Consider the following 144,179-nt stretch of genomic DNA (forward strand, 5'->3'; position numbering starts at 1 on the left):
ATTGCTATTCAGTATTTTCAGGACTATCCATGTTAGTTAAATGTGAGATTTCAACAGTATTATGTTTCTATCTTCCCTACAAAGAATTAAAATAGATTAATGCCTTATATTATTACTACAAAGATTTTTCAAACAGTACTCTAAAAAGAAAATACTTAAGCTGCTCAAGTTCACTCTAATACCTATGACTATTTTTAACATCCTTTTCTGTTCAGAAGCTGTATTCTAAGTATTTAAAAGAGGACCATCTTCCTCACATTGTCTTGAAATGTGTAATTCCTCATGAGTACAAAGAAGCATTAATAAATCAAATCTCAGTTGGTTTCAGAAAGGCACTTTATTATGTTTTTATTTCAAAATTCAAAAATGTGTCATCCCAAACCAATATTAATTTTATACATATTTTCATAGTTTTGTGCAAGCCTATAGTTCCTCAGATAGAGTTCTGCTAATTCCTTAATTTTTATCAGGCTTGTTCCAGTACTGGTTTTTGTGAGATCTTTAGGGGAAAAAAGAAAAAAAAAAAAAAGAAGATTAAAACAGTTTTTCAGGGAAAGACTTAGCAAAAGGCTTACAGTGGCTGGAAAGGATTGTAGAAATTACATTTTCTCACTAGTGAATGGTTCCAGTTTACAGAAACAGTATTTGAACTTGGATACAGTAGAGTAATATAAATCTGCACTGAAATCTAAGGAAGTTTCAGAGTCAGAAAGCTATTGGTTATTTCTGCCAAAGGGTTTACGTGCTGAGAGGAGGATGGAGTGCAACAGGATTTTAGCTGACAGGTTAGGGGAAACACTCTTAATTGAGGCTGAAATCAGCCTCATGGATCACCATGCAGTGGTGTTGCTCAGGACCTTTCAGTAAGCTGTCAAGTGTTACCTTGCAAGAAGGCAGTTTTTGCCCCTTTTTCTTTATGTTAGAAGGCTGTCACAGAACCTCCTCCTTCTAGGGTCAAAACCCCTTCTGTTCCCCAGCCTGCCTTTATTCACAACCTGCCTCCAATGGCTCTTACACTGATATGGTTCATTCATCTCGTGTAGTCCTTCCCCATCCTAATTGTATGAATAACAATCTTGTCCCATTCCTGACTTCATTCTCCCAGACTGCATGCCAAGTTTCTTTTTTCTGCTCCGTGCACAGGCTGTCCACGCCACCCGTAACATTAGTGCCCGCTTGCTAAACTATTATAATTTGACCTGAGAACAGGACATGAACTGTGACTGTGCTTCACAGGGCATGACATTAATATTCTGCTCCATGCATCTTATGTGATACACGACCGCTGTTACTGGTAGATCATTGCACATTTGAACCCTTAACTGTACTCTGAAGACTGTCAAACTCCCACATAAGAAAGTTGTGTTAGTTCCTGTGCATGCAAACTTTCATTTCAGCCATGTTTTTTTTTTCCAGATGTTGAAATTTCAACATCCTCCCAGTGAATTCTTTTACAAAGGATATGCCTCCTGCATGTAAGTGTGTTCTAACATTTGTTTGCCAGTGGAAATACTGAAATGGTTTCAAAGGTGAGCCATAAGAAAACGGCCTTGAAATCTCAAAATGCTGTATATTATCTTCTCTTCAGCCAGCTCAACACTTACCTCAAAATTCTTGTGTTTATCCCCATCATTTCCACCTAACTAGTAATTTTTCAAGAAACAGTCTATCAAACGTGTTGAAATAATCCAGAGAGATAAGATCTATTATAATTTTTTTTTGCCTAGAAAATAAGCTCTCACAAAAAGTTATCAGATTAGTCTGGCACATAAAACTCTGGTAAATCTGCACAGCTCTTTACAACACATTCCTTTAACATTTGTTAATTATTCTCACTTTCAAGACATTTCCTAAATCTTTTCATGTGGTTCAGAAAACAATAATTAGTGAGAGCAAATGCAACTGCCTAGATCACTTCCTTACCTTATTTATAAGCATTACTTCTACTTTTAAGTCTAATATGGTACTCTCTCCCTATATCTGTTGTCTGTACCTGCAACCAGACTGAAATGTGATATGCAACTTCAGGGGAATCCTGGAACCAACATTCCCCAGGGAGATAAATGTGGTGGGTTTCAGTACTGTCTGCTTCCATGGCCCCTTTTCCCATCACTTACCATGTCTGTCATGCTTTCTTTTCTCTCTCTCCAGTGTTATCATCTCTTCCCAGCCAACACTATCCTTCCTACTGAAAACTGAGTCAAATATTCAGCTAATCTGCGGGTTGTATTTAAGTTACTTTACTACCTGTTACCTTCATTAGAGGGTGAAGTTTTCAATCACTTCAATGGTAAGGTGACCTCCAGAACTATGTTTCAACAGTTTTGTAAAGTTTAATTGGCAATTCTTTTTTTGCACTTCTCAATTTATGCCCTCACATCCTGACCTCAAGGACTCGTATGTTCATTTCTTGCATATTCTCTCCCTTTTCCTGATACATTTCTTAGCAATGTTATCCGTCCAGTAAGCTTCTCTTGTCATATTTCCTCCTTGCTCAGTGCTCCTCAAAAATTAGGCATGTTAGCTCTATTAGTCCAGGTGACAGCATTCTTCCTGGTCCTCTGTTTTGAAATCCAGACCTACCAGACAACTACCTGATACAACTATTTTTTTTTTCTTTAAGCAGTCTTGTGTAATTGCCAAAACCATATCAAACATCTACCATAGTATGTATCTTAGTTCAGTACGAATCTGGTTTGTCAAGGAATGATGGCATTAGGAAAGTAAAGCTAATGACCAAAAAATTCAAACTTTAAAATCTACAGCTTTCCAAAGTTCATCATCTGCCACTTGATAAACCTTAAATCACTGTGGATTTCCTGTCTTCAGCTATAGCCCAAGTCTTGTTGTCAGAAGGTGTGGTAAATATCCATGGATGAGATTGGACTCCTTGCTTTCATCTGTGACCTGCTTGCTACTTTATATTTAAGTCACCAGCATACAGTTTAAGAAGTCATAGGCTGTGGCCTTGCTGCTAGCTGAGAGCAAATATACTTTTTGTAGCTTATGGGTAAAGTTTGAATAGTAAAAACTATTTCCTTCATTTTGCTTATAAGTTGGATTTTAAATTAAATACAATGATAGTGGAATGTCTCTTCAATTAATGGATTTCCTTTTCTTTATTCAAGAAATATGTGTTCATAGCTACTTAAGAGGCAAAGATTTTTCAGACATGCAAGCAACTTCAAGCCCATTTCAGACGTGATAACAGACCTTTCTTTCTATTTTGGACAAATAATGTTGTGGTATAATATTGGCTACAATATTTGAAAGAACTGAGAAAGAGCAAAATGTAAACAGTAACTTTTTGTTTTAAGACAATGGCTTATGCTTTGTCAACAGCGTTTCATTCTTATAGGATGCTCATTACCACCTATGCCTGCATTTCCTTCAAGGGAAATTTTGAGTTTTAAAAAATGTCTAGAGACATGCTCACCATAAATTTTCCCCACATGATGGCTTTCTGCACTGTTGCTTGAGCAACACACCTGAGAAAATATTTTATTGCTGAAATGAGCGACAATACTGTGCTTCCATGTTCAAGTAAAAGATGTGTAAAAGGTTGTTATAAGCATTTCATTGTAATGAATTTAGCAGACAATAAAACTTTTCTAGTAGTGACATTTTAAAAAAAATTACCAGATAGTGGTCAGTTTGTCTAACTAAGGCAACCTGTTGTGGTTTTTTTTTCATGAACTACTTTCATTTTTCCTCCTATTTCTGAAAAGGAAAGAATACTTGCAATCATGTATCTTTTTCTAAGCAAAGTGATAGTTGACTTCTTATGTGCAATTTTTTTTTAATTTGGATTAGAAGAAAATATATGAGAACATTCTGACAAAAAAAAAAAATAAAAAAAAAAGGTTTGTATTTTCCACTTCAGCTTTCTTCACTAATATCAGTTTGAGACACAGATGTCTTTTTTTTTCCCTTCATTTAATTATAAAAACAAATGTTTAAAATTATTTAAATTAATTTGCGGATTTATGACAGTAAGACTTGGGACCAAAATTCTGCAGGAAGATGGCTCAGACTTTCTGAAGTCAGAGAAGAGTGATGCCTGTATTATACTAGCAGGGTGATGATGTAATGCATACAGCTCAGCACAAGTGAGACAAGGCCCCACTGCCTGCAATAGCTGGGATTTCAGCTGTAGAAAGGTCCCTGCAATGGAAAGATGATGACAGTTTGAAATCCCATTTGAAATCATGCATGTTTCTTAGCTTTTAAAAGTATCAGTGGAATAAGGAAAGAGAGAGAAGAGGGAGAGCAGAGACTCAGATTCACCATCTTCTGTGCACGTCATGGAGAATCCAGGAAAATCCAGGCACCAATTTCTGTAGCATCATAGAACCACCTACTCCTATAGGAACACAATCTCTTCTGATGTCAGTCTTTACGATTTACATTTCTCCTTAACTCAGTGATCAGGTTTTTTCCTGAGAACAAGACAATACTTTTTTTTTTTACTTGCTGCTGTGCTTGTAAAACCATAACACCTACTTTCTGTCACTGTTCTGACTGATTAAGAGCTTTGGGTATACATTTTGATGGAGATTAACATCCTATCATGTGTTAAATAAAGTTGAACTGTTATAAGGTACACAAGAAGACCACATTCCCACAGATCAGATTCTTGAAAATAAACGCAACTTAAAACCACATTATTCCAAAGAATAATTTACTGGAGTAGACTTTTCATTATGCAGCCTTTAAAAGCAGAACTTTCAGTTTGGCTCTACGTATCTACCCACACATTACAGTTTGGAAAACTCAAATAGTGATAAAGTGTCTTTGATGTGCAGATGGTATTCTAATGGCCAAAACAAACAAATAAAATTCATGGCTTGAATTTCCCACTCCTACTGTGTGTGGGAGATCACTGCTGACAAGTCACTGGACATATCGTGGACTAGAAGACTAATGCGTTGTCCCACCGGGTCCTAGAGAGCATTTTCTTAAGCCAGGATTTAGATACTACATGGGAAGTATGTGCTTATGTTTTCCATTTCTTTATCAGTCCTTATGAAAATACAAGTCTCCAGACTAATTAATCATTTTTTTAATAAGTGAAATAACAATTCTTCATAGACTTCTATATGTGCATGCACATCTATGTATCTCCATGTGTATATAGCCATATATATGTCAACAAAATGGGATTTATGTGTGCTACACTATACTGGTAATTAATTATCTATTGCTCTCCTGAACCTAACATATTTTTAAACATCATTCTGAAAGCAAGCTGGCCAAACTGGTCATTTAAGAAATCAGTATGTATCACTGCTGTGATCTCACAGGGGATGATCAGTTAGGCCTGATGATAAGACCTTGGACAGTGATCCAAGATCCAAGACAGGAAGTATACTCTGATCAGGAGGCCTGCTCTACAACAAGGATTTGTTGTGACCCAGAAATGAAGATGTGAAAATATTCCTCTACCAAAAGGGGCATTTTGCAAGTCAGAGGCATGGTCAATAAACTGAGTAATTTTGAATAGTCTGAGACAAAAGTACAGGCAGAATGTAAGATGAAAATGAGGAAGTCAAAGTCAGAGAAACAGCACAGCAAGAAAGGGACTGGGCACTACACTTTGTTGGGAGCAGGTACCAAACTGAAGGAAGAAAGACAGCATTGGGACCTAAAACAAGATAAGAATTAGATTCGCATTAAGTTAGGAATGAGGTGAGGGAGATCTATGGATCTCAAGAACTGTATTGCAGAGTCATCCCCTTGTTACTGCTATCTGGCTACAGAACTGTGCACCAAAGCCACTTTTCTGGGTGTGCAGCAAGCACTGCACGAGTAGATGACTCAACACTATCTAGGCAATGACTCATTAAATGCAGACCACCGTTCGGTCATATTTATGGAACAATTCATATTTTTTAATTATTTGCAAGGGTTATAATACAGAGAAAGTGTTTGCTGAATTTGCAAACATAAAACTAACTAAACATAGGCAATACTACCAATATTCCAGAGACCAGAGACAGAATTTGAAATGTTATTTGCAAATTGGCAACATGCTCAGAAATTTCTTCCAAAAAGGATAAGGAGACATACGATTCAACTACCAAAGCTGAGCACCCTGTTACAAGAAAACAACAAGTCCTAGCCAGGCAGAAAGGGACCTTGGAGTTTGGATTGACAGGAAGCTGAACATGAGCCAGCAGTGTGCCCAGGTGACCAAGAAGGCCAATGGCATCCTGGCCTGTATCAGGAACAGTGTGGCCAGCAGGAGCAGGGAAGTGATCCTTCCCCTGTACTCAGCACTGGTGAGGCCACACCTGGAGTGCTGTGTCCAGTTCTGGGCCCCTCAGTTCAGGGAGGATATTGAGGGGCTGGAGCAGGTCCAGAGAAGAGCAACCAGGCTGGTGAAGGAACTTGAACACAAGTCCTATGAGGAGAGGCTGAGGGAGCCGGGGTTGTTCAGCCTGGAGAAGAGAAGGCTCAGCAGTGACCTTGTCGCTCTCTACAGCTACCTGAAAGGAGGTTGTAGCCAGGTGGGGGTTGGTCTCTTTTCCCAGGCAGCTATCAGTAAGACAAGGGAGCATGGTCTCAAGCTCTGTCAGGGAAGGTTTAGATTGGATGTTAGGAAGAAATTCTTTACAGAGAGGGTAATCAGGCATTGGAATGAACTGCCCAGGGAGGTGGTGGATTCTCTGTCCGTGGAGGTATTTAAGAAGAGACTGGATGTGGCACTGAGTAACTGCGGTGGTGGTGGATCAAGGGTTGGACTTGATGATCTCAGAGATCCCTTCCAACCCATCTGATTCTATGATTCTATGATTCTAAGATTCTATGATATATAAACAGGGGTACAGTCTAAAAAAGACATGTTGAGGAATCTTTCTATTCAAGGCAGAAAGAGTGTTAGACTTGAGATAAAGCACAGTTATGAATGGCATATTGGATAAAACATGTAGATTAATTGCAGAAAGTAGTTGCAGAAAGTTTAAAGGAGAGCAGAGCAACTGATATAAAAAAAAAAGGCCCACAAGGAAAGACAGAGAAACTATGATTGTGAGAGCAGACAGGAAAATAACTGCTGAAATACATACATGGTAAATTTGAAGAGGGAAACAATAAAATATTTTAACATTACCATAACAAATGCAACATTTAATGGCTTTAAACCATAAGACAGACTGAACACCAGTAAAAACGTACCAAGTTCAATATGTTTTGAGTTTCAGGTACTGACACAGAATGTAGTAAAAACTTTCCATAAAAAAAAACCCAACAAAAAAACCCCCAATCAAGTAAGAAAAACATTTGTCATGAATGATATGCAAGAGTTGATCTTGAGCTATAGCATGGACAAAAGAACAGCCTCAGGGACGTTTCTCTTGGGCTGGTCTTGATTTTCTGTTTGTATCTCCAATTTTAATTTCTGGAAATGAGCCATTGGCACAGGACAGAGATCACTAAGAAAGAAGATCACAGAGTGCTTTTTCTGGTAATTTCTGTTATATTTTTGTTTACTGCATTATCAGAGTACATATTGCACTTTCTATCCCGAAGGAGAGAAGATGTACCGTGACCTTATTTTCTGCTATGACTGCAAAATCAAATATATTAACAGAAATGGAACAAAAGCCACATATTAGCCCTATGACTCTTTCCAGATGCCAGATATTAAAGAAATTTATCAATCAGGTGTTATTATCAGCTTGTCATTCCAATAATTTCTTTTTGTTTTAGACTGTTGTTTAGATTCTTGTTTAGATTCTTGGACACAGACAAGAAGATTTCTAAAAGAATATAACAAAGCTGCAAATATTGCAAATGCAATGATAATTTCTCTCTAAAATGACAGTTTATTTGGAACAAATATTTCTATAAAAATCTGATAAAAATCCACTTTTTTTTCTTTCAAATCTGGTAAGAATAAATACTTTTTAAAAAATTTGCCTTTGGTTTTGTCCAGGTGATTTCCGGACAAAAAACCAATCAAAAAGTTCAGTGACGCCTTTGCTAATTACATTTTTAAGAAAACGGAAGAGAAGGTTGTTGCGCAGTTAAAAAATTAGGAGCAGCAGCCATGTAGAAGGGTAGCGGGCCCGAGGAGGGCCAAGGCCCCCTCCTCCCCGGCTTGGGCTGGGGAGGGGGGGCCAGGTGCAGCACTGAAACCTCTCTTCTCTCTTGTAAGAGAGTGAAGAAAAAAAAAGTTTAAAAGACGAACTGCTTAGATGAAAAACCGCTACCGAAGAATTCCAGCCATGAGATAACAGGATTTTCAAGGTCGAAGCTGGCAGCACAGGAAAGAGAAGAAAAGTTCGAAGGGGGGAGAACTGCTTTTTCTCCCTTTCGCTCTCTCTCCCTTCAGCAGGGTAAAGACTGAAAAATAAAACCCTGCCACCTGTAGAAGTTTGTTGGAGTGAAGAGACCCCCGTGCAACTCACAGAGGAGCTTGTGGATGCACCAGAGATTTGTGACTTTAACAGAGAAAGCCTTATGCTGGAGTAAAAGCGGCTCAGGTGAGGCAGAGTCCTGTTAAAGACTTTGTGACCCTCGAAGGGATCGATGCTTATGCTGGAGCGAGACGGCTCAGATAAGCTTGGGATCTCAGTGAGAGATCCATGCTGCTGCTGTTGAAGATTTATGACCCTGACGGGTATTAGAACCTACGCTGGAACACAAAACGGTTCAGGTAGGGATGTTGGGATCCATGTGTGGGATCCATGCTGCTGGTGCTAGAGAGAACCTACGCTGGAGCAGAAAATGGCTCAGGTGGGATATTGGGATCCGAATAAGGGATCCAGACTAGACCCATGCCGAGAAGTCAATCAAGGACTGTTCTCCCATGGGGAGGGACCTCCATAGGGAAACAGGGGTGAACTCTTAAACCATTATCCCCTGTAACCCTGTGGAAGAGGATCCATAGTAAGCAAGTGTCCCCTTGCAAGTCTATGGAAGGAGACCCTTCAGGACCTGGGTAACCCTCAGCCTTCGGTTTTAACCCAGGAGGGGGGTAGGCCCAGCCCTGGAGGCTGACATAGAAAAGAAGGAGAAAAGGTTCCAACTGTGACGAAAGTGCTGCAGAGTTACTGGAGAGAGAGAGAGCTGGAATTCTGAGAACAGAAAAGGACTGCTTCTCCTCCTTGGACTGATATAAAGGGAGGTGGGGGGAGAAGTATCTTCTGTAAATACATAATACCTTTTACTTAAGTAGAATTGTTGTAAATATAATTCTTTAGTTTTAGCTTGTTAATAATAAATACTCATACTTTTTTCCAATTCAGTCTCTTTTTATCTGCATAAACCTTCTCTCAACTAATAGTAATTGTGTGGGGGGTATAAAAGTAAATTGAGCCAGGGCAAAACCACGACAAGGGCATGGAAACATCATATGAGTTTCAATTGTCATTTTCTTCACAAAAACATAGCACCTTTAGACAAGGATTTACCTTTGCAGTGCTAAACATCCTTTGATCATTTCCCAGAGTGAATAACAATAGCAAGTATGAGAATTTCGAAACTGGATAAAACTTAACAAAACATGTTTCTCAGATTCATTGACATCTATTGCAAAGCACTGGGAGAGAGGGAGGGAGAGGAAGAGGGAAGAGAAGGCATGTGGGGCATGGCCTTCTAATTCCTATAGGTACATTTTGAAAGTGAATTTGAATTTTCTACTGAAATTTATTCTGAATGTAAATATGCAGATGAATATGCAACATGGTCCCACAATATATGTGGTAATTCTACTTTTATTCAATTATATTTTTTTTGTATGTGCATCTCTAAAATTATATTTAGGAAGTACTGCTAGATAACATTTTGTAGGCTGATTACAATATGGTGACATACTGTAAAAATAAATAATCTGGTTTGAACTGACTACAGAACTTGAAAAATTATAAACAAACCCGGTATATACTTGTTATCAAATTATTTCCTTCTTACTATAAGTGGTTATGTCCTTCTTATTGTAAGTGGTTATAATGATCACATAAGAGCTATGCAAGCCACTAAACATTGCGATTGGTAAGAAATGCTTGTATGTTATACTGAATTTCTGCTTGTGAGGACACTTCAGTCCACTGTACTTGAAGACACTGTCATTATTGAAAGCATGTTCTTCAAGAATTCAGAGAATTTACTTCAGATCTAAATATAACATGGCAGCCTATTCATAGCCAGTGATGACTACCAACAACTTAGAGCAGTAGATTCTAGCCCTGATGATGTCTTGGTACTATTTGTTGGCAAGTGGAGGTCCATAAAAGATGATAAATCTGATATGTGCTCCCATGAGTGCAAACGACACAGGCACCACCAGACTTGTGGAACGACCTGCAGCTGGATGAGCTTACAACCAAGATCTGTTTGCTATGGAAGCATGTCTCAAATGTCAGCTGGAAATCTCCACAAACAATCAGCACACAGAAAATGTGCACAAATCTAACATGTGAAACTTGTCCAAACACTGAATGATTTTTTTTTTCTCCTCATTCTGGGTCAAACAGCCTGTGGTACAAAAGCATACCTTTCAAGCAGAAAAAGAAAAGAACTACATTCTGAAGAGTGCCCCAGAGGCTCCAAGAATGTCTCAAAGTATGCATAAGAAAGTCAGAAAAGGTTTGAGCCTATTCTTTGGTAAAATAGAAGAAGAAATGTTTATTAGGGGAAACATGAGACAGAAAAAAACATAGCATCTTCTTTTTTTCAAACAGATTTGTTACATATTGAGTATAGATCAATATGCTACTCTTGACAATAATAGATTTGCATTCTTGAATAGGCTTAAATAGGTGAAATGATGAGCAGGGAAAGAGAGACTAAGAAAAAGAAAGAACCCCTGGCTTTCATTTATAGTCAACACACATGAATTTTACTGTACTAATAATTTAAATAGGCCTATCAGATTTAATCTTACCTTCATTCACATCATGCATCTCTAAACTAAGCAAAGTTTTGGAACAATTACTTTAGCTACTTTAAATTACTCCCAGTATCACAAATGCATCGCATAACAATGCCTCTCTTTCTGTTTCTTTGTCCATTTGTTTGTTTGTTTGTGTTTTTGTTTGATTGTTATTGTTTTAAGCAGTGTTATAGGATAAATTTAGGAGACAGTTCAATGCCTCCCCAGAGACTCCATTTTTTTCTCCTGTCTCCTTATTAGCTGAGCGAGTAGCTAGATATTACAGCCAGATATGAGACCAATATAAACTAAATCTACAATGGCAGCATCTGTGTTATACATGTGACTTCATGCTTGCAGCAGCTGGAAGTGTGGGGAAATGTTTTTCTTAGAAAAAGAAACCACACAGGCTGCTTTTTTTTTTTTTTTTAAACTACAAATAAAGCTCTCTGTGTCCATGAGGTGGGTTGGTTTTAGTTCTTCACCATCAATTTCTTATTTCTGACATCATAAAACACTTGACTACTTAGGTTCTTGACTAAAGAACGTACGCCAAGCCAGTCATTACATATTTGTTCAGTATTTCTGCATTTCAATGCATTTCTCTTATTCCTGTGGAAAAGGCCACAGACAAAATTCATATCACTCCGTGTACTCTAATATCCACTTGTTTTTGCCTGAAACCAAGATTACTTCATCTGCCAAATAAGGCAAAATTTCTTGTCTGTAGGGACTTTCAGAATATACTATGCAGAAATTAAGACAGTTTCAACACTGCAAAATTCCTGCAGCTTTGGGGGGTAATGTTTTATAGCCTTATTCAGACAAGAAAGATAGATGTTAATGATGGATGTATAAGTTTTAAGCATGAAATCCCATAGGAGTCTAACCCGAATTCTTAAATGTGGTCTGTCCTGCAATGAAACTACACTGCCATGTATGTAACAACTCAGTGAAGCTGAATCAGGAAGCTAAACTGGCTGAAAACAGTCCATTACTTTTTCAGCTGCTCTCCATCTTCCTGAGCCCACTTGTCACCCAAGCCTGCCTAACTGCAGTGCCAGTGCACAGGAATAGTAGGGAATAAATGGCTATGGGCAGGGGAAAAGGGTGAAGCCGTCCTGCGTCTATACTATGCATTTATGGCCTTAGACAGCTTGAGCTGTTTTTGCCTGCATAGCACATTTCTTCTTTGCCCATCTCTCAGCGCTATATAAGCAGAACTGGGTAATGAGCTGTAGTTTGAATTGGAATGAAGGATGTATCCAGCTGTGAAGAAAAACTGTTTTGTCTTCAACTGGATCATCTTCCCAATCCACTTTAGAAAAGGGCTCTGCAAACATTTATTCAGAGGTTGTGCAAGGCATGGTGCAGGGATGGAAGATATTGCTTAATCAGCATGTTCACCAAAAAAAATCACATGGAAACACAGCCTCTGTAAAGTAAATAAAAAAAAATTAAAAAAAAAGCACACAAAGGTTTGTAAATACCTTATGAAACATCATTAGTAAATCCTGAGTCCTCCCACTGTGTGAATCTACTGGGAATCCTCACAACTTCCTCTTTTCTCTCCTGCTATTGTAGATATTTTGTTAAAAAATGAGAAAGAAATGGTTGTTCTACACTTTAATATGTACAGATCTAGTGCTCATCTTCAGAAACAATTTCTTAGATAATCATCAGCAGCCAGGATATACTACAGGCTATACAGGTGTATATTCAGGATACACACACAGAGATGGGGCAGTGTCTCAGGGATTTTCCAAGTTCATCAAATTCATTAAGCAAACAAGAAAATGGAGGAGTAGAGCTCAACAGTCTCAGTCCATGATTTATTAATTTACTGTTTTCCTGATACTGCTGAAACAAAAATCTCTTGTCTATAACTAGATGGGTACCAAAAAACCTGTTTGGCTTATCTTGACCCATCAAAACTTCATCTCTGTATTTGCTACATTATTGGTGTCTTCTGTCTCCTTATTGCTCCATATTTATCATTAGCATCACTCAAGACTGTGGTTGTTGCAGTCTGCAAAATACCTTGCACAGTATGAGAGAATTGCTGAATATGACTGATGTCTACCACATCCTGCTTTGGGATATTTCTCTTCCTTCTGTTTCAGTTGCCCTACTCTGTGAGGACATACAGTGAGGAAGCACATTGCAGCTAATACCTGTGTTTCCTTAATGCTGTTGCTACTCTTCTTTGCGACAAACATCAAAATGCTTCATTCTAAAGTGTGTGGGCTAACCTGCATCAGTCCCATTGGCTAGGGCAAAAGTGTAGGATAAGTAGAGGTATTGTTTATTCAGGAGAGGTACCCCCTGCTATGTATTTCTGTCACATCTAGTTTTATAATCTAAGCTATATATGCAATGAAGTCCCTTCAGGAGTCCTCAGAGGCCTCAGAGGAGACAGGTGTGGAGGTGACAGCAGGACATGACATTAAAAGCCAAAGATTTACTGCCCTGTGTATGACTCTGTGTGCTTGCAGAAAAAGAAAATTAAAAATTAAAAGCTTGAATATGCTCGGGAGTAGTAAGGATAAAATATAAGCTGAACTGCTTCATAAATTCTGTTCTAGTATGCCATATTGCTCCATGGGGTACTCTGAATATGTCCACGTTCACTGCAAGGATGGATATTGGACCTTTAAGGCAACACTCCAGAAAGGGCTGTGACTCTAGAGGCAGACAGCAAACACCTCTCAAGGACACATGGTGTCCTGCCTCCTTTGTACCCTTGGTTGTCTCCTTGTTGCCTATGAAAGTCCTGAATCTTTTTCGATATGTACCTATGCACCTTTTTAAGAAAATCAAACTCTGTTTTTTATGAACAGTGGAAAACCTCTGGTTATATTTTTGTAACAGTATGAAGTTTGCTTTTAGACTAACTTTGAAATTGAAATCTAAATCAAATTTTGGACAGGCATGTTTTGAGGAGTGCTGTAGAGAAGGGGACTTTTGGACATATTTACAAAGCTCTAAAGATAAATAGTAGTACCCTAAGGAAAGCTGGACACAGACTTCTGCTTCCTGGCTGACCCAGAGGAGCAGTTATAATTTTTTTCAAGTTAACTTAAAGCACGCACATTCAGTGAAAAAGTGAGGTAACATTCAACAGCTTGTTAAAAGAAGCTAAGAAGTTGCTGATCTGGGTTTTCTGTTTCTTTAAGCATATTCCATGTCATAACACTCGTGATACTCCAAATAAATAGACAAAGGAACTCAAGAGACACAGACAAGTCATGCCTTCTCTGTATAAACATGCTTCATGACATGATTGATAATGATAGACTAGTGAAACCACAATCTGTACTTGACTTGTGGTGAATTCAGCGTTTCCTTTTTATTGTTTAAACTCCAGGGGCTTTTACAAGATTGGAGAAATTTCCATTTAGAACATTCAGCCTGCTAATTAATACACTGCATGGTAAAAAGAAATACATATATATAGTCTACACCACCTCATGCTCTACCACTTATCAATGAGTGGAAAAATGTTTCATATACACATTGTTCCTTAGCTGTATACGAATTGCAGATTCTTTTCTAGCATAACAGGCTAGTTGACTGCTTTTTATATGGCAAAAGCAGCTTTGGATAAAATGTTCACTGTGGTTGACATCCAGGGTGGAGCAGTTTTTTCTCAACTCAGCACACACCTCTCCAAGAACAAAACTCCTGTGTCAATCTGTGTACTTTCTTCGAAGACCTTATTTTGCATTCAGTGGCCTTCCTGAGCAGTGGGTGTTTTTTGTACTCCTGCTATGAATGAAATCATTGACATAACACTGGGAACTACTTTTATAGCTTTTGGCAACAAAGTGGGAGTTTCAAAATGTAAACTAGTCTAACAAAGTATTTTATAAACTCACAGAACTGTATCACCAGCCCTAAAGGGGATAAAAAAAATTATTCAAGTTTCCAGAAATTTTCAGAGACATTTTTAACATTTGTTTTCACTTGGACAATCCTAGAAAACTAGTTTTGTTAAAAAATTATCAAGGATAGATAGAGATAAAGGTTGAAATATCTCCCTCTATTACTGTATGTTGCATTTTAGGCATAGTAGTGACGGTAACTGAAGAGTCAAATTGTTTGTTTTCTAGAATTGTCTATATTTTTCCATACGTTATTAGAACTAATCCGAATAGAGGAAATTTTTTTTGTGGGGATAAAAATAAGTGAAAGGTATCATTTTGAAATTCTAACATTAATAAATAAATGTGTCCAACGGTCATGCATAAATTTCCCCTGTGAGAGAATAACAATTACATTGTGTGGAGATGAAAATCCAGAAATGTTTTTTCATTAAACTTCACTATGACAGCAGCTCAATTTTCTTCAGGTCAATATGGACACTTCTTTTATGTCAAGGAAGTACAAAAGGAAATAAAATTGTGATATCCCTCATTAAACATGGAATGTGACCATGGAGTTACCTCTCACTCTCTGACAACTACACAGAGAGCCCAAACAGCAAGACTAAACTAAGCAGCTAATGTTCAGATTGATAAAAGCAGGTGGTAAAGGTCTGCTTACCTCACTTTAGTAATATGAACCCTGTATCTCCAACTTTTGCAAAAATTTGACAAAGGACATTCTTGATAAGGAGACACCATCTCAATACAGGTGTCATTTGGCTTCACATTTGTCCAAATTCAACTTGTCAAAAATATAACACTGTGTTCTGCTGCTCTATATCCATTAACCTCTACCAAGAAAACCACAATATTATTCAGCCAAGGGGCTGATCATGTTGACAGTTTGCATTGCCTTGGAGTTTTATTCAGTGTTGATTTCTGTTTATATGTACTGTGATTTCCGTGGAAGACATTGTTTGTTTAGAGAGGAGTTAGAGTCTAGCCAAGGGTCTCCTGGTATAAGGATGTTCTTCAGTTCCAGTGTCAGACTAGGTGCAGGGAGAAGAGAAAGTATATGAGCAAGTAGGAGACTAGGACAGGCAAGAGCAATCCTGAGTGTCTTGCTGAACAAGGGTGATGTCATTGGAAGCAAAGAAAAATACAAGTCATGAACATTTGTCTGGTTGAAAAAATGTAAAAACTAAGTGACCTTTGCCCACAGAGGTGGAACAAGAAGTTTAGATTTGCTAATAGAGCAGTAGAATCTTGTAGGTGACAGTCAAGAGAGATGGTTGGTAAACCCCTATTTTAACCTGTATTCCATAATGGTCAATGTCAAAAAGACACAATGGAAGAACTTTTCTTGATGGCATAGTGCACTTTCTGAACTGGTTTTGAGATCAAGAAATACAAAGACCCTTCCAGTTTTCTGGGCTTGAGATATTTCACTATTTTTCTTTGTAAGATTATAGCTTAATCTGTCTGCTTGCAAAATATTGAGTCTGCCTCTACATTTTCCACTGAGAAAGAATCAGATGTCTTTTATATAGTCATGACAGGTATATAATGTTATTTCCAAAACTCAGTGTGTATTATTCTCATTAGACGATGATATTAAGTGTAGGGTGTATCTCTAAGAACTTGTGCTTGTATCTGAATTCCTCAAATAATGTTCTAGGAAAATAATTAAATCATCTGTGGTACATTTTTGCAGTAGTTAATGACTGCCATATGTGAGTATCATGAATGTCAATAACAAATCTGGAGAAGTGTATATACATAGAACTTTCCTAATGGAAAAAGAATGGGAAAAGATGACTTAAATCAACTTCTGAGTCGAAAGAACAAATATGTTGATTCTTCTGCATTAATTTAAGTTTTATTTCTTTCTTGTTATTGTGCATGAAGATATCAAAGTTCTTGGTATGTTGAAAATCAGTTGAATGTACAGATTTTTCTTCCTTAAAATGTCTCATGTGTGCTATTCTCAGTTCTCCCCTTGTAAATTCAATAACTTTCACAACACCATTAGCAGGGCAACTCATACAGACAAAGACTTTTGTATATATAGTTAGCAGCTGTACCAAGAATGCATCTTCAAAGACTGTTGCAGAGTATTAACTTACTTGGAAAGGACACGATGGAAGGGACATATTTGTATACCACCTCTTTTTCAGCATACCAGATATTGTGCATGCAGGAAACAGAATAGAAAATGAACAAGTACTGGAGAAAGTCTCATTTTGGATTAAATCACCTTTGGAGCTTTTTTTAAGAAATAAGTGTGTTCTATCTAGAGTAGAATGCTTTATTTAGTGTGGTTGTGAACTCCCTCCTAACAGGGAACACAGGCACTGTTCCAGACTTGTCCTGGAGATGTTTCTTACTAAGAACACAGATTTCAGGTGTTACAGAAAGAGTGCAGAGACTTTTGGGTGATTATCCTTTTCTGACCATCTCTCTCACTCCACTACCAAGTTTTTCACTTCATCTTCTCAATAGGAAGGGGGAGAAAATACAATGAAAAAGCTTGTGCGTAAACATAAAGACAGGGGTGTCACAACTGCCATTGTGAGCAAAATATACTCTATCTACATTGGGAAATAGCTTATTGACAATAAAATAGAGTCACATGATGAGGAACAAAGATAAATCTAACAATATTCCCCCAAAGCTCCTTCTTTCTAGGCTCAACTCACTTCTTCACTTTCCTGCAAGAAAACCTGTCTTTGAACCCTTCCAGAGATGAGGCATCCACAGCTTCCCTGGGCAACCTGCGCCAATGACTCATCACCCTCACAGTAAAGTATTTCTTCCATATGTCCAACTTTAATTTCCCCTCTTTCAGTTTGAACCCATTACTACTCATCCTATCACCACTATTTGTGATGAGTATAGCTCCTGATGAACACATCAGGAGCTGCCCCAGCACAGGGTTCTCCACAGGGCATATCTGCTCTAACATGGTCCTCTCCAGGGGCTGATATGTGGCCATCTGCTCCATCATGGGCTGCAGGGGAATCTCTTAATGGGCAGTTTTTCACACATTTCTCCCTGACTCCTCACTGAAGATAAGAAGACAAAATAAAGTTTCGACTCTAAGAATATATCCCAAGAGGCATTTGGAGTAATTTTCCTTAAAAAGGACAATCATTCAAGGGATTACAGATCCTTGCTTCCTAAGTCCTCCCACTGAGACAATATTCTTTCAGCAACCTCACATGTTCTTGATCATTCATATTTGAAGCTTTAGTGCCATTGACTGCTCTCGCTTTTTTGGGAGATTAACCTGATTTAAATGAGGTGAGCTTGTGCTCTGCAAGCTTAGAGCACAGAGCCTGAAATATAACCTCAGTCCATAACTACACAACCCTGAAGTGTCATAGCATTTTGTCTCACACCGACTTCCGCAGAGGACAAGTTTTTAGAATAGGCATCACTAGGCAATCGGTCAGAAGTATGTTTATCTCCCTGAAGTGTTCAAGTTTTCTAAACAAGAGAAACTGATAACTTGGATTTCTGAATGAGGCTTAGCCTCCTTGGAAGCTGATCTATGAAAACCTATCACTATGGGGTATACTTTCAAAGAGTCACATGGGGGTTTAATGGTGTGTTTTTCATGTACTATTCAAGAGCAAAGGCCTGCCTCTGCGTTTTCAATTGTGTTGGGTAAAAGCAAGGAGTAAACACATATATGTACATACTCAATAGAATTATTTTTTTGTTATTCTCTTATATATTATACCCAAATTTCTTCAGTGTTCTAGAGACAACCTTTTGCCCTTTCTTAAGTAGGCATTTCCAGAGGTGCCACCTGAGGGGGCTCAGCAGTAAAGTTTTAGCAGTTATGGTAGTGAGTTCTCTGGGCAACTTGGTCTATCTTCAAATGAAACCTTGCTTTGAGCATGGTTTGGACCAGATTACCCTGAGGCAGACCCTTCCAACCTAAATTATTTTACAATTTTACACCTGACACCAAGAAGGATCTGCTTGATGGACAGAATGTGCCTTTCTCCTTTGTCCAAGTATATCAGAGTGTGTAATGCAGAAATGACCTCTCCCTATATGATTTCTTAATGATTTATGTAGTAAAGGGACTGCATATCTTTAAAAAATTATTAAAAATCATGAGTATAGCACAAAGGTATTGACATGAGATGAAGCATACAATTGCCAGTGGAGACAGTTTTTCTCATCAGCATTTTTTCCATCATTGTTCTAAGGCCTGATGCCTGCCTAGCTATCTACTTTGTGTCTTTAAGTAAAAAAGTGGTCCTACTTCTACATTCCTTACCAGCTTCTTATGTAAAGAAGAAAATATTCGCCTTAAAATAATAGAAAAAAGATCAGATAAATTAATGGAATAAACATTAGTATGAGTTAAAAATGCGTCATTTACATGCTTTAACTTTCATTAAGAGATTTGGGGATCATTTTATTTTCAGTAGAAACTGTAACTCTGATATTTGAGCAGGTCAGGAAAATCCACTCTTCTGTCAATATGAAACATCATATTTATATATACTTCAAGTTTTGGTGGAAAATTGTGTTAACCAGAGATAAATCAGTTATGCATCCTTTTAAGAAAAGATCAGGTTTTCCACGTACTACTACAGTTTAAGTCCAAGGGTGCATTCCAGTAAAACAGAAACTAAATCAGAATATATGAGACTTGGAAGAAATAAAAATAACATGCCTTTTAAACAATGGTCATGTCAAAGCTAATTAAATTAATTTTATATTTTTCTAAAGAAATATGCTAATGTTATTTATTCACTTCAAACATCTGTTGAGGTTTTCTATCATACAGGAAGAGAAAAATTCGTTAAAGGTCTGTGCAAGCCCAGATAAGAAGATATACAGAAACACATAAATGGTAACAAGCAAGTCAACCACATGAGAACCATATTTAGAGTTATAATGCTTACAGTGTGTTGGAAGGAAAAATGTGAAAATTTTTGGAAGATTAGGAAAGCAAAACTGTGGTTAGTTGTAACTTAAGTCAGCCAGAGGGCCCATGACCTGAGTGGACCTTTCTCGTGGTTTAATTCCAGCCAGCAACTAAGCCACTTGCTCCCCCAATAGAGCAGAAGGGTACAAAATCAGAAGGGTAAGAGAATTCATGGGTTGAGAGAAAGACAGTTTAATAAGTAAGACAACAGCCATGCACACAAGCAAAGCAAAACACGGAATTAATTCACCACTGCCTGTGGGTGGGTAGATGTTCAAGCATCTCCAGGAAAGCAGGGCCCCAGAACACATAACGGTTAATTGGGAAGACAAATACCATGACACTGGTGAATGTCCTCACCCTTCCTTCTTCTTCCCACAGCTTTATATGCTGAACACCATGCCACATGGTATGGGACAGCTTTGGTCATTTGGGGTCAGCTGACCTGGGTGTGCCCCCAGCCAACTCCTTTTGCACCCCCAGCCCACTCTCTGGTGGGGTGGTGTGAGAGGCTGAAAAGGCCTTGACACAGTGTAAACCCTGCTCACTAATAACTAAAACAACCTTGTGTTATCAACATTATTTTCATCACAAATCCCAAACACAGCCCTATACCAGTTACTGTAAAGAAAATTAGCTCTATCCCAGCCAAAACCAGCACGACCTTCAAAACCTGAAGCTGAGATGGCTGAAGTAACCATATTTTTCACACTTGGCCAAAAATATAACATTTAGTTTAGTGGAATGGTACTTCAGGTGTATCCATGTCATCAAAGCACATGCAGCTAAATCAGGAATTTTATAAGGAACCTTAAATCCCCCTATAGATGGTGAAGCTTTCAGGAATTAAAAAAGAAAAATACTTGTATTTTAATAATACATCTCTCTCATTTAGTGGAAAAGCATAAAAAAATTAATTCTTGAAGTTATTTCAAATCCATTTCCATTTTTTAAACTGGGCCACCTCATCAGAAAATATTCTCATTCTTTGTGAAGACTTTAGCTCATCCTCCTGGCCCACCTGAATAAACAACTCAAAGCATTTTCTTGCAGTCTTTTTGCTTGAATTCTCATTGTCATCTGGTTTACAGAATTCTTTTGGGCTCTTTTTGATAGATAGATTTTGCTAGTCCGAATTAGGTTGTTGCATCAGATTTGAGATTGAAAAGCAGATATAGGAAAATACGGAAAGAGAAAATTTCTAGATATTGTGGCATCCTGTTATTCAAATATGTGGGTAAGAGATAGGAGTGGTATATCTGACTGATATATCTTTCAGGGAGAGGTTTTCCCTTTTGTTTTCAGACATAATTTTCCTGTGGAACTGACCCTGACACAGAACATAGCAACTTTTTATCCTTGACTATTAGTTATTTTATGTCTTTAGGTACTGAAAAAAGCAGTTGCTGCAACCAGGCACCAACCGTCAAATTCTGGGCTCTCTCACTTTAAGACTGAAAACATCCAGTTTACAAAATAAAGTTGGCCATTTCTGGAATTAAGAAACAAAAAGTGTGATCCTTTTGGTTCAATTCAAATGAGTTTTTATTTACTATGTTTTGTATGTATAAAAATGGAATTCAGAGAAGATTGAATTTTTGTACTATATCACCAACAGCCAACATCTATTTGTACAGAAAAAAATTACCTAATATCCTCAGTATTGCAAACTGCCTGATGGTTTATGTACAAAGAAAATTTAAAATCCCAGTGATTTCATAGTTAGAAATACTTCATCAACATCCTAAGATTAACTAAAGGTCTGCTGAGTTTTACCTTCAAGAGGGTCTGGATTAGATGTTTAATAACTCATAATACCAAAGACTGCCAATAAAGCACACTTGAAAAGAAATCTCTTTTTTGTAGAAGTGACTAAGAAGCAGGTCCAGCCCATATTACTTCAAACAAAGAGGTTTTTATTTCACTGAGTTCCAGACAAAACCAGCTATTTTTCCAGCAGAGTAACCAAGGAAAATAAAATCACTCATTATATTCTCTACCAAAATCTTGAACTTTGTTATTAACTCCAGACAACAAATCCTTTGAAGCCTACTTTAAAGGTGGAAAAAATGGAATTAGGTCCACACAATTCACACTCCATAATTAGGTTAATAATCAGAGATTTTTAGTAATTTCCCATCTAAACCCAGGAAGTCAATTAACATAAAACTTCCTTTGGTGGTTGTCCACTTGTGCCAACCATTGCCAAACCCTATTCAGCATCCATATGGAAAAGGTTGATTTTTTTCAGATCCTGAAGATGCATGAAAGACAGGACGTGATCCAGAGCGACCAGGACAAGCTTGAGAAGTGGGCCCATGGGAATCTCATGAGGTTTAACCAAGTGCAAGGTGCTGCACCTGGGCAGGGACTACCCCTCATAATAATTTAGGCTGGGGGATGAAAAGAGCAAGAGGAGCCCTGCCAAGAAGGGAGGGGGTGCTGGTAGATGGGAGGCTGGATGTCGGCCAGCAGTGTGCGATTGCATCCCAGAAAGCCAGCTGCATCCTGGGTTGCAACAAAAGCAGTGTGTCCAGCAGATCAAGGGAGGTAGTGCTCATCCTCTACTCTGCTCTGGTAAGACCCCTCCTGGGGTACTGTGTCCAGCTCTGGGCCACCCAGCGTAAGGAGGACATGGACCTACTGGAGAAGAGGGAGGGCCACAAAGATGGTCAGAGGGTTGGAACTCCTGTCCTATGAAATCAGGCTGAGAGAGTTGGAGTTGTTCAACTCGGAGAAGAAAAGGCTCTGGGGAGACCTTGTCTCACCTTCCAGGAGCTTAAGGGTGCTTGCAGGAAAGTTGGAGAGGGACTTTTGAAAAGGGATAATGATTTTAAACTGAAAGATGATCTATTTAGGTTAGATAAAGAAATAAGTTTTTTACAATGAAGGTGGTAAAACACTGCAAAAGTTGCCCCATCCCTGGAAACAGTCAAGATCAGGCTGGATGGGGATCAGAGAAAACTGATCTAGTTGAAGATGTCACTGCTTATTGCAGGGGGAGTGTACAAGATGACTTTTAATTGTCTCTTCCGACTTAGACTTTCTATGATCCCTTCTGCTCCTCCAGAGCATTTCTCTTTGCTTTTCCAGTCAGGTTTTTCCTGAGATTGTCTGATCAAGAACAGAAAAATCTCAGTTGTTTTTCACAACCTGTGCTAAAGCCTTATTTATGATACAGTGTTGTGCAATCCCTCTCTTTTACAATGCAGGTAGTGTGATTACTCTGGAAATCATTTGCAATCTCCACTGAGTAAAGGCCTAGTGATCACAGGTAAATACAGATAGATTTTCACAAGAAGTTAAATTTAATCTTTAATGTACATGTACTATATCTATATACAAACACACATATTTCGTTTTTGGCAATATGAAAGGCTATTTCCAGGCTCTTCATCCATTGCAGAGGAAACTGTGAATAAAATTTGTGACAATATGTGAACTGCTCAAAACCCAGAGTACTTTGTTTTACAAACCTTTCCAAAGTGATTAAAAAAGACACTATTTTTCCATAAGCATAGCAATTTACTAAAAATATTCCACTCTGCACAATCGCAATGCGTTTCCACAGCTGAATCCTAGGTCACTGAATGACTCATTTCTGTTTCTAGCTCACCACCCTGTTTTAATACTACTTTCTTGTTTGCCTGTTATATATCAGTGATAGAGAAAAGTGAAAGAATGTGGCAAGGAAAGGAAGTGCCTTGAACAGAAGTGAGCATGTACTGAATAACACATTGGTGAAGTCAAAAAGCAAAACCTACTGAAATCCATGAGATTATTTCCACTCATTTCTGCAGGCATCAGGAAAATCCTTTGGTGGCTGTCAAGGCCAGTCTGACATGCACCAAGGACTTTTAATAATGTTGTTAAATGGTATCTTCACCTATAGTATGTTCTTCCCAAAATAACATTTCTGCTCAAGTCTCCCACTTAAGCAGAAGGTGATATCTGAAATACATTTCTACTGCTCTAAGTAGAAGTAAGAAAATCCATTACATATGATCAATGTAATTTTTCAGACTTGTTCAAATTTTCAAGGTCCCAAACTAATTTCAGACCACCTCTCTGTTAGGTTACGCTGGAAAGTAAATATGGAAAAGAAAGAGAAACACTCTGTCGAACATGGACTTTATTTCAAAGCATATAAGTACTCTGGCATTTGCCATTACCTCAAATTGGCTTCGGGCAAGCAGCCACTCTGTAAATGTAAAGACATTCTGTGAATTTAATCCATAATTTTGGAAACAGCTTGATGCTTATCCATTGAAAATATGAAATACTGTTTTTTTCCAGTGTGCTGTTCTTTTACTGGAAAACTCTGCTCCCCTTCAGAAAGCCAAAAGGCAGAATGGTACATTGAAAGGCAAAATAGGCAACATCTGCAATTCTCAGATAGAAGAAAAGAGAACATTGTTCATAGTATCCAGTATAAACATCTGCAAATAATACCCCATGAAGGGCTTAACTGGAGAATAACGTGAGCCTTCCAGTGCAATCCTCTGACTTTTGATATTCCACAGTTCAAGCGAAAAGGATACCACTTTACTGCAGTTCATCTCAGGTTTTCAGAGAATGGATCATAATAAAAAGTTAACACTTAGCCTAAAGCAAACAGGCTCAGAGTTGTACTTGCCAGATTTTTCATAGTTGTTCTTTTGGAAAGAAATACCTATCCTGGTTCAGGACATTTGCTGTTCTCCAAAACTACCAAATCACTGCTCAGCCCAAGGAAGTGTGAGAGGACATTTTTTTTTTTTTTTTACGTTACTCCTCTAGGACTGCAGAAGTAGCACACTTTTTTTTGGAGTCATAAAATATCACAGAATCATTAGGTAATGGATGGGGTGACTGTGCAAACTTTGCCAACTTGCTTTTTCAATAATTCAAGATAATGTAAGGTTTTTGTGTAAGAATTTTTGTTTTCAAATTACTCCAGGCTGCAGAAAGACACATTTTGTTTCTAGATGATTTAAAAACGTTGTTTTTTTTAATGTCTTCCATTATTACACCTAAGCAATGTGTGACTTCTACTTCACTCTTTTTTTCCAGATAGTACAATACAGATGGCAGTGCCATTATGCTCTCAGTGATTTCATCAGCAAAAAATATACCAACACAGTGGTCATTTTTACCCCCAGTTATGGAGAGGAAGTAAAAGTTAAATGTAAAGGTGTATTTTGTGAGAGATAGATTAGTATTTTGTGACATACTGAAATGGAATGGACCTTCAATGGGGTCATGTCAGCATTTAGGCCACAGCTTTGTTAACAGCAGTCTGTGCTAGACACCTCAAAATAAGTCAAGAGACTGCAAGTCCTTGTGAGAAATTTCTCTGCAGGGAAGTCTCACCCTTCAAGAATTTTCTTAAAAACTAGGCAAGAGGGTTTTCATTCCCTTTCAAACAATTAAGTTTTCAGTATTTCATATTCTACCTCTTAGTAGCCTTATACTCCTATTAGTACAATCATATACCTGGCATAATTTGACTTCACTGAGATTAAGAAACCCATTTGCCTTCTGGACTCCCATTAGAAGTTCAGAAAACTTTGACCTGTGTGAGTTCACTTGTCCCCAGTGTACAGAATCTGTGGTTTCTGGACCCCTACATCTCATGTCTTTTATCAAAGGAAACAAAACGCATAATTTTTCTCTTTGACCATCAGGAAAAACATACTAGTCAAAAAATATGGTATATGTTTCTTTTCATATAGGTTTCTAGTCTAACAGGGTAATTTAATTTTGTGGTTTTAACACTGTAGAAAATGAAGAATTTGCTACTGCCATTGTTTTCTAACATGTTTCTCCCAGACTACCAGTGTGAGCTATCTGACTAAGAGCTTTTAGTAAATCAACAAATAGTTTAAGTTAGTATTAAGTTAGCATTGCAGGTTTCCTCTGTCTCTGCTGGAAGTAACTCACAGTGGCATTCATCCTTTCATGAGACAGTCTCATGGTATAGTTTAATGTAACATGAAAGTCTGTTTAATAGCAAGCCATGGACAGAAGGGTCAGTGCTCACTTCTTGCCCCCAGGCAGTCATTCCTGATCTCTTTCTTGCTTTAATGTGCATATGGCTTTCAGTGAGTCAATTTACAGAGCTGAACAGCAAAAAAAAACAAAAACAAAACAACAAAACAAAACAAAACAAAACACCCTCTTCTTTGAAAGACTAGGACTTGGGAGTGGGTGGGTGGGGAGTTTCACTCCCCAGATCATGTAGAATCAGAAAAATACTCGTGCTCATAGAGCAGTGGGAATGTGCAATAAGGAGCATCAGTGGGAGCAGAGACAGTACATTACTGAAACATTAGACACCTTGAGTTATATGTAACATAAAAACCTGCGTTGTAAAATGGTTGATACCATCTGTATACTGTGAGATAGGTGGAAACCCAAATTTAAAATGGACGGTGCTTATTTATATCCCTTGACTGCTGAGGAAGCCAAGGGAAAAATAAAAACCAGCTATCCACAAACCCATGGCTAGAAACTCTACTAGGGTGACTAAAACATGCCATAATTCAAAATTTTGTTTTTTCAGGAAAATAAACCATTTTGACCATTTTTTCCTAAACAGAAACAAGATTTAAGAAATAAATATAGAACATATTTTTACTTGGAAAAGAAAGAAAATTATATACAATATATTTTAAAATGAAAATTGAATTCTATTTTTTTAAAGTTTTTTCTCAAAATGTTCTCTCTTTTTAAAAACTGATCTTCGAAAGTTTTTTGGAAAGAAGAGTTGAGGGTTTTTTAAATCAATGTAATGTCACTAGAAACATATTTTGTCAAAATGTTGCTTCACATATCTGTGAAACAGTAATTAATTGTTTACAAAAACTTTTCTTCTTAATATTATTGGTGGATTCATAAAAGTTTCAGCAATTACTAAGCACAATGAAAAATCAATTTTTTTTTCTGGGAGAGCTGCTTATTGCTCCAGGTTATCACATACATTTTTCTTAGTAGTCCGTATAAATCCTATAGTTTTCATGACTAATTTTCTTCTCTTTGTACTTTTTTTTTAATTACATGCTTTTGATCTAATATATCTGTATCATCTATTCTAGAGAATTTTTTTTTGTTATCTTTTCTGGTTTTTAGGTTTCTGAGCCTGAGTTTCCCAGATCCATGACTGCTCAGTTTAATAACAACATTTCTTTAATTTTGCTGGTCTAAGACATTTCTTCATATTTGACAAATACCTGTGTCATGTGGCAATACTGAATCACTCTCAAAATCACTTCAGCACCATAAAAGCAATGGTAAGTTAAAGAAAATTTGACACTCTAAAATAACTATCTTTGACATGGCCTGGAAGATGCTAAAAGCAGCATACAAAGCCATAAGGAACTAACATACTGGAAATGCTGCATAAAAGCGTTATCTGTGTGCTATGGAGGGACAAATTGTTACTTTTTTCACAAAACATCATAAACTGAGTCTTTGACTGCTTAGTCTGCAGATGCATGGGGCTCATAATGTGTAGATGTGGTTGGTGGTGTAAAAACAAAGGCTTACCTGAAAATTAGTTGATATTGCAAATTTTTCTTTTAGTTTATATTTCAATAAAGAGTATAGTATACTATAAGTTTCATGGCTGTGAAAATAAATAGAAAAAGTAATACCAAAGGCAGAATAAATTAACAATGAAAAAAAGGTCATTAGTACCCCACTTCTTATCCTAATGAAATGCATTTTCTTTAGTAACTGAACAACTGTGCTACCCTGTATTAGCATGTTATTTGTTCTTTCCATGCTTTTAAAAGCCTGGATCTAATTAAAGTAACAGTTGAAAATTAGTTATTGTTTGTGTTGGTGATTTATCAAATTAAATTATTCTTTTAACTGTACTTTACTTTTTAAACAATTTACTTCTCTGCAAAACTGCTTTTTAAGTGTCATTGAATTACCTAGGGGTTTAACAAGGAATGTTTTTAATTTTGCTGATGGGAGGACGGTAAATTTAAATTTTGTGCTTTGCAAACCATTTCTATTTTAACAGGCAAATCCCCAAGCAGGAAAATATATGATCTATCCAGTACACAGACAAAATATTTCTATGACAGTTTTATGACAGTTCTACAACCTTTAATGTCCCTAACATTAAATGATTCTGTGTGTTACAGCAGAAATGTCATCACTCTGACAAGCCATTCCCCAGATCCAAGGATAAGGTCCATATGAGCTTTCAATTTGTGCTTCAAATGATCATTTCAGCAGGTTCAAATTAAGCAAACTCTAGCCTCTTCCATGAAGTAAAGAAAAAGCAAGGAAAAAAACTTTCCCAATTCCTTAGGTGTCTGAAGTGCACCTAAAATTTTTTACAAACAGTACTTTGTTTACTGCAAGTTGGATACAGAAATCCTGCTGAAGTCACACTAAAGGCATGAATTGCACTGAACATGTGACAGAGGTCATGCATGTAGTCCTGTTTCCTTTATCATCCACATTACATAATTCTCAGTTCCTTTCAGAAACCATTTCTGAATATATGGAGGACCAGAAGGTGGTAGTCAGCATGGATCAGTGAAAGTGAAATCACACACTGCCAACCTAATTACCTTCTGTGATCACATGAACAAATTGGTGGATGAGGGGATAACGGTGGATCTTGATTTTGTCAAGACCTTCAACACCATACCCCATAATGTTCCCCTAGGCAAGCTAGCTAAGCGGACAGCAAATGCTTTTAAAACTGGCTGAAACACCAGGCTCAAAGAACTGTATTCAGTGGCACAAAGTCCAGATGGAGACAAGTTCCAAAAAGTGTACTTCAGGGATCAATACAGGATCATTCATGTTTAAATTCCCCATTAATACTCCTCATGGACCAGACATCAGAACTAGAGATATCTTGTCAATGGTGCCCAGGGACAGGACAAAAGGCAGTGGCTCAACACTAAAATGCAGGAGTTTCAATTTAAAAAAAAAAAAAAAAAAGGAAGAAAAAAAGTTTCAGCACGAGGATGGTCAAACATTGGAGTAGGTTGCCCACAGACATTGTGAAGTCTCCATACACAGAGATATTTAGAACCCACCTGGGCACAGCCATGTGTAACCTGCTGTAGCCCAACCTGCTCTGAACAGAGGGATTAGACTAGGTAATCTCCAAAAGTATCTTCCAATCTTAACCATTTCATTATTCTGTCATTCTGTACGTTTTGGGTTGTTGCAGATGGCAATGTTCTACTAATTTTAGTAATAAACCATCACTCCTGTCTGCTTCAAAGGATTTATCCCATGTGCACTAACAACTCCCAGACATGTGGGTAAACTACAAATGCCCGATTCACTGCAGAGAATGTGATTAGCTATGACTAGTTTTGACTCAAGTAACAAGTCTGTAAATTAAGTTGCAGACTACTGCTCTCTCTGGGACAAAACCAAAGCCTCTTGTATCCAATTCAGCTTTTTCTGATTCTGGAACTTTCTTTCTTATACTTAATTTGTCCAGTTAGAAACAAAACCCAGCAATACCTGATTTTAAAGAAAATGTTAAACTGCACAGCTGGAGACTTTACCAATGCATTTGTTTCCCTTATGGCATTGTTCTGTGACATTAATTAATACATTACCATGACAGTTTTTGCATAATTCAGGAATTTTGATAATACTACAATCATGAGCTGTGGATTGGCAGACATAAGTAGAAGTGTGTGCTTTGGGAGTGGGTGAGAAATAAATTATAAAAACATAAAACTTTACCACATATTTCACTACAACTGAAAACTATTATTATGGACTGTGTAATTTACGCAGGCTGGTATAAAACATAACAAAGGCATCTCAGGCTATTGATTTGAACATTAAAAAAGTATTAAGTGTAATTAAGGTTGGCTTATTTCTTTTTCAACCATGCATTACTTAATTGCCCTTTGAAACGGCATGACTTAAACTCTGTTAGTAATACCTGTAATAAAAAAAAAAGTTACAGTAAGGAAAGAAAAAGGTTGTTACAAGGAGCTATTATGACAATTTTGGTCATGGTCTGCCACGTATTTTTAGGTTTAATGAAATCCAGAACATTTTAATTGCTCCGACTTTCTTAATGTATCAAGTTTTTTCTTTGCATTAAATTCTATGCTAATTGTCTGAACTATCTTTGAATTTGACTTGAGTGATTCTTCTGTCATTATAGGTGAACTTTTCTTTCCCTCTCCTTGCATGTGCATATCCAAGTAACACATATAAAACATGTTTTGTGGTTTTTTTACATTCCAGATAAAAAGGAATCCACAATGAGAAAAACAGCTGAAAAACTGTTCACATGTTATTGCAATAGAGAGATGGAGCAGAAGTTATCATACAAAATAAAAAAGAATTAATCAACAGGTTTCCTAGGGTTGAGGTTTTTTTTCCCAACATTCTGGTTTTTAACCATGTACATATACCTTTCTTCTCTATATTATATATTTTATCAGAACTCAGTAGAAGTATTCACTTGCAAAAAAAAATCTATAGATTTGTAAACATTCACAGCATTTTTTTTAATTAGCAGTTATAACTGGTAAATAGAAACTCTCAATCTGATCATTAGACATTATCTACTTCAAGATGTGCACTGGAAAAATTTCAACAAAGAATTACTATGATACTTGATTCGTTTTACTACTGAAAGTTATTTTCACATTTGTATTACAATTAGAAGCATAAATAGTAGAATTCAAGTGGAAAAGGGAGGGAGAATTTGAGATAAACTTTATTCCAAGACATGGAAAAAAAGAAACTAATTGAAATTTTGGGCACAAGAAAAAATTTGAAGAGTAAGAAAATCTTTTTAGAAAGAGCAAATCTGTTTTGTTTTTACTTTACAGCCTGACAGTGTGACTTTTGGGGCTGGACACACTATCTGCATGCTTAGATTTGGCACAATGGTGAGTGGAAATAATGCACTAGTAGTGTTTGAGTTTCCTTAACTCCTTATTTTACAGGGCCAAGCTATGGATGTTGCAGCTAAAATAAAATTAATATTTTTCTCATAATTTTCTTATGTTCCTATGGTATGCATGTTCCTATGGAACTAAAAGATGTAGTCAACCAGCAGCATTTTTCCATGTATTTTAATGGTGGGTGGTTTACATGAAACTTCATGCTTTTAAGTGAAGCATCTTTTCATCACAGTGTCTAAGGTAAATCAGTAATATGAGGTCAATCCTTTGCCACAGCATGGGACCAAGCAGTTGACAGGCAGATCCTTCCATATGAGAGGTTTATTACTGAGGAATGGAGTTCATAATTTTGTTTTCTTTTCATATCAACAATATCTTCATGCCTGCCTTGGGTTTAATTGTCTTCAAGAGAGGCAGTGAGGGGACTGAATAGCAGCACTCCTTTAGCCAACATAAAAGTAATATGGCTACAACAAGTAAGTTTCTTCAGCAGCAGTGAAATTTAAGGGGACTTAATTAACTCAATTAAGACAAGCCTCTAAATTACCTTTTAACATGTGTTAGGCTTCACATTATACTCAAGGAAAGGCAGCAACTGAGCTGTATGAGAAGCTGATTCATGAGCAGCTGGCTTAGGGCTGGACCTCCAATTCCAGAACTACCTTCAGACAAAGGAATTTTCTTCTGGCAGAGCAACAGGTCTCATCACACAGTACACAGACAGCATAGGCAGCCACTGAGACAAGACAGCTCTGAGACATATGACCTTTCAGTGCACTGAATACACAGGGTCACAGGCAACTGATTTTTCAGAGTGGTACCTTTAGAACTTTCCCATAGAACAGCCAGTATAGGAGCTATAAATCATGGCATTAAGAACTTAATCCAAAGAGTTTGTTCTATCTAGACTTGGGAAATGGCATATCATTTCACCATCCTTACATTTTTCCTTCAAAACATGAAAACCAAAACTGAGTACAAGGTTTAGTTCTTGTTACATTGTACTATCACCGTGTACTAACTGACAGCTCGAAAATATAATTTCTCAAGGACTGAGAAGCATATCTGCTTTGGCCCTATTTTTAGAATAAGCTTATAAACTCTGTTTTTCTCAGACATGCAGTTGTTTCACTCAGATTTTAAATAGAAGACAGTAGCAGATCGACATTGATTGGGGGAGCCTTACACCAAAATAGCTCAAGTTTACACTCTGAACAGCAAAGAGAAGTGTAAAATCTTAGAAACAGCCTCATTATTACCATTCAGCCATAAGCATAAAAAAAAAACAATTCCAAAGAAAGGAGTGGTTATATGATGGTACAGTGTGGGTTAAGGATTATGCCATTTCTATGAGCCTTTGAGTCAGGTGGTTGGGAAGGCTTGTATCACCTCTGTTCATGCTAACACAAAACAAGAAAGGTCAAAGATCTCTCTGCTCTTCTTCCCATAAACCTACCTCTCAACATGTGTAGGTCTTTTGCAAGCAAACTGTCATGAGCAAGTCATGGAGATCAAAAAGCAAAGAGATCTTTGGGGAAATACAGAACAGTATCTTGTTTCTTACGTCTCTGTGGACTGGCATATCACCTTGATCTGCATTCTGTTTTCAGGGTCTGCTAAAAGTGTTTCCAAGTGTTTGACAGATAAAGGTGTGACTTTTTTTGCACACAGTATTTGCTTAAAACTAGGGTTTTCAAGCCCAGGAAAAGAAAAAAAAAAAAGAAAAAGAGAAAAGAGATTACATAGGAGACATTAAAATATCCTCTTATTATTTCAGTAACTGCTGCACTAACATAAAAATTAATGTCTGTGACATGAACAAATTACTTACTACCACACATAATCTCAGTGCCGCGCATCTAGGAATGCACCTGTGCCCTATCCTTAACCAAGAATACACGGAGGTTAGTGAAGGAAAAAAACCCTTCTGCTCCAAAGATAGGGAAAGCATGTTGCAGAAACATCACCTCCTGAAACAAGCATTTCAATAAATGCAAATGTAGAAATGCTTCTTCTGCTTATGCTCCCAAGAGGGTTTTTGGGATTTTTTTCTTTGGAGTTTGGTATATCCAGTATCCAGTTTTTGCTCTATGCATGGGCAACTCCATCCAATGCTTTAGAAATAGTAGACTAATAAAAGATACTGCCTTTCCTCTCTAAAGTAGAATTCAAATTAACTTATTTAGCAAAAGTTGATCTGTCTTGTCCAGCCTTGTTTTTCGGGCTCTCTCATAGTCAGTGGAGTGATTCATCTCCTCTCATCTTCTGATATAGTTGCAATGATTTGCCCTTGAGGGGGTATGTCCTTCTTCACTCACCAATAGACAAAAGAATTAGCTTACAGTAGCCTTTTTTAACAGTTGGAAAGGTGAAGGGAAATCCTACAAATTACCTGGAGCATTTCCCTGAACACCTATAGCTGTAGTAAAGGAGGATGTAGAAGTATTTTTTTAAACAGACATTTCTCATTTGATTTTTGTCAGTCTGGTCTGCACTCTCTGTCATAAGTGATGAATAGTAACGTTAACTATTAATCAGTAACTGCTGGGTACTCCTGAAAAAGATCAGCTAAACCATAAACCTTCAAATGTATCAGACTGGGTGTAATTTTATAATAAATTTTAAACCTATAAAAAAGCTTGTGGCAAAGTCTCCCTTATTTCTGTTCATTACTGATAGGACCATCTATGAAAGAATATATTGATTGTGAAAACGTTAGCTATGCTGATAAAGATGCATATTTAAGTGCTGGAAGAATCCCAACCTAATCTGATTCCCATAAAATCAGCTTTTCTTTGTCATGGTGGGATTAATGCTTAAACTGGTGTACTGATATTCATTCATCACTGGGTTTATAAATATTTGGTAAAAAAAGCTTTAAAGTACACCTGCAAGATAAATCATAAGACATATAATATTTGAAACAAGCTCCATTTTCCTTATAAATGTGTGTATATGCTAATAACCATAATCAATCACACACATTAGTGTATATCTAAATAATGCATATTTTCCACATTGCATAGTTTCACCCAAGAGTTTTTTACGTGACATATAAAGCACAGGAACTTGGACCAAGCTCAGTCTCTACATGCCTGTATGATCATCACTGGGTTTCTCCACTGGAAGGGGTTATTCAGATTTTGACTTATCTGATATTTCCATCCTAGAGCTAGATTCTTGTTCTAGTTACGTGGGGTCAAGTGAAGAACAGTTGCACCAAAATAAGAAAATGCCTTGTTTTTTGCCAGGTTGGCTGGGACTGTTTTGGGTTTGGTTCCATAGTTTCATTCTGTAACACAGAACAATCAAAACCTTTAAAATGTACTGATTATACATTTAAAACACAACCTAAAAACAGGCAGGATCTCGGTGACCAGTCCAGTCACCAGATATTTAGGAAGACTAATTCAAAGTTATAGCTCCTCTAAATTAATTTCTCTAATCCAAGGAATATTCATGATTTTTTAATATAGAATAACTCCAACAGGAGTATCTTTATGTGTGCAGTTAAATATTTAAATCTGAGGGGGTATTTAATGTGCAAATATTGACTTAACCATTAATCTACTTTATTTCTCCTTAATGTCTCTATATTGAGGCTGAGAAAGCTTTCCTCCTTCCTTCATGGAAATCCACACTTCATAACCCAAACTTTTCGGTGTAAATGAAATTAATCAGGTAAGTTAATCAGAAGATGAACTTTACTGTTGGTGATAGTTTAAAATTATCATATTCTCTGATAATATCTCTTCAGAATAAATATCCTGAGCTTTGGACAGACTTCATTAGGCCAAAAATGATTTAAAGAGAAAAAAAGACATACTCAAAAGTGATAAAAAAGATGGAATCAATAATGCAGTGAAATATGCAAACATAAATCCAAATGTGCTTTTTGTCAATATTTGAAGATCTGACAATAGTCATCATTAACAAAATCCCTGCAACTCCTATTCACACCCTGCTCAGTCAAAAACACCTCTGAAGTCAGATCTTCAGAAAACAACATTTTTGCCTATGCTTTCATTAAGTAAAAGTAACAGCTTGAAGAAACCTGAAATAAAAATCTATGTGAAATTGGGCTGTCTCACACAGAGCATCAGGACAGTTGAGGCAGTGATGTTTGCAGCTGAGCAGCTCAGGTTCAACTGGATGGGGAAGGGATGCATCCCCACGATCCATCCCATGACTAAAGTCAGCTTCTCTGGGCCTCTACACTCACATTACCATTCACGTTTAGTGTATGGATCCGGCACAGGAGCAGACAGAGCAAATATGGTAAGCCCTGTTCTTGCCAGCAGCCAGAAGAGTATCATTGAGTACAGGAGGCCCAGGATTTCCAGACACGCCAAAGCAGTACTCACCCTCCTGAAGGAAGTACAATATAATCCCTTCTCACAATATATTTGGAGACAGTAAACCTGTTCTTGCTCTATTTTATGCTGTAATTTAAGGGTAACACGATTCAGGAATCTTTTAACTTCCATGTAGCTTATTCAAGCAGTGGAGAATTTCTTTTTCCTTACAATTTTACACTTGTATATAGCACAGTCCAAGTGCTTCCCCAGAAATGTCTATAAGTGTGTGGGCAGGTATTTATAAAGCTGGGAGCTTTGCCAGGTGAGCCAATGAGATTGCACTGTCAGATACCCAAACAGAGACGCGGTAAGGTTGATGGAAACTGCAATCAGCATTACTTACACAAGAGACTAACTTATAAGTCAGATTTTGCTTTCCTGGTAATAACACCTTCCGAAAAGATAGTTAATGTACCATTTAAAGTTGGAAAACATGACACTGTTGTTCAAGCCAAGTCTGATTTTTTTTTTCTTTACCAACAGAGTCATAATCTGATAAGCCTCCTTTTTTTTTTTTTTTTTTTTTTTTAATGAGAGCAGTAGCACTGACAACATAAAAACTTTCCTTTTCAAAGTAATCTAAGGTATTAATATATTTTCTCCAAACTGCTTTTGTTTAAGTTTCAATCTTGCAGCTCTGTTTTTCATCAACAAAATTTGCCTCTCATTTCTGGAAGAGTGTGTGAGTGTGTTTGTGTCAGATACATTTTTTAATTTTTTTCCTTCCCAGTATAATACCTCATAAAATCCCAACTTGCAGATGGTGATGAGAATGAGAAAGCAGTAGGAGGGTGTGTTTCTGTTCACATTGGAATAAATTTAAGTTTGTGTTTCCTAACATGTTTTTTCTGAATTGTTCCTTGGACTAGGAGCTCACAGTTCCAAACTCATCATATGACCCCTTGGAAAGTACAGAGGTATAAAAGATATTATTATGTTGTGAGTCTTCTCCCTTTCTCCTCCAAGAAGAGTTACAAGTGGTACAAAACAATCCCGAGTTTCCCACAGAGATGACTCCATATGCGGACCATATGGTGACTTGTAGATCTGGTAGAAATGAAGCATTTACCCCAGTCAAAGCAGGCACCTACAAATTGACAAAAAAAAAGATAAATCTGATCTTGCCAAGCTGGCAGTTACTGACAGCCTAGCACGCTGTGTGTTTCCAGACCTCTGCAGGTACATGAGCGCTAGTTTAGAGAGAGGTAGTCTGAGTGAAGTCCTCTCTTCATCATGTTTCTTAAAGATAAAACAACCTGCAGAAAGACACACAAGACTCAGCAACAAGAGTGGAATAACTAGATCAATATGTGACTGTAGATAAGAATATAATAAGTGGTCTTGAGGTTATTCTACAGTATGATATTTCAGAGTTGTCTAGAGAGCTCAGTGTTGTCAGGTTGGACACAGGTTTTTTTCACTGTACTTGTTCACTCTGAAAAATTTCACCTTCCTTTAGTCTTCAGTGCTCTATGAATGAAGACATAAATCTAAGATCTCTTATCTCTTTTCCTTGAAACTGACATGTTTTTTGAAAAGCTCCCTCTGTCACACCAGGAGATAAAGAAGAACACAGAAGACTAGGTCAAATGAGCAGGTGAAACTTTTCCTTTAAATGTCTGGCAAATAGAGAAATATCAAGTAGAAACATCCCTCCTCATTCATCCACAGGTATCTTCACTGGAGTTACAAGACTTGAAGCCTGGCCAGAGTTGTTGTGGATGCCCCATTCTTGGAAGAGTCTGAGGTAAATTTTGATGGGGCTTTAAGCAACCTGATCCAGTGAAAGGTGTCCCCTGCCCATGTTAGGGGGCTTGGACTAGATGATTTTTAAAACTCCTTTTCAAAGTACCAAAACAAGTTGATGATTCTATATTTCTATAGGTTGCTGTATTCTACCTAATGCTTAATTTTTAGCCCTGAGACACAAGTCTGAGCTAGTCTGAGAAGAAACAATTCTCTCTAATTTCTAAGGAATCCGCAGTGCACAAGAGCACCTTACTAGAGTCTGGTCTTGTTGAAGATTAGGTGCACTTTCCCTTCAACTATAGGAACTGAAGAAGTGAGACAAACATATCCAACATAGCATGATAAAATGCAGATGGTGTTGTCTTACCTATAGGTTTGCTGATAGAGCAAATGTAGCCAAACCCCACAGCTGAAAGAAAAATGTGCACTTGAGTGTGTGGTTACTTCTGAAAGCACAGCAGCTGCCTCCTTTCTACTAGTATTGCTCTCCATATTAAAGTCATTAACCTATTAAGGTTTATGAGGATTGAGATAAGAGAGTAATAGTCTATTGCTATGGATGAAGTGTGTGAATCCTCACATTCACAGTATCTTCCAGAAGGCAAACTATTTGACATAATTAAGCATGAAAAAAAATGGTTACCCTGTAACAAGGTCTGACTTTACATATTCGATAAGAGCAATCTCTTCCAAAATAGAATCATATTTGCCCTTTCTGGAGAATTGTACAGTCTAACATTTTAGAAAATGAACTGTCTGGCAAGGGGACCTCTTTAGAAAAGACAATAGGGGCAGACAGGGAAATGTGCCTTGTCAATAATAACCAAACCACCAAAATTATATATTTACTGAAAGCAATTAAACTAATAATAAAATTAAAGTTGTCCTTCTTAGATGGAACAAACCAGAAAGCTCCCTCCAAGCTACAGAAATTTGAATGGTCACAGTGGCACCACTTAAGTATTTTATTCTTTAATGTAGACCTTGGTACGTCATCAAACAGACACATACACACACAGACAAAAAAAAAAAAAAAAATAGTTGATGCAAATAAAAGAGATACTTCTGACAACAAGAACCTTTTACAGAAAGAGTAAGATATTCACACTGAGAAAGGAAAAGATATTCTGAACCTTAAAGGATTACATAGTTGTGGCTTTGATTTTCCCTGATATTTTAAGGGGCTTTTAAATATCAGTGTGTGACACTAGGACCCAAAAGATGTACGAACCAGGACTCTTTCTGATAAGCAATTGCAGTTGTAATTCACTAGGCACAGTTACACAATCCACAGCCATATGCTGAACATGGGAATTTCAGGCTCTGAGCTCTGTGTACTTGAGCATTCAGCTACATCTCTTTACACCTTCTCTCAGAGCTATAATCAAGCTGTCACCTGCCTCACTTAAGGCAAAGTGAAGAGGTCCTCACAACTACTTAATTTCATAAAAAAAGTCTCCAGAGACACTTCATCCATCAGTAAATAATTTAGGAAGTTTTATACATGAGTGTTTTATTTTTTACTGGTTTTTAACTTCCTGGAAATTTTACAGAAAATCTTTCAATCGGGCTAATGTTTGAATTGTTCCCTGCTTATTTTCTCCTAAAACTTAGAAATACTGCCAGCTTTCCACAGGGGACTACAAAATTCAATAAAAGGACCTAGTTAAGACATGGACGGAGCTTATCAGCTCTATTTCTTCAGGCTTAAGAAATTACCAGCTCTTGAATGCTGCTATTTGTTTGAGTTGTACATAGCAATAACAAACTTTAAGCCTATTCCAGTTCACCCAGCAGAGCATATAAAAGACTCTGTTGTCTGTAACTTTCTGTGCTTCTTGTCTTATTTTGTAAGCTTATGGTGACACAGACAGACCCTGCAAACTTCCAGGAAATATCTTTGTTGAAGGGAAGGGAAAGAGAAAGGGAAAAGGTTAAAAAGTGAAAAAATACATGAGAAGAGAAAGGCTTAAACGTAAACAGGATGATACTTAACAATAGGGAGGGAGAGTTAATTGAAGAGTTGCACTTCAAGAAGTGGCACTTACAGCAGTGACGGAAACAAATGCCTACTACATAGTAATTAATGGAAGAAAGGAGAAATACGCAACAAGGTAAGCAATCTTAAGTGTCACAGTGTGTCACAGTACACTCATGAACTTGCTAAAACAAACTATTTCATCATTATAAATTATTTGTTGTTTTCTTTTTACCATTGGAGGCAATTTGCATTCATTTGGCACAGAAAAGAAGAGCATATTTGTTACCATCTTCCAAAAAAACCTTAAACTCAAAACAAAAATTCCAACAGTTACAAAACTTTCATATTTCTCGTTGAGCCTAAAGGAGAAACAGCATTTATTCTTCACTGTACCTAAAAATGATTCAGGGAGTGATTGTTAATAAAACACTTACTGAATTGATAAGGTTCAAATCTCATGCCCTAACCACAGTAGCTGTGATAAGGAAAGCTGAAGAGGAATAGTTTGAGAGCCATGAGAATATATAGTATGTAAATGTTTGTAAGAGGGCAAATGTAAAAAACCCCAAACAACTGGAAGATGCAGATAAATAAATGGAATTTGTCTTATCTATTCATCTAAGTAGCATCAGAAACAGCATGGATTTAAAATGTATTGTCACATGTGCTATACAAAAGATGCAGATTCATGGCATTAGGCATAACATAAAGGATTGTTGATTTTTTTCCCCCACGGATATTTCTAATTTAAATAAATACATCACATACTGAGTCAATCCTTCTAACCTCTTGAGTTTATCTATTTTAAGTGCAACAGGGAAACTTCAACAGCTGGCACACATTTAAGATGTCATAAGCCCTTCATTGTATGTCACATCAAATACTGGGACCAAAAACAAGCAATGGCTTTCACAGTGTGTATCAGAGGGTGTGAAGAAAAGTGGAATTGAAAAAGGAGAAGATGGAATGTATTTCTAAAGGAACAGAACAGAAGCAAAGTCTGTCTCTGTGTTTCACTGCCAACCAGAGTATAATTCATGTCTGGTCATCAGGGATGACCAGGGCAAGGGATATTTGCAGAGGAGATGCAGTTTCTCCCATGGTTCCAGCATAGAGGTGGCTCTCTACTGACTGGCACAGCTAAGCACTATTTCACTTTTAAAAGTTGCTACTCTTTCACTGAAATAGAAGATAAAAACTAAAAAAAAAAAATCTTATGAGGTTGACAGACCTGAGTCTTCAGTCCCTTTGCTCCCTTCACCCTTGATAGAGCCTTGAAGGTGAAACTTTTCACATTCAACCTCTTCTCTACACATACATACAGTAATAGCAGGGTATGTCTTATCTAAATAGACCAGCTGAAAGTTAGACATCTGGCCTAAACCAGCAGTCTGGGCCCCTTATCAGCAGCAGAGGGAAAGGGGCACGTTTCCAATGTGGTTCATCCCATCTGCTTTAAATGATTTTCTGTGAATGGATGAGCAGCCTCTAGCAGTGCCACAATTACAAATTTATTACAAATGAGTCTAAACAACTGGTTAATATTAGCTGCCAATTCAGAGAGGGCTAATGCTAAACAAGACAAATTTCATTTGCAGAACAAAACAAGAACAAAATGCCTTATTTCTTGTCTTTTCTGGCATATTTGGGGCTTGGGGCACAAGATATTCCTTGCCTTTGACTTGAAGGGCAACAGCAATTGCTCCATCCCCAGAGCTAATGGATGTGCAGGGCAAAGGAACAAGATTTGATATCCTCAAAAAAATAAGGACCCCAGTAGCTGGTATATCCCTGGCCAGCCATCATGTTCTCATTTGAGAAGAAAGATTATGTACAAGGACACCAGTTTCATGTGTTTTGTGGTCCTATTGAGTAATAAAGGATGTATCTGTTAGCTAATGACTGCTCTTCAGATTTATAGCTCTAAGGTTTTTTTTGTATGTAACCAATGTACATGTTTCTGTTGCCTTACATTTCCAGCCTTTAATCACTGCTTGTCATTTACTGTTGTTAATAGACAAATAATGTATATTGCATATGAAGACAAGTTTCCACTGCATTCTATCAATAAGACCTTGAAGATGTTCTTCTTGCTTTCTTTTAAATTAAACAGCATGTTTTCTTTGTAACAATTTTCAGGTATTACCTTCAGCAAATGTTAAATTATTGTTGAGAATGTTTTAGAGTATATCATGCATCGTGTATTTTGTTTTACCTGAGCTTTAGATGAAAACTCTTCTGCTTTATTTTTTTTGTCAAAAAAAAAGAGGATTGCTGAAATGAGCAAAGCAGAAGAGTTTTTGGAACCTCTTCTACCAGAAGATAACTTAATGACTTTCTGTGAGATACCATTATTTCTACATCTTAATTAAAAATACACCTAATGCAAACATATTTTTTATTCTTTCATTTTCAGTTTGTGTAATATGCTTTGAGATGGGGGAGGGCTTTTAAGATATTGTCCGAATTAAATTCTATGCCATTTTATAGTTATATACACAAAACTCGAAAGCGGAAAGTGTGTGTTATGCATTTGTTCATATTAGAGAAAAATGTACTAATTTTTTTAATATAGTATCATGACTAACACATCCCAAAATTAAGTCAAAATAAAAATATATGCATTTTTTCATTTGTAGAAAATGACTGTGTCCTTAGATCTTCCAACCCCTACAACCTTTGCCATTAAGACTATGAAGATCCGTTTTAACCATTCATAGTCAAATTTATTTTGCCTGTTTTTGGTAGTGTAGTGCTTAGATGTCTAGTTAAGAGGCTCTCCAAGGCTTCTTGCAAAAAGAAATTGATAAAAAGAGTCATTTCAATAGTTCATCTTAGCTTATCTAAATTGTTCTGTGGAGGTACAAGAAGTTTATATGACTCATTTAAAGTAAATTTCCAACATTTAGTTGGAAAATCCACAAAAGGATTGAGATTAATTTCACCTGATATTCATGGAAATTGTAAATAATTACTTAATTAGAGAACTAAAGGTATGTTTAGCTGATCCTATCAATTTTACTAATAATTATTAATTAATTTTCTAATTGTGATTAAGAATTTTTAATTTCATCTTCAAAAGTCTCACTAGAAATAAATTTTAGATGCTTGATGAAGGTATTAGAACTGCCTTAGCTATAAAATGCAATACTCTTATTCCTTGGAGCATTTAATGTTCTGTTGCTTTTGCCCTGAATGACATCAGTATAGTAATTTGAACTGACAAACAGTATTCTAAGAAATTCCATGTTTCCAAATTTCCATCTACATTCAAGTCAATTCAGATATAAGACATATGTATAATAGACACAAGTTGCTAGGACACCTGGAATTTAACTAAACAGTAAGCTTACTGCACGTCTTAATTAAGAAGCAATTTTTGAGTAAGGTACTGTGTTGTCATGCACTTTTTTTGCACTTGCAAAATGATGTAGGGCCATCTGTCATTTTTGGAGTGCATCATGTAAGGTTTTGGCTCTGTACTAAAAAGAATAATTCAAAATAAATTAACACTTCGAATAGACTGTAAGTCTGCTGCTCCTTGCCTCAGAGAAAAGAGCATCTACATTCTTTTGCACTACGCTGAGTACAATTCAGTCAGAGGACATAGTTCACTGCCTTACCAAGGTTACAGTTCCTGTATTCATAATCAGAAGTGTGGCTTCTGGCAAATTTCAGTCAAATTCTCAGTGGGCAAGAGGAAAATGTACCTGCCTGATGGCACATGCATTCAAGATTAAAGCTTATAACAGTATTCTTCTCACTCTAAACTGATATGAATCCACCGCCCCTTACGGGCCTCATATCTCTTCTCATTAGAAGTACTGCAAATTATTTCTACTGAAAATTATTTTCACACTAGAGAAGCTAAGCCTGTGTATATGTACAAACCTGTGTAGGTGTGGGTGCTAGTAAACGGCTCTCATGCATATAATCAAGTAATTCATAGCAGTTTGAAAGCAAATTGAAAAATCTAGATGGTTTGTAATGTTGGATGTGGGATCTCATCCCTTCACAACTAAGTTGTCATAATGTGATGGAAAACAACAGCTTTCCAAATGTGTTGCACCAGGATTCATGAAAAAAAATTATGAAGAAACTGGAAAGTGGAGAATCTTATTTCATCAGCTTTATAAAAGGAACCTGCAGATCTCCAGCGTTGCCATTACACTCATCCAGGTATGCACTCATTTATTACCCTTACAGTGATCAAAATGATGCCAATGGTACCATTCAGAAAGGAACACATTATAGGTTCATGAATTAAATGCAGTCCAGAACCTAAAAAAAGAAAGATCATTTCCATTTTTGAAAAGGTATTTTGCTGTATTTTATAAGGAGAGTTCACAAATGTGCTTAAATCCTTTGGGTCATAGTCCCATATTTCTCATTCTTAGCTGTGGACAATAGAGAGTCCGACTCCAGGCTAGCAAGTGTTTGGCAGCTCAAAGAGGTGTGTCCCATTCCTCTTGGCCAAAAGGACCACAAGGGCCACAAGGATGCAGGGGAGAAAACAGAAGAGAGGATCCCTCAGGCTCTGAGAGGGGTTCCAAAGAAGTCTTCTCTCCAAATATAGATAAATCAAATAAGCATGTGCCTTTGGCATCTGTGCAATGCTTTCCTGAAGTCTACATTGCAGGTCCAGCTGATGACTCTATGCTGAAATGAGTCACCACTGTTCACTGAAACACCATCCAAAGCACTTGGAATGTGACTAGAGGCAAGGACCAGTACTTTTGGATGGTGCTACTTATGACAAGAATTTGGGAATAGTCTGCATCCAGATAGTTAGAATTTGAATCAAACAGTACATTATTTATTTTTACTGCTGCCTGACACTGTTTCTCAAAAATCAACTATGAAGTTTATTAGAATCAGCTTAAGTAAGAAAAATGTTGCAGAAGAAAACGACCTCATAACATAAAAATGTTTATATTAGCAAGAATTTTCTTAGGCTGTTTAAAAGACCTAGAAAATTTCTTTAGATACAAGTGATAAAGGAGATAATGCCTACTTATTCTTCACTATTACTATAAACTTTTTCTTTCTAGACATTTTGACTAAAAGGTGATTAATGTAACAGTTCATACTTCTAAAATAAGCAATTTGCCATTTTAGTCAGACACATTGGCCACAGTCATTAAAAAAGCCCTACTCAGCAAAATTCATAAGGAATTTTGAGTATTTGTGAGACACTAATCATATATACAAGATATGGTCTGTAGGAGAGATTTATAAGTGTTCTCTCTTCATTAAACCAATTCATGTGTTATGGGGACAAAAGACTGGTTTTCAAATCCATTAGTTCTTCATGTAAGGACCCCTGATGGCAACTTGCACTATATAGTAACTACTAATAATGTGTAATAAAATTCACAACTGATTATCCGCCAGCACTCCCAGATCCCCACCTGTGGGGTTGCTCTCCAGCCACTCCTCTCTGAATTTATACTTGTTCCCAGCATTACTACACCACAGATGCAGAATCCAGCATTTCTTCTTGTTAAATATTATCCTAGTAACGATTGCCCAATCTAGAGGCCTCTGTAAGGTCTCAAGAGGGAACCATCAGCACCTCCCAGTTTTGTATCATCAGCAAATTTGTTTATGGTCCATTCAACTCTTGTGTCCAGATCATCAATAAAAATATTAAATAAAACTGGCCCTATAATTGAACCTTGAAGAAATGCTGCTGGTGACCAGTCACCAGGCAAATGTAGTCCCATTCTCTACAACCCTGCCTGCCCTTTAGCCAGTTCTTCACTCTGAATCTACATTAAAGTTGGAGAGGAGCTTTTTACAAGGGCATGTAGTGACAGGACAAGGAATAATGGCTTTAACAGGACAGAGAGTGGGTTAGGTTAGATACTAGGAAGAAATTCTTTACTGGGAGGGTGGTGAGGTGCTGGAACAGGTTGCTCAGAGAAGCTGTGGGTGCCTCATCCCTGGAAGTGCTGAAGGCCAGGTTGGATGGGGCTTTGAGCAACCAGGTGTAGTGGAAGGTGTCCCTGCCCATGGCAGGGGGGTTTGGTACAAGACCATCTTTAATGTCCCTTCCAATTTAAGCCATCTTATGATTCTATGTTAAACATTTACCCGCACATATGCCTAAAACAGAACATTTCATTGTAAATGTGCTATATATCTTGATAAATAGAAGTATTTTATCTGGAACATGATGGGGTTATGTAAAAGGAAGAAAGAGTATTGGATATAGATATCTTCTCAGATCATTTCATTAATAACTTAAGCTTCTCAGTTGTATGCATATCAAAAATGTGCCCCAGCATTCCTCCTGGGCCATTCTTTCTCTTTATTTATCTTGTTTTTAAAAGCTTTTTCTGGCACTCCTTTGACCCAATCTTTAGCATATTTTGTGAATAAAATTTTACATTGAAGGGCTGGCTAATTATAGTGTTTTTCTTGCACAATCAAGTAGTTTGGGACAATGGTAATAGGATAATTTATACCAGCTTTCACCTGAAAATATGTTTAAATTCATTAATAACTCCATTCATTTTGCTGGGATTAGTTGTGGGCTTAGCATTAAGCATACTGCTGGATTAAGGTCAAATACTTCAGGAAGTTTTTGCTGGATATACTATAGCCACATAATTCAACTAATGAAAGGAAAACATGGAGAACAGACATGGCTGAAACATGATACGGGGTGACAGAAAACAAAAAGCCAGACTTACTGGCTGAATTATCAAATCTTTTACTACTGAATTATCAAATCTTTTTCCCATAAATTACCTAAGAAGGGTTTCTAGGAAATATAACCAGTTCTGAATTAGAGTCTGTGAACTAGAAAATACAAGGCTAAAACACAAGGGGGAAAAAAAAAGAAGTCTTCAATTTTTATGCTCTTTTTTTTTTTCATAATATTTTGATGAATTTCCAGTATAAGAGAGAGACAGCAAATATATATGTGGTAAAAGAGATTTTTGCAGGTGGCAGGGGAATGAGGAGGGAGAGAGAGACGGTGCAGGGTGTTTTCTGAATCTCAACAAGAACGGCCCAACAAAAAATGGCTTAATGAAACAGCTGGTTTAATAAGATGAGTAACAAAAGTGCTATAGATAGTAAATCTTACATCTCTCCATGTCCTAGGAAGCCCACATTTGTGCAGCATCAGGCAGATTCCAAGGAGGTTTTCCCACTGCACACTGTGCAGATTCCCTCCACTGAGAGGTTTCTCTTCCCTCCCAAGGACCACAGTGCCCTTGTTGCATAGCAACCAGAATTATACATGTCTTCTCCTGGCGTCTTAGACTGTTCCCTCTGTCACAATGCCCACAGGTGCATGGTGCACACCTGCAGTTTCACATATAGTGAGTGCATTTTGCTAATATACAGGCTGCTCTGGCTCTGAGTGCAATGCCCAGTAGAGCAATCAGACAAAGCCTGTTGAACATCACCATCTCCTCCAATACAAAGTCATCTGTGAGGCTGCCAACATAAACAATTGAATCAGAAGTGCTGGTATGAAACTAAGATAAATATTTATATTCATTGCAGTAACAGGAACAACTTCCTTGAAAGGAGATTTGAGGTTCTGAAATACTCTGAAAGAAAAGTGATAAAGGGTCCGTAACTCAGCACGCTTGTTGGGACATGAAAATTCTGCAGAACAGACCTATGTTGACAAGAAGGCGTGTTAGAATAAAGAGTTAAAGGCCTTTCCTCCATGTTTCCCATAAGTTTTGTTAAGCCTGTAATTAGCACTGACTGTGATCTGCACATTCTCTAAATAAACAAGGAGCTATGATATTATCAGCCCCGCCATATGAGACCCTTGGAGAGGTGAATAAGGATTGAAGGGTTTAATTAAGTATGTGAAGAAGGTACTTTACTGTAGTTTTTCAAAATGTGCTAACAGTAGTCACAGGTAAACTCTCACTCGTGATGTATGCATATCCTGCAGCCACCTGGATCAAGAATTTTCATCTAGGCTGTGAATAAAGTGGTGCACAAGTCTTCACAATTTAGAAATGGATGGCTCAGTGTTTTATACCAAAGACTGGATATTCTAGTTCCTGAAATAACTGGAAACTATTCAAAATTTGTTTTTACGTCTGGCTCAGGTGCAAATACCTTGCCATTATTCTGCTCAGAGACTGATATACCTTGTGGTAAAGACACAAGCTCAACAAATCTGAGATGGTATTATTTAGAAAGAGGGGAGTGAGCAGTCAACAGGTAAAATACTTGTGACTGTGGAAGAAAAAGAACCCTTGTCATTAGCTGGCCTTCATTTGGACACAGTGGTTAGGTCTGCAGTTAAAATCTCTGGTAGCTTTGTCCTCCTGGCTTTGAGGGACTAGCGTTAAAGGTTCACCTCTCTAGTAGAACTCAATCAGCTTTTAGAAAGATGCCCTCACAGTGTCTTCAACAATCAGAAGAGAAAAATAATTGCATCGATGTGGCCCTGAGGCTGATAAATGTCATAGGTGGGTAAAATGAAAAAGATCTGAGAAAATATTTTGTTCTTGTGTAAGGCAGAGAAGAACTCATAAAAGCTCTTTAGGAAGAGAAGTTATTTTCTGTATTCAGAAGGAAAAGAAAATATGCTGCTGCTGGATTTTAGGAGTGATGACATTTCAAAGCAGGCATCATCACAAGAGGAAGCACCCAAGGAAACTATATAGAATGTCTCCAAAGTTTACCTTGGGGAAAACAATCCACAGTACAAAACAACCTTCCAGTCTGGTTCATCTATCAAAAGCAGGGCACAAAGAAGCAAAGGGTGAAGTTAAAAAATCTATTAGATTGTTTCAAGGTCTCCACTTATGTTCCCATATTGGGAGTACAAAGGCACCCAAAGTAAAAGTGTCCTTGTCCCATACTGTTCACTCATAGTTAATTCTCCCTCAGGACACAGTGGTTTTATTTGTTGATTTTAAAATGCACATAATTTGGAGGAAAGAAAAACAGGAAGGAAACAAAAAAAACCCCTCATAATGACATGTGGTTGTAATGTTTTGAATTTTCTTAATCTGTCATAAACAACTATGGGTGCCTGTTATAAACTATATGAAGAAAGAAATGCAGACGCTTTCAAAATATTACCTGCTCTCTCATCATGCTGACAATACTTAGAAAATAGCTTCTTCAACCTGTTTTCCTGTGTAAAAAAAGGATTACATAATCTCTTTCTATGTGTATGAACCTCTCAAATAATTTCTGAGTATATTTGCCCAGTTCAACCAGATTCAACAGAGATAAGGGTCTCAAAAGTATAAAGTTTTTGCATAGACAGTCTGGTATACCCTAAGGAGAATACAAACATTCTCAGCGAAGTAAAGACTACAGCATGAACTCTCCATTTGTTAGACAACAAAGAGTCTAGGGGGAATGGAGATGTTATGAATGCTTTAGTTGAAGGAAAAGCATCACTGGACCCCCAAAAAAGGTCAAACACACAATAAAAAAACAATTTCTAAGCAAATGGATTTAAATAGTTTCACTGTGAAAAAGTGCACAGGTGAGACTCAGGAGAAATCTGTGACTTACGTCTGAAAGCATCTCTCCAGCTAAACACCAAGCTCCTGCACTGCATCTTTGAACCAAACTCTGTTCCCTTGCAAGGGACATCAAAATTGAGATATCAAACCTTCACAAGCATTGCCAACTGAAAGCTCTGCTTTAGTGAGTGTAAGCAGGAATCTATTTCCGTTTTCACCCATCTTCTGTGGTCTCACCACATATCCTGCAAACCAACCATATGAAACTTGCCCTATGTCCAAAGCCAGCACTACTGCCATAGATAATACACTGGCAAGGTGCAGGAGTCAAAAGCTGCCGACCTCCTTCATGGTGAAGTCCATCATCACAGGTCATCTGCTCCATCTGCTTCATCATCACTGCAGGTCCTGTCTCTGCAGCCGTGTAACACCTCACATGGCTACAGTCCTGTTAAGAAATATTTACAGCACCCTCACATCTGTGTCCTATATAGCGTGGCACAGACACAAACTGCTGGGAAACTATTTTAAAATGTTATATTTGATGTGAAATTTTATAAAATATATTTATGGTTAATAAAAATTACTTAAATATAAGATATTCTAGGTCAAAATACATCACTGTCTTTATTCCATCCTATTCTTCTATTCTTATTTTATTATTACACATTCTAAGGAAAATGTTACCTAATATTGTGTTATTTTCTGAGTCACAACAAATATTGAATCCAGAGAGAACATATTTTCTTTTTTTTTTTTTTTTTGAAATTAAATAGGGAAAAAATTAGTACTTTGACCTAAAATAAAACTTCTTTAATGCATGTTGTCGTTTCTTACTTCCTTCACTTTTGCTTACATATGTTCAAAATTTAGTTGAGACAAGATTATTTTTTTATTCCAAAACTTTATTCCTCTTTTGAGTGAGCTGACTTTTTGTATCTATGGAAGATTCTACTGTAGTTAATGATTTTTTAAAAAGTAGGATTACAATTGAAAGAAAAAAATCACGTTTACTGGACACCTCTTTCAGAAAAGCATAGAGTAAAATTACAAACAGCACTAGACTTTTAAAATTTTAAACAGCACTAGACTTTTTTCACACTTCCACAACATGAGAAAAAACATAAAATGTTCTCAAAACATTCTTGATGAGACCAATAGCATCATTAGAGATAGACTGGAAATATTCAGAAGTGTTTAGCAATTATCTTTCTCGGAGCTCCTGGGTCTTTTTATTTTTGGTAAACATGCATGAAATGAAGTCTGTTATGTTATCATTAAGCCCTTACTGGTCCAAATTCCTAGTGTGTGGCAAAGTATCGTTTAAAGCCTGCCATGGTACGTCACTGAAGTAGCTGTTGTTATTATTCAAATTTCAGATGCTTAGAATTAGTTCAGGTCCTAGCTCACACTGAATGCAAAATCTCACACTGGCAAAAATGGGAACATCTATTACTAGACAGCAGTTCAGGAGTCTTTCTGTGTCCAGATGAGACAGCCTTTTTTAAGTAGAATTTCCAAGACAAACTTATGATAAGTTTAAGCTGTCTGATTGCAATTCCCTACTGCCTTTCTGGATCTGACCCAAAGCCCATTTAATTCAGCTGGAGCCTGTCCACTGACTTCAGCAGGCTTGAGATCAACTCTCCTATAGTCTACATAATGATGAGATATTGCTCAAATTTGATACAGCTGAAAATTGTGCTTTCCCAACATTTTTAAAGATATATATTAATGTGGGGTAATAAAACATGCTTATTCCAGGAAATACTGATTTTCGTTCCCTGTTCTACTAAGGTCGGTGGAGGTGGAAGAGCAGAGAGCACAATACAAACCTTAGCAGACAAACTTCTAGAAACTATTCAGCACCTTAATTTCCATTGATTTCCCTTGGAAATAAATACATATAAGAATCCCTTTTATTTATTCCTGCATATTTTAATATTTAATTTTTGATGTTTTGTTATATATAATATATAAAAATATATAATACACATTTTAATATGCAATCTTTAATATTTTGCTCAGAAAGACCTTGACTTCACCTTTAACTCCTGTTGACTTCAGTGGGTGACTGAGACTTCAACAACAGACAGGATCAGCCTGTCTGTGTTACCTGTGCATAGGCAAAGCTAAAAGCAGATGAATAACATCTATCTGTGATATAGTTCCCCCATTTTTACACGTGACAAACAAATATGTCCACATTTAAAAGTAGTATTACACATCTGCTCTGAATTTTATATTTATAATTTAATGCATTCAGAGAACTACTCTGAACTGGTTTTAAGAATGAAAGACAGGTTTTCATGTTTAAATTCACTATATTCAAGCAGTAGCAACACTATGTAGAAGGGAAAAGTTATATGTGGTATCTGCTTCTAATCCTTTTGCAAACCCTTTGATTGTTGTTGCATCTGAGTCTCCTTCAAAATTTTCATTTACTATCTTAATTTCACAGATGTTCTCAAGGGATTGGTTGCAATTTTGCTTAAAAGAGCATTTTCCAAATCTGTGGGAAAGATTTCAGATACTGTGGCTAGTGGAACCACTGGGAATATATCACTGTTTATCCGTCATGGTGAATTGAACAGGCTTTTCCTTCCTTTTGGAGAGTCTGCAAAGGAAAGGAGTGCAGCTGTGCATTTCTGACTCGACAACAGTGGGAACTTTATAAAATATGTGGTTACTATCAGACATAGGAGACATTTCATATTGTAGCTGCGCAGGCTCCCCTATTGTGCAGAATTTTCCCCAAAGCATGAGTCCAGCACAAGGTGGTTCCTATGTTCTACCTCAGCTTTCAACAAAACTGTAACTGAAGAAAATGTCTCATGTACTTGACCCCAGAGAGATATTTATACAACCTAAGAACCTCCCATTAGATATCCTTTAAACTGCCTTCTCCCCATCTCAGAGGATTTCAAAATCCCAAGCTCTTTTCCCCTTCCCATTTTCCTTCTGGCCTCTCATCTTTCTCCCCACCACTGCACCCACTCAGCTCATCCATGAAGACCTGTATCTCCCCTTCCTGAGAGACAGCAGCAACAACCACCCATAAAGGTTTGGGTTTATCTTACTTATTAATTACAGATGTTTTCTCAACCCACTTTCTAGACAGAATTATTCCTTGCAGAAGATGAATCTAAATCCAGGTAATTTCTTTATTTGGTATGAAAATCTGAAAATGTGTGTGAACACCTTATTGTTGGTGCAACTTTGAGGAGAAACTCCTCAGTCTTCTGTTCTGGCACCAGATTATAGGAATGGCAACATATATCAGACAGTGCAGTGACACTACACCGTCCTCCTGATCATTTTGTTGTATCTGGGAGGGGTATGAATGAAGATACAAGTAGCCAGTTTAAGCACATCAGAACTGAAAAAAAAAAAAAAAAAAAAAGAGCAATTTCACCACAAAGAGGATGGACCAGTTTCTTTTGCTCTAATTGACTAAAGGGTATCCTGTGAGAAGCAGAAGTGATGCAGTTCCTAATGAAGATTATTTGTCTATTCCCATGTATTCTTTCTACTACTTCAGCAGCTGCAGCACCCAGCAAAACTTCCTAGACCCTATAGGGTGGACAGTAACTGGATTTTTCGGTTTCATCAATGATTTGCTGTCAGCACTCAGCTGTCTACCTTGACCATGCCTATTGCTATCTGTAAGATATTAAGCTATTAGAAAGCATCCAAAGGAGGGCAACAAAGATGGTGAAAGGCCTTGAGGGGAAGCCGCATGAAGAGTAACTGAGGTAACTTGGTCTACTCAGCCTGGAGAAGAGGAGACTGAGGGGAGACCTCATTGCAGTAACACCTTCCTCATGAGGGGAAGAGGAGGGGCCGGCACTGATCCCTTCTCTGTGGTGACCAATGACAGGACCCAAAGGAATGGCCTGAAGTTGTGTCAGGGAGATTTAGGTTGGATATTAGAAAAATGTTCTTCACCCAGAGGGTGGTTGGGCACTGGAACAGGCTCCCCAGGGAAGTGGTCACAGCACCAAGCCTGACAGAGCTCAAGGGTTTCATGCTGTGATTTTATAATGCTTTGTTCTCAGTTAGGAAGATGGTGTGACACTGTCATGGTTTTGCCACCAGCCAGCCCCTGGGGCTGAGGATGGTTTTGTCCAGGTGTATTTCCAGAAAAAAAGCCAATCAAAAGTTTATTAACACCTTTGCTAATTACATATTTAAGAAAATGGAAAAGAAGACTGTTGCGCAGTTGGAGTTAGTAGCAGTTGAAATTGGGAGCCATGTAGGAGTGGTGGCAGGCCCCAGGTGGGTGCCAAGCCCCCTCCTCCCCTGGCCCTGGGTCGAGGGCAGATGTGACACTGAAGCCCCGCTTCTCTCCTTTAGAAGAGTAGAGAAAAAAAAGAAACTTTAAAGGATTGACTACTCGGACAAAATCTGCTGCAGAAGAATTCCGGCAGAGAGATAATGAAGAGTTCAAGGCCAAAGCTGCAGCAGGAGAGAGAAGTTTGAAGGGGGTCTGCTTCTCCCCCCATCTTACTCTCTCTCTCTCTCTCCCCTCATCAGGGAAAAGACTGAAAAATAAACCCTACCACCTGTAGTAGTTTGTTGGGGTGAGGAGACCCCCATGTTGCTTGTGGAGGAGCCTACACCGGAGTAAGTTGATGCATGAGGAAGCTGAGACTTCATGAGAGACTTGAGGTAAAGCAGAGTCCTGTTGAAGATGTGTGACCCTGAGGAAAACCTACGCTGGAGCAAGACGGCCCAGGTGAGATGTTGGGATCCATGTGTGGGATCCATGCTGCTGCTGAAGACTTGTGACCCTGAGAAAGAGACTTAGGCTGGAGCGAGAACAGCTCAGGTAAGATATTAGGATCCAAGTGAAGGATCCATGCTAGACCCATGTCAGAGAGGTCTATCAAAGACTCTTCTCCCATAGGGAGTGACCTCCACAGGAAACAGGGGTGGACTCAAAAGCCATTATCCCCTGTGACTCTGTGGTGAAGATCCATGGAAGGCAAGTGTCCCCTTGCAGTCCATGGAAGAGAAGACCTTCAGGGCCTGGTTAACCCCCAGCCTCCGGTCTTAGCCCAGGAGGGGGGTAGGCCCAGCCCTGGAGGCCAACATAGAAAAGAGAGAGAAAGAGTTCCAGCTAACAAAAAGGAGTTGTCGTCCTGAGATAACAGAAGAAGAGCTTTAGAATGCTGCAGAGTTATTGAAAAGACCTGGAGCTCTGAGAATGGAGAATAAGACTGCTTCTCCTCCTTGGACTGATAAAAAGGGGGGAGAGGTATTTCTGTAAATACATAATGCTTTTACTTAAGTAGAATTGTTGTAGATATAGTGCTTTAGTTTTTATCTTGCTAATAATAAATATTAATATTATTTTCCCCAATCAGCTCTCTTTTGTCTGCATAAACCTTCTCTCAACTAATAGTAATTGTGTGTGGGGTGTGAGAAAATTAACCCAGAGCAAAACCATGACAGACACAAAGAAATAGTCATGAGGTCAGGCAATTTAGGTTTTTTTTAATTTTGGCAGGAAAATCATTTTCTGTGAAAGCATGTACGTTTCTCTGAAAATTATTTTGGTTTTACTGAGGAATATTCATTTATTTATTTATTTATTTATTTATTCATTTATTTAAACAATATTCACTTTAATAAACTAAATGCCAATTTCTGAGACTTCTACCTCCCCTTAGTGGATGGACCTTTCATTGCTTTGAGAAGCAATGCAAACAGAGGGGCTTTGGTTTCCCATGTGAGCGTTGTGTAATTGTGAAGTGGTTGCTTTTAATGTTTGGCCTTTCTGGACAGGAACTTCTATTATCAGCTATCCTACATGAACAATGATATCACCAAATTCTGAGGAAGTTCTGGTTACACTCATCCTGTCTAAATGAGATAAGAAAAATACAATTATACCTCTCAGCCAACATACACAAATACAGAAGGCAGTGTACTCCTTTCTGATAGATAGTGTGAAAAAAAGACTGAAATATGTGCAGGCAGATGCAAAGAAGCTGAAAAAATTAAGGTTCATTTTAAAAATCTTTAAAGAAGAGACACAAACCATATCTGTGAATATAAATTTCATACCCCTGTATTATATGTATAGAGTGGTTTTGAACTATCAGAGTCAAGAACTGGTCTTTTCCCCAGACTGCTTTGTTAAAACCCAATGCACTGAGTTTATACCTTTTTAGAGAATTATGATTTACAAATTCAGATAAAAAATTTAACCCATTTCCTAACTTGACATATTTGGGTTTTATTTGGTTGCCTCTAAAAGATATAATCTCCAATATATCCTGGTGTCTTGGTGAAATAAGCAGACATAGCTCTTAACTGTTTGCTGAACTTATCATGACTGCCTGCATTGCTCTTGGGGTGCTGAATCACACACCAAGGTGGTCCTGGAGAAATGACCAAGACAACTAGAGCTTATGACCACAGAAGTCTGTGCAGCACCTTAGAGAGGTGGTATTCTCTTTTATCCCAGCATTTTACCTCAGCAGGTCAGAGTTCATAGAAAAGAGACACAATTCCCAGGTTTTCAGTTTTCGACTCTGTTTTTCCACACAACTTAACTTTTTTGTCCCTGATTCTGCTTTTGTCTCAATAGTTAAATATGTGATATTTTTATGGAATCTCTAAAATTTTCACTACATTTAAAAAATAATTTGTATATATAAAATGTGCAGTTATTGAGTTATCCATACAACATTTGAGGTTCAGACTTTGTTGAGCTAGAAGACCTCATGTTGGATGCATAAGTAATGATCCCCTGTTCTTGTCTATCTTTGCTCCCTCCCACATCTTCTTATATCAATGAGTGATGCAGGACGGCTGCTGTGATTCATGTCTTGCCACTATTTACATACTCTACAACCCTGAGCCAGTTAAAGTTAGGAAACATCACAGACTGAAAATATAGCACTTTTTACTTCTCATCACGCTGAAACACATGGCAAAAATACTGGAAAAAAAAAAGTAAGGCGATTTTCAAGCCAAAGAGAAAAACATCTCTCTTAACTTCCAAGTAACACTTCTGCTTATCCACAGATGGATGCTGGCAGCATTCAGGAGCTGCTTTGCATCCACAGCAGCTCATTGCCACTGGCAATTATAGCTAGAGAGAAATTTTGTAGATTTTCTGGGGGCATTTTTCTAGATTGTGCTGCTTTAGCCTTGAGGCTAAGAAAAAAAATCTGCTCTTTGCCTTAGTAAGTATATACTCATTTTATTTGTTCATGCCTCCTTATCCCACTTCCATTAATCATGTAGATCTAATTGCAGGTTGGGGATTGGAGGTGATAAATACAGCACAAAGACATGAGGTACATCACAGGGTTTTCAGCAATAATCCCTCTTCTAATGGTTGTTGCTGCCTACTACAATGATCTGATCTCTTCTAACTCTGTCACCTCAATAGCTCAGCATAAACCAGTGGCTCACCTCACTCTCTACACTTTCTGCTCTGCTAACCCCTGTGTTAGTATGTGAGGAAGAACAAGGGCCACAAGCTTTTATTTTGTAAGGGAACTCCCCTGAATGTTAGAGTGCCTCTGTTTAGTGCCTCAGCTCATTAAATTACAGCTTATTCTCAATATGTGTCTCTTAGAATGCTTCCATCAGCGCTGCCTCCGCACAATCCTAAACATCCACTGGACTGACTATGTGACCAACACATCTGTCCTTGAACAGGCAGCAATCACGAGCATTGAGGCCATGCTGCTGAGAACACAGCTGCGCTGGGCAGGGCACGTCTCCAGGATGCAGGACTACCGCCTCCCTAAGATCGTGCTCTATGGGGAACTTGCTACTGGCTGCCGCAAGAGAGGAGCCCCGAAGAGGAGGTACAAGGACTGCCTGAAACAATCCCTCAGCCTTGGCCATATTGATCACCACCATTGGTCTACCCTGGCCTCCAATCGGGAGGCCTGGAGACACACCATCTATAACGCTGCTGCTGCTTTTGAGAACACACGCAGGATCACTCTCGAGGAGAAAAGACAACGCAGAAAGAATCGCGTCTTGTCTGTATCACCTGGGGAGTCTTTCTGCTGTGCCTTCTGCAACTGGACTTGTCTATCTCACATTGGTCTTTTTAGCCATCAGCACGCTTGTAGCAAGCGTGGGTAAAGCCCTTCTCAAATCTTCGTTCGCGAAGCCTAGCCATGATTCTCAATATCAGGAACAGCACTCGTGGTGTAAGAATGACACACAAACCAAAACTGGATTAAATACAGCTAAGTCAGTATGTATGTAACTTTTACTCCCACTTGCAAAAAGGCAGCTGAGAGGGCAAGAGATTTTTCAGTATTTAGATGACATCTGGTTTCATATAAGTGTTAAATCTCTTAGATGGAGACAGCACAAAGAACACTCAAATACAATGTAGCTACTGAACATGACAAAAAAAAAAAAAAAAGAGAAGCATACCTTGGACCCAAGTATAAGAAGTTTTATTTCCTGTATATTCTTAGAAAGAATAAAAACCAATTTATTTGATCTCTTTGTCTATGTGTTTAGAAACAGTCTTCAGAAAAATCCTAATTTTATAATGTGAGATCTTGTATTGAAAATCAATAAAATTGTTCCTCACTAAGTCAGTCTTTAAAGTTTTTAGAGAAACTTTAGAGAACTTTAAAAGTTCTCTAAAATGAGAAACTTTAAAGCAAGACTGCCAGCTTTTTTAGGAGTATGCTATGGGAGATGCTATCAAAGGCTTTGCTGAAGTCCTGATAGATCACTCCACAGCCTTCCCCTTATCTATGTCTCTTGTGCTAGATCACAACTCCAAGGTGGATTACATCACAACTAAGTGCTAAAAATAGAATGCCTAAACCTCACATTGGAAAGGAGTCTCTCTAAGTCTGAACTGGCTGTTTCTGTGTGGATAGACTACAATTCCATTTTGAACTCCTGACTTAGACAAATGAGTTGTGTTCATAAGTCAACTGAATTATAGGCTTTTTTTTTTTTCTGCTTATTGCTGTTGGCAAGTAATACAATGGGCCAAAAATCTTTCCCTTGATTGTACAAGCATGTTGCAGAACAATGCTAAAAGAAGTTCAGTGCATGATGCAGTGAAAGCATAATATATGAATCTGGAACTCAGAGGGCCTGCTGAATGAGCTCTAGAGTCTGCTGGATAGGACTTTTCACTACATTTTTTCTTCTCTTACTGTCCATGAGAAGCTGAAATACATAGATGTTTAGCCTCCTGTGGCAGAGGATTCAGGCCTCAATTGTTGTTAACAAAAACGGTCCAACTGGATAGCAGAAATCAAGTTTACTATCTAATCAAAGGCACATGGTTCATCCACATGCCTCTGACTCAGAGGACCCACTACCCCATGTGAATATTACTTACATTTGTCAAGCTGATGAGTTTGGAGCAGAGGGAAGCCTGACAGAAACCCACCTGTGACAGCCAGCATATTTAGCCTCTTGAGAGGCTGTACAATTTAAAAAGTTTTGTCATGCACTCACCAGAGGTTTCTAATGTGGCCAAGTTTCTTTTAATATCTTTGATCCCAGTCATGAGCTCCTGAGAGCATTTTCCCATTTTACTGGTGGGCAGGATACCAAGGCATCTTTTCTCACTTGCTATTACTTGTAGACCACACTATCAAATTGAGATCCTTCCCAGTACTTCAGCTTAAGGCAGAGAAAGAACACTAGGGTAATTTTCTGTAACTGGAATGGAAGCAGACTGCTGGACTTCACTCAACATTTTCAGCAGTACAGTATGCAAGGACTCAGCACCAGGGTCTCACTGTTTATATACTAAAACCAGAAAGCCTGAAAAATCACCTTGCTTTGAGTCAGACAGCTTGAGATCACAAGTTTTTCTACTGATGCAAAGTAGCCTGTTCTCCTCTGTGTCTCACCTCACCTGGTAACTAATAGGTTAAACATAACCCATTAAAGTCACCAGATCCACTAAGTCCCCGGGCTCCTACTGGCTTCCTCTGAGTTACTCCACAGTAAGCTCATACCTTTAAACCTGTCAGCACTTTTTAATTTATTTTAGGGTTGCAAGGTCCCCATACCCCATTATAAATGTGCTGATACCTGCTACTGTTTCTTTTACTCCATAGTTTCCTGACAAACACAATCATAAGACTATGTTTAGTTCAGCCTTCACAGTATTTATTTCCCACTTCACACAAATGTCAAGAGGTATGGAACTGAACTTGACAGTGATTTATAAGTATGACATTCAAGTTTGTCCTTTAGTTGTAACTCTGATGTGGCTGAGTATTAGAGTTGTATCTCTGTGTATATACAGTGCACTCAAGCCATTAATTCCTTTGGTGGTCCAGGAACTCCCCAGCTAGTCATCTGCCTAGAATACATAACAGTCTGATGTGAGACAAGAGGTCAATCTGAAAATAGGTGACTGATTCAAATCTGCACTGTATTCACAAATGTTCGACTAACTGATAGAGGAGCTCTCTAGGTGGAAATGTTGGGCAAATCGAGACATTACCCAGTTGGTCCTGTTGTGTTAGTCCAAGTCTTACACTGAGTACCGACAAACATCTTGATTTTAGTGTCACAAAGGTTCACAGCCAACTCCTGCTCCATAATTGATCAAATAGTGCACAGTTAATTATAAACATTCAATAGAAACACGAGAGTCTTTTGCGTGTGGTTATGATATTTAGGAGTTGTTTTTATGTAGTTTAGATAATTTATAGGCTGGTAATGTAGGACCATGACCATCTGGATTATGAGAAATGAGCAGAGCAGTGATCTGTTGAAACTCACCCTATCAAGATGAAGCCATCATTGCAAGGACACTTGCAAATGAGACTCCTTTTGACACCAAACAATGACCAACTATTTTGTGCAAGAGCAATAATTTGCTGTGCAAGTATTACATTTTGGTAGGAGCTTTGCTGTACCAGGATAAGAGTCCTACTAATCTTAAGGTGCCTGCAAGTGTTTGGGAACTGGTCTGATTTTGTCACCTCCAATTTCCTTTGTCCAAAGAAATTCTCATCCTATGCTTAATAAGTTAAATTGCCTACTTTGGGTTTAAAAAACCAACTTTTTGCATGTCCAGTTTCAGCACAGCAGCCCATGAAAGGCCACTGGGATCCTTAATTATATAAGAACGTTGCTTTAAATGGACAGAGACCAAGTCTTGTGGTAAAAACTGATTTGTTCAATCCTTTGACTTCAGTTCCACTTGCCAATACCTGCTATCAGTTTCAATTAAAAATTGATGCACATGTCATAATTTTTAAATTTTTTTTGTCAGCAACAATATTTTGAAGTGACTTCATCTGGTTTCCTAAGTCTACAAGTAATCTATTGCTGCCATCTCTTTGCTAAAGCAAAATTACACAGGTCAAGGACCAAACTCTAGACTCCAACATATCTTCCTTGTACATTTAATAGCCACTGTGGCAAATGTACAACCATGGCCTTACTAGTGTTCAGCAAAGAGATCCTGGATTTCATAACAATGATGAAATAAATCCACAGGAAAAAAAAATCGACATTCAGGAAGCAGAATTTAGGCAAAGATAAGAAATAGTCATGTATCCTGTTGCATAATTTCAGAACACAAAGACATATCTGGATACTATAGTACATTGCAGGACATCGTTATATATCCTTCAGTACTATTTCGAAAAACAAAAATGCAAAATCTGGAAAATTGCAAACACCCTGTTCTGTTCTTTGTCCTGCCTACACAAATCTATTCTCCACATTTTGCATGATCTTACTTCCATGATCAATATATAGATTTTTATAAGCATAAAGATTTATAGTACAGTACAACATATTCCTAGGAAAATTCTTTTAAAGTGTACTGAGAAGAATTACGTGAGCTGGACAAGCCAACAAGTAATGTACCTGAATTTTTTTTAGGTTTTGGAAAGTTGGCAGTGTTCAGCACCCCAATTCAATTTTTGTTACAGAAGAGGTCTTTATGGTATATTTTAGTCTAAAAATAAAAGTGTTTGTTGAAGTTAAAGTTTTCTTAAAAGTGCTATAAAGTAAGTTGAAAGGCCTCAGAATTAATCCAAAGAAAGAAATCTGCATCTCATCTTTCTGTTATTCCTACACACATCACAGAGTAAAGAATGCTCCACACCAACAAGAGTACAGAGAGAATAAACAATGCAAATGACACTTTATAAGTAGTAAAGGTAATAGAAACAGACTTTAAGCGGTGGAGATTCTTTGTTTTGTTTCTGGAAGAAATTAGAAGTTACAAACCTCCAGAACTGTGACATGGAAAACTGGTGTCTGTAGTAACCTTTTGAGAGTTTTGGCTTGAAACAAAGCATTTCCAGTACTTGATGAGTTCACCACAAGATAGGTCTAATCCAATCCTGATGTAAATCAACTGAAGTCCATAGAATAATTCATTTGTACCTTTCTCTCCTCTACTTTTTTCTTACTTTGTCCACATTTGCCTTTCTTCCTCTAGTCTATTCACGTAGCCTGAGTTATCTCACTAGATACAGCTCTACACAGCACTCATAGTGCTGCAAGAACTATGCTTTCTCATCCCTCCAAATGTTATTCTCCTTCCCCTTTCAGATCCAGTTCTGTCTCTTAGTGTGACTTATTTCTAGACCAGAATTTTATGATATCCAAATTTCAAACAGGCTGACAAGTCCAAGAAAAAAGAATGTCTTAGACAGGCAAGACATTTCAAGGTATCAGATAAACTTTGACTAGCAGCCAAGAAAGTGATTCTGCTACCAGCTGTGGTCATTTTCATGGTTGTGTTTAGCAGTGTTATCATTAAGGCTGGAGCTATAGAAAAGGAGGTTGGTGTTCAAAGCAGCCTGTGTCTGAATAGTTTGTGGTTATGTCTGTTCTATAGCTGGTAAAACACAATATGAACCTGTAAGTTCTCTGATTTAAAGACAGGATAGAATGAATGATATCTAAAGACTCCTGTAACTAAATGAATGTAAGGTCTTGCTATCTCAGACTAAAGTGCAATAGTTTTGCAGTGGTATAAGCTTATAAATACTACAGATTTTGATATATTTAAAATTTCTTATGATGCTTGTCCTGCTAGTCTTCTGCCTTCTACAGTAAACATGTAAAATTCCTTTGATGTTTCCTCATGTTATAATGACTTTCGCCCTCTGATTGATAGACCTATTCATCACTACCCTTTCTTGCCACACTGAATATGTACACACCGTGCCAAACTTATTTCTCCTCAGCTAATGCTGATGCTCCCCACCTGCTTCCTACTGAGAAAGAAGGGGGGACAACGAGTTGATCAGTCTGAAAATCTTGTTGTGCATGTGACATCAAAATTAAAAGCCCAGGTATGACCCAATGGATTCATGATTTCAATGACTGAAGCTTAAATGCCTCAGTATCTCACACAGAATGAACTGAAAAATGAAAAGAAGTTGGTATATCAAAGGAAACACTTAAGAATACTATAAAAGTGTGAAAAATTCTCACCTTCAGGGGATTCTCAGCCACAAACAGTCAATAATGTAGGTAAATCACAGGCATCCTGGAGAACAATTTCAAGTTTCAGATCAGTACCATTATTGAATTCTAAAATGGTTCAAGTTAAAAGGAAATCATATTAATGGTGCAGGCCTGGAAAGGAAACATCATGTAACTGGGGGCAAAAAGTGACTGGGATGAGACATATGACACATTTCAGCAGCTTCTGCTTAAGCCTTAGTTTTCATGACTGTCATAGATTAATGGTAGAAGTACACAGTGTCTGTCTACTTGTGGTGTCTCAGCATACAGAATGAAAACTAACTTGTGCTAGAAAGTGGAAAAGAAACTAAATATGTTTGATAAGAAATAGCAATAATTTGGACTGTGCAGTGTTTCGTGGGAAATCTGTTATCATGTAAAGTTTTCAGCATCTGAACTTTTTAAAACAAATCTAAGAAGTTTATGCCTTAGATTTGTATCCTGCATAGGTTTAGATATCTACATCAGGGCTAGAGACAGGTATCTTTTTCAAATGCTTCTGAAATGGAAAAAACCCTTAAATTTGCTTCTTGTCCTTAAAAATAGCATAGTCAGGGCATTCAGCTCAGTGAAGAGAAGAAGGAAGATCTTCTGACTTCATTCAATATGAAGTTTGATTCTGATATCACAGTTACATTAACGGTTTAATGTTATTGTCATTAGATTGTAACTGCAATCCTTTTCCTGCTCCCCTACCTCCAGAAACTTGTCTTTTATTGGTATATGATGATCAATTTCTACAGGAAGGACTGGGAAAAGCCTAATGTGCATTTTCTCATCATTTCTTGGTTGAGCTGCTTTTTTGTACTTGGAGTACAGGGTTCAATTTTTTTTTTTTTTTCATGTCACAATATCTTGGACATGTGATCAATGCAGCTAAGGTCTTTCTGGATTGCTTTTCTAGATCTAGATGGATAGTTTTATGTTAAATGTTCTTGAGTATCTAAGCACTGCGTGGAATAGATTTCTTTCTTTGTAATGAGAACTAATATCTGTGATATGTTTGTAATAATTTCAGACTTTTACTACTTGATTACATAGCAAACATATTACTGAGTCACTAAACTAAAAGAGAGTGTGAAAAAAGCATAATAGCATATAATAAATAAAGTAAAATATTTATTTTTCCTTATTCAAGTTCTATTGGTTTGAACTAACATCATAAAAATTATAAAATTAAATTAAATTAATGAAAATTAATAATAAATCTTCTGCAGATATCAATGATTTTTGAAAAAAAAGAGAAGTGTTTGTAAAGGAAAAAGCAATTTTGTATGAATCAAAAGTCATTAGTCAAGTCAAATGACTTAACAGATATTTTGTACTTTAAAGAAGGACTTCCTAAAGGCTGCAAACTGATACCTTTGAAAGTGGATACTGATGAATTAGGAAATTATACACTATTAAATTAGACCATCACACAGAGTTTGTGCATGCATTTAAATATTTACTTAACATTTAACAAACTCTCATAATCCTCTCTGTTTAAGTTATGATACTTGGCAAATAAGCCAGATGAACCAAACAAGTCAACAAAACCCTCCCCTGTTCAATCAGTTTCTTTTTTACACCAAATCTATTTCCTAGCTTTGCTAGTGCTATCCTACTCTACAAGACACCAATAATCACTAACAAGCTCTATAGTAATTTTTGCCAATCAGAGGTATGTATAATTTATAGTTTGAAAGTGCTCTGCATAGCTGAGTAAGATCGGTTACTATAACAGAGATAACTGTTTCCAAGACAGTGAATTTGGAACATCTGTGTAACCTTTGTGTGGTATGTAGAAATTAATCCTCATGCAGATAGCTTATCTCAAGGTAAGAAGGAAAGGGGAAATGGAGGAAGTGCCAACAAGATGGGTGGCTGGTGCCACAAAATGTTGGTGTAATATAATAATTGGACTTGTTCAGAAAGATGAGGCAGGAAATGGGATGCCATCAACAAAGGTCAAAAAAGTAAGTATTAAAAAAACTGAAAAGAGAATAAATGAGTTAGTCAGCTATTCAACAGAAATGTCAGGTGATACTAAGACTGCTCAAGTGTTTTGTGCCTTCACCCTTCAGTCTTCACTAAGTCATTGTGTAGGGAGGGATCTGTCAGGCAGCAAGCACATTTAGCAGCACTGGGAAACATATAAACAAACCAGGGAGGAGAACTGTTAAGACATATTTAAGAAAGTGTGGAGTTGTCTGTGCACAATGTAGTTCATAAAAGCAGACCTAGAAAAATGGCTCACATAAATTCCAAATTGCTAGCATTTATCTTTGAGCCCAAAGAGAATGACAACACTTTTCTTTAAAAAGTGAGAAATGATGGAACAAAGGAATGACAGGCCAGGTACTTTAACATCAAATTTCAGAAAAGCATCAAAAGATAACAAGGAATTATAAAACCACCAAGATCAACTTGTCAACAAGAAATTTGTATCAGAACATGGATAGGATAATCAGCTGCACAATTATAAACTAACTCCTCCTGGGATTTTGAAGGGGCAACTGCTGGGTTTAAAACATATGAAGTAATCCTTCTACATGAATCAGTGATGTTAACGTCTTAAATGGTGTACATTTCCTGGCTTGGGGCACAAAAACTGTTAGAAGAACCTACACAAATCATCAGCAATATAGAAAATATAGCATTTGACATAATATTTGAAAAAACAGTGAGGATATACTCAGGGAAAAAATCAGAGGGGAGACAGAAATGAGGCTTAAAATACATGAATGTATCTGAAAATAAAAAAAATCAAAAACAATGAAACAAAGGAATTAGGAACAAACATTAGCAGAAGTGACTTAGCAACTAAAGCAGTTATGAACTAGAGCAGATTATCCAAATAACACTGCAGCATTTTCCAGACATCTCTCAGAAATAACAGAAGGGCCAATCTGACCACCTGTGGAGGTGGGTGGTACAGGGGGGAATAGATGAGAGAACCACACAAATCCCCTTCCAACCTCTGCTTTCTACCAGTAGCTAAATCTATTGCTCAAATCCTTAAAAACGGGTCTTGAAAAATTGAGGTGTAGAATAGTCTCAATTAGCTGTTTTTTCTTTGAAGTGAACAACTTCAGTGGAATAATCTAAAATCTGGAGTATGGAAATATCTGTCTATGAACCTCACAGCACCTATCATCATTGTTTGCCAACTCAACATTTCTGAGGCTTTGTCAGAGTTTCTAAGCCTAGATTAGAGTTTCTAAGCACAGACGTGTTATCGTGGTTTCACTGAAGACCAAATAATCACTAAGTAATTTTTTTAAAAATGGCAATCATGTGTGAAAAGCATTTCTTCCTCACATGCCTTTGAATTTCAATTTTTTGTGACATCAAGCTTCTGCTATCTAGGTGGAGACTATTTGGCACATCAAATGAGAGTAAATCAAGTAAAAATAAATATCTCAGTAGATGAGCAACTCTGACTTGATCAGACATGAATGTTGGAAAATATCTTCTGCTTCTTGGCATGTAAGATCTATAAACAAACTTCAAAAGAACAACTGAATGCTATGCTGGGGATCATTTCATCTCTGAAGCACATTTTAAGTATTTGTAGAAGTCACCTGTTTCTTGTGAGCAGCTTTGGAGACGGAATGCAAAATACATTGTCAAACCTAGGTCTTAGTTATTGCCTCAGCTCTGGACCATAAAAGTGTCACCAGGAGGTGACACCAGTGTCACTGAGAGGACATCCCAACTCCTTCAGTAGTAGCCTTTTTCTGTCAGTCATTTGTTCATGGCTCTAGACAGATTTAAGCAAATGTAGCTATCACAGGTCTAGATTCCACTTCACTGACCACGGCATCGTTCCTCCACATTTCCCTTGTCATAGCAGTTAACAATTTGCCCATTAAAATTTTTGCCCTATTAATGGATTTCCAGGGAGGGGAAGAATAAGGAAAAAAATTGCTATGAACCAGAAAACTTTCTGATTTCCTGCCTAATTTCACCATCTCCTTCTTCTCACGTAGTAGGCTATCCACCAGTCTAAGTATTTCACACTTGGAGCATTCATTTGAGTATTTCACACTTGATCTTTAGTACTGGAAGTTCAAGACTGTCTCTTCATTAGGAAGTGAAAAATTGTAGGTGCTGATGGTGTGAGTACCTCTCAAAGATGCTTCTGTTTGAAAAAAAAATCTATTTTCTTCCCTCTATGAAAAAGTGCAGACTGGGACAATATTGTGCAAAGAGATATTAAGTTGCATAGAAAGAAATTGCATGCAAATTTAAATTATGCAAAACACAATGTATGTGTGAGGATAATGACCTATTTTAAAACTAAGCATTAAGAACAGTGATTTGTACTAGTTGTGCATGAAATGGTTTTTCTGCTGTACTTACTCTGGATTTTTAGCCCAAATCTAAACCAGACATGTTACTTACAGACCTATGGTTATTGTGCCAACATAATTTGCAAGGTTTTGCTAGGAATCTTGTTTTCTAGAAAGAAATGTCTGTTTTTGTATTTGGTTGAACCTGCCTTGTTACAGCTGGCAGGGATGTAGAAACTTTAATTTAGTGGTTTGCTACATGTATGAGCATCCAAAGCTTGTATAGGGCATTGGAATGAATCCAAGTGGCTTCGGAAAGTCCCTAAGTAAACTGACTTTAACAGTCAGATAAAATCACCTTTACTGTGGTGTCCTCTGATGAACATGTCTTCTCTCACAAATTTTGAAGAAAATAGTGTAATCTGTTTAGAATAATGCCTGGTAAGACATAAAAATTTAGAATCTGTTTGGTCATGAGTGAGACTTCTTTGGAAGAGCTTTATCATGCCAGTTGATTAGTGAGAAATTTGGCAGCATTTTTTAGTACTTAGGTTTAACCATAGGTTTTATTTTGATATTTAGGTTTTGTGAATGTCACTGTAATTTTTCAAACTATTTTTGTGTGTTTAGCTTTCAAAATGTGTGTCTAGCTAATGAGAAACTTGGGCTATGAAAACAGTCTTGATTGTGAACTCTCAAAAGTATTTCTAATGTTGCAAGAAGACTACAGGAATAAAATGTAAAGTCTAAGAGTCATAGGAGAGCTTAGATAGAAATGAAAGTCAACATTTTAAGAGGAAAATAGATCCATCAAAGCACAAACAAGATTTCATGTGGAGTTTATAAACCCTGTGTAGTGCTTGAGGCCATGAATTTTTTTGACTGAATAAAGACAAGGGTCTAAAGTGAATGATGTACTTACTCTTCATCTTTCTCTGAGCAAAATCTTGATGTTTTCATCAGAGGGCGTATTTTAAGACATATTAAAAACCAGAGCCCCAATATATGTAAAAAATTGACTAGAAGAAGACATCATTCTGTATTGCTGATTTAATTTATCAAGCTCAAATATCAACACCATTTCACTGTAATTAAAAAAAGAAAGAAAGAGAAAGAGGAAATCGAGTAAGAGAAACAGTTGCTTTTATGTGTGAGCACGTTTATTTTCTATACTACACAAAAGACTTGAAACCTCTACGACATATTTGCCTAAGGGAAGGCATCATCATTTACCAATAGAAGACAGGAATTACTTTAAGAATTTTCAGGATAGAACTGCTTAGCCTTGGGCTGATAGAAAACTGAACTTCTATCTATGCATAAAAATATTGTTGTGGTGCTTTTTTAACTGGAGAACAGTGAAATTAAACAATCTACATTACCCTATTAAGCACTTTGTAACATATGGACACTGTCCAAAAGACATAGCAAAATTACGGGTGTATTTTCCAAGCTCTGACTCACATAAATTTGGACATACTAAGATTTATTTCTGGCAGGAATAAAATGCTTTATACAAGGGGGAAAAATAAAGGCCAGAATTGGGTGAAAAGGGAGATTTAAGGAGATTATTTCTTAAAAGTAAAATAACCATCAATCTCCCTGGATGTGTATATTTCTGCTTAATAAGCAAGATTCCACATTCAGTATGAATAGAATAGAATTATACATAAATGTGTTTATATAACTGGAAAATGGAACAACTCGTCTTTTAATGTTAGATCTTGGGTAAAAAAAGTACCACATACAGATGCATATTTTTTGAGTGATCCTGTTTCTTCCCAAGAAAATGAAGAAAAGGCATTCTCATGGAGAGAAGACAATAGTCAAGTTTCATTTGCTGTATGACTGTATCAGTTTTCAACCTGTGGCAACCAAGACTGCAGACAGACCGTGTTGGTTTTGCTGAAGAAAAATCCACAGCAATGAAGGAAAATAATTTCAAGAAGAATAAGTAAACATTTCAAGAAAAACACTTGATGGAAGGGAAATACTGGCTATACTGTCCCAGATCAATGAAGAATGCAATAAAGAAACCTTTTAAAAGATCAAGGATCTTTTGAGAACATCCTTAGTGTTGCAGCAAGTAAAGATAGTAATTTGGTTATTATCTTAGACTCTGGAGCTCATTCACTTAAAACACATTCAGGGAATGTTATATCCTGTCCAATGGCTTTGAATCCTGTCCCTCATTGTCGTTAAAGACTCTCATGCAGAGAATGAAACAATTATTTTTTACTCTCCATGATAATGTTTTATTCATTTTCTCAAGAAGAATAGGATCAGTCCATGGCAAATCAGGAGGTTTATCCCACTTTTTTCTCCATATAAATCTTGTTAATTGTTAGCACAGAAGCAAATCACCTAGGTTGGGTGACTCAGTGTTTCAGGCATAAGTAAAAGTGACTTTTTCTACTCTGCCACAATATACCCATAAGACTTGCAGGGCCAGAACCAAAAGACACCTCTTGTCTCTATGTCTTACAATGATGGAAATGCAGACAAAACCAGAATGAAATTCCTGAAGAGCAGTTTAAACAGAGTCTGGGCACATGAACTCAGGAAGCCACTCCAAAAGTCCCTGCCCAGCTGCCAGGAATATGAGATTCTTCTAGTCCCTGGGTGCCTGAAGCTACTTCAAGTCCCGGAGCAAGGTCAACTGGAGTGACCAAGGAAATTTCCTTAGGATTAAATTTTCCAGTAGCCACTGACTTCTATAAAAATAAAATCTCTAAGTTCAAACATACCATTTCTATAAGCTTCTCAGAAGCTGGTATTTGTTTTGTGGCTAACCAGTACTGTACTGAACTTTTCTCAAATCCCAGTCTTGCCTGGCACTTGAAGAGAGTTACACATCTAAGAACAGGATCCATGAAATCATCATGGTGAGTAAGGATCTGTCTAATTTGGTCTGGTTTTTTCTTCCCCATCGGACATGCTGACCTCTATATTCCATCTGTGTCCCAAGAAACTTAAGAATCTAGAAATTACAAGAATCATAGAATATCTCAAGTTAGAAAGGACCCATAAAAATCATCAAGTACAACTCCCTGCTCCTCACCAGACTACTTAAAACTAAACCATGTGACTAAGAGCATCATCCAGACACACCTTAAAATCTGAAAGGCTTGGTACCATGACCAGCTGCCTGGGGAGGCTGTTTCAGTGACTGACGCTTTTAATGAAGAACCTTTTCCTTATGTTTAATCTGAATTTTCCCTGACGCAGCTTTATTCCATTTTCTTGTGTCCTATTGCTGGTCTCCAGAGAGAGATCAACACCTCTCCAGATTATTACAGTTTTGGAAAGAAAATAGAACAATGGGTTGAATGACTTTATGAGTTTATTTCTCACTGTGGTGACTAGCTGTGGAATAATCCCTCAGCTGGAAAGCTAATCTTACAAAGGTGACTAGAGAATCTGAATGACAGCTTCAAGCAAGAACATAATGTCCTCAAAAGGTGTAACTATAGACAGTAAAACAAAGTTTCTACATAGATATGGATTTTGAGGCTGAGCCTGAGAGCAAAGACAGGATGTGTGCTTACTATGAAGTTGATAGTTAGAATTGAGCATCAGTCTTATAAAGAGAAGAAACTTCCTCATTTTTAGCCACTTCATTGTCTATTAATCTGGAGGGTTTTAAAGATAAATCAAAGGATAATTCAGAATGTACAGCAAAAGTCACACTGTCATCTGTGGGTATCAATGATGCAGGGAGTTGCAGTTCACTGTGGTTCTTCTCGTTATACAAGCAGAACTGAGTAGAAAAATAAAAGTCCTAGTGAAGGGCAGAGTAGCTTATCTAAGAGGAAAGACAGTTAATGACATATATTCTCCAGAGGGATATAAATTGAGAATTACTAGGTGTGTCCAGATGATTCTTGTGCAGCAGGGAATCTGCTACAACCTTGGAGAATCACACATAGGTGTCTGAGGTGTCTGTCAGAGGACATACACATCCAGGCAGACAAGGAAGCATTCAGGGAACAAGGACAACAAATGTTCAGAAGAAGTCCTCTCATCTTCCTGATGAACATTTCTGGCCTGATCTAGACATTTTTTTCAATATAATGTTCTCAAGATGGAGTTCCATTACAAATCTTCTGCTGTGATAAATCCTTTAGGCTTTGCATGCAGATGGAGGGCTGCATTTGTTTATTTTTCAAGCAGAAGAATTTAAAATAAAATTATTTCTTAAATATGTTCAGAATTAAATATATCCTTCAGCTATTTATCTTATAGGAAGTGGAGATCCAAACATTCATCTGAGAGAATTAGATCCAGAAGTAATTTTCCAGTTTTTCCTCAGATGTTATTCATATGAAACTCTACCTTTCAGATTTTCCTGAAACCGAAAATTTAGTCATGATCAAGAATGTCTACAACAGAAAAAAAAGACACCAAAATTAACATTTAAGTTATATCCGAAGGCACTTAAAGTTCAAACAGAAACTGGTTGTTTTTCCAGACTGTAAACAAAAAGCTCAGCTGAAAATCTTTTACTTTCTACAGAATATCCTCAAGCAGGTTCATGTTGTTTTGTGGAGCTACAGCAGGGGATAAGACAAGTACGTGCAAGACAGAAGTAAGAAGTGCACATGTTGCTCCCAGGAAAAGTTGATGTCCATTGCCTTGTCTGTCATGGCTTTACAGAAGAGGAACAATGACCCCTTGAGAAAGGCAACCCCAAGGGCAAATGCTTCCCCCTGTATATACACGATGAAATAACGTCACATGGTGCAATTAAACCCTACAATACATGGGAAAAAATTGCAGCCAGGCCCATTGCGTTACACGTGTTTGGCATTTTGAGTTAACATGCATTTTTTCATGGAAGCTATAGAAAGTTCTCTATATAATTTTGATGTCTTGAATGATTTTTTTTTCTGTGGTAAGCACAAAGACAAACCACTCTCTGTATTAACTTGGAAGCGTATCACTAGATGACCACGATGACCCACAATTGTATTAACAGCAGCTATTAGTCTCCTTTGTTCCTGTCTTTATCAAGTTTTTGCCAAAATGTAATTTCCAACCCTTAGTCTAAAGAAGCTCATTGAAAATAGTTTGTCGAACATGCAGTTGGAAAAAAAAAAGAAACAAACCAGTTTCCAACACTACACGTTACCTTGTAACATGCAGCTTGCACTGGTTTTCCTTTCAGAGATGTTGAAGAACAAATCTTAAAACCATATGGGCACTAGTTTACTACAGTTGCTACAGCAACCATTTATTGTATGCCATAGCTATGCAGATAGGGACTGTGCACTCATTTGGGAAGCACATCTAACTTTCTGCAAAGTTTAGCATTCAAATAGAATAACTGAAGGTTACTTCATAGCTTGTGCTGCCTTGATAAATGTCTGAAGTTTTATAAAATTTGGTTGATCTTTGCATAGGTTCTGCTTAGAGAGAGACTATAATCTTTCATAGGAGCTGCAGCAATTCACATTTTGATTATTTAGCCTCCTCTTTGTGTCTCAGAGCATGACTTGTCAAGCCTTTCAGCTGAAGACAACATTCCTACAAAGATGTCCTTCTTGTGTCACCTCCAGTGTTTCATCTGTTTTTACATCTGTCATTGCCAGCTGTGGCTTTGTGTTCCATTTTCTTCTTTCAGTCATTTCACTTTTCTATTTTTTTGTCTTCTTGAAAAGTTCTTTAGTCTTTGGGCCTCTTACTGGGTGCTGTATACTTAGTTTTACTCCACCTCTGAGGGACATCTTTCTTTTTACTCCACCTCTGAGGGACATAATTCTTTTTGCTATAAGAGATTTTTCTAAAGCAATCTTCTCCTAAATGGCAAGCATTAATGTCATTATTTTCTTTCATGTGCTATTTAGTTTGGAACATTACTTTGCAGCAGTATTTGCTTTCTGTTTCTCTAACAGAACTTGTACTAAAAATCTGGTACCTCCAAGAGGAGCACTACACTGTCTCTAACTATTGCTTCTTTTCCTGATGCCCATTTGTAATAATAGTTGCTTTTAGTAATTTTTTTCACTCTAATCTTGGCATTATCTCTTAATTTCAGCCTTCTTATTTATAGATTTGCTCTGGTTATGCAAATATATATTAATAGCCTCTTAGATGGACTCTAAAGAAACAAAAAAACCCCAAAGTGACTACCGTAAACAAGTAGTTTAATATTTTCAGATAGCGTACTTTCTCTGTCTTTATTTTCATTGATGCAATACTAAACTATCATCCAACAATCCAGATATCTAGCTAAAGAGTAGGGCCTGAAGCTGGTTTCAGAAGCAGTTAAGTGTCTTTCTTAAAAGAAAACAAAGTGACTACCGTAAACAAGTAGTGAAATATAGGACAAAAAAATATGACCAATATCTTGCTGTTTACTCTGGCCTGCTCAAGCAGGGCCACCTAGAGCTGGCTGCCCATGACTGCATCCAGATGGTTTTTGATTATCTCCAAGAATGGAAACTCCACAACTTCCCTGAACAATCTGTGCCAGTGCTCGGTCACCCTCAGCATGTTGACTTCCTAAAAAGGGTTTGAGGGATTTTTCCATAATGATGCCCTATAGCCACTTCCTTGCTTATGTGTAAGTGCCGAAGATCAGTCTGCTTAAGCCTCCTTGTGTTGATTCTGTGATCTCTTTCTGTCACATTACTCTATGGCCTTTGTTCAACAATCCTGTCCATGACTCTCCCACAGGTCTCCTGGTTTCTCTCTCCTTCCCCCATCATTCTCAGTTTAAAGACCTTCTTATGAGGTCACTCATCCTACTGGCAAAATTAGCTTCACCCTGCTTAGTGAGCTGCATCCCACCTCTGCTTAGCAGACACTGGTACACCACCAGGTTCACAGAACCCCAAAACCTATTACCAACACCTGTTCCTCAGCTAATCATGAAATTGTCCTATTAGTGCCCTTCTCTCACTCTTTTTCCTCACTGGTAGGATTGAGAGCTCTTCTTGGTCCCCTGTGCTCTCGACTGCTTCCTTCAGAGCTCTGTAGTCACTTTTGATCATTTGTGCCTACATGAAATATTAGCAGAGGGTAGTAGTCAGAGGGTCACACAAGCTTCCACAGTCATCCACAATTTCCTGGACCCTGGTCCTCATCAGGAAATAAACCTTTCTAGCGGGTTGGTTCGGTTGACAAAATGGGTGCCTCTGTCCCTTGGAGCAGGGAGTCACTCATTACAGCGACTTGCAGTTTTGGTGTACAAACCACAGCATATCCACTAAAAAAACTTTCACTCATAGCAATTACAGTAGTTTTATATGTTTATAATTTGGCATTTAAAGGGATTTGACTTCTCTTTACAGAGCAGAAATACTTAGATAGCGTGCAATGAAATGGATTATACAGATGAGATAGCTGGAGTAGCCTGTAAACAACCAGCATTCCCTCTACAGTGACAGTTTTTGGCATCCAGCATAAATAACTTTCTGCCTAGTCTAAATTAGCCCCAGTAACTCACCAGTTAAAGACACCTATATGAAGATGGGTTAAAGACAAAGGTGAGCTCCTCCTCAGATATGCTGAGCATGCCTTGATTCCGGACCCATTTCAAGATCAGTAGGTTTTTTAATTACTTCAGCAGCTTTTGCACATAAAATCTCCAGCAACAATTTGTAAGCTTTTAGTAAATAAGTGACATCTCTACACGTGATCTGACTAGAGCTGAGACAAGCAGATGAATAATCACCATTGTCTGCAAACATGTTTTTTCTTCTTATGACACATAAAGCTTATGACACATAAGCATTCATAAGATCGTAAACTTGTGTTACAGTCCTGAGATTTATGGTGAGTTGCTCAGTTTACCACTGAAGGAATATGAGTCCACAAATAATGTTTTTAATCATCTGCTTGACTGAATTTTTCTTGCCAGAAATGTGCTTGTTAATTATGGTCTTTTCTACTGATTTTAAGGCTTCTGGATTCATCTGAACAGTATGTAGAATCTGTGTCTTGTTAAAATACTTTACAGCAGTTAAAACATACTTGTGTGACACAATTGTCTGTGTTTGTGTTTTAACTTTCCATAATTACATGGTTTCCAAGTGCACAAATGAAATACTAGTGATCCTATGTTAACCCTAAATGACCTACCCACAATGGACTCTGTGAATGAAATCCATTTTTCCTAACAAAACAACACAGTTTTTAACAAGAAAATGGGTGGAGTTAAAAAAAAAAAAAAAAAGAAAAAGAAAAAGAAAGAAATGGAATATAAAAGCAAAAGCAAGTTATACCTTCAGTAAGCGCTTTTGCAAAGTATCTTGTTTCTACATAAATCTAGACAAATATTATGATTTAAGACATCTGCTAATGATGAGCTAAGATTCTAAGCTTATGCTGAACTTGCTTTTGTAGATAGATGTCACCTCCTATCTATAAGCATAACACCAGCACTCTGTTATCCCTGGGTAAAACACTTCACATCCCAACTGGACAGTCTTGGCCTTCCCTGGAGATTGTGGCCTAGTTTGCACATGAGTTTTTTTGTCAGGAAACTACCTGACTCAATGAAGAGGAAATTCTAATTATAAACTAACATCTCTGCAATGTGAACTATGTAATGATGAAAGAATAGAAAGCAAAAACAAAAACTTGAAAATTTATATGTGCCTTTTGTGACATAAAGACCAGCTGATTGTCCATCAACTTCAAATTACATCGGGATAATTCAAGGCTCTCTATCCATATTGAGCATCATTTCTGTAAAGCCAGATTATTTGCAACTCTGTCTGGTCTGAATTCCCATGGACATGTCCATCATTCACTACACCTAAGTACACAAGCCTCATATATGTTTCTATTCCTCAGTTTTCCACTGATCTTCACAAAATTATTATAGCTGATGGTAACCAATAAAAAAGTTTTAAAAAATTCTGTCTTCGTTTGTGATTTAATCCTAAATTTTACAAAAACATACAAAAAATATTACTTTCATAATACATTAACTTGTATCTGAGATTGAACTGAATCCAGACTCTGGGTTCCCAGAGTCTGGGTTGACAGACACATTTTATAAAGTTGGTGAAGGTTGCAACAGTAGTCCCTAGGGGTGCTCTTTCATTCAATCAGAGACATGAACAATCAAATAAATACATGTGGATTCACCCCAATTCACTATAGAACTGAAAGCCTCACTAGAAACTGTGATAAGACTTTGTTTAACTGCAGACTTTTACTAAGAGACCATAATGCTCCTTCAGCCATCTTCTGACCAGTGGTGATTTTCATAGGCTGATGCAGAGACTCCTTGTCTCTTAAAACATTCCAAATGTAACTTGTGTTTCTGCTAGTTATCCTACTAGTTATATGGGAAAGGTGGGATTAGAATTTCTTTTAGGAAGAAAATAAATGTTTGGTACTAGAAATACAATAATGTAAAAATTGCCATTAAAGTGTAGACTGGATTTCAGTAAGCATATAAATCAAAAAGGTTGTTAAAGCTACATTCTCAGATAAACAAAACACAGATTTTTTACAGTTTGTCACAACAGCAGCAATTTATTATATTTTAAAAAATAGCTTATCGTTAACAAATCAATCTATCCTTGACAGAAAATTGGCAAGTTATTTATTACACAATGTACTTAACAAATCTGTACACAAGGCTCCAGAGAATAAAAGTAATATTGACTATAAAATCTAGTATTAAAAAAAAAATCATCTCTGCTATTAATTGTAAATTTCAGGGTGGGATGATTAAAAACAAATGGGTTTGGAGGAACAGTTCTTTAAATAGAGACATCAAGTCTGTGTTTGAATTTTGTAATGTTTACTCCAAATGTCAGAAATTTATCATATCTTTGAATCGAGGTTTTGTTGTTACTGAGTTTGATTTGTTTTGATTTGTAAAATAAGTTTGTCTAACCATTAAATATAAAAAGTAGTACAAATGGTACAATAACTTTATCTCATGTCTATTCTCAATATCTCAGTTTGTGATTATACCCTGGATCACTGCAGTACATTGTTTTTCAGATTTCATATTCAATGCTATCTTTTAATGAAAGTCTGTATGTATCTTTATTTCACATGTATTTCTATTTTATTATCCTCTGTACAATTTAACAAATACATACTACAGGATACTTTGAGAACTGCAGAGACCATGGTGGGTTCTTAGACATCTCATAGCATGAAACCTTCATGGAAGGGCTGTGGAAACCAGCAGAAGGACTGCCTGCACTTCCACAGGAGAGGCTGATGACCAGACTGTCCTAAGAGGCACAATATGCTGAAGATATTTGATCCCTGGGCATGAAAGTGTTAAACTGGTACACATTCCTCACGCGATGATTAAAACCCTCTCTGTCAGAATACTCCTTCCATATTTTCACAGGAAAAATCCTGAATGCTTCTATAGCTATCTGGATGTCTAGAAGACATCTGTGGCTTGTGTACTGGGGGCCAGTATCAAGGTTTTGATAGAAGGAGGCCTGCAGGGTTGCTTCTGTGAGAAGAGACTTGGGGATGCCCCATGCTGGACACAGGCAGCTCCAACAGATGCACAACAGGACACAACAGAGACCATCAGTCAGGCTTGTGATGCCTGAGGGAAAATGCATTTAAGAAAGGGCAAGATACCAAAAAGAGAGGAGGAGGGAAGATGAAGAGAAGGAGTAAATAGGGAGAAGGGGAGGAAATCAGAGTGACATAACAGGCAGCAGGAGAAGGAGATGCTCCAGGGCAGACTAGATGTTCCTGAAAGAAGGCAGACCACAAGGGTCCCACAGCAGACCATAGGAAATGAGCTAGAAGGATAGAGTGGCCAAGGGAAGTCACCACGTCCAGACTAGAACCTTCACCCTGCATCACTTTTTGTCTGAATGAAAGCACTACTGAATGCACCCTGTGGTGATAACAGTGCAGGGAGGAGTGATGCATGAAGGGAAGCAGAGCCTGGGAAAGGAGGAGTAATGTGTTTTGCCTAAGTGTTCTAAGTTTGTGTCTTTTATTGTTTGTTTCCCATGCCCAAATCATTAACTAAATATTTATATTAATTGGCAATACATTAGGTTCTTTTCCCTAAGCTGAGTCTCTCTTGCCCATGACAGTAATTGGTGATTTTCCTGTCCTTATCTCAATCCACACGCTCTGTAGCTTGTCCTTCCAATCCTCTCCCCTATCTAAACACAAGAGAAAACTACTGGCTCAGTGCTTGGCTGCCAGCTGGTTCCAACCCACCAAAGTTATTTAACCAAGCAGAGACAAGTAAGGCTAAGAAGGACAAGTAAAAATGCCAACTCAGAGGACTGGGAGTGATTTATAGGATTGTCATCTAGCACTTATAGCCTCGTTGTTAATGGCTGTGCTATACAGAATAAGTGAATTGAGACAGCTATTTGGTTGTACATTTTCCCAGGAATTGAACAGGGCTCATAAGCTGAAAGTGTTCAGGTTCATAGATTGACAGGTTTAAAATTGGAGTGTGTGAGCAGGGAAAGGATGAGAATGTGTAGGAGAGAGGGGAAAGCTCCATGAGTAGTTTGTAGAGTTAAAAATCCCAAGATGTGTGTGGGAAACAGACTATTAACCCTTCTTCCTGTAACCAGCTAGCCATAAGATAGATAAAAAGAGTATGTTCCTAGGAGCTGGAACAAAATGAACTATTAGATTCTCTTCATCCCCTAACAGAGCCAGGAAATTCAGCCAGCTGTGCAAAGCATCACACTACCTAAAAAGGTAAGATTGCACTTTCTCTCTTTGAAGAAGTTAGTCCTAAGACACAGTTTTCTCTGTAAGGTGTAGGCAGTGCCAGGCACAGACAATAGAGTTATCTCCAAATCAGCTATTTGTTGACACAAAGGCAGCACGGGTGAGTAAGTTGGGACTAGAAAAAGCCTGGAATCTCTAATTATTATTCTATTTCATCCAGCAGCCAAAGATCCAAGTCAAATGAATATCCTAAAACAATCTCTACAATTCATAGGCTGTGACTTCCACATATAAGATGCATTGGGTCTACTTTTCATGTGCTATGCTCATAACTTTTACTTAATAATCATTCCAACAAGTCCTAGATTCATTATGCATGCTGTAAATTAATGACACACGCATATATGCTGTGATGCCTTGAACTCACTGTTTCCTGCTTCAAAGATGATTTCTCCTCAAGATCCATGTCTATCTTGCTCAGGACAAGTCAGAACTATATAAACAATCACAAATCATCTTTGTGCTGTAGGAAGTATAGATCTAGATGTCTCAGCCACTTGGCATGAGCTTCATGGCATACACCTACATTTTTCAGCCAAAATGTGTTGGCTGAATAGTTCAGCAAAAATAATAGTTCAGACAGGGAAACTTCAGATGTCTGAGGAGTAGACCAAATTATCAACTCTACTGCTTCTGGGATAAATACTGTTATTTCTATCCAGGACAGCATTGTGCCCTATAAGCATCCAGATCAGACAGCACTGCATCATGTAATAAGCAATGTGAGATAATGACTTTAAAAGTTTTAAAACATAGAGACTTGTGTCTGAACTGTGAAGTCTGCACCTTCTCTATGCTGAAAGCTCCCAGGACTCCTACTTACCATGACATTTTATACAGCACTGAGTGTCCCATTCTTGGTCTTATTTGGAAATTCAGAGATGTCTGCTTTTGCACAATAGAGGTCTGAGTGATAAATAATTGCTATGGGTATATTTGGGGCATCCTTTCATCACTTGAGTACAGCAATACTTTTTCCTTTACTAATTGTATTTTTGCATCCAAGTGTATTTGTAATACAAGAGCTTAAAGTATCATGAGAAATCTTAGGGCATTTGATCTCTCAGTCTCCAGAGGAAATACGATGTTAGAACTGTAAAGCCATCATATAAACAGTACATTTCTGTTGTAGCTAGAGATGAACTAAAAGCTAAAATAGAAACAAACTGTGCAGGAAAGATTGTTAAACAATTGAATTTATTGTGAGCATAGGACAGAATCAAAAGAATTAAAACCTGCCTATGGTGGGAGAGAAAGCCTATTGCTTATTAACCTATCTTCATGTACATAATGTTCAGAGAAGTTAGTCAGAAGATAACCTCCTATACTTATAACTTAACACCAAAATAAGGGATTTTATTTTATGAATATTCAACTTGTCTTTCTAATATGAAATGTAGTAGCCAATACCCTGTGCTTTAATAAGCAGATGCCAACTTTGTTGTAAAAGCCTAATTTAATCTTTAACATGGACAAACACATGCCTTCAGTGCAGCTTGAGTTTAGCAGCATTCCTGCTCATGGATGATTCTCACCTTCCGTTATAGTGGAGATCATTTCTAGTAAGGAATGCCAAAAAAACAGGAAATATTAGACATGAGTTTTGTCTTAGACTACTTTCTGAGCTATATCCACCCTCTGGCTGGCTGACCAGCTAACTAAAATATACAGGTATCTATTACTCCTATTAAAAAGACTAGACATTTCAGACTTAAAACTCTGTGTATTTTGCCAGACCAAATGCCACCCTCTGTTACACTCTTTCTCAGAGAGGAAACTCTGGCCAGTTACAATTAGTACAAGCCAAGCAATCGACATGCCAGGTCTGCAGCTGAAACTCTGGAATTATCTTATAACAGCAGCAGGAATATTTAGGGATGAGTGATTGTAAGAAAGGACTCATGAGACTGGCAGCTTTCAGCAGGAGTTTGGCCAAGCTAAACACAAAGTAGAAAATACTCTTCAGTCATTGCAACATATTCCCACATCCCCTCCTGCTTACACATATCTAACAAACTTAGTTTAAGACGTAAGAAAATAGATGTCCAGACAAAACAGAGCTTCACATCCAATTCACAGGGATTTTTTTCTTCCAGGTGGAGTGTAGAAAGGAGTAACAAGGGGTAGCTTCGTGAGCGTCTCCAAGAAAAAGGACACTGGTCATCAGCAACTTGAGAAAAGGACTGAAGAAAGAGTGAGACCTCTTCCTGTGGGTCATTCAACAACCTTGTAAGCAGCTAAGACGGTATTTCTAAAACATTGGTTTTCAATCTGTGGTCTGTAAGTCCACTGACTTTCTAAGGAAATGCAAAAGTAACAAGGCAATTCTCAAGAAAGAGAAATTTGATATGCTATGATCTGCAGCTTAACGGGAAAAAAAGGTTTAAGTTTCACTTAAAAAAAAAAACAAACCAAAAAAAACCACCAAAACCAAACAATGTGATGAAAACCACTGTTGTAGCCATCTTCTCTAGACATGAGAGTGTTAGAAAGAGGAAAGAGTATACGTAAAACTTATCTGGTTGTTACTCAGTCTGGAAAAACAAAGATAGGAAAACTGGTTGGTCTCTTTAGAGAGAAGCATGAGAGCAGGTCTTTGAGGTTGTGCTGTACCCCTTCTCTTTGGAAAGGAAAATACAGCTATGGCCTTATCTGCTAGGGTTTTTTCCTGTTTTTCACACATCCCAAAGGCTAAACCAATTTTTTTAATAAGCAGATCATACAATTTCTGCCATCTGTACCCTGGTGATCACAGACTACTAGGACAACAATTCTCTCAGAACTAAGTTGAAGGCGTATTAGAGAACTACGTCTAGTGCAGAATTCAGGAAGTCATCTTCTACATGACACATCTTTCAAATAATGCCCAGAATAAGCAACACCGGACCTGCACTGGCTTTTTAAAAGTTAAAAGATAGTACTTCAGATATCAGCTTTGCTCTGCCATTCCACAGAAATTCTGAATGTTTCTCTCCAGTGACCTACCTGTACAGGTATTATCAGAGACTGTGTCTTCTGTGGTGACAGATTCATGAGCAAAGGAAGGATGTGGCAGAGCTTTGCATAAGGCTACCTGACATTTAGAGATTTTTTTATTTTTCCCTCAGACTAAAGTTATGTTAATTTTCTCATCTTTAGGACATTCTGTTTCCCTAGCTGACAAATATTTAGTTAATCATTACTTGAATTTAGTTAATATAATCTGCATTATTAAGAAACACCCTGGGGATACTAAGTACTGTATCAAAAACAATATCATTTCTATGTTAGAAATCTGTGAGAAAACAAGTTTATTGCCTTGCTTAGCAATAAGAAATAATATTTGTCTTATTTTGAATCTAACAAACTCACCCTTCTCTTCACACTGTCTTCTGCATATGTAGAAGTACTTAGCAGACATTAAATATTTTAAGTCCTTAGCTGCCAGAAAACAGGATTACATAGGCTGTGACAGCAATCAATTTCTCAAGACTGTGAAGAAGAATCATTAAATTAGCTAGTTATATGCTTTTTCCAGGCCATTTTCCTGGATTATGATAGATAAACAAGAGAGTAAATTCTTAAACCAAAGAATATATTCACAACAGCACCTAACTTCTAGATATATTTCAGAGCCTTTATCCTGAAGTTAAGAACTTAAAATGGTGAGAAATTTGAGGTGGACATTAGCAAGTAGTATGGGACCTCATGCTTACTACCCAAAGGAAACTAAAGGTGGGAGAGCCAAGCAAGTTACCACAACTTCACTCGAGAAGTTATGCTCTACCTGGTAATCTCTGGCAAATATGAGCTGACATATTTAAACTTCAATGAAAAAAGATTTCTTTTCTCACTCTGTCTAACGGTTGTAAGAAATGAAAGACATGAGCTATCAAAGCCCATTTGGCTTGTCATTGTTCATGAAACCATAGGCACTCACCAGTGGATGTCAGCACTTAAAACACCTGGCTTCAATCAATGTTACAGTCAAAGACTTAAACATAAGCTACAGTTTAACAAACAGGTGGTGGTAGCCATTAACCCCCTGACCAGCTTGCTGGTCAGGAAAGATACCAAGGAGTTGGAAAACCAGGATCAAGTCCTTCTTCTTTCAGACAAACAAAACTCATTCTCTTAAGGGTACCAAAGACAGCTATGGGGCAGAAGGGAAAGAAGTCCCTCTCACACCTTCCCACTGAATGCAGACTACTGTCCTTGATTACTTAAAAATCTTCTGGACCTGAGGAATAGAGAAAGTGAGGTGAAATAAAATGACCCTACAAGCTGGTTGATTAGAGATGGACCCACATTTCTTACCCATCAGTGTCTCATATAAAATATTCCAATAACATTTTGAAAACAGTTATCAAACAAACATTCAAATCCAAGTAGGCTTACCCTTAACTGAAATTATTTTAAAAGAGGAATCTACAAAGTACTGAGTAGGAGATTTCAAGCAAATTGAACTTTTTTCTTTCTGTTGTTTTTTACTCTGGCAGGGATCCACAGTATTAATTATTGTGAAAATGTTTTATTTAGTCTGTATCGGAGGAATGCATGGTGCGTGGGATGATTTCAATCTCCTGTGCGATGGACTTTGTGAGTCACCACGTGGTTGCCCTGTGTGAGGTACAGCAGAGCACGATTTTTCTCATTGCCAGTTAAATTTTTTGAATGTAGGATGACTGCACTTCTTCATATGGCATTTTCTGTGCAGTGAAATAGCAGTTTCATCCCTTACTCTTCTGCTTGCTGCCTTTGGCTGATAGTCCACAGCCAGGGAAGAGCGATTATGATGCTTTCATGTCTAGCAGCCTTGTGGTTGGTTCACACAGGTTCCGACACCCTGGATCTTCAAAAGAGGGCCAAGCTGGACACACATAAATCATTTAATTGCTATGAGTTCATATCAGCCAAATGTTTAGAATTTAAAGCTATGGTGGTTAAGGTTTAGGCCAGATGCCACCAGGCCAGTTTGTGTTCTAGAGGTCAGATTTCTGTGGACATGGAGGATCCATTTCTGTGGATGACACTCACAGAGAGGTGCAGCTGTTTGGAGGGTTCCCAGGCCTCAGCATATTTGTTCTCCACAGGCAAGAAGAGACACTTCCCTACTGGCCTCCTGGCTTCCTTTGGCTGACTTTGCCTAATGACAGGGTTTGGTTCCTTGGAACATGCTTCTGTGCAGATTTGTGTGGTAATGTGCGTGTATTTCTTAAAGAAAACCCCAAAGCAACAAAGAAACCTCCCTGGGCAAAATAGTTTATCCTGTAGATTCCTATCATTCAAGCTAAATGCTAAACACTAGTGTGTTTACAAACAGCTAGTATCTCCAAGAGCCCTGGGAGAGGTGAGTCCTGGTTTCCTAGGAAGCTTTGTTTTGGAGATGAATGTACCTTCTCACGTGTCTAGCACACACGGAGCTGACTTCTGCCATTGGGGCAATTAGTAAACGCTCTCTCAGCAGAACTTAATATCTCTGATAGTTCTACTTCTCAGGCCAAGGGCTCAAAAGTTGTTAGATGAGGATAGGCAAAGAAGAAAGAGAGAGGAGTCTCATAAGTCCTGTTTCCCTAAGAAAGAAGGTTTTTATGTGTTATGTCACATATAGATACATTGCTCAAGCCCAGATTGAAATGGAAATTTCCTTTTCTGTCTACAAAGACCTTTTTGCTCACAAAAATTCCACTCCCAGAGAGTATCATATTAAGCAGAAAACCCAATGGACAGCTGAAGAACTCTTTTGTTGACAGTCTCACCAAATCTGGTGTATTCATACAACACACTTTGTTTCTAATTGATTTTTATTTAAAAAATGAATGATTGTAAAAGTCCCAACCAGTTATAGTTTGGAATTGATTATGCTTGGATCTTGAAATGAAACAAGTGATGCAAAGCATAGAACTAGATCTGTTTTAGCAATCTATGCAGTTGTTTGTATATGTGTATATATACATACAAGTATGTACTAATAGTCAGGACTTTACTTGTGCATATTTACCTGCAGTCAGTGACAGCTTAAAAAGAAAATAATGGTAACACTTTACACAGACTGATAAATTTTATCCCCTCAAATGGGAATTCTTTTTTTTAAAAAGGTTTCTTGAAGAACATTGTGTGCAAATGGAAATGTCAGTATGTGTTTCTTTCAGTGTCCCAGTGCATGCATCTTATTTCCCCCTCATTAGTATTCACTCACTTTCCATACCATGCATGTAAAGAGCCTTCTTCAGGTGGCATGAAATCCCACGATTGAAACTGTTAAGGAGTGTATCTGCTGCAATGCACATGCAAAAACCAGACAACTCTCCTAATCTCAAAATTCAGTTCACTACTCAGCCCTCACGGGTTTTGTGCAGAATTTTCATGAGTAAAACTACTCAACCAGATTGATTAGAAAACAGAATTATTTTCCACCCACATAATCTGGAAGAAAAATATATAAAATGGCAAAGGTTTTACAAGTAATACTGACTATAATCTAATGTTTTCCTTTTTAAATTTCTCCTTTTTTTAATTATTTTTTTTCTGCTTTTGGGCCAATTTAACATTTATTTGTGCCAGATAAAAATTTTAGGAAGATATGTTGGTGGGTCATATCCCTTTCACCCCAAGGCAAGGTAATACATATTTCGTTATTTTTTATGATCTTCCTGAATAACAGACAGAAAAAGTTATGACTGCAGAATATTACAAAGATATTTTCTGTCCAAGAATCTTATCAAAGAGGACTCTAAAAAGATAAGACACATGAATTAAGTATCCTACTAGGACAACATACTTATTCATGTTAACATGTTAATACATATTTTAACACTGATAACATTCAATTTTAAGACAACACCCAATAGTATGTGAAATTAGAATTTGGAGATTGGAAAAAAACTTGGAAAATTGTTTGTTCCAAGTAAAACTTTTGAAGTAAAGGGTCAGAAACCTTTTGAAAAGTTACTGTTTCATAAATCATTTTGATAGTTACCTTGTTTCCCTTAGTTGTCTGCAAATACTGGTGCTGAAATATCAAAATTTCTCAAGGGTGAGCAATTTCAGGGTTTAATAATTTCTTGGAACTATGTAAAATTACTAATGGCGTTCCGTTTCCTTTCCAAAACTGTTGATTCCTTATCTCACCTCTCACAAGTACCTGTGTCATCAAGTACACGGGGTTGGACCTGATAGGTCCCTGATCCGATAGCGTAGATCACTCCTACTCTACTGAAAACTCAGTAAGGCAAAATCAAACGTTTAAAACCATATGTGCGTGACTAATTGCTTTATAGATCTGATCAGCTAGCATGAAGAGAGTTGAATCACTTGTAAAGTTCCTAGGGCAAGGCCATATTTCTGTATAACAAAGCACTGCTCCCTTTAGAGCAATAGTAGAAATGACAGTTGTATGTAAACATTTTCAAAAAAAAATTTTTTTTTTGCATCTAATATAGAAAATTAAAAAAGACCACTGACTTAACTTAGACTTTTTTTGGAGATGAGGAATATCCACTTTTAAACCTGTGCAAGATAGCTTTGTAAATCAAAGATGTTTGGGGTGAGCTTTCTGCTTTGTTTCTTTGTAATTTTTATTTATGTCTTTAATATAAATCTGTAATGGCAAATTAAAATAACTATAGATATGTTTTGATTCTGCTAAATCTTTTAAAACACTTAGACTGCTTTAAATGTGGTATTAAAAGTAAAACCCTGATAGTAATTTTTTGTAATTGTTTTGCTATGTTTTATTCACATGGTATAATTCCTACTGAGAGTAGTAGGATCATGACTGAGATCTAAGATGGTACTTTGAAAATAAAATAAAAAGAGTTTATACACATAGACACAAATATATGTATGTATATACTGATATATATGTATGTATGCAAGTATATGGCCCAGCAAATTTTCAAAAATATCACAAATTTCTTCTTTGTAGGTGTGTTACTTCCACATGAAATATTTACAAAATTGTAGTTTTGAACACAGTTCACAATGTGTGTTGAGTGTATTGTAGCTATACATAACATCTGTCCAAGTATTTGCAGATGTTACTTAGATTTGCCAAAGAGTTTCAACACTCTGGATGAGGTCTTGAACTTGGATTTGGCTGATCCAGTGTAACCTACAATGTTTCTTCCCCGATGTAGGAAGGGAAATTAAGTGAAATACAAGTGCTTTGCTCAGTTGATTCCCCCACATCCATTTCTTCTGTTTTGGAATTTCCCATGACCAAAAATTATCTTCTGAACACCAAAGAAGGCTTAAGAGAAGATTTTCACAAAAAACAGTAAGTAAAAAGACCTAAGTAAAAACACATAATACCAGCTTATTCTTGCACAGAATAAATACGTTAAAAGGATCCATTAGGATTAGGAAGAAACTCTAATATTTTAATCTTATTCATGTTACTAAAATCTATTCCTCAATGAGGATTTAATTCAGTGCCTTTCTAACATAAACATCTAAAGTCCTTTGAGTAACAGCACTTCTTATTTACCTTCAGTTTTTCTTATTATGCTTTACAACTTCATATAATAATGGAAAATTTGAGGGAATATAAATAGTTAAGTCAAAGAACAGTAAACAAGAAAAGACCATTTCATAAGTGTTTCCCCTTGCTGATTTTTATACCACTGAAAAGATAAGATAGTCAACATTAGTCAGCTGTTAGTAATGGATATTTTCATTCCCTTGAGTTTATTACTCACCTCCACTGTTCCCATTTCAGAAAAAAACAAAAGCAAGACAAAACAAACAAACAAACAAAAATTAAAAAAAAAAAAAAAGAAAGAAAAAGAAAAAAATAGTGTGGTACTAGTAATGTTTTCTCCCTTTACATAGTTTGAAACAGTAAATTCTATATGGTAAAAAATTCCTCTTGTGCCACTAAACTTCTAGAGAATGCAGTTTTACAGACTATCAATTTCCACTCACCTGTTTTCCTGTTTGCTTTGGTATAGAATGAGTCCTTGGGAGGTGATCTTGTGACTTCTCTGAATATTTCACATCAGTTATTACATTTTACAAGTAGTCCCTCCAAGCTGTGACAAAATGAGGATTTGGTAATAGTCAGATGATTATATCGACATATCTGTAGAAAAAAATGCAAGTCTTTTAGCTCAGTTACATTTGTGAATATATACCATGTGACTATGTGCAAAGGGAATCCCACATACAAGTATGCAACACTGATGGTGGTGATACTCCCTTTCCAATGAAATTTATTCTTGTGTCCTATTTCCTAATATATGATGAACGTTAAGACATTAAGTACTCTGCCTTCAATGGTACTATAGCCTCTATTTTCCCTCAAAAAGTCAATTGGTTCCTAAGATTTTAATCTAAATAATTGGCATTGATGCTCCAAATGCTGTGACTCACGGTATTATTGCAAAGTATAAAATGCCATTTACTCTGGAAAATTATGTTTGAGAGAGAACAAAATGTGACAATTCAATAGAGAAGTTGATATTAGATCCTCCCAGACATCAGTTACTTCAAGAGTAGGAGCAATGTGTCTTTTCTAAGGAATTTCTGAATGACTTCCATTGACCTATTTTCTACTTTCATCTTAGGCAGCTGCAATTGCTAAACCATCAGAGTAAATAACAAAAAATTCTGTGAAGCCAAAAAAGTCACACTAGGGGGAACAGTTTACTTTTACACAGATTAGTAGAATTGCCTTTTTGAACTTTCTATCTGTTAACATCAGGGATTTAAAAACTTTTATAATAGCTGCACTTAAAAATGCTAGTGGTTACTGTAAAATACTGCTCCATTTCTTACAGTAATTCTCAAACTTTGAGAACATCACAGGACTAAAACACAGTCCAGTAAAAGGAAGGGATCAGAGTGAGGAATAAAATTTTAATGATAAAAAAGCAACTCCAGAGCATATGAAAATAGAAACAAGGGCATTGGGGTCCATTTTCATGATTGTTCAAACAAACTGAGACATTTTATAATCTCAATTCCATTTTTAAAGGAGGGAAATGAGCTAGAGTTCATAGTTCATAGTCTGTATACATGTGTTGTATTCACCTTTATTCTGTTCTTGAAGCTAACTCAGGTTTCTTACTTTTCTTGCTTTGGCAGAAACATTGCTCAGAATTCAGGCACCAAGCTCCTTTCTTTAAAACCCTGCTAAGGAGCTGACTTAACTAAAGGGAGAACCATACAATCTATTGAATCAAGCACCTGATTCACTGAGAAGTCTTTGTAAAAATATAAAACAGAGACTGCAATATTTTTGATATAATGGATCAGTTTGAAGTAATACATATTAAAGAGAAATCTACTACTGAACACATTTCTACCCCCCACTTTACAGCTCTTAAGACCTATTTGAATGAAAAAAGCAAAGCTGGAAAATCAAGTACATACATATGGACATATTCCCCTCTGCTTTTCATTACCACTTGATTTTTCAGGTTGTTTCTGCACAGTATAAAGCCTTTGCTGGAGGATATTGTCTGTACGTGTTCCCGTGCTTCTCACCTGCTATTTGGCTTTCCCCACATCCCTACACTCATCTCTTAGCAAATTAGCTGTTTGTAGAGTCAGCTGAGACAAGCATCCATCTACTTTTGCCAGCAGCTACCTCAGGTTCCATTTAGTTTTGGTTTTAACTCCTGAAAATCATGTCAGCAACTAGTCCAGCTGAGGATTGCAATGCTCTCGCTAGAGACTGCCTTCTCCCTCAGACTCCATCCTGTTTTGCCCTCCATCTCTCATTCATAGCCTGGAAGGTACTTCAGACCTACAAGTAGGTCTGCTTCATTGCTACAGACTTATCTGGCAATCAGGGTCATAGACTGCTCTGATTTCCACCCCTGGACCTGCTCTGTGCTTCTTGTTTGTGCACCATGGGTCTCTGTCCTGCCTGCCTCATTGGCTCTGGGCTCACCTCTCCTCCTCCTGCTGCTCCCTGACAGATCTGGGTTCATGCAAACTAACTGCTTCAATACAATACTTGTATCCTGGAGATCTGTCTGACTCCAGCTACTATTTAAGAACTAAAAGTATAAGGTTGTTTTAATGTGAATAATCAAATTCTGCACACAGCAGAATTGAAGCCATTTGCAATCCTCAATAACTGTTGCAATTTAGAAATCAAAACTTAGATAGACACTTCAGAAACACAGGGATTAATATGCAGAACTGTAATAATTCTGAAATAGTACTTACAGGAATCATGTTTCAAAGACTTGCATGCTTCTTTCATAATACCTGAACATTTAATCCTAAAAATAATTCAAAGTGATGCATAGGGTTTGGCATGTAGGGTTACTTTCGAGTCAGTGAAAATTAACCGGCTGAGTTCTACATAAGTTTTAATGTTGGATTTTCAAATAACAGAAAACTTTCTAGGTAATTTCTGTATAAGATTTTTAAATGTGTAATGTTTCCAGAAGTACAGGCTGGTTCCAATGCCAGCAAAGATCAATGTCATATACATTAACTTAGTGGCAGCTGCATTCCAGGGGCACAGATTTTTACAAACTAAGCTAAGCTTCTGCCTATTAAGATGATAGTAAATATGACACTAAAATAATTGAAAGATGAGTCCTAATTACTTGATGAGGGTAGACAGAATTTGAGAATTTGCCATAATAGTTCAAATCTGTCCAACACAACCCTGGGTTCTAAATAGCCTGTAATTTGTGCAATAATCCTTATCATGTGTGACCCTATATAAAACACATTACCTAGTGAACAACCTGAAAATAACCTTTATTTTTAGTATCATTTTGCTAATGCTGAACTCTTCAGAAGAATTAAAGTGCCTACTTTAATGGAAATCACATCTGGTTTTGTAATCAGATTCTAGAAATAAACTTGCTTTCTAACTTTTATTTGAATGCAGAGAGAGAGTTTCAGGTATCAGTTGGATTCTACAGTGGGCAGACTGAGTAACCCACTAGAAAATGTCAAGACAAGCTCTGCAACTTTGAGTCTACCATGCTGCTTTATATTTCTGTGTTCTGCATCAGTGTAATACTGTGGATCGTGGTCAAGGGTCTTCTTCCAACCAGACTTAAGAGCTGAAGGGATCCCTTTGAATACAGGTTTATGGATAACTGGCTCATCATCATGATGTCTTCAGGACATACATGAAACAGCCTTCAGTAGGGATCTACTGTAGACTTCCCAAGCACTGGTATTTCTGGAAAGCAGAAGGCGAAGGTGACTCACTCCTTGGGACTTCTGAGTGTTTGCTACAAGTCTCACAAAACTTCTCTCGCACTGGAGGGTGGGAGAGTCATCTAGAGTGACTTAATGCCTGAATGTCAGCACCCATTTGGAAGCCAAAGTTCAGCAGGCAACCTCAACTTATACTTTTGAAAAACGTCTCTTCCAAGGTTTTTATAGGTGCTACAATAGATAGGGACAAACAGACTAGCTGGCCTGTAGCTCTGTAGTATACTACAGTAGTATTCTGTGATACAGAAGCTCATTCCCAGGCTTTTACCAATCACCAACAGAAAAGAATTAGGTAAAGCTACTTTCCCATTCTTATTGTGAAACTTGGGATTGTTATTCTAAAGTGACTAGAGGTATGAATTTAAATTGGATTAATCAAACCCCATTAAGCCTTTGCATAATCACTTCCATTCAGTATTAAAACTCCTTAGTATTACCTATATATCTTTAATTGACTTCACAAGTAAAGTATACCATGCTCAAGTGGAGGTCATTTTAAAACTGGTAAAAGCGTTGGCATTAGAAATGAAAGGGACTGACCTAAATCACCATCTCTGATTAATTTTGCTGGAAACATTTTCCCATTAAAATAAGTTGTAGTAAAAGGCATAGTTGTTTGAGCTTTTTTAATCTCCATGCAAAAAATTACACATCTATATCTGACACTAAGTACAATTTTTCAAGATCCAAAGATTATCATACAGAGAATTTCTGCATCCTAGTATTTATCAGGTTTCTAAATTTTAAATCCTTTACCTCCAGATGTTAGTCCTACAGCCCAAGAGTGGATACTTCTTGCAAGTGTAAGTGAAAGATATTTTAAACTAAAACCGATATAAAATTAACACTGGCATAAAGCTGTATCACCATGTCATACAGCAGTTGATGGAAAATTTTCCCAAATGATCACTGGCAATTCACCACTCCTGATTTTGGTTTGTTTGTTGTTGAGTTTTTGTTTGTTTGTTTTTTCCAGGAGGACAAAAATATTTATCGGAATCCATGTGAAAGATATGACTCAGTGAAGGTTTTGTCAGAATCCAGAGTTAGTGGACTGCTGGGAAAAAAATTAAGGATTTAGCTGAAAGTGCCTATTATTCATCATTAAGTAGGCAAAATCCTACCATTTAAAAGACTTCAATGAGAGAACCCTCCTAAAGTCTCCTTCTTCCATTCTAATATGGTTATGATTTAACCAGAATTTGAATGTCAAAAGTAATTTTAAAAAATTATCAAAAACTGTATCTTAACTAAGGTTGTACCAAAAAAATCCAGAAGCAGAAATGCTTTGACAAAACTTTTTGCAACCCCAATAGCATAGGAATATACTGAAAAGAATTTAGATAATGTCTTATTTCAGAAGGACAATAAAAAGATAAACTGATTGCAAAATAAATTTGTAATTAATAATTCAGAGTAATATATTAATAAGGCATGGATCTCCAGGATTTTCATAAATTATTTTATAAAAAAGTCCAGCCCATAATAAGTGCAAAGGGGAAGGCTGCTTTTCTGGTCTACAGAAGATAGGAAAAGATGAAGAGAACTTAAATTTTAGGAAAGAATATTCAAGTTAGATGATGACAAAAATTCTCTTCTGGTGTGGTTATCAAAGCCAGTCTGGTTTGGGGTTTTTTTGTTTGCTGGTTGCAGACACTCCAGCATAGGAAGCATTAGGTAAACATCTCTGAGGAAAGACTTGAGTATTTCATTATTTCTTAGGAAAAGGAGGTAGACTACATATCCTGTTACAGTCCTTAATAGACTTACTATGGTCAGAGCTCCATGTCTGACAGAGTTCAAGAAGCATTTGAATAACACCACCAGACACATGGTGTGATTCTTGGGATTTTGCAAGGCTAACAGTTGTGCTCAGTGATCCCTGTGGGTTGCTTCCAACTCAGAATATTCTATGGTTCTAACTATCGATGCCTCTGAAAACATGTGTTTTGGCAAAAAGCAATTTAAAACACAGATTTCAGTTTTCCTTACTAGTTCTGAGTGGAATAGGTGGTTTTTTCTGAGAGTTGCATCTGTTCACTACTCAAAAATCCAAAGTCATGTCATTCACTTACTAATTTGTTTCTACACATGCTTTGCATTTGACTCTATAACATCTGCTAATCCTAGTCCCCTTCTCTTGAATCTATATGAAACCCAACCTACAGAAAAATATTAAGGAAGGGAGTATTTAATGATAATTACTTTCAAAACAAAATTCTCTCTCCATGAGTCTGCTTGAATGCAGTAAATATCGTGAATTCCTGAGCTAACAGAAATACCTGGCAGTGTTTGCGTGAGGAAAGAATGAAGCACAATAACAGCATCAATGCAGAAGACTGTTAGGTTGCCCTCCCACAGGTATTTGGGATTGCTCTGCAGGCATACAACCTAATAACAGTTAGCCACACTGAACACTTGAAGCCTGTTTTTGCGTGTGTCACTTTTGCAGATGCTTATGGAATATTATGTAGGGTATTTGTAGATTTTCTAGAAATAGCTTTGAGTTTATAGCATTAGTTGTCAGAATAAGCATTTGTAATATTTATTTTTATATTTAATTTTGTGTGTGTGTGTTTTGCTTTTTTTCATTTTTATTCCAATTCCATACCCTTTTTTTCTTCCAAAAGCAGAACTGTGTCTTTGGCCATTTGGGTCACTTATTTTAAAAAACATTATTCATTGGGACCAATGTCATCATAAAAAATTGAAATGGTCTCCATGAAATTGCAAGATCTCAGTCTGTAATTAGGAAATTCTTTTGATAGTAAAGGCTACCAAAATATTAATATTTTGCAGTTATATTCACAACTGATCACATAGGGTATGAACCTGAATCAACCAAAAAGTGATTGCTTCTTCTGTAACATAATTTATAGTTAATTCTGTATTGTGGTCAATGCTTTTTCAGGGAAATTCCCTTCTTATTAAAGCAATATTCAGTAAAGTCTTGAATAGTCAGCGTATGGCAACTTTTTGTCTCCTTTTTCAGTAAAGTGTTTCAACTGAAAAGTAGAAGGAAGGACATGGAATTAATTTGCTTCAGTAGAAATCTACCAGGAAAATATTGCTTGTGCTAAGGAGATGTTGGCCACCTGTCTTATTAAGCCTTCTGTTTTCCACTATGCAGGTTATGCAAGGTATTCAGAATTTGTTCGATTCCTGCCATGGTATTCTCTCTTGAGAAGTATAGAAAACAGACATTCATGCACCCACATTCACACCTACATACATACTTATTAGTGGAAATCATGATACAATTTTATAGTACGTGATCATGGTAATATACTGTATAATTATAATTATATATATAATTATATAATTATATATTATATATATACCATTATAATATAATATATAATATATAATATATATTATATATTTTTATATAATAACATATAATCTATTATATTTATTATATATTTATTATATATTATATATTATAACATATGTAATATTATATATAATATAATTAATATATATAATTATAATATACTGTATAATTATAATTATAATATAATATATAATACTGGTTGACAGCATTGGCACCATTTTTCTTAGCACTATTATGTTGAGAATATTGTTGGTTAGATTTTCTCATACTTAATGCTAAAATATATTCATATCAATATTCTTGAGTAGAACTGTGCAAAGAGTGAAAAGATCCCTGTGAATGTCAAGATTTCAAAATTTGACATCTTTCCATTTTGAAACAAACCAGACATTTTTAATTGCTTTGCAAAAAAAATTTCTGGAGGGAAAGAGATTCAGAACTTGTAAAAACTCTTCATTTTTGTAAGATCAACACGTCTCATATGCATTATTGTTTCCTTAAATATGTCTTTCAAAAAATCAAAATTGTTGCTAAATATAACAGCAAGAGAGTCATGGTTTGCCAGGTTTTTTTCCAAGAAAAAAAATCGGATCAGTTTGGTCAAATACTTATGATCTGATGGAACTGTAGTTTCCAATGAAGAACTGGTATCAGCAGAACCTCTCTGACCAGCTGTGTGTCTACTTCTACATTGAGTCTCAGTGGAATACCAATGCAAAACTGGATGAAACCCTCTACACGTGGGTAGAACCAGTCTCATGATCATGTGCTCTCATCCTCATGGTAGACTTCAACCACCCCAGTTTCTGTTGGAGGGAAAACACAGCAGAACATGAGCAATCCAGGAAGTTCCTGGACGGACCTTAATGTTCTCAGTGGCTGAGGATCCAACGTGTAGGAAATCTCCTATACCTCATACTCACCAAAAACAGGGTGAGTGACCATGACATGGTAGTGTTCAAGATCCCAAGGGTGAGAGACTGGGTGAAAAGCAATCAAGTAATAAACTGTTGTATTCAAGGGAACAGATCTGCTTAGAAGAGACCTATGGAATAAAGCCCCGCAGGGAAGGGGCAGAGGGCATAAATCTATTTAGTATTCCAAGATCACCCCCTTGAGAGAGAGTTTATCCCAAAGCATATGAAGTCAGGCAGAATATCAGTAGGCCTGTGTGTAAGAGGAATGGGCTTCTGGTAACATGTAGACATAAAAAGGAAGCATATAGAGGGTGGAAGCAAGGAGGGATAGCCTGGGAGGAAAGCAGAAACAATGTCTCAGCACGCAGAAACCAAGTTAGGAAAGCTAAAGCCCAAACCAAATTGAATCTGGCCAGAGATGTCAAGGACAACAAGAAGGGCTTCTGTAAGCACATAGGAGACAAAATGCACCTAGGGAGGATCACCAGAAACCAGTAAGTGCTGAGCGACACCCAGACAAAAAGAACCAAATCTGGTTGTCCTGGTAGAAACAAAATTGAATGTGAGTCAGCAATGTGCACTTGTTGCAACCTAGGCAATTGCTGTCCCGAGCTGCATTAGGCACAGCATTGCCAGCAGGTGGAGGAAAGAAATCCTGTCCCTCTATTTCACACTGGTGAGGTCACTCTGCTGTGTCCATTGCTGGGTTTCTTAGTGCAAGAGATATGGACCTAGTGGAGAGAGTGCAATGAAGGGCCATGCAGATGTTGCCTCTCTTATTACGAAAGGTTGTGAGAGCTAGAACTGTTCAGGCTTCTGAAAGGAAGGCTGGAGGAGGATCATGTACATGTATCAATGTGTATCAATGTACAGTGTATCAACATACTATTTTTTAGGGATTAAGTTCAATAATAGTTTCGTGGTCCTTATTCATGTGGAAGGGCCCATACCTCATATGATTCCATCTAGTCTCAGTTTTGTGGTACATGGGTAAAAAACTACCTGGAGAAATATGATTCAACATGAGATACATTTTGAAAATTGAAAGAGTTGGGAGCTGGGGGAAACGAGTAAGGGGAGGGTACAGGGCAGGAGGATCAGAGTGCTTCTGAAGAGAATGGTCTAAGCAAACCATTCATATGATGATCACCTACTCCTCTCTGGTGAGAGCCTACCTGGAGTAATGTATCCAGATCTTAATTCCTCAGTATGGGAAAGACATGAACCGGTTAGAGCATGTCTAGAGAATGGCCACAAAAATGATCAGAGGCATGGAGCACCTCAAAGGTTGGGAGCTGGGGTTGTTTAGCCTGGAGAAGTAAAGGCTTCAGGGAGACCTTATTGAGACCTTTCAGTACTTAACAGGGGTTTATAAGAAAGATGGGGAAAATTTTTTTGTTGCCCCAGGACAAGGGTTAGTGGTTTTAGCCTAAAAGAACATAGATTCAGACTAGATGTAAGTAAGAATTGTTTTTGCAATGAGGGTGGTGAAAACTAGAAGAAGTTGCCTAGAGAGATGGTAGATGCTCCATCCCTGGAAACATTCATGTCAGGTTGGAGAGGGCCTTGAACAACCTGATCTAGTTAAAGATGTCCCTGCTCATTGTAGAGGAGTTGGACCAGATAACATTTAAAGGTCCCTTCCAACTCAAACTATTCTGTGATTCTATGATAAAGAGCTACAACCAAATTCAGAGATAATCAAGGAAGTTCTCAGGAGCTGGTGACAGACTTTGGGCAGAAAGTGGCCATAGGAAAATCAGTCTCTCTACCCTAAGGAGACAGGAAAGTGTATTCATATGTAAAAGTTCAACAATAAAAATCCAAAGGAATAGCTGGCAGTAACCAGCTCAGGTTTGCTAATAATATCTATTGTAGCTAATAAAGCAACTATACCTGTCTGTCACTGTGCTACTCATTTCCCCATCACAGTTTCTTCCATAACTTCCATAACTTTCCCTTCCTGACTTCCCTCCCTGAGACACCAAGCCTTCAGCCCTCTGTAAAAGAAGCTAAAGAGTGATTTAATTTTTGCACTTTGTAGGCTCTCCACTGGCATTACAAAGCTTCTGCACAGAGACTTTTATGGGAAAAAAGATAAATGTGAATTTTCTGGCTATAAGAGGTTCCAGGGAATGCAAGTCTAATAGATTACATCTGAAAATAATTTTGCTGTATCTGAGTCAGAATTTTTGGGTTGATTTCTTAAGATATACATACATGCACATGTGTGTACATACATGTGTATATGTTACATATTATCATAACAAAAGAGGACAAATATAAAAAGAAATATAAACTACCATTTAATTAAGAGGATTTATTTTCTTTTTTTGGTCAATTTTCTATAGAAGCAGGGAGGTTGCTGAATTTGGTAGGCTACTTATTGTGAAATATGGTCTGTCTCTTAATGGCAGTATTCAGTGGTGTGATTTCAAATGCATATGTCCAAATTATCATTTTGTTTTCTTGTAAAACCTGAATAGATACCATGTTTATAGTCAAAAGGACAAGAGTCTAAACAACTTTGAGTAAATCAAATTGTATATACTCAGAGGAAACTGATATTGGAGACAACCTTCTGGCAGCTCAAGCATAGCTTTGTCTTTGAAGAAGTAGTTTATAATGAGTAATGATGTCTATTCCAGAGCAGCTTCTAAAACCCACATCTCTTCTGTTCCATGATTTTACATACTTTGTTCCAGCGGCAAGATCATTTTCAAGTAAAACGGATAAGGAAAAGACTCATATAACATCTTAAATTGCTATCTTTCCTTTAGAAGAGATAGTGTTCCCCAGAGAAGTTTCTCAAAAAATAGAGTATTCCCGGGAGTAATTACTCGAAGAGATCAGCCAAGACTGAGTCATGTCCTCTCTTCCAAATGCAGGCATAAAAAGAATAACAAATAAATGAAACTACAGGTCAGTACTGTTACATGCAGTGACTCCAAATCTTCCTGTGTCCCAGGCTAATATTAGTATGTGACATGAACTGGTTAGGAGAGTGCCACCACTCAGCTGGTGAGAAAATCAAGAGACAGGCTTCTGGGGAGACACTAATGATGATCATAAGAGCATCCTGTTACTGGCTGTGAAGCCAGAGCTCCATACATATTCACAGACCTTAAATCAGGGAAAAAACAAACAAAATCTTGAAGTGTAAAAGCTGAAACACACCAGAGGAACTGTCTGGTTCAGCTTCACTCCACGATGTCAGCAGTGCAGGCAACCATGGAGCATGTTGCACAGCAAACTCTCTCTGCTCCTTGGACAGCTCATTAGGTTTGGCTCTACTCCACTTGCAGCTGAAGAATCTACTTCATTAAGCTACCAAAGGGCAGAGAGAGAAGAGGAAGTGTCAGGCACTCTTATCTGTCCCAATAACAACATATGATTTTCTGAACTAATGTCTCCAGAAAAAGTAAACAATACATGGTGTGGATATTAACACTGCCTGTGCAGAAGATAACAGTAAAATTGCAGAAGTTAAGAAACGGTATTGACCATATGTTGGAAAGACACCATAAACCCTCCTGTGCTTGTGTTTCCAGGTCCACAGCTATTGTCTCATGCAGGACTCTGGGGTGCAGGTCTGCTTTCATTTACATAACAGCAATGACTGTTCCTCTATTTGTTTTATTGATAATGCCATTCTTGGATAAAAGTTGCCAATACTTTTTTTTTGGAGAAACCCAAATCAGATAGTATTAAAGCACTTGGTACTGATCAAACAAAATAAATTCTTAACCCAAACCAAATTTTTTTTCTTTTATTATAAAAAAGGGGGATTTTTTTAATATGTTTTTCTGTGTGTTGAAGTGAGGTGGGTCATTATATTTTCAGTTGATCTGAAACTAATTTCAATTTCCCCTTCATTTTTTTTTTGTTCAGACAGCAAACTCACAGCCTTTAGGGAACCACAAATTATTCCTTTTGTTCTCAGGAAGCACAAATCAAATGCTCTTAAACAATTTCCCAGTATTGCATCTGAGAAAAGCTGTCACAGCAAAAGCAAACCCAGTAAAAAAATTGGCTACATTTCTCCCTCTGTACACCTCTCCATGCTGTGATCCACTCTGGTTGTTAGCAGCAAATATGTAATTTTCACTGCGAAATAAATCTATTACTTGGGCTAAGGAGAACAGCCAAAGTGGCTTCTCTGTGAAGCCTGAATATGTCCATCTTGACCATAGGAAGTTACAGGTTATGGGGAAACCCTTTTTTGCTTTTTCAGGCTTTCATGTGTAAACACAAGAATAGAGAGGAGCTCTAGTTCTGTCAAGTCTCACTGCTCAGGCAACAAGACCAACTCTGCTTGTTTTTATGGACTTTCCCCTCACACTGATTACCCCAATTTCCTGTCCTTTGTACCATAATATTGTCTCAACACCCAACACCTAAAATATCTTTTGTGGCATGATTGATACCAACATGTTGGCTGTTTGTTTATTGGAAGCTCGTGTGGTTTACTTTGTATTCCTGTAGATGATCTGAGGGTTGATTCTGTTCCTTCTGTAGATACTTACACCTTTATATGTTTATGTTACAGAAGTTCAGGTCCAAGCAGGTCTTGAACAGGCTCAAATGACCATTTTTAAGGAGTTCATACCACAATCTCTGCTAAGGTGAAAAAGAAAGCCAGAATTTTTATAAATACCCTTTGCATTATAGCAACAGATACTTCTGGGAAATATTTACCACAAAGCATGACTCTCAGTAGCAAATGCTTTATATATTTTCCAAGATACACTGTCAAAGAAAGGACTATGAAAGCATAAGCTTAGGTTGGATTTATATAAACTGCATTTATGATTTGTTATAAACATGTCTGGGTGTTTTATGATCAGGAGAGTGTTGTCTCCTCTCACATCTCTGACTGGTCTTTGGTCAAGAAAGAGCAGAACACCTCCTGGAATTTCCTGAATATCTTATTGAATGAAGTAAGTAATTAAATTAATAAGAATGCATAGTTAAATCCTTCCAAGAACAGACTATTATTGTTTTAGTTCCAGTTCATTGTGCTGAACAAGCCTTATGCTGCAGGAGAATAGATCTAACCCAGACATTCACTAGAGCTACAGAATATAATGCTGTGATGTTTAGGTGTTATGGTAGCTACTCTTGGCATTTGGGTTTCACTGGGACCCTTGACTCTTTCCTCCGTGTTGACTTTTTACCTTATAAACTTTCCTCTGTAAGAACTACTTCTTGCTTTGTATATGGCAAACTGCCAGATTCAGTCCTGATGGAGTCCTGTTCTCTCTACCCTTGCCCAGAGGTATTCCTGCTTGATACCATGCCATCCCCTTCAGTTGTACTGTACTGCTGTTTTTGGGACTGTGAGATGAATCAAACCAAGAAACTAAACAGAAGACTCATAGGTAAAAATAGCCTCAGAGAGGGGAGTTTAAGATATTTTTGCTCAGAATGAATTGACCAATTAAATGTGTGATCAATTAGCAAATCATGCTTGCCACGTGAGACCCTAAATATCTCTGGTGGCACAAATTAAGAGATGATATAGAGACAAGAATTTGTTTGGAGGAAGGGAAGGTAGACAGAAACAGCTTAAACCAGCTTTTCTGTTAAGAGGAGAGTCTGTGGAATCAGTCTTACTGTCACTGTAAAAAAAAAAAAAAAAAGAAAAACAAACAAGAACCCACACAACACCAACAGAAAAATTTTAAAAGCTTGCTTTTGAACACCCTCCATTTTGTGACTGTGAGAATAAGGGCCTCTGTTTATAACACTACTTACAGAGTGAGTGTTTAATACATCAGCAGCTTGGCAGGATTCTTTGTGGTTCTCTTTCTTTGAGGGAGCATCTGGCTGTGTCAGCTGCTACCCAGTATAATGAAATATCAGACTGATCCAAATCATGTGAGCTTCAGATATGTGTCATGAAAAGAGTCCAACACTTGGGGCTGTTTGGTTGGATTATTTTCTCTCTTTTCCCCTCTGTGCATATTTATTTCATTAGATTTATCTCTCTTTTCTTTCTCTTCATGACTGCAGGTTTTTTAAAGTTCCAGATGAAGTGTCATCAGATAATATTTAGAAAAAAGTCAGTCTTTTGATTTCTTAGCATTTGTTCTATATTTAACTTGCTGTATATGTGGAATTGCAATAGACACTAGGAAGAACTCTAGCAGGCAAAGTTGTACTGCCAAGGAAATAGATACAGCATGACTGAATTTTGAGTCTTCTGAATCTCTCATTTCTATTACTTCTTCATCTGAGCTGACAATTGTTGGAAGAATCATCTGAAACAGACACTTTTTACGTGGTGGTTCAATTTTTGTGCACTTATAGTCTGCTGATCAGTGCCAGCCATCTTAACATCAGAAATGCTGTCCACACAAACACTGATTTAATGTTGGCAAATTATTTCTATTTTTAAAATAGCTGAAAATCAGCTCATAGTCTGATTGAATTACAAAGTTCACACACTGAACTTTGTAATTCAGATTAATTTCTAGACAAGAGATAATGCAATAACCAAAGAGCATTGTTTGCTCTGCATCTTATACCTGAAAGGTTTTTTTTTTTAATTGCTACTTCACCCCACTTGCCCAAAAACCATTTTATTTTTGTATTTACATGGCTTGAACATGTCCAAATTTTCACAGCTTTGGCATTTAAAAGATGGTTTCTTCTTCTAAGATACATGCATAACCCACAAAGTTAAAAAACTAGAAAAATCAAAGGTAAGACAGACCAGTTGATATTCACCTTAATTCAGGAAAGTGAAGACAGCTACCAGTAGAGTGCACACTCTAAAGTGGAGGAACTTGAGCAAGCATGGCAGAAGTCCAGTCTGGATGAATGGGTAGTTCCTGCTGGAGCTCATACCCGAAAGGGAAGACCACAGAAGTGGGTCATACCCAGGAGAAATGCTGAAGCATTGCCCAAAAATCTCGTCACTGGGGCACAGAACCTAGTGACAAAAGACATTGAAAAAGTGTGTTTTCACTAATAAGACCCAGCTTCTGGCATCCCAGTTCCCTAAGGCTGCCAGCAGAATCTGTTAGAGTGAAGTAGTACCCACATGATGGGAAGATGGCAAATGTCACTACAAGGCTTCACTCTATCATTTCTGAAAGGTCGTGGTGATGAGGAGTTTTCACATGACTGGAAAAAGGAAAATATCATACTCTCTTGAAGAAGGGGAGGAGAATCTGGAAAACTACAGGCTTCGCTGTCTCAGGGTCCCGGGAAGATTATGGCACAAATCCTCGTCAAAGTCGTTTTCAGATACCTGATTAAGAAGAAAGTGCCTGGGAACACACAGTAAGTCATGTCTGACCAACCTGATTGCTTTCTATATTTCAATGGCTAGCTCCATAGACAATGGAGACAGCAATGGACGTTGTATATCTTGATTTTAGCATAGTCTTCAATGCAGTCTATGGTAATTTTAGAAACAAATTGGTATGACACAAACTGAATAAGTGGATAATAAGAACAGCTGTCATTAAATCATATTACAGAATAAAGTGGAAACTCCTCTTTATTAGATAAGAGATTATTTTTAAATAGGTAATATAGAAATAATGAAAAGAATCAATCTACAATAAGAATTAAAGTACAAAGAAATCTTTGTTTCCAGAAGAATATACAAATACTCCCAAAGAAGATTAGGCATTCCTTTATATTTAGATAAATCCTCTATAAATTAATAGAGGCAGCCAAGCTTCCAAGCACAAAAAAATTCAAGGAAGAGTAAAATGAAAGCTGAGTTTGAAAGAAAAATATTCCCAAATTAAAAGGGTAGGAGCACAAGAAATGTAGGCTGCCCATTTTGCAAGTAGACAAATCTTCACTCCCCAGTTACTTTGGTAAAACCAGCTTTTCATGTTATGTCTTAACATCCTGTACCCTTCTTTAAGCCTTATTCCCATTTTATTAATTGGTTCAACATGATTAATATCAGCAGAATGTTTGCTGGGGCAGAACTAAGAGCTTTGCACAACTGCATGTCACTCTTGTCATGGAGAGGGGGTAGTTTCCCTGCAACTGTTTCTCAAAGCAGTAAATTTCTGTGAGTAATTATATAACACCACTACAAATAGAGATTGTGACAGCATTTTAATTCATTTATTTCAGCCTCTCTATAACTTCATGATTACAATTTTATTCGTTCAGGGGTTAACACTTCTGGGGTTAACACTTGCTTTTGTTTGCGTCACTGCAAGTGACCAAAGAAACTACAAAGGTGTTACTGAACAAGTTATTATTTTTTTCAATAAGGAGTCTATGTTGCAGTGGGGAAAGACGTTGGAAAATGTTTTTATTGTAATAGTGTTTGATCCCTACCCCTGTGATTAACAGTCTTATGCCAGCTATTGCTTCATTATTTACCTGTATCAGTGATTAGTATGTACTAATAGATGTCTTAGTTTTGAGAACAAGGATTGTGTGTTAGAGCAAAGAATGATAAGAGCAGTATGTCATGACCTGACACCATATTTGAGATACTCTTGAGGAAAGAAGATTAGAAGTTCTCGAACCATATCCAAATAAGTCCACAGGAAATATTAGCATATATGCATTTATTCAGGTAATGTAATGGGTATGTAATAGAAATATGATGAATGTGTGTTAGTTCCATGAGTATAACCTGATCTGATAAGTTGCTGAGTATGCAAGCTTTGTGGACCAATCTCCATGCATCCAGTGCTGTTAATAATGTCAGCTTTTTACCTAGCAAGGTGTTGGAGAGTTTGTTTCCCAGTTTTTGGTGATAAAGGGGTATATCAACATGAAGTATTTTATGTTACATTGAATTGATATTTAACTTTACCATTGCTGCTTCTCATTAAGTAAGTCCAATACAATTCAACAGTTTGTTTAACTCTGGTTTCAGCAAAAAAGAAACTTAAAGAAATATGAATTCACCTCAAAAAACAGAAATCCTTTTTTCAGTTCGATTTCTACTTAGATGACTCTCTTATTTCTCACTTCATTTCTTTTAGGGCTGACAGAAGAAAGAGGAGGTGAGCAAGTGAAAGAGGTCTATACTGGAAAAGGGGAGAAAGTTAAAGAGGGCTGTATTAAAGAGAAACACTTCTCTGGTCACAGAGAAACACTTCTCTGATCTGCTTCAGATGCACTTCTTTACAGCGCAGATCAGAAAGGTTACTGAAAGGTGACAGAAAGCATTAAAAATACAGCTAAAGTGGAGGCTTTACATTTTTTATGTAAGAAAGACACACAATAGTTCTCAATATGTAATAATGAACATTTATCTCTTCCAGTTATAGAAATATCTCTTCCAGTTACAGAAATACAGTTCAGAACAAAACAAAATTTCAAAAAGAATCACCAGCCTGAATAGCTCAAAACCATCCAGCTGTAGTTTACAATCTGATATATATGGATAAAGTCCTGGGTTACCTTTCAAAAGAGGAGGAAATCCTGAAAATCTATTCCAAATCCTAGGAAAAAAACCCCAAACAAACAAGCAAACAAACAAATAAACCCAACCAACCAACCAACCAACCAACCAACCAACCAAAAACACCAAAAAAACCCACAAAAAACCCCACCACTAATTGTTCCCCACTAAGGGAACAATTCCCCTTTGGACTAAATGACCTAAAAGTGTTTTCCATTTCTGTTTAAGACCTTAAAACATAGATATATGTTTAATAAATTTTTATAGCTTCTACAAACATCCCAAAATATACCAGCAGATCATTTGAGTTTAACCAAAAGACGCAGCTGGGCCTCACCTTGGAAAACCTTACAGCAGAAGTTGTTACCTATATAAGCAGACCTTCAAACTTGGTGAACTGTGCTCACAATTCATGAATAAGGTCCAGGGGAGACACTATGAGAGAGAAGATGACATCTTCTGTTCCCTCTTATCCTCATGACAGATGTCAGAAGCAAATAGTAGAGAATGAATCCTACTGATACATTGGAGCTCTGTTATACAGCCAAGTCACAAAGGCTAAGAAAAAGTTTCACAAACTGAGGACTAATCTATCCATTCAGTCCCAGATTTCTTCCACTTACTGATTCCCTCATCATGGAGGACTACTTTGTAGTCCTTGTGTACACCAAGTGATGACTGAAAAAGAAAGGGGACTTAAAGTAAGTCCTCTGCATTTCAGTAGCTATGAAAGCAATAAAATAAATTAAACCATTAAGTCTGACATTTTAGAAAGTATTTTCAAGAATGAACTTTACTTTGAGAGCTGCAAATCAATCACGAGGTTTGAAAAATAATTTTTTTGGGGCAGAGCCATTAATTTTACTTTCAAAGCAAAAATTTACTTATTCAGAAGCCTGTGTGGCATGAATATAAAAGAAAAGAAACGTTCCTCCAATATCAGGCAATATATAATGAGCTGCTAATGTGAAAATGCAACCAAACATTTTAATGTTGTAGTGACAACTACCAGAGGAATATCTATTAAATAGTTTAATTTAAATATGAAATGTCGTTATACATTTGAGACTTACGCATAGTACAATAACAAAGAGACATAGCACTTTCCCCGGATGGCCTAATTAGAGAAAGGATATATTAGAATTAGATTGATTCTATATTAATTCAACTTTTCTGAGTTGATTACTATCTTTCCACTTCAGAGGAAACATTTTGGCAAAGGAAATTTTGAATGAAACTTAATAGCAAATTGGAACTGCACAAGAATGTATCTTTTTCCTCTGTCACAGAAAAACTGATACAGGAATTTTTCCTTTTCATGGAAAAAAAAGTACTCCAGACAGTAAGAAAACTTTCATTTTTCCAAATTCAATGAACTCCAGTTCTGGAGTCTGCACACTGGAGTCCTAGAAGGCAAAATTCTTTTGACTAGTCACTTTGAGTCATACATCCTTTTCTCTTTTCTTTCGTTTGGTCTGTTTTCTCTAGATGATCATTTTTATCTTGTGACTAAATCCCAGCAGCTGCAGTAGCCCAGTGAGGGATATGACCACAAATCTCTGTTGTGGTAACTTATGTCCTAGCTTCTTCCCAAATAAATTTTTTAATTGTTTATTCATTTGAGAAGGATTTGTGTATCTGGATTAGCATCACATATCAATACTAATTAGAGTGCTAGTATTCACATCTTAGTGTCTCATCTTTCCAAAGAAAATAATCCTTGACCACATCTGGTTTTGCAATCGGGATTAATCAACAGATTCAAGCCATCAGTACCTACTTTAGGCTGAACCAAATCCTGCCCTCAGACCCTTGTAATTCTCCAGAGATGAGGGTTTTGTCGATGGTATCAATGTCAAGGGTGATATTTGCCTCTCATTATTTGACCAAGGGGATTCTTTCCATATAGATTTATGCAGCACACACCCTCTTTTACTCCCTAATGATTATCTTTCCCCAGTGAGGGCTGCAATTGTAAAGACTGCTTTGCAAACTGTTTGAAGCTGTGCTGCTAGGACATGGGCAGTAAAACTCAGCATGTTCACCAGGATAGAGAACTAAAACTGGGAATTACAACTTTATTGCAACATCTATCAATAGTAAGTGAGGAGACAGGCACAGTGTCAGCATGGACACACATACAGTGTTGCAGTTTCCATAAATGGGAATTTCAGTCATATAGCTTAATGTCTTGGACTCCCAGAGATTTTCCAGCTTGTACAGCGTCCTCTGAAACAGTTTGTACTTCCTGACCCAAAAAGCTTAGGTCTGTTGCTAAAAATTGCAGTTGGCAACATCTGTAATTGAATTATTGCTGAAAAGAGCTTCTAATTTCTACAACAGGATGCCTAGATACTCCTAAAGGATTTGTCTGGAAAGTGTTTTCCCAACTCACAAAACTGTATGAGCTTCGACAAATGTTCCTAGTCGAAATTAACAGATTCTTAAGTTTTTCAAGTTTTTCTCAGGCAGAAAAAAAAAAAAAAAAGCCAAACAAACAAAAAGAAAACAAAAAACTGTCAAGAAGTTGACCTCATAGTCAAGCAGTTAAGGACATTACACTATTTGTGAGACATCTTAGTCCAGTTCCCAAGACCCATGCAAATTTATTTCTACAAAGCAGTGTAATTCTAAGAACTGAAACTAGGAGGGAGAATAAGCATCGTCTGTGTTGTGGAAAACAGCGTTTAAGTTGCTGGTATAAGTCCAAAAGAGATAAAATCCAAAATAATAAACTGTGAAAGAAGAGAAACAATTATTTTATAATAAAATAGCCATATACAGAAGTCACATTTTAAATAATGAAGGACTTCCATATCTTCTGATTTCTAGAATCAATCCTATGCAATTTTCACACATCAAAATAGGTTTAGCTGGACTTTGCCCTCTTTAGTGCTTGAATGGACAATGACATACAATTCCTCACTTCCAAGAGACCAAACTTAGTTGGTTCTGGTCCAAGCTAGGGATAAAGGCAGGATAAAGCACCCAATCTAAAATCCTATTAAATAGTTGGTAAGTTGGTTCCAATATTCAAACTATAAGCCCAAAGCATATCATATGCATTTCATTTTAATCTTAATGTAGCAGCTGGAAACCGATTAAAGGTATGGATGCCTGGAAATAAGCAAATAAATATTTGCTTCAGCTTTTTCCACTTATAATAGCATTTTTCACCTTTCCATGGTGCGCAGACTTTTCCTTGCCTGCAGTGTTCTTTCTGTCAATTTCATTTGGGTTTTTTGAGTCATACAGAGTATTATTGACGGAAAAAGCCAGGAATATTGAAGGTATATATCTTTATGTAGTTGTTTGAATTTAAATAAAATTATATTTTCATATCTTTGACAGATATCAGCCCCTAGCTCCTGTGAGTCATACAGAAATCTTCACCTCTACACTTCAAAACATTTTGCCTAAATTATTTCCAACTATATCACTGACACACCTGCATTTTAGATGTGCCAGAAACACTACAAGCATTTCACAGCTATAAAAGAAATCAAAATATGATACATTTGCATCCCATATTGCATCACAGCATGTATCATTATTGTGGCTCAGAAACTGAAGACAAGAGCAAGGGCAAGGATAGGACAGGACAAGACAGGATAGGAACCTATTACCTGTTTCTTAACTCTTTAACTCTTGACACAGAAAAAAAAATCAAAAGTTTTTGGTTTAATTTTAAGACCAAAGGAAATCACTAAATTATTTTTTAATTCTATTTCTCTTAAAATCTCTGTATAGTTTATTAATAAATCAGTGTCAAGGTTTCCAGGAAAGACTCAATCTTAGATTTCATTGGTGAACAACCACTGTGTAAACCTGCAAAGTCACATGACTTTTCAGTTTGGCTGTGAAGAAAAGCAGTATTTTTATACTAAACCATATGATCTTAATTTGATTTTAAGGAATACTTCAGTATCCTCGTGAAAGAAAAGAAAACACCCTTCTTTTTGGATGGTTAATAAATGTATAGTTTAATGAACTGAGGAAAAGATCTGCTGTGAAGCAACTCTGAGGTATCAAGTTGCAGGGATGGTTTTGATCTGGATGTTTGTGAACTGTGTATGTCAGTTCTTCAGACAGTAAACGAAGATTTGTGAGTGCATAAACAAAAAACTCATGAAAGAACTAATGAAAAGATCAAGCAGGCAGGAATACAAAAATCTGCATAAATGCCAAATTGCAGATTGAATGAAGTTCTTTAACAATGAGAGCCAATAATAATAATAAAAAGCACAGTGAGTATAATTGAATTGTGAAAGAAAATGAAACAGGATTGTGTATGCACAGCAAGCATGAAATAAACCAAAAGGGCATGCTTAAATTAATGTAAACTTCTGATTCCATTAAACGTTTAAGTATTCTCTAAGTTCAAATCATGGTCATAATAATATGAACTTCATTGAAAGCTACATCACTCAAGGAAAAACACTGCACAAAACTGGGAAACTGTGAAGCCATGGACTGTTAAACTATGACTAGAATTAATGATGTAAGCAAATTCAGCTGGGGGTTAAGCATATAGGTACAACATGAGGAGCTGAATGCTGACTGTGTTTCAGTAGAAATGCCGTTCCACAAACACTGCAAAACTGTATTTGGCCATAAAAGATTTATTCCCTGTCCTCAGTGCTCTTGTTCACCAAGGAATCTATAAACTGTCAGAAGCCTCCCAAGCGGTTCCCTAGTGGAAAGGTGTAAAATGTAGATATGTGGTGAAACCAGAATGAAACATTCAAAGAACCTGAGTAAATCATCCAACCCAACAAAAACCATCCGGGTGCAGTCAATCCAACATTCTTTCTGATCACTATTTCTTGTTTCTTCTTATTGTGTGTTTTTCTCTAAAGGTCTGTCTCCTGTCATCATCACATTTCTTTCTGTATTCCCTCTTTATAAAAATATTTGTCCTGTTCTCCAGCTCCTCTCTTCTGTACCAAGAATCTCCTTCATTTGTTCTTGATTCATCAGGACCTTCCAGGATCCAGGATAGCACCCCCTCCTCCCTGGCTTTAACATGACTTGTAGACTTCCATTTACTTGAATTTTATTACATAAACATGGCCTTTAGCACATATTTTGAACACATATTGATTAGTTCAGGACAGGTTCTTAATCCTGGATCCATGGTGCTTGAAAGATCCAGGAGTAAGCACCAAAACAATCAGTGTGATCTGAAGCCTTTTAACTGTTCATTTGATGCTGGAAAAAAAATACTCAGCTCAATATCCAGGTTCTACTGCTGTAGAAAGAAATTTCTCTTTTTAATGAAAGAAAGAGAAGACATGGAAGTGTGTTTTTGATGTCACAAGAATTTGGCTCTGTTCTTTCCATATTTATATTTTTCTTAATTGCTGAACAATTCCCTTTTATGAGTATCCCAACAGGGACAGGTGTGGTCTTTGTTTCACTGAGCACATGAAAAACTCTCACATAATGGGTTTGAGACTTAAGAAATAAGCACTGTGGGTTCTTTACAGTTTGCCAGCTAATCTTAGGAAAAAACATTTCTCATTTCCTCAGTGGAATACATATTTTGATTCAGCTCAGCAGAAGAGGCAATACTTTCTGTGGTTCTGTGCTACATAATATCACTGCTGCTTGCAACTGCAAGTTAGCCTGGGTTGGGAACTAGATGCTGTTTTGTCACATCTGCTTCACCTGTGTTCCATTAACGTGGAGCTTTTCAGGTACCAGCTAGGTGCCATTCACAGTGCAGTTTGTACTCTAGCTTTCAGTTCTTTAGGTATTTGCTTATTGCCCAATTATCAAGAAAGAAAAATAGATTAGTGAGTTTGAACCATGAAAATGCGTGAAAAATCAAAGTTATAGTGTCAGGATTGGTGAGAAATAAAGCTCTAAAGATCAGGGAAGTAAAGGTACAGTGAAAACATCGTTTTCTTTTTTATAGATATCCCAAATCAGGTGTAGAAAAAAAATTCAAACTTAGCAATACAGTATTGCTTCACCAACTACACAACTTAACATCTTGAAAAAGGAAGGCATTCACTTCACATACTTAAAAATGCAAGAATTCATTTTCATGTATTACAGAAGTGAACAGTAGTAATATGAAGCAAACTGCTGTAGCTCTTATATTCTCCATTATTTGATGAAAAAAAGTCTTTTTGTTTAGAGGAACTCATTAAATATATTCATACTTTTCTTACAGTTAGATTTATTTTTTTTTTTATAGTTCTTAGATGACATCCCAAAAGGGGTGACACCTGTGATGGAAGCAGGATAGGGCTGATGTGGAGAGAAACACACACTTTCTCCCAGTGTTACACAGAAACGTGCTCTGTATCAAGCAATGACCTGATATGTATGCACTATAGCCACATTAACCCTTCCTCTCCCTTTTTATCTTCCCCCAGTCATTTCCAGCCAGTGAACTAGGAACAGCACAGCAGTGCTCATATGACCTAGCTTTAGCCATCTGAAAGTCTGCACTGGCGTTTCACCTAGATTCTTGGAAAGTCAATGGAAAAAGGATTGCCTTTATCAGTGATTCCCCTCATCCTAAGAGGAGGAGTGGAAGACCTGTGGCTGAATCACTTCCTAATTCCTATGGACTACAGTTCTCCACCTGGAGGCTGAAGACAAGTTTAGGCTATGTGACTAACCTGCAGATCACAGGATCACAGAATATTCTGAGTTGGAAGGGACACACAATCATCATCAATTTCAACTCTTAGGGGAAGGAACCCACAAGCATAATTGAGTCCAACTCTTAAGTGAATGGCCCATACAGGGAATTGAACCCATAACCTTGGCACTATTAGGACCAAGTTTTAAGCAGCTGAGCTAAGGTGGTGACTTGCCCATTCATAGCTCAATGAGAAGAAATATTTCTTTTTTTTCAATTTTCTCTTTGGTAGAAAAATGATGGGATGTTGAAGCCTTGTTTTATAGAGGCAAGAAAGGCACAACCATAGCCCAGAGCTGAATATTGAGGTCAGACAACTTCTAATTCAAAGCAGATTTTCAACAAGGAAGACAATCAATCATCTGAACAGATTACCAAAGAAAATGACAGATTCCCCATCTCTTGTGTCTTCAAATAAAGATTAGATGTGTTTTCGAATGATAAGCTTCAGCCAAACATATTAGCAGAGTAGAAGAGAAATGAATGCAATTTGACCTATTTCACACAGAAAATGAAACTAGATGATCTCACATTTCCTTCTTGTTTCAAATGCATCATTCAATTGAACGACTTATTTATTTATCTGTATTTAGCTTTGTCTGTCAGAGAATCTTAAATTAATGTATTCTCAAAGAGAAAGAAGCTGATGGTTAATTTAACCAATGATTCCAGTTATTTGGGAGTCGAGGGTTTTATTTGATATGACAATTCTCTGGGTAATTTAATCAAAGTCAGATGGTAGACAGAACATTCTTTTTTTGTAAGTGTTTCAAGACATTGTAGACTTCTCTCTGTTAGCTGCTTTTCAGATCAAATTACAACTTCTTAAAGTACTAATTGATCCTTAAATTTAAAAATTGTGTTATTAACTTTGTGCTTTATTTGGTCACTAGAGATAATCAAAATATTTAAGCAGAAAACTGTGGGTTAAAATAATTATCTTCTGGTTTTGACAGATTCCTGACTAGAGAGAGCCTGCCTCTTGCCACAGCATTCAGTGTGTAGAGAACTGATATTAAAGCTACAAGGTTTTTATAGGAGAAACTTGGGAAGAAATGTGTCTGAGTGGCTACTCAAGGATCAGTTTAGCCTTTTCTGCCCCTTCTGACCACTCTTTCCTTCCACTTAAGAAAAGAGATATTGCTGGTATTTATCAATTCTTCCCTATCCATTACGACTGGAACACATAAAACTGACAAAAACCAAAGGGAGAATAGAGAAGAAGTTATTTACTGAAAGTACCCCAACTGCCAGACAAGTCACCTGCATTTGCAGTCTTTATATAAGATACAGTAGATAAAATATTGTGATGCGTTCAAATTGTTGTGATGAATAGAGAGACCACAGAAATTCACAGAAGTGTAATTTCTAGGGAGCATCGGGGACCATGAGCTTAGAGAAACTCGTGGGAGGTAGAATTATCATCACTGCTGCATTAGGATCATTTTGTTTCAAGGAGCAAGGGAGAGTGAATGTAACTACAGAAGTTTCTGCATGAAATCAGATGCAGTGGTGCATGAGTCACATTTTAATTTTTTTTTGTTTTAAAGCCAAAGACATCTAGGACAAAACAAGTATATGGTAATGGGATGATGCTGAGAAAGCCTTGGAAGGGAGAAGTTAAACTCCTTGAGACAGCATCTCAATAAGGGGATGTTAACATTTCTGTGGAGCCCCTGGTGGTCTAGTGGTAAAGGCGCGGCGCTATCACCGCCGAGACCCGGGTTCGATTCCCGGTCAGGGCCACTCCCGGGCAGGTGGGGCTCGTTAGCCCTTAAAGGCAACCCACCTACGTCCTAAGGACCTCGCTGCCACCGTCCAAGCTCGCTTGGCCCCGGCAGATGAACCTTAGGATTAAAGGGTGGGCTCAGTTCCGCGCACACTGTGTCTCACCTAAAAAATCCAATGCGCAGGCTGGAAGGTGTAAAGACCTTCCCCAGATCTTCGCTCGCGAAGACTGGCCATAAAAAAACATTTCTGTTTTTCCCTCTATTCAGACTCAAGATATGCCACAATCAACAAAAAATCTTCCCTGAAAAGGCTAATGCAGAACTCCTTTTCAAGTAGATTTCAGTAGGACACTGAGGGATTTCAGGAGGACATTGCGTTCAAGCACTGCTCAGTGTAGAGTCATCTTCAATAACAGAACACCTCGTCTTTTAGCCCATGCTGATACCAGGCATCTGCCCAGCCTTTCGTTGTGCCATGAAGGCATGCCTAAAGACAGATGTGACGAGTGCATTCTAACTCTGTTTCTAGGTGACCAATTTGGCTGATATTTGTCTTTATTAGCTTTCTTGTAACCAGGACCTGATCCTGCAAACTTAAGAGTCATGGAATCATAAAATGGTTTGGTTTGGAAGGGACATTCAAAGATCATCTGATTCCAACCTCCCTGTTGTGGGCACAGCATCTTTCACTTGGTCATGTTGTGCCATCCAACTTGACCTTGAACACTTCCAGGGATGGGACATCCAAGGCTGGGTTTTTGTTGTGGTGTGTTTAGGCCTTTTTTGACATGAAATTATGTGTTCTGTAAAGATTTACAGACCCACCACATTTAGTTGTTGACTCCCACAGCAAAAAATTCAGGGTGTTTTCAGTTACTTTTCCTCAGTATAACATGATCCTGAACTACCTCATTTTAAAATTACTCCACACAAAATTTGTAAGGATTTGAGTCACTTTTCCTCTGAAGAGTACATTACTTTAGATGGAAACATTTTTCTATAATCTGGAGTAAATTAAAATGGATCTGTGAGTTTCTAATATGTATTGATGCCAATTAAATAGTAAGAACTCCTTATATCCTCTCTTCAAAAAGAAGTGATGTTCATTCCAAAATATGCCTTGATTATCATGAGGCTGCTGTCAGTTCTATTCCCAAGAAGTAGTTTGTTTTGACTGGAGTATTAGAACTGGATCAGACAGACTTCCTAAACTGAAAAAGTACATTGAAGATGAAAAGTCAGAGGATGTGGGTTATGATTCCAAAGAATATCAGCTACTGGCAGGAGGTACCTTTCTAAGCAGCAAAAACAATGGAAAAAAACCCCTAAGCCCTACTCAGAGGCACGCATGATTTTGTGTGATATTTACACACTGTATAGAATTACTGCAAAGGTCCGAAGCAATATCGGGTGTAGTTTTACTTTTGATAACACCTATTCCTTAAAGGCTTTTGTGTAACTCTTGTAGACCACACTGCTTTGATAAGGTTATTCTCATTTTGCTTCATTTGTCTCTTGCAACTACATTTCAGGTGATATATTAATAGGAAATAATAAACTGGGACAGTGTTGAACATTGCGTGTCTCCCAGGTAGAAAATGGAACTGCAGTTTGTATATGTCTCAGGCTAGTTGGACTAAGACTGCTTTCAGGAAATGAAAGTGTTTGCATTCAATTACAGCACCGTTTTGCTTCCTGGCAGCATAAGTATTTACGCATGTCTACATACATCTGGGCTTTTGGCTTTTTGTTTGTTTCTAATGGATGTGTGCATGCACATCACACATTTGCACACACACAATTTTTCTTCTAAAGCCAAACCTATAATGCCCCTGAAACCCAAGATAGCAAGGGACAAAAAGTCCATGGCCTGACACCATTTTTAGTAGATAGGAGTCTGTCTATGTGTTTTGGACTTCAGAAGACTTTCTATGTATATACTTCTGAAATCATATCTTCGGCATCTTCCAGAGGTTTGAAACGGTCTTAACCAAGAATCCCTCAAGATTTACCCTCAAATAAATCAGCTGTGAAAGCATTACTTCTGGAGCTCAATGGCTTTCTGTTCTTCATGTGATCTAGTTCCAGGGTTTCTTGAATGTTTCTCAAAACTCAGATTTTGCTTCCAGCTATGAATTACATTTAATAAGTACACATTTGTTTGTTGTGACTTATTTTATATATATATCTCCAAGAAAACATTAGAGTACAAAATATTTGAGACAGGTCTTTTCAGATTATATACTTTTATTGCGTGTCAATATCCTAGAAGTTCTCTTTTTCCCAGTACACACGAAAGTTAGTTTCTTCTTCCTGCAATGGGTGACCAGGGAGAGTTGATGCAGGGACTGTGGTGTTGAGAACAGCAACTGCATAGCTGTGATCAACACACTTTCCCTTGGAACACATACTTTCCCTTGAAACAAATAGTCACCAGTGCTTCAACTATTATTTAGAAAAAGATAAAAATGACAGGGGAAGACAGATGTTGATTTGCAACTTCTTTTATAAAGCAGCTTTTTTCTCCTGTAGCACCCAGCAACCACGAAGCCAGACTCAGCTCAGATGTGAACTAGCCAATATTGCAGTAAAATCAGAGGTTATTTAACAATGCAGAAGTCAAATAAGCAAGATCAGCCAAAACATGCACAGATTTTGATATTTCAAATGCAACAATTTAGAATTTCATGTTTATCCACCAAAATACTATGACATTAGCTATGAGTTATAACTGGAGAATCCAAAAAGAACTATGTATAAATTAATAGCTTTGCATGCACAAGAATTACTTTAAAACCCATCAGTGCCAAAATAAGCAGTAAAAGAGATTTGTAAACATGGATGTGGTATTGCTAGTCTTTTACTTGCTATTGTAGAACTGACATGTGTAATTAAAAATGTATCTAATACACAACTCTTTTTTACTGTGTTTTTTCCCTTGCAGAAATGTTCTTCTGTTAAAAGATGTTAAATACTCTTATTGTCATAATAGAGTTGATTATAAAGACTGATTTTGGTTAATGTTTTGTTCACATCCTCTACTTGTAATACGGATTAGAAGCACAGATGATTAGGGTAGATAGATTTGACTCAGTGTTCTGTTACGTGGAAGAGTTCCCAGTACAAAAGCCAATATTAAGTATTATTACAGTATTTGTGATCAATGGTGTCTTTGGCAACAGGAAAAGTACCAAATGCATTTTGAAATTTTGTGACAAGTATGACTACAGAGATTAGACTAACCGAACTTTGAAGTATTTGAAGATTAAATAAGTTGGTGGCAGGTGAAGAAAACTGGAAGACAGGATGAAAAAGGTTCTGTATAGCTTTTAAAAAGTATTTTAGTCTACTCAGAAATTTAGACCAAATTTAGAAAGGACACTTGTTTTCTCTTTTATCAACCTGACCTACATTCCTATAGTTCAGTTTTGATTTTTGGCTTCAAATGAATCTGAAAAAGTTCAGAGACAGTAAAGCCCAAGTTAATGGGTCTCTTTGCTGATGCTGAGCCCAGTACTTCTGTCAATATACACTGACAACTCTGGATTTCCTTGGGGTTTTTTACACATAATTGAGTGAGCAAATAGCTGCTGCACTATTTTTTCAATTTTAAAATCTTAATGTGTATGAGTCCAGCACATACTTTAGCCACTCTGAATAAGCAGCACATTTCAGACAAACATCTGTACTTACAGTAATAAAGATTTGGTTTTACTGTAATTACTCATTAATCTCTCTAAAATTAGCAAAATATTTTGAGCAAAAATGGGGGGAAGGGGGAGAAAAAACCCCCACATAATTACACAACTTTATTTATACATTAATCAAGTTTAAGTGGATGAGGCACAAACATTTGCAGGAATGTCATGTCATTCTAGCAAAAAACTCCAGCTAGACCCCACTAGGGAATTAGGTCAATTCTATAGTACTCAAAGGCAAAGTACTTGGAAAACAATAGATAGATGCCTGGTTACAATGAAGACTCAATAGAGTAATCTAAGCCTACGTAGACACAGAAGGTATGATATTTATCTCCATTGATTGTTTGGGGTTTTTTTAAAGGAAAGCATAATGCTATTTTCAGTTGCTGGGATTGAGCTACCTTATTCAACAATATGCATCTTACTCCCAGAGATGGGCATGTAAGATTTAAACCATAAGGATGACAGCTGTCATTAGTTTTGAAACAAGTTTTCATTGGAAAATATTGGTTCCATATAAAATAGAATTTTCTGCTGGTCTGTCAGTTTCACACATAAGTTTAATTAAAAAAATTTAAATCTGTCATGATAAGGATACCACTACTATAACAGAATGCCTGAAACTTTCATTTTAATATTTTTTTCATCATCATTGCATGTTTTTTATTCCAAAATAAATTAATAGATAAATTTCACACAATTTTTTTCTAATAACTGGGATTAGCATATTAGGAAATTACTTTGCAGGCAACAACAAATTGTTTGAGAATTTTCTTAGAACTCTAACATACATTTTGAAATATTGGCAGTTCCCATTCTAATTTACCCATTCTGATAGATGTCACTGAATTAATATGGAACACTACATTCTCAGACATAAAAAAAATTGTCATGAAGTAGCTTCTTTTGCTCTGGTGCTGGAGTATGAAATACTTTCCTGGTATTCTTCTCCTGCATGGAAAGGAGATTGCGCAGAAGTAAATATTAATTCTATGCCTAGGGCACAATGTATACAAAGAGGATGCTGAGCTGAATAAGGATGGGGCAGGAGAAACACAGATTGCACAGCTTCCACCATGTGTTTCAGATTCTTGTGCCACATCAGCTTATGGAGATGGTAAGAAAAAGAATCCTCCTGCCTCTCCTTCTTTCCAAGTAAATTCACAGAACACCATGTCCATTCACACTGATTTATCTGGGTTGACAGTTGTACATTATTTTCCCACTTGGGGATTAAAGTCAGGGTGCACTAAGGTAGCAGCTGGGTCAGTGGACATAACAGCACAGCAGTTTAAGCATCTCCACTGGGTTCAATTACTATAAAGAATGATACAGTATAAGCTAATAATGTAAAAAGTTCCCCAAAGCAGCAGGTATGATTGAGATCATGGGGCCTTTGGGATGGTAAATCTGTTGCACACTATTCTTGTTTTCCTCTTCCAAAGGCTGTAACACAGTCTGACAGGACATGTCTCTGCAAGAGACATTTCAAGTGAAATCCAGTGTCTGCATTTCTCATTTCTGTTTTTTTAATTGTATTCTTCAGTTTCTTCTGGCTTCTCTGCAGGAAAGTTTGTTTCAGGAAAGTCTGATTCGGGAAGGCAAATAGGTGAATCTGTCCTTCCAGACACACTGTATGGCATAAGTGTCTAGAGAATATTTTTAGTTACTTCTGAGATAAAAATACATGAAAATCAAAAAGGTAAAGCCAGTTGAAACACATTTGATATGAACCTAGAGACATTAAGCTAAGCAAAGCGAATCAGAAGGATCATATAAATTTTACTATTACAAATCCCTCATTAATTGTAAAGTCATGTTTCACGCATATATACATATGTGAATATATGTTGTGTATATTTTTGAATGGTCCAATAAGAAAAAAAATGCCTACATGCTCACTGAAAACCTCAAATAAAATATATACAATTTCCTACCCAATTTAACCTCTTTGAATTCATTGAAAAATGTGAACATTTTGCTAATGTCTATAAGCCTTAATGAAATTTGCTTGTTTCTCTAATTTCATGTGAGTCATAGCTGTGCATGATGAGGCCCTACAAGTGGAGATGTCAGTGAAATAGTCCCTATACTTTGTTCCACTGTCTTTCTCTGGTCAAATGTGTATTCATGTAATGCAACCTTTTGAAATCAGATTTTACACATGTCCTGGCTATTGGAACAAGTGCTGAGAACAAACTCAAAACCTCCATGTGAAACCCCAGTTCCCGAGTTCAGAAACAGGGGAACCAGAACAAGGACTTTGCTGATTCCTTGATTTGTCTAGAGGAAAAGAGAGACACAGTCAGGGACAGCAATAGCCAAAGGAAATCACAGTTCCTCTTTACACTTGGCTCCCAGCTGTCCAGCACTGATGTACTCCTGTTGTCTTTGTGGTTTTCCTTGATGTGCTTCATCAAGTGATATAGTTGTATGGTATGATAAGCTTTCATACAAAAAAAAAAAATATCTGTTTAAGCACATTAAATTAAAGTTATAGTTCTTATTCCCATAATTGCATTTATCTCAATTTAATTAATCCTGGGCATAAAGACTGCTGTACAAGCAAATAAAGGCACTCCACGTACTCATTCTGTTTGTTATTACCAGAAAATTATCTCAAATGACATCTGTTAACATTTTTAACTAACTTTTAATCTGCAAGGAAATTTTCAACCATGAATTAATCAGATTGTTTATATTGTATGTTCCTCAGAAATCTTGACCATGTGGATTTGATATGCTTAAAAGAAAACATTTTGTAAAAAGATTAGATACACACAGTGAAGCAGCATCTCCCTGGGACATGGTCCATTTTTCTTTTTAAAACCCACATGGCTTTACAGAGATAGGAATCTATTGCCAGTGTGAGCAGTGAGTTTGCAAGTGTTGCTTGAGGCAGGGAAGCCTCCAGATATCTCTGGATGTTGTGTGTCACCATGGGACTGCCAGCAGACCCAGCACACGCAAAGCCCAAGGGCCAAGGCAGCAGTAAGTGCAGTTGTAGGGTCTTCTGTAGCAGCCTTTCCTCCATGACATGCCAGGGAGTCTACATTTCTCCCTTAATTTGGGCAGACAGTGGTTAGATGTCCATCTGTAGGTCCCAGCTTCACAGCAAACGTTATCCAGCAGCATCTTCCCAGTTCATCCAAATTGAATTCATCTTTCTTGAGCATGAATGGCTCTCATACATCACAATGAGGGTCATACCTCTGCCTGGCCATTTATAGTTCTTTTCCCCTACAGGAACAGCAGTGCATCAAACTTCCAGAAATCACCAGTTTCTCTCTCACAACCCCACAGTTCATCTTGTCCTCACTTTTCATAATTTCACACTTTGTACCTATGCATTCTGGCATCCAGGACAAACTTTCTTCTATCATTTTGGATTTCCACTCATAGTATACTTTAGTTCTGTTATTGATATCCTTCTCTTTGGTTGATCATCATCTACATTTTAGTTAGAATATCTTTTTTACAACCTTTTTCCATGCACGCGAATAAAAATTCCAGAAAGTTTTTGCACTTATTTCTTAAAAAACTGTACCTTTATTTTATCAGTATTTTTCCATTGAAGTAAAAAATATTAGTTATAAACATACTTAAGTGTATTTTCCTATTCACACTGTTATGATCTACTGTCTCCAAGTGTTTTTTTTTCAGAAAATTTTATTTTCTTTTGCCTATCTTATTTCTTGTGTCTTCTTAGAGTGTAATCCATATAAGTGACTTAACTTCACTTGTACCTCAATCTTCCTTGAACAGCACATAGTTTTCAACACCTGTGTTCCAGCTGGAAACTCTATTTTTCTTAGCCTGTAATAGTGACTTTCTTTTCCTAAAGAAGAAATTCTGGCTTATCCATTTTGGGGGCATTTAAAGTACCAGTAGCTCAGTCCTACCGTGTAATTCACTACATCACAGATTTAAAGTGTTGCAAAGGCTGAAAAGGCACTTTTGGAAACTATTTAGTCCAAATTCCCTACTCAAAGCAGGGTAATTTAGAATACGTCATCCAGGACCCTGTCAGGTCAGGTTTTGAATAAATCCACAGATAGATATTTCACTACCTCTTGGGCTTTGTGTGTGCTGGGTCTGCTGGCACAAATCTGTACCCAGTGAATAAGAAAACCATGCACTTATAACAAATTAATACAGTAAGTTCCATTTACACATAAGAAATATATGTGGTTGTTTGTTTCGTTTTGTTGTGTTGTGAGGGTAGTCAAATATTCACTATGATTAGTAGTCAGTCGTGTGTCTGTGTATTAGTGATTAGCCAAATCGAATTGTATCTGAACACTTGAAGGTTGCAAGAACTCTGTGTAAACCCACATTTGGGGTGCCTCAGTTTGACTGGGGCATACTTGCCAAAAATTCACTGTTCACCCATATATTTTATCAATGTTCCTAATGTATCCATGAACCATGAGATTATTTCTAGAAGGTTCTGCACTTTGCTGTGTGGATCCATCGCTTGACTTAGGTGTTATGAAACAAATATTGTTTATGGAAGACTCAATATTAGCATTAATATTTTGGTAAAATTTATAAAAGGGGAGGGTTTGTTTGCTTCAGTGTGAATGCTCTCCTTACTTTCACACTCTAACCAGTAATGTGAACTTAAAATACTTATGCACTTCAAGACAATTTGAAAAAGAATTTGCTGGAAGATGCAGGGAAGTTTATAACCTCCAGACGGTTCAAATAACCATGATGTTTCTCAGTGAAGAATAGCAAGCTCAGAAGCATTAGATATTAAGAAGTAGATGGACAACAGGCTATGTAAAACTCAGAAGAGAGAATAATCTCCTTCTTAAATTTCTAAAACCTTTGCAGACATTTGTGGCACAACGTTTCATCTTTGTTGTGTTCTCCTGCCATGCATCCAAGTCACCACAATAACATCTTATTCCTGGCAGTAATGAGCCAACAAACAGACTCTCCAGCAGTTCAATAAGTTTGGAAGTGCCCTTTTTCTCAGATCTCTTGCTAATTTCAGAAAAAAAACCCTTTTCAGTTAAAAAATCTTTTATTAGCTTCCAAATGCTAGATGAAATAATACCTGAGGAATGTTATAAGCTACATTTTAAGCCAAATGCAGACTTTATTCTTTTTGAAACAGCACACTCTTAGCTTCATTGGATACAAGTGATGAAAACTTCAAGTTAATTTCAGGTTCCGTAATACTTTCACTAAAAATATACCTGAGGAGAAAAATAACCTTCTCCAAGAACTGCTTAATTTTTAAGAAGCCCTAAGAGACCCAAAATACCAAAATGTGCCTTCTTGATACAGTAACATAAACTTCTTCACTGAAGTTAATGCTGAAATCAGGTATCTTTACTCTGATTTGCTAAACCTCAGTAAAGATCCTGGTGAAATAGGACTGGTGATTAATCACTTGCTGTTTAAGGATCTTGTTCTATCAGTGTGGAGACAGTTTTATCACCCTGAGGGCTGTTGACAGAAGCTGACTCCCATTTCAATGAGATTAAAACTTTTCTGACTATCTCCCCTTTGTCTTTTGCGCCTCCCAAAAGCCTTGTCTCAGCATTGTGCTGATTGCTGTAGAGTGAGTGTAGGAGATATCCAGAAGATATGCAAATGCACAGAAGGGGAAATAGCAAGGAATATTTTAAGAACATGTTTCTGAGAGGAGTTTTTTAAGGGGAATTATACTTTAATTGTTAAAGAGAAATCCTGTCCTCACAGAAGTCAACCAGCTTCAAAGAGGCAAAGATTTAATTTGTCTTTAACAGCTTCTCCTAATCTTTCTTCTTTGGATCTCTTCAGCACTGTGATTCTGTGATATGTCTTGGTATAAGTTATTAGATATCTTTTATTTGAATCCAGAACTTTTTTCACAAGAAAAACAGCTGGTTCATGGAGAAAAAAAATATATACATGTTGGACACAGCCAAAGACCAGCATATGCATTTCACCATCGCAGTGCAAGCATTCATTTTAAAACAATTACACTATTTTAACCTGAAAATATTAACTTCAATATAATATGATCTAATTTATTGTGTGTTAATTGATAATTTTCCCTTTCACAAAGAGAAGTTTAACAGCAGAGTCTACTCCTCTTTGTTTCTCTCTTGGACTCACTCTATTTGCTCATACAGTGTATCATTAAATTCCACTTTCTGTGTTTCAAATGCGTGGGTAAAATAATTTTAGGGCTGTTGGTGCACAGAGAGCCCCAAAGAATTGCAGCCGCAGTTGTTATATTGTATGTAACACTAAGACACTTAAATACTTGGAGTAGAAAGAATCCAACTATGTGTCATCTCTTTCCAAGGGCCAAGTTGTTGTGCTGTTCTGGCAGTGATTAGCAGCAGATCTGGGGGTGAGTGCAGACAGAACCTCCCTGTCCCCCCTCTGGTAACAGTTTACTCAGTTTCCACTGACTAAGTACCTGTTCTTGTATTTAACAATGCAGTAAAGGTTTGCCTTCAATATCTGACTTGTAACAGCACTGCTGGTCCCAGCTGGATCTACTGTCCCACCTACAATGGCATCAGCCACCACCTGCAGAAATGGCTAACCTCACAGCCCTGAGCGGGGTAATGCAAACACACCACAAAGAACTCAACTGAATCCAGCTTTCAAGATTTATTGATTTTGTTTTTCTTCCATATTCCTTCAGTTATCACCTTTTCTAGAAGCAGGCAAAGACAATATTAGAAATTGTTTAAACACACCAAATTGTGTCTGCAAGTGGTTAGCCAAGGTTTGAGGTCTTCCAAGGTCTTTTCACCCAGAAAAACTGAAAACTGAGTCAAGAGTCTTTGTTGCAGTTAATTATTTGCAATAAAATTAAAGTTAAGCTCCATTTACTCCCACACTGCAGGAATCAAAAATAGATTTTTGCTCACATCTTCAAAAATATCCTTCACCTGATATTTGTACCCTGAAATCCCCTTACTAAGTTTTGCTCATTCATATGCGGTTATTCTTTGCTCCCTGTTTCTCACTTTGTTTACCCCTTAGCCTCTGCCTCAGAAAGCAAGTCAGAAAACACGTCTCCATTTGTAAGTACATTACACATGTATTGCTGGTACTTAAAGCCATTTCACAGTAGTTTTACAGCTGACCAAAGAACAGCTGTCTCTAACAGCAACTGCTCCTGATGCCCATTTACCACCTCCATGTAATCTATAGTTCCGAACTCCATTAAGGAAAAAGCTTGACTCCAACTGAGAAGAAAGGAAATAAACTGTGAGAGAAAGGGATGAAATGAGATAAACTAGAAGAATACATGGTATAGAAGCATGTGTTTAGAAAACTCTTCAATTATTATTAGCCGATGAAGACAAGAAGAATTTCAATTGACAACACATAAAGAGAAAGGCTAAAGGGTTGACTGGGTAAGGGATAGCCTATCCCAACACCAGAAAATGCACTTTTAGCTGATCAGGACAAAGGTAGGAAGAATTATCTGTTATTATCTGTAAAGTTTTACTGTGAGGGTTAACATGTTGCAGAAAGGGCATATTTAGGCTTGAAGATAATGTTGACCCAGGAAAGCCAGTGATAAATTCAGCATGCAAAATAAAAGGCTTCTACTCATCATGGCAGGTTTTGAAACAACCATTCATAATTAGTAGCCTTGGGACAAAAGGTGAATTGATATTACATTGGAGCTTGATAATTTAATGAAAGTCATAACATGATGTGGTGGAGTATTTTGCGGTAACTGGAACATGGACTTCATGACTCAGAAGGTCTTTGCCAACAGTGTAGTCTGGTATGAATCTCAGATCATGCATTTTTAGCTATTCTCATCATATTTTTCCTTTTGATTAACTTTGGATAAAGATAACTTTCTGTCCCATTGTAGTGCCATTTAAACAATCTCTAGAGTTTTTCTTCCCATACCAAGTTTATATTCACCTGGGACCTGAGTAATACGTTGTGTTCCTGAGCAAATCAGCTCTCTGGGGCAGATTCTTTTCTTTTGTTGTGTTGGAAAATGTCATTCTTCCAGAATATTTCCACAGATATGTCCTCAGCTCTGCGAGGGAAAAAAACCCTACCAAACCTTTCACCTTCAGTTTTTCCTCATTGGCTTTCGTGACTATTTAGGTTTTCCTTCAAGTACCCCAAAATGCTCATCTCCTATTTCAAGCCTTTAGATAACTCTATAATAAGACACATTTGAGTTTATTCTCAGAGAAACTCCTTCTTTCTCCTAAGGTGTGAAATCAGATGTAATGTGCTTCTGTTAAAATGTTTCTTTATGGCTATACATCACAAATCTCAAGGGTCCAAAGTTTAGGACTATTTTATGTCCAAATAGTCCAACTTTGAAAATCTATACAAGAAATCTTTACTTTCTGAGAGTCACACACAAGCACTGCCAAGATGCCCTTTATATTTCCATTGTTTGCTCCTTCCAACTTTTGTGGGTAAAACCAGTCAAAGGTACTTGTAGTAGATTGGCCTCTGATACATAATTGGTACAAACCAGACAGCTCAAGCCCTGGAAAGTATTGAAATAAAGGTTTCCACAAGAGACAGAGAGGAGACACAATAGCCAGTCAAATGCCAGGATCCCCAAGCTTTCACAAGTCTGCAGTTCTCTGTATTTATTATTTCATCCCAAAACTTTGAATAAGCCATTTTGATGAATTACAGTATAGAATCAGTTCATTGGACCTTCTGCTGCAACCCCACCTACTTGATTTCTCATAGTTCATATATCCAATTCAAATAAGATCCAAATTGACCAAAATCTTTTCAGACTTCTGAATTTCATAGGGTGCCTTTTGGGTTTTGTCAGTCAGGTTGCAGCTCTCCTAACAGTTTGTCTTTTGTGTCAGTGAGTATATCTCACGGGTGGGCTTCTCAAATTGCTCATGTCTTTTATTGATGTTGTTTCAAGAAAAGTTTTACTTTCACATCAGTTCTCAGGTTAACACTCTTTTTTAAGAAACACTTAGATGTGAAGCAATTTTTTTTTCACCCAATCCAGATTTTCATGCTCATATATGTAAATGCAAACAAAATTCTGATTTCATGTAAATAATTCAGCTGTAATTTATTATTTATATTTTTCTAACAATATATCTCAATTGATTTCACTGTATCTTCTTTTCTTTTCCCTTTTGTTTTCCTTTCCCCTTGTTTGTACATGACACAACCAGATACCACTGCTTTTATTCACTTGAGGTATTGATAGCGGTTTCACAGGAAAAAGTGTGAGAGAACAGGAGACTCTTCCCATCATCTAAACAAATGAAACATTGTAATAGTGTGTCTATCTAAGACAATGACATTTCTACAGGAAAGGGCTCTGAAAGTGCATGAAACAGTATTTGTCATACAGCAAATTAAACCAAGATACCTTAAAGTTTCTTTGGTGTCTTTACAGTTAGCTTCTCTGGACATCTAAACACTAAAGGAATTATGTATATTTTTCCAAGTAGGATCTCAGTAACTTTTCATTTGTAAAACTGAATAAGTCTGTGTTTTTAAAGCCCCCTTCGAGCTTTCAGGTTTTTTTATTTATTACATTACATTATATATAAAACCAGATAGATTTAAGCCATATAATTTTAGGTGTTATTCGGGATGCATACAAGTTTTATATATTCTAAACAAGCTTAGAATGTCCATTGGCATGAGTCATTCAACCAGAAATAGTATATCAAAGTGTTTTAAGCACGAGTATAAAAATCTTGCTAAATCAATTTTACTTTATCTTGGATTATGTTGATTCAATAGAATATGCAAATAAAGTTGAAAAATTTCCTGCTTGATTTGCAAGCTTTGAGAAAAACCTTGGTTACTAGAATTCAGGGCTTAGTTAATAAGTACATAAGAATTGCTTTATTCGTGTACAAACATACAAGATGTTCCAACTGTGAAACTATGAACTGAGATCCAGAGAGGTGGGAGAGAAGAACACTATTAGAATTAGATTAATAGCTGGAGGATGTTGGTGCTAAGCTAAGGGTCCAAGCTGAATATAAATTAATATGCATTAATATGCTAATAAGGAGAAAAAGAAATTTAATGGGCACATTACAACAGAAGAGATTAGAGCTTTTGGAATTTAGGACTGATGAACAGAACCTGCTTAAAAACTGGGGACCTTTTCCTTATGCTGAGAGTCTTTCAGAGTGTGCTTGTAATCAACATAGTATGAAACACATTTGAAAATCCAGCTTGTACCAAACCTCTCTGAGTTAGCTCACAAATCTAATTGTACAGGCATGATGGAGCAGTCTTCCAAGTATGAGCCTAAATATTTTAATTGATGGAGATGCAAGTTAAAGAGCTCCGGAGAAATCTGGTGTTGGCTTAGGTGTAGTAATTGATTGCAGGAGGTCCTGCCTCTGGCATTTTCAAAGATCATAGCTTTGCTTCACTGCAAAGCTAAAGCATTTGCTTTAAGTGCGATTCTTCAAATGTCACTTGGAAGTTAGTACTGCCTCTGATTTCCTATGTTAGTGTCTCTGATCTCTTCACCAAAACCTTAATCAACCTAAGGCATTCATAATAATCATGTAAGTAGTCTGTTGTGGTAGCTAAGGAGCTACAGTCACTGCCCAGGACCACTCTGTGAAAACAAGACAAAACACAAAAAGTACTCCAGGCTGTGCAACAATAAGCTGTATCTCCTTGTCACACAGTTGCACAAATGAAAACAATCCTTCTTCAGCATTTCTGAATTCATGATTTCTAGGTGATTTTTTAGTTTATCTTTATGGAGAGAAGTATGACCTCTCTGACAAAAAAAGGAGTGTTCGTTAGGTATTGCAGCTTAGAAAAGAAAGCTACCAGCAGAACAGCAATGCCCAGAGGTAAAACATGTGTGTCTCTGAACAGCATGTAGAGGAAGGAATCACAGTTCAAACAAGTGAGGAGATGCAAGGGAAAAGCAGGGTGGGCAAAGGGGAAGAATGTCACAGGTAGAACCAGCTAATACAGGAGTGTGCCAGAAGGACACAAAAAAAAGACAGGAAAAAATGGGTCAAGGGAAGAGAATAAAATTAAAATTAGCAGTTTTTTACCTTACAGTGAAACAATGAACAATATAATATTGATTTATAACTGCATCTGAAAATTGCCTCTGTACTTGTCATCAGAGGCATTAGCTTTGGAAACAGTGAGTTTCTCCAAGAGAAAATGCACCTGTCAAAATGCAGTCTACCTAATGAAAATGTATGAAACCGTCAGCCTAGAGATGAGACAGTACCTCATAAATTCTTTCTGCAAGTTTAATGCAAATTGGCATGGGAAGCAGGATAATCTGGAAAGCTGTTAACACAAGGTAATCGAAAACATATAGAAAGTTTCCATTCAACAGTCTTAGATTATTTTCTTCATTCCTGCTCTGTGTAATTACAGAGCCAAAATAACTTCATGTTTTATTTCTCTTTAATGAAGTCCATTTCTTGCTATATCTGGCCGATGGTTTTGTGCTGCACATGAAGAGGTACATAAATAAATCAGCTGAATGCATAGTTCAAGTACCAATCTAAAAACTAAGTACCAATCTGTGTTTTCCAGTGCCAGAAACAAATTAGTTCTTTCCCTCTTTCACTTTCTTTCCACTTCCCATCCTCAGTTTATTTCATTTTTAAAGTCTGAGAGCTGAGTCACCTGACACATCTCACTTATCTGCAGAGATAAGAGCCCATGGTGAAGGTTGGTGCCACAGGGCTTATGTCACGGTGTAGACAGTGGAAGAGGCCATTTGATCTGAAAGGCTGTTCATCTGGGCCATCAGTGGCCTCACATTCTTACTTGGGTGCTCTCCAGATAAGCTTAATTCATTTTCTGAAAACAACCACTCGAAAAGATTGTGGAGTGAGATGCCTAATTTCTATATGACTTGTAGGATAAATATTTCCAAAATAAAATTATAGTTACATAAATAAGTGGGGGGAAAGTTTTATGCTGAATACTAGAATAAACAAAAAATGCTTATCCACAAGGGACTATGTAAATGGATAGATAAGGGTGCTTTTAAATAACTTGTGGGAAGTCTGTGTATTCTTGTTCTCTATATGGAATATGACAAAAGGAGAGCATGCCAAAAGGAATTATGTTGAGATTTTTTGAAACCACTAACAATTTTGGCTCCTATGTTTTCAGATGTCCTATGACAGCTGGATTTGAAGGTAACAAAGAGTGAATTTGGAAGATACTTAATGATTTACAAAGAGTATTAGACATTCATTTCTGAAAAAGTACAGGCTGGACACAGCCTGCAATGTCCATTCAAGTCCATGAAGAAAAAAACTAACTCCATGGAAGACAATGAGCATTTTGTCTTCAACTACAGCAGGACCAAGATATCACCTGTTGAAATGATTCTCTTGATATAACCCAGAAAAGAAAGAGCAGGCACTCTCTGATGATTACTTACCCTTTAAAACACATTATCTTCTCCAATCCATCTGTGCCTTCTTCCTTCCTAGCAAAGCTGTGACAATAATGGTCATTTCAATTCCTATTGAAAGTCAGCATTGTGTGACAGTATATGTCACTGTGCAGAACCAATCCTTTGAACATATAAAGAAGTATTAAAGTTAATGTATCTCCACAGGCATCTGATGTTAATCTTGTTTCCCTTATTTTAATAATGTGATGCTCTATGCACAAAGTATGTATATTACAGGTGATCTTCCAGGACTTACTCAAAAATATATCAAAAGATTCAGCTATTTCGACAAATAATCTTGGTAACAGTGCTTCAATGTTTCTGTTTTGATGACATTTTAGATGTAGTAAAGCATTCAGCACACCATCAGAAAAGAATGGAAGGCACCCTATAAGCCTTGCACTGCAGAGAACTGATTAATCTTCCTGTCAATGTTATAATGCACTGTAACCAAGCTGGAAAGGGGGTAGAAAATGAGGTTGAAAGCAAAGCAACACATAGTAATACAGAACAAATCAGCTGCTCAGCTCAGTCTCCTCTGCACATCAGCAGAAGAAAGGGTTTTTGGGATGTGAAACTCTGGAACGCTTTCAACTTGAGCATAGAAAGCCCTTCTGTCTACCCAGAGAAATGGGTCAGAAATAAATTCCTCCCTGCAAGAGGACTAAGTTGTGCACTCTAGGAAAGGAAAGGAGCTGAGCTCAGCCTGACAGGATGTTTGGAAAGGGAGTAAGCACAGCTCAGGCTCTGAGACTTGAGATTCTGCATTTTCAGGGGCTCTCTACCCAAGGAAAAATGACATTTATTTGAGCAAATGATTTGTGCACTAAAGACAACTGGCTGGAAATGGCTGCTGACATTTTATAAAGTGAAAGCTTCCCTAGACAGAGGAAAAAATGTGTTGGCCAAGATGATAGGCCAGGAAATACCCTTTGAATCTCCTACAAAGGCAAGCAAGTAGGACATCTGACCAAAGAAGCACAGAGCACATCTGCCATAGACACCATGTAAGATCCCAAAATTGTTTCCAACACCATGTAACAAGTTTAATGTTGATGTTAAATGTTATAAGAATGCAGGGGAGGAGAAAAGATGAGCAGAGGTCCGCATGATACTCCGTATCACCACGAAACTTAACAAGGTCAAGTAAGTCAAGTAAGCGTCTGTGTGGTTGGAGTTAAATCACAATAAGAAGGAAAGAAGGTTACATGTTCTTTCTTAAATCTATTTATTTCTTTATTGTTAGTGATTCTTTAACACATATTAGGATATTTTTAAGCCTTGTGCACAGTGTGAATTTATCACAAGTCTTAGAAGGTTACACTGATTCTCCAGAAGACTCCCATGGAAAAGTGGGCACAGATGAACCACTAAGATTTCTGTGTTGGTCCAGGGGGCTGCAGAGACTCAGAAGGGTAAAAACCACATAAAGTGTGTCCAGAAAATACATTGACAGAAGTAGGAAAAAAAAGAGCCTGCTGATCCAGAGAGGACTGCAAACAAACAGAAAAAGCCTAACTAACTGTGGAACAGGTGGTAAATTTTGTAATTTTATTCCCGAGGAAAATGTATTAATTTGAATGCTTCATGACCTCTTACAATTTTCATTGGATTAAAAAAATTAATAATTGTTTATTTCATGGAAATGTCGTTAGGTATTTTTAAATGGTGTGTGAATTACTTCTGTAATTACCTCTGTAATTCACTGCACTTAATACTGCCTCAGGAAAGCTATGATAGCATTTAATCAACATAAACAGTCCATTAACAGCCCATTTTGTTCTTAAATAAACCGGACCTGAGAGCTAAGTAATTACGACATTCCGTTTTACAGAAGTGTACTCTTCCTTTCTTAGGTAGGACAATCACTCCCCAGAGACTTCAATCACATCTGTGCCTTTTGCTCCACCGATAAAATCATAGTAATTACGGTTTTTTGTCCTAGAATAGGCAGTGGGAATAAAGTTTTATCACTAAGCTGGCAAAGCAGTATGGAAAACAACGTGGATTCAACATGTTATGATAACATAGGGTGAGACCTAGTTTAAGCTTTGTAACACAATGGCATCAAAATGTCCTAGATACTGTTGAGAGGAAGAAGAAAAAACACTTCTCTGGTGACAGCAGACAGATTATCTGGTTTGCAGGCAAGACATGTCAGAGAGGCAGAGACTTTGGTGCTGTCTCAGCACAAAACATTTTAGGGTGACAGAACTTACTAGGTCCTGCCTTATTAGACTCCATGCTGTGCAAATAGCTGCAATCCTGCCAAGGTCACCACATCTCTGCTTTTTGCCATCATTTGTTGACTACTAAAAGCCCGATCTGGCTGCTGTCTATTAAAAAAAATCGTCATGGTCTAGTCAAAAGAGAGAAAATTTAAGTGGATCACAGGAGAAAAAGATTATGTGGGAAAGAATGTATTTACTTTGGCTTAGTAGGAGAATTTCCCCTGGTTACATTTAGGGAATAAATGTTTTGTTCTTCCATGAGTTAGGGCAGGAGAAGAGAGCCAGGGGAAGAATTTGGAGGGCTGAGGATAAAAGTTATAGGCTGAGAGTGTAGCTAAGCTAGTGAAGGGACTGAGGAGCAGGGAAACACCAGGGCAATTTCTAGCTGAACTACACCTTAAAAATAGTTTCATAATTCTCTAGAAGGCTACACTAGGAAGACAGGGAGGGAAGGTGAACATTGGCAGCAGTTAGGGATGCAAGCCTTGTACCACATGCTTTGTCAACAATGTTATGCCCCCAAGATGAAATCTCTGTCATGAATCAAGGGCACTTCTCCAAGATGTTGAGTGACATTTTCCTCCAGGCTGGCACTCCTGGCAGCTCTGTGCAGGATGTGCTCTGAGACACATCCCTCAACTCCTATTCCTACCCCGGAGATGCCTGGGCAGGGCTCACTGCCAAAAGGTCCTCCTGGGCTGGTGAGCTTTTTGCTGTTGGCAAGCTCACCCCTGCACTGGCAGGAGCTGCTCAGAGCATCCGCAGTGACCTGTTCTATCCCAGACTTCCCTACAGGACTGGAGGCTCTTGACAGTCTGTGTTTGTGAGTAAAACACTAAGGGAAAGATATTAGATGGTTTCCATCAGTGCAGCACTTAAGTAGCAACACAGCAATATCCACTCTGCAATATGCACAAGTCTACTCCACAGCTGTGGTGGCACTGACCTGGAGTGGATGTTTGGGGTCAGTGAGACCCACACCTCCTCTGTCAACATGTTTTCCTGCAAGGAGGGAACAGCATGGCTGTCCACTTAAAATCCCACACCTTCTGTCCATCATGGCTCAGTTTTGCATATTTTACTTTAACCCAACCTTTTCTCATGCCTTATACAAAGATTGTGAGCTCTTCGGGAAGAAAGAACATCTCCACCTACTGCTTATCTCAGGTTTGTCCACTGATGTCCTCCAATGAACTTCTGGGCCTGCAGTGGGCTACCAGTTTCCTTGCTTAAAAAAAAGCAGAAAACTTGCTAAATCCATACTAAATCCCAAAATTAGGGATGTATATCCACCAGTGTTGGGCAGGAGGTACCCCACACCATGGAGAGAAAGGCAGCAATCTTGCTCTGGTCTTTCCAACTTCCTCTATGGGGCTACAGTGCTCACGCTGAACCAGGACAAACTTTCTCAGTCACAGATGTAAGATAATTTCTTTATTTCAAGGAAGAAAGCCTACAGGTCACAGAGGGTCTAGTAAAGCCATTTTTCTTCTGCTGGCTGGAGTCTAGTGGCTTGGTCAGACTTAACCAGACTCTTCTAAGAAGCAGCAAAAGTTGTGATCAAACCCAGGAACTACTTCATGACAGATGAACACAAGAATGGCAGCACTCAGAGTAACCCACACTTCTGGTCTGGCATCTCTTCCACAGGGCTGCTCTATCAATGCACCTTGTCCCCTCAGGCTACCTCTAATGCACACAGATCCAACTGCCTAGCAACCAAACTCAAGGCTCAAACATTTGCTTGTAACACATTCAGGCACCTTCAAAAGAAGGCAGGCTACTGATTTGGGTCTAAATAATTATTTTTCCTCAGGATGTTAATATAATCATTAATTTTTGGAAAATAAAGAATTTTAAAATAGCTATGGATCATTATAATTAAATAATAGCAATAAAAATAACTATTCTAGTCACCATGAATCACAAGAAATGTTTTCATGTGCTTCTGATTCAGTATTTTTGACATCAAAACCCAACTGATTTTCTGTCATTTCAGGTCCCTAAGTTGTGAAATTTTCTTGGAGAAGAAAGAGACAATGAAAAACGTTGGGGTTTTTGGTTCAAAGTCCCAAGCAATTCAGTTTTTAAGTTTCCTGTTCCTATTCCTGTTTGCTTACTACTTGGTCATCCAAGTAAAGCTGCAGACATGGAAGGAAAAGTAGGGCACAGTTATTAAAAACAGGGGTGTGAGTTCTTCATCACTTCAGCTTAGAGTAAAATCAGAACTTCCTCTATTACCCAAGACAGGAGACATTCTTAACAAAAAAAGATAACTTTCAAAAACTGAGGAAGATGATGAATGTCCATAGTGTGCTAAGAAGAAATAGAGTTCATGCCTTATAAAGTAGACCTACAAAATGCAGAGGAAAAAGTGAGGGAAGAATTCAAGGTTAGGTAAATGTTGCTTTTGTTTTTAAGGAAAAAAATAAATGCAGTCTTCTGCAATTTTGTTTTTTTTTTTCTATAAACAGACATTTTTCATTTTCTTTGGTTGAAAAAAATCTGTTAAAACTGTAGTAATTCCAAAACTACAGAACCAGGCAGCTCATGCTTCCATGTTATTTGAAAGTTCAGCATTTGGATAACTTATTTTGTATAAACTGATGTTAATCTGTCAGTTTCTGGAATGGGAGCACACACCTGTTTCTATATGAAATCCAGGGTAAGACAGAAAGCTGCTGCTTAGCCCAGGATATCTACAATCAGTGAAAAGATTTCAGAGCTTCAAAGTGTTTCTGCATTGAGGCCCTTTGGGCTATCCTCAGATATATCACGTGCAAAGCATAACCCAAATCACAGATGATCAAGTAAGAATGCTCATTTTATTTCCATATTTCCGATAAACTTAGCACAGTTGTATGCTTTCTATCCATTTTATTCAATTTTTCTACATATTTTTTTAAAATGCTTTTGTAGAAAGAAATTTGCATCAGTTTTTTCCTGTTTACAAAACACCTGACAGATTTTTCTGGGACATCTCTTCCTGCAAGCTATCTGACTCATCTAAGGCAGGACCTTGCAAGAAGCTCGGGGAATGCCCCTATCCTAAGAACACCAGTACAGAGTACAGATGGCAATGATGTCATACTGTAATCTGTTGCAGGATTGCTGCTTGCCTAGGGAGATATGCTGGATCAGGATGTGTCTACAGGTCTTATTGAGTTGTCTGCCATTCAGTACTGCCTCATCTGTCGGAGGTCCCCAGGCCCAAAACCCACCTGTTCACAACTGCACTGTAGTGAAACCGTAAGGTGGAACTAATACATAAAAGAACCCTCTTTTGGGTCAATGTTATGCTGGGCAGATCAGTGCAGATACAGTCAAGCCAAGTCAGTGAACTTATTTTCTTGAGGGTCACGACACATTTATATATCTTGTATGACAGCATAAAAAGGATGTCTGATTTCCTTTCCTCAGAACTGCATTTTACTCAAGGCAAAATAAATATACAGTTGTGCAATAAGACAACATGATGGTCTGGAGTGACCTGGTGCTCACTAATGCAAATCAGTCTCCATAAGCTGCTGAATTGGTTGTCACAACTGCTTCTCCTTAGTCCTCTGCTATGGAAGTGGCAAATACTTAACATTAGGATTTGGTTTTCATTTTTCTCCTGGCGCTCAACCACAGTACTCATACTACTACTCTTACATTTGCCAACAACCACCATGTTCATCATCTCTTTCTTCATATTTAATTGTTTTAAATCCACCATTTTTAAGTTCATATTTTCCCTGTCCTCAGAAATCAATGCTTTGAGCTGTAGCAATTTCATTTTCTTTTTAATTATTAAGTTAAAGAGAAGGAAGAAACAAGAGGGATAGGGCAGTTAGGTGCCTCCAAAATCCCTCTCTTGCACATAGAGAGGAAACCAGGCCAGATATAGAAGGGCTGGAGAAGCTGCCCAGGATAGATGATGATGTCATTACTGAACACGTCCTGTTTCCAATAAGGTAGGTTCAAAGTTCAGACTCACTGTCAACTCTTATGATTATCAAGCGCTACTGTTTCCATCATTCTGACAAACCAAGCTATCAGTAAATCACTTTGCTGTGAACTTAAGAGACATGAAGACCACATCCTGAGACTTTGAGACCACAGTTCTGAGACAGAAAAATGAAGCTAAGCAGCAGATTTACCTCATCCTTCATCCCCAAGCTGAGAAGTGTCCACTGCGACACCCCAGTGCCTGTGCCCTTTTGAACCCATGAGAAGATGAATCTTGATGGTGCTCTGAGTCCATCTCACTCTTTATTTTTTATGAGGAACTACAATGAAATCAATCCAGTTACCAGGAGTGAAATGCAGGACATTGTGTTACCTCATTCCTGCATGTAGCTTCACATCCTAATGACAGCTTTGCTTTGAAACTAGTCATGCTTGTTAACAAAATTTTAAGGCGTGCCAGAAGTAGAAGAAACACAGTGCCAGAAGGCCCCATGCATTTCAGATGGCTACTATAGAGGCCATGGAACTTCATCAACCCTGATGGCTCAGAAAAACACTGTGCATGTCTGGAAGGAATTCAAACAGCAAATTGAACATTAAATGAAATCCAGACAGGCAAATAAGCTACAGATCCAAGCAGCAGGCAGAGAAACTCAGACAGCATTCAGTGCTCCACATGAGGATGGAAATGCAGTAAAAGAGGGAAGTTTTGAGGAATTGATGAAAAACTTTAAGGATAATAATATCTAGACTTCTTCTTTTCTTTTTTAAATAGCCACTTGGAGTAAAAGTAAATAAGAGACATATAGGATAAAATTTTTTCAGAGATCTGCATCTACAAAGCAAATTCTGTGAATATGAAATATTAAAAGGCTCTTTAGATGACAGATTAGCCTGGCTCTCAGCAAAAGTGTCCTTGTGTGATTACTGAGGAAGGGCATCTGATACTAAAAAATGGCTCATTACAAGAATATGCATAGAAGACTCAAAGCAACATCAGAATAAAACAACTAGTCTGTCTATGTTGTCTCTGGGTTGAAGTTGTTGTGCACATAGTGAAAATTTTTTCCGACCAGGCAATCTAATAAAACTATAAATAGCCAATATAGCATTGCTGACTCTTATCAGTAGATCATTTAGGAAATTCCTTTGTAACGGAATGCACAAATGCTTGACTACAAGAAACAGTACACACAATAAAGAATATCTTAAAAAGGTGGTATTGCAAGAAAAAGACCAGAATGCCAGAATGCCAAGCTTCAACAGGAAAGAAATAAGGTGGCTTCCATCATGACACAAAAACTGACCGAGAATTTGGGGGATTGACACTGGTCAGTCAAAACTTCTTTGAGGTAAAAATTATCCAGTTGTTTATGCCTGGAGCCCCCAGAAGAAAGTGAAATCCTAGGAAACAACATTGAACACCAGCTCAGGACACCTCAAAATTTGGCAGGCAGAAGCTGGAAATGATTCGCAAGCTGTTCGTACTTGGTGAATAAGACCAAACTGTTTGTGACCAGTAACAATTCTCATAGCAATGTTTCTTAGTATAGGACAACTGCTGAAGCAGCAAACATATAGATGAAGACAGAGGCAGCCACAATCTGTGTTTGAGCAGCATAGAGGATTGCTTTCTTACATTTGTTATAATTTCTGCGTTTAATCTAATCATGTGCCAGTTCTTTCAAAAACAAGGTCATGTTCCTCTGCATGTAGTTTTCTCCATGTTTCTAGTGACACACTGGTGCTAAATGAAAACATGTGGAGCAATATAACTCCGTGCAGCCACTGATCAGTAAAAAGTCCTTGTTACCTTATTTCAGCACATAATTTCATTTGTTCTGGATTGAGACCAATGTTTGCTAATCGGATTGTTTGCCTTCATTTCATAAGAACAGTGGAAAAACTGGGCTTGCTGCACCACTGTCCTTAAGCTGTGGGAGCCCACCTCCACCAATTCAGCCAGAGAGTGCACATCTGTGTGCATGCATCCCACTGTGAAGCATCCCATAGAAATATTAGCAAACAGATTTGGCACTGTTAAGCTTTCCTGGTGATGATGGACTATGCAATAGGAAAAAGAGGCAATGGACATAATGATCAGTTTCTGGAAGGAGCCAAAGGAGGGACAGGCATGGAAAAAGAAGGTGGAAAAAAACCAAGACAGCATGGAAGATCGGGATGGGGGTTTGCTTAGGATGGGGTGGACATGAAGAAGTAAAGCAGAGACAATGAAGAGATACTCACTAAGTGCTAAGGAAGGGAAAACACTCATGCAGCTCCTACATACAACATTAAGAAGATATATTTGTAAATCTCTAGCAAGGGTGTCACAATATACAGCTGTCTTCATCCCATGTATGAAGCCAAATGACCTCAAGCTTAGTGATTTGACTATAGCTAACTTTTTTTTCTTAAAACCATGAATAAAGTGAGCTCTGGCCAATCCCAGAACAAAAAAGTAGGGTATCACATAGAAAACTGGAAAATTAGTAGTAATACATACTGTAGCACCCCCATAGCTTTTGCATTATATCCTTTTTTATAGGTCAGTCCTTCTCTGGAAAAAAATAGAGAATAAGATAAATCCTTCTTCCATTATAACAATAACAACAATATGACCATGCAAACTTTAGCCAACAGAATTCTTAAGGATCTGAATTTTGCACATGAAGGGTGTGATGAAAAGATAAATGAAGTATTTCGCAGAGACAGATCCTAGGCAGAGACTATCAGTGCTTTGGGGTAACAGCTATCTCTCAGTAAAACCTATGAGAGGTTCACCCCAGGCAGGATTAAGGTGGTTCCTGCTTCCTCTGCTCCACCTGTGCTGCCGGCTCAAGTGGAGGACTGAGTGCTCAGCTCCCTCCCTCCTTCCAGGTCCCCCTCAGCTGCCACATGCTGGGTCAGCCATGCTTGCACAGTTCCTAGCACAATGACTCACTGGCTGCAAGACAGATCCAAATCATTCATCATAGAGGAATCAGGACTCATACTGGCACCCTCTTACAGCATAACTGCCAGCAGTGGTTGTGTTCTCACATGATAATACTATGACCTTAACTGTCTCCCCTGCACTTCGCAAGACTCAGTGTAAGCTCTAAAGCTTTCCTTTCCATTTCCAGTAAGGACTGCGATTATTAGAAAATTTTGCAGTACCCCTGTTTACCCTTAATTTCTTGCCACGCTTGTGCTCTTTCAAGTTCTAACCCTCCACAGTCCCTGGATTATTCAAAGAGAGGATGGAGACTATGGAAGAGGTGTTGTTTAACAAGTTTAGGTGACTTTAAATACTTAACTCAGGTGCAAGCCAGAGGACTAAAGTTAAGAGTTGATGTCCTCAGGAGAATCCAGAAGAGAGGGAAGTCATTCTGGCAGCAAGAAGGGAGAAAGAGCTTTAAATTAGATTTTAAGGGGCAAAAGGATAACATCAGGCTTGCTAGAGACAAGCCTGTGGGCAGTGGGCAGTGCACCAATATTTGAGGGATGGTGTGTAGTGAGGTCTTTCACTCTGTGGTCTCAGTGGAGGCAGGGGATAGAGATCCTTGCAGCAGCAGCAAAGATGAGAGGGCTATCAATATGTTGGAAACCACAGAAGTGCCTGAGACTGGTCACAGAGGAATTTGGGCTTCTCTGTCCAAAAATGTGGCAGGTTCAATAACCCAGCTGAAGTACATCTACACTAATCCATGGGCAACAAACAGAAGGAGCTGGAAGCCATTGTGCATTGAAAACCATGACATAGTTGCCATCACAGAGACATGGTGGGATGACTCGAACAACTGGAGCGCTGCAATGGATGACTGTAAACTCTTCAGAAGGAATAAGCAAGGAAGGAGAATTGGTATGGTGGTCCTGTAGGTTAGGGAGTGTCTCGATTATCTGGAGCTTAATGATCGTGACAATAGGGTTGAATGCTTATAGGTAAGAATCCAGGAAAGGCCAATAAGGCAGATATGCTAGTGAGAGTCTGTTACAGAGCACTCAAGCAGGATTAAGAGGCAAATGAAATATTCTCTAAGCAGCTGGGAAAAGTCCTACACTCACCAGCCCTTGTTCTCATGGAGTACTTCTGATTGCCAGATGTCTGCTGGAAATAAGATAGAGCAGAGAGGGAACAGTCAGGAGGTTCCTGAAGAGCTGGTGAAAGTGCTCACTGAGCTACTTTCCATTATTTACCAGCAGTCCTGGCTAACTGGGCAGTTCCCAGTTGACTGGAATTTAGCAAACTTCCTCTTCAGCAAGTTCACTGATGATACAAAACTGGGAGGAGTGGCCAATACCAGGGAGCTGTGCAGCACTTCAGAGTGACCTCAACAGGTTGAAGAGACTGGCAGAGAAGAACCTTTTGAAATTCAACAAGGGCAAACGCAGGGTCTGGCATCTGGGAAGGAATAATCCTGATCACCAGTACAGGTTGGAGGGTGACCTAATAGAAAGTAGTTCTGTGGAGAAGGAGCTCGGGGTCCTGGGGGTCCTGGTGGACAGTAACGATCCATGTGCCAGCAGTGTATCCTTGTGACCACAAGGCCAACAGAATCCTGCAATGCCTTAGGAGTAGCATTGCCAGGAGGCTGAGCGAGGTGATCTTGCCCCTCTACTCAGCCATCCTGGATTGTATCAGCAACAGTGTGGCCAGCAGGACTAGGGCAGTGATTGTCCCCCTGTGTTTGGCACTGGTGAGGCCTCATCTCGATCGCTGTGTTCTGTTTTGGGCCTCTCACTACCAGACTGCGGTGCTGGAGCAGGTCCAGAGAAGAGCAATGAAGTTGATGAAGGGTCTGGAGCATAAGTCATATGAGGAACTGCTGAGGGAGCTGGTATTGTTTAGGCTGGAGAAAAGGAGGCTCAGGGGGGACTTCATCACTCTCTCCAACTACCTGAAAGGAGGTTGTAGCCAGGTGGGGGTTGGTCTCTTCCCCCAAGGAAAAAGCTGTAGAATGGGAGGAAATGGCCTCTAGTTGTGTATGGAAGGTTTAGATTGGGTGTTAGGAAGAATTTCTTCACTGAAAGGGTGGTCAGACATTGGAACAGGCTGCCCAGAGAAATGGTTGGGTTTAAAAAATATGTGGATGTGGTACTTGGGGACGTGGTTTAGTGATGAAGTATTTTTCTCTCAAGGAAACACTGGCACTTCTTTAGCTTGTTCAATATCCAAAAGGCAGCACAGCATAACTCCAATTTATCAAAGAAATGCTCTAAAGATTGATCACAACTAGTGCTCATAGTATCTTGACCTCACAACATATATCAACAAGTTCCTACAAAAGCCCTGATTGATTAATTAGCAGAAAATAGCCATATTCTACAGGTAGATGAGAGGATTACATAAATACATGCATGCATTGACATGTTTTGGCAAAGGGAAGCATCTTATAAGAACTGTGGTCTTTTAAACTCACATGCTTCTGCTTTGCAAAGCATTTTCCAGAAATTGCATCTCATAAATATCTTTTAACAACTTCATGTTTTCTATGCTTCAGCAAACTGAACTTATTGTTGATGATTGAGTGGGATCTGGATGCTTTTGATGTGGTGTCACTAATGGGTGTTTCCTCTTGGGAGGTTTCCAAGGGAACATTTTTTTAGTAGAGTTTGCTGGTTTATCACAATCTGATGGAAACAGTCCCATTTCAACAAGATCTGTCAGGTATGTCTTGCTTGTTTTTCCCTGGCAGATTGCTGCACTCCTGCACAGGCAGTCCCTGGGCAGGCAGCAGGCAGCTGTACCACTGTACATCAATAATTTTCGCTGAAGGATTTTGAAAATGGGAAACCCCATTATGGGATTTCTGCCACTCGAGTAAATAAACATTTCTGAAATTTGCAAAACCTCCACGTAAAGAGGTACACTTCATCAAGCACAGGGCAATTTCCAGATTCTCAACCACATAATGAAAACAGAAGTTATATTTTTGGATATTAGATCCAAATGTAGAAGACACATTTCTAAATCTGTTTGTTCATCCCTTATAACAATAGAGCAGTAAAGACAGAAAGATGCACTTATAGCTCAATTACCATACAGGCTTTTTAAAGCCCTTTATTACCCCTCTTCTTTCTCATTCTGTTTCTTCTCACTGACATCTTATTCACTACTTAACCCATTTTCTCTTTGTTCTGAATATTTATATCACTCCAGACTTTATTCAGTGTAACTCTTTTAGATGATGTTTCATGCTGCAGTTTTCAAAGCCATTTAAATGGGAGTTCAGCATCATTACTCTAGTTCCTGAGGGCTTCACTGTCTCTGTTGTCTCCTTCCCGCATACCTTCTGTGGGAGTTAGAAGCTGCTCAAATGGGGAAGCCAACAGGAGACAGTGAGATGAGATGAGGAAGCCAGCTCAGCCACTCCACAGGGTCTGTCTGTTCTGCTGTAATTTCAGCTTGCTCTGTCTCTCAGTCATGTTGTGCTCCAGCTAGCTCTCTCCCAGGCAAGGTCTGAGTACAGCTCTGGAGGTGGCTTATTTCAGTGACCCCCTCCAAAAGGCAATACAGACAGTATTACACCATGTTTTGTTCCCGCCCTTTTATGTCCTCAGATTTTGCACTCTGAAACACACCCCACATACTTCCTGGCTCCCCATCCCCAGAACTTTCAATGCAATCATATTTTCAGGTTATGAAAACACAATTTTACAGGTTGCTACACAGCCCCTGTACTATTTTAGATACCATGAACTGAAGCCCAGCACATGCTCTTTAAAGCTTAGGCTAATCAGACAGGGTCTAGGGAAACCCAGGATAAAGAACTACATATATAATGTGGCTCCTATGTCTTGCCTAAGCTTATGTAGAAATCTCTAGCAGCTTTCCCAAGACACAGATTATAAAGTCTAACTACTAAATGATCCTTCCTTACTAAGATACTGAACTCAATCTTCCTACCTCCTTTTTGCTCTTTTTTGCTGGTCACATAGACATCATCTGACACTAACTCTTAACTTTCCAGGAGTATGGTCACTGTGCAGCAAGACTGAAGATTTCAGAGATCAACTTCCTCACATATCTTTTCTAATCTTTTCCTGATGTTCCATTCCTTAGTGCCAGGGCACTTGCTCACAGCCCATCCTTGTGCTTTGCACGTGTCTGCATTCACCCGCACAGAGGAAATAACCTATTGAACTGTTATGACTGCAGTTCCAGCAGTCTGGTCACCCCTCCTAACAGTGCCTGTGCAAATCCCATCTCCAGCAGTGTTAGAGCATGCCAGACATGAGGTGTCTCATTATTTCTCATTCCCAGCATCCAGCAGCAGCTGGCACACTCTGCTGCAGTTTAAGCCTCAGATGTCAGATGGTGCTATGGTTCCAGACACAACCCTCTGGTCTTCTCCAGTGCTTCTGTTCTTTGTTAGACCTATGCTCAAAAATTTCCATTCTTCACTTGGCAAACACTCTGAGGCGCTGCTTCCATTTCATTTTCCAGCAGATTCTCAGTTCAGTAATACTTAATTGACCTGTCTTCTTAAGTAGATATTTCCAGAGTATTTTTAAAATAAAGACAAAAACCACTCAAATAACCTCTGGATATGTCTCTGAGGTACCTCTTCTCAGCTTAATTAATTACAGAGTTTTTCTTCCACCTCGCCAATCATGTCAGATGTCTGCTCATTAATACGTTCCTGACTGAACTGTCTGCTTGCAGACTTTCTTCACCTTGAGCTCACTGAATTTTTCCATATGTAACTAGATTTCACCTGGGAGACACTGTTTGTAATTTTCCTGCCTTTTTCAGTGAAGACTGTAAGCTTTCAGCATGGATGATGACTATATGTTTTACCTGGAACAATGGTTCCTTGGCTATCATTTTTCCTTATAGCAATTGAATATGTACTTCAGCTGTTAGATAGGTATCAATGCTTGCCGTGTTGTCCTCACCCACCAGAGACTGTTTGAAAAAATAACTTTGCATCTGATGATTCAAAATATTAGCACCTGCTCATGCTTTAAAAGTAATCAGATCCGTATCCTTATAACACATTTGTGTCTTTGTAACAAATTTGTGTCTCTATATTAAAATATATCTATATATCTATTTTTTCGTATCATGAGAAAAAAATGAATATGTGTGCTATCAGCAAACCTTGCAAGCTCTTACACTCTTAACTATTGTTTATTTGTCAATGTGCTTCAATCACAAACTAACCTAAAGAAATTCCTTTTTGATTACAACTATCAGTTTCCCTTATCCCTCATTTATTCTGGGCTGAAGTGCGTAGCAGCTCCACCCAGCTGGATATGAGGATTTACCATCAGCCCTAGAAACTGTTTTGTGCCAGGCATAGAGGTGTTCTGAGCAACCTGATCTAGTTAAAATTGTTCCTGCTCATTGCAGGGGGATTGAACTAGGTGATTTTTAAATGTCCCTTCAAACTATTCCATGATTCTATAATCCAAAAGCAAAGCAGTTTCCTGTTCAGCTATTAAACTTTTAGTATATATAGGATGTATTTTGCACAGAAAGATGAGGAAGAAAAAATGGCTCGTAGGCCGCCTCTTTGAGACAGGGAAGACATCATTATGCTTGCTTCGTCCTTTCAGATTGAAGCTAGACTGAACCCAGAATAACTTGAAAAGGGTTAATAAATTCTTGAGGTCTATTTAAATGATCAGTTTACACTGAGTTGTAGGCAGCCAGGAGTAATCAGTCTAAGGCATTTTAAAATTATTTCTCCATTCTTAACCTCAGTTTTCCTTTTAATCCTCGATCTTCATTAGTTAACTTAGCTTCTACGCACCGCTACTTACAGTGAAAAAAATTAATGTGGTGATGATGAGATGGACATATCTGTCCCTGTAACTCAACTCTGCCAATTGAACCCCTGACTTCAGTATGATGTAGCTGCAGAGCAGGGTGCTGCTGGACTGCTCAGAAACACAGCAGTTTTTATTTTTTTTTTTTAATTTATGTAGGTCAATCATGCATGAGTTTACTCCAGCCATAATGAGTATGACCCTAGGGAACAATTTCATATGGTGTATAAATGTCACAAAAATGCATCTTTCACATCCAGCTTTTGAAAACAAATTGATGAGTTCAGACTGTGTCTGAAAAAACAAGTGTGTTTCTCATAAAAGTAAAAGATTTCGCCTCACACTGAGCTGCTCCTCCCTTCACTCCTGAAAAGACCATTTTCCAAAAATATTTTACTTCTTTCATCAGATTTTTTCTTACTGAGGGTATTCTTAAAATTTTTATTCCAAAACAACAGGATTCCAAGAAATAAGTCATCAAAGCCTAGAAGAAGTCACTGCTGCAGCAAAGCAGATGAAAACCCAGTTAGCACATATTTCCCTGTGAAATTGACAGATTAATATTCAGCAGGATATTCAGCAGCAACTGAATAGCAAAGGTACTGCAAAATTTTCTTTCTTTCCTTTATTTTTACTTTATTTCACTTAGGGAGGTAGCAACTGCCTTTCCACTGTTACAAACTTTTCTAATGCCTCACAAAAAGTACTGCTGAATGCACAACTGTAAAATCTACCTTTATACTGAGCCATTCAAAATTATACCAAAGGAAAAAGTAACTCATCTAAAAAAAAAAAAATCTGATTTCTACCTACTAAATCCCACTGAAAAAATGACCAAATAAATGGATTCTTATATCAAGGAGAACAAGAGTCATTAGTGAAATCAATTATTTCTAAGGAATATGATCAACCACATTACATAAAATATTTGTGTTTATGAATGTTACAAGACTTGAATTATTTAGAAGGAGGTCAGTAAAGATCTCAATAGTTAGTGAGACCTGGACTTACTCTTCTTGTGATATAAGACCAAAATAAAAAAACCCAAACCTCTACATTTGCAAAATTTTAAGTATTGTTACTGTGCATGGTGAGCATATTAATAACTAGGATTTTGGAAGAATATGGCAAGTAATGATAAGTGATCACTGAGCTATGCTTCCTTGCTGGAATGAATAAGGAATATGCACATAAAGTAACAAAGTGCTGAATGAAAGTAATTAAATGAGCACAGATGTTGCCATACTGAAAGAAAAGTAGGGGGGAAAAATCACATTAAAGGACAGTGATTCCCTAAAGATGCATATGAAGACAGCATGACCAGATG

The 144,179-nt window shown here is 37.5% G+C and overlaps 1 long non-coding RNA gene across 1 annotated transcript; it reads left to right on the forward strand.

Annotated features, from left to right (window-relative positions):
- Positions 1–38,744: 38,744 nt before the first annotated feature.
- LOC126648549 (uncharacterized) lies at positions 38,745–103,070 on the forward strand. The gene is made up of 3 exons (XR_007630829.1): positions 38,745–38,812; positions 79,696–79,828; positions 103,000–103,070. It is a non-coding gene; the product is annotated as an uncharacterized LOC126648549 (long non-coding RNA).
- The last annotated feature ends 41,109 nt before the right edge of the window (positions 103,071–144,179 follow it).

Source organism: Myiozetetes cayanensis, unplaced genomic scaffold (genome assembly GCF_022539395.1).
Source record: "Myiozetetes cayanensis isolate MyiCay16 unplaced genomic scaffold, myiCay2020 scf5-8, whole genome shotgun sequence".
NCBI classification, from domain to species: Eukaryota; Metazoa; Chordata; class Aves; order Passeriformes; family Tyrannidae; genus Myiozetetes; species Myiozetetes cayanensis.